Source organism: Camelina sativa, chromosome 7 (genome assembly GCF_030686135.1).
Source record: "Camelina sativa cultivar CO46 ecotype springtype chromosome 7, ASM3068613v1".
NCBI lineage: Eukaryota > Viridiplantae > Streptophyta > Magnoliopsida > Brassicales > Brassicaceae > Camelina > Camelina sativa.
Genome location: NC_141886.1, coordinates 290,873 through 423,003, shown reverse-complemented (window position 1 = coordinate 423,003; position 132,131 = coordinate 290,873). Strand labels below are relative to the sequence as shown.

At 36.7% G+C, this 132,131-nt stretch overlaps 32 protein-coding genes, 1 non-coding gene and 5 pseudogenes across 42 annotated transcripts in view; 22 read left to right on the top strand and 16 right to left on the bottom strand.

Moving 5' to 3' along the window:
- LOC104699594 (cysteine-tryptophan domain-containing zinc finger protein 3) overlaps positions 1–2,947 on the bottom strand; it is a 7,281-nt gene extending 4,334 nt beyond the window's left edge. Inside the window, exons 1-5 of the mRNA XM_010414920.2 lie at positions 2,160–2,947; positions 1,544–1,616; positions 1,334–1,464; positions 903–1,259; positions 1–825 (exon numbers count right to left, since the gene is read on the bottom strand). The exon at positions 1–825 is cut by the window's left edge and continues 338 nt beyond it. Coding sequence (XP_010413222.2) covers positions 1–825; positions 903–1,259; positions 1,334–1,464; positions 1,544–1,616; positions 2,160–2,261 — 1,488 coding nt within the window. The 5' untranslated portion in view covers positions 2,262–2,947. The remainder of the gene's footprint in view (positions 826–902; positions 1,260–1,333; positions 1,465–1,543; positions 1,617–2,159) is intronic.
- A 4,489-nt stretch (positions 2,948–7,436) lies between these two features.
- On the top strand, positions 7,437–9,205 carry LOC104699593 (transcription termination factor MTERF15, mitochondrial-like). The gene has a single exon (XM_010414919.2). The coding sequence runs from the start codon at positions 7,926–7,928 to the stop codon at positions 9,090–9,092; it is 1,167 nt and encodes a 388-aa protein (XP_010413221.1). The 5' UTR covers positions 7,437–7,925; the 3' UTR covers positions 9,093–9,205.
- A 172-nt stretch (positions 9,206–9,377) lies between these two features.
- On the bottom strand, positions 9,378–12,559 carry LOC104699591 (peptide chain release factor APG3, chloroplastic). Of its 2 annotated transcripts, none has more exons than XM_010414918.3 (15): positions 12,056–12,559; positions 11,899–11,955; positions 11,741–11,821; positions 11,603–11,660; positions 11,427–11,530; positions 11,253–11,304; positions 11,098–11,147; positions 10,791–10,856; positions 10,501–10,665; positions 10,328–10,400; positions 10,118–10,250; positions 9,957–10,014; positions 9,811–9,858; positions 9,653–9,736; positions 9,378–9,567 (listed from the first exon to the last, which is right to left on the bottom strand). In XM_010414918.3, exons 1-15 carry the CDS (start codon positions 12,212–12,214, stop codon positions 9,487–9,489), a joined length of 1,269 nt encoding a protein of 422 aa, XP_010413220.2. In that variant the 5' UTR covers positions 12,215–12,559; the 3' UTR covers positions 9,378–9,486. The 2 variants fall into 2 exon arrangements, with proteins under 2 accessions (XP_010413220.2, XP_087313942.1); XM_087457816.1 differs by having other exon boundaries at positions 11,094–11,147; positions 12,056–12,289.
- Positions 12,458–13,160, top strand: LOC104699589 (uncharacterized). Its single transcript, XM_010414916.3, has 2 exons — positions 12,458–12,601; positions 12,829–13,160. Exons 1-2 carry the CDS (start codon positions 12,552–12,554, stop codon positions 13,019–13,021), a joined length of 243 nt encoding a protein of 80 aa, XP_010413218.1. The 5' UTR covers positions 12,458–12,551; the 3' UTR covers positions 13,022–13,160.
- LOC104699590 (monothiol glutaredoxin-S6) lies at positions 13,137–13,843 on the bottom strand. Its single transcript, XM_010414917.3, has one exon. It carries the CDS (start codon positions 13,738–13,740, stop codon positions 13,432–13,434), a length of 309 nt encoding a protein of 102 aa, XP_010413219.1. The 5' UTR covers positions 13,741–13,843; the 3' UTR covers positions 13,137–13,431.
- Positions 13,844–14,785: 942 nt separating this feature from the next.
- Positions 14,786–16,710, bottom strand: LOC104699588 (OVARIAN TUMOR DOMAIN-containing deubiquitinating enzyme 5). The gene is made up of 3 exons (XM_010414915.3): positions 16,438–16,710; positions 15,942–16,045; positions 14,786–15,839 (listed from the first exon to the last, which is right to left on the bottom strand). The coding sequence occupies exons 2-3, from the start codon at positions 16,034–16,036 to the stop codon at positions 14,948–14,950; spliced, it is 987 nt and encodes a 328-aa protein (XP_010413217.1). The 5' UTR covers positions 16,037–16,045; positions 16,438–16,710; the 3' UTR covers positions 14,786–14,947.
- Positions 16,711–18,428: 1,718 nt separating this feature from the next.
- Positions 18,429–19,126, top strand: LOC147940682 (glutaredoxin-C11). The gene has a single exon (XM_087456636.1). The coding sequence runs from the start codon at positions 18,562–18,564 to the stop codon at positions 18,871–18,873; it is 312 nt and encodes a 103-aa protein (XP_087312762.1). The 5' UTR covers positions 18,429–18,561; the 3' UTR covers positions 18,874–19,126.
- A 2,159-nt stretch (positions 19,127–21,285) lies between these two features.
- Positions 21,286–21,701, top strand: LOC104699586 (glutaredoxin-C14). Its single transcript, XM_010414914.3, has one exon. The coding sequence runs from the start codon at positions 21,388–21,390 to the stop codon at positions 21,694–21,696; it is 309 nt and encodes a 102-aa protein (XP_010413216.1). The 5' UTR covers positions 21,286–21,387; the 3' UTR covers positions 21,697–21,701.
- Positions 21,702–23,037: 1,336 nt separating this feature from the next.
- Positions 23,038–25,870, top strand: LOC109124681 (E3 ubiquitin-protein ligase MIEL1). The gene is made up of 12 exons (XM_010414913.3): positions 23,038–23,517; positions 23,637–23,724; positions 23,846–23,902; positions 24,005–24,037; positions 24,163–24,240; positions 24,352–24,395; positions 24,502–24,542; positions 24,907–24,989; positions 25,110–25,201; positions 25,336–25,405; positions 25,472–25,510; positions 25,600–25,870. Exons 1-12 carry the CDS (start codon positions 23,411–23,413, stop codon positions 25,750–25,752), a joined length of 885 nt encoding a protein of 294 aa, XP_010413215.2. The 5' UTR covers positions 23,038–23,410; the 3' UTR covers positions 25,753–25,870.
- A 573-nt stretch (positions 25,871–26,443) lies between these two features.
- On the bottom strand, positions 26,444–29,552 carry LOC104699584 (protein TRANSPORT INHIBITOR RESPONSE 1). The gene is given in 4 exon segments (XM_010414910.3): positions 26,444–26,722; positions 26,725–27,514; positions 27,692–28,184; positions 28,848–29,552. Coding segments are annotated over 4 exon segments (1,773 nt in total). The 5' UTR covers positions 29,315–29,552; the 3' UTR covers positions 26,444–26,699.
- Positions 29,553–39,489: 9,937 nt separating this feature from the next.
- Positions 39,490–40,243, top strand: LOC104699583 (uncharacterized). The gene has a single exon (XM_010414909.3). It carries the CDS (start codon positions 39,642–39,644, stop codon positions 40,038–40,040), a length of 399 nt encoding a protein of 132 aa, XP_010413211.1. The 5' UTR covers positions 39,490–39,641; the 3' UTR covers positions 40,041–40,243.
- Positions 40,244–40,368: 125 nt separating this feature from the next.
- On the top strand, positions 40,369–42,531 carry LOC104699582 (NPL4-like protein B). The gene is made up of 2 exons (XM_087459165.1): positions 40,369–41,789; positions 42,027–42,531. The coding sequence occupies exons 1-2, from the start codon at positions 40,800–40,802 to the stop codon at positions 42,279–42,281; spliced, it is 1,245 nt and encodes a 414-aa protein (XP_087315291.1). The 5' UTR covers positions 40,369–40,799; the 3' UTR covers positions 42,282–42,531.
- A 216-nt stretch (positions 42,532–42,747) lies between these two features.
- On the bottom strand, positions 42,748–42,820 carry TRNAA-UGC (transfer RNA alanine (anticodon UGC)). Its single transcript has one exon. It is a non-coding gene; the product is annotated as a tRNA-Ala (tRNA).
- A 6,451-nt stretch (positions 42,821–49,271) lies between these two features.
- LOC104699580 (gibberellin receptor GID1B) lies at positions 49,272–51,525 on the top strand. The gene is made up of 2 exons (XM_010414907.3): positions 49,272–49,731; positions 50,027–51,525. Exons 1-2 carry the CDS (start codon positions 49,693–49,695, stop codon positions 51,062–51,064), a joined length of 1,077 nt encoding a protein of 358 aa, XP_010413209.1. The 5' UTR covers positions 49,272–49,692; the 3' UTR covers positions 51,065–51,525.
- Positions 51,526–52,561: 1,036 nt separating this feature from the next.
- LOC147940681 (uncharacterized) lies at positions 52,562–55,805 on the top strand. The gene is made up of 2 exons (XM_087457260.1): positions 52,562–54,832; positions 54,933–55,805. The coding sequence occupies exons 1-2, from the start codon at positions 52,562–52,564 to the stop codon at positions 55,803–55,805; spliced, it is 3,144 nt and encodes a 1,047-aa protein (XP_087313386.1).
- A 991-nt stretch (positions 55,806–56,796) lies between these two features.
- Positions 56,797–58,155, top strand: LOC104704124 (uncharacterized). Its single transcript, XM_010420256.2, has 2 exons — positions 56,797–57,389; positions 57,483–58,155. Exons 1-2 carry the CDS (start codon positions 56,797–56,799, stop codon positions 58,153–58,155), a joined length of 1,266 nt encoding a protein of 421 aa, XP_010418558.1.
- A 5,130-nt stretch (positions 58,156–63,285) lies between these two features.
- LOC104699579 (uncharacterized) lies at positions 63,286–64,092 on the top strand. The gene has a single exon (XM_010414906.3). It carries the CDS (start codon positions 63,426–63,428, stop codon positions 63,921–63,923), a length of 498 nt encoding a protein of 165 aa, XP_010413208.2. The 5' UTR covers positions 63,286–63,425; the 3' UTR covers positions 63,924–64,092.
- Positions 64,093–64,386: 294 nt separating this feature from the next.
- LOC104699578 (methyl-CpG-binding domain-containing protein 4) lies at positions 64,387–65,818 on the top strand. The gene is made up of 2 exons (XM_010414905.3): positions 64,387–64,614; positions 65,115–65,818. The coding sequence occupies exons 1-2, from the start codon at positions 64,573–64,575 to the stop codon at positions 65,625–65,627; spliced, it is 555 nt and encodes a 184-aa protein (XP_010413207.1). The 5' UTR covers positions 64,387–64,572; the 3' UTR covers positions 65,628–65,818.
- Positions 65,819–65,857: 39 nt separating this feature from the next.
- On the bottom strand, positions 65,858–66,490 carry LOC147940680 (uncharacterized; annotated as a pseudogene).
- Positions 66,491–66,901: 411 nt separating this feature from the next.
- Positions 66,902–67,698, bottom strand: LOC104699577 (uncharacterized). The gene has a single exon (XM_010414904.3). The coding sequence runs from the start codon at positions 67,535–67,537 to the stop codon at positions 67,130–67,132; it is 408 nt and encodes a 135-aa protein (XP_010413206.1). The 5' UTR covers positions 67,538–67,698; the 3' UTR covers positions 66,902–67,129.
- Positions 67,699–68,662: 964 nt separating this feature from the next.
- LOC104699576 (EID1-like F-box protein 3 pseudogene) lies at positions 68,663–70,526 on the bottom strand (annotated as a pseudogene). Its single transcript, XR_015561606.1, has one exon. The product of XR_015561606.1 is annotated as an EID1-like F-box protein 3 pseudogene (transcript).
- LOC104699575 (uncharacterized) lies at positions 69,949–71,227 on the top strand. Its single transcript, XM_087457257.1, has 2 exons — positions 69,949–70,020; positions 70,676–71,227. Exons 1-2 carry the CDS (start codon positions 69,949–69,951, stop codon positions 71,225–71,227), a joined length of 624 nt encoding a protein of 207 aa, XP_087313383.1.
- Positions 71,228–71,328: 101 nt separating this feature from the next.
- On the top strand, positions 71,329–79,240 carry LOC104699574 (protein HUA2-LIKE 3). Its single transcript, XM_010414901.3, has 11 exons — positions 71,329–72,071; positions 72,541–72,617; positions 73,443–75,452; positions 75,927–76,347; positions 76,804–76,912; positions 77,009–77,121; positions 77,190–77,374; positions 77,451–77,841; positions 77,935–78,274; positions 78,403–78,582; positions 78,801–79,240. The coding sequence occupies exons 1-11, from the start codon at positions 71,949–71,951 to the stop codon at positions 78,824–78,826; spliced, it is 3,975 nt and encodes a 1,324-aa protein (XP_010413203.2). The 5' UTR covers positions 71,329–71,948; the 3' UTR covers positions 78,827–79,240.
- A 34-nt stretch (positions 79,241–79,274) lies between these two features.
- Positions 79,275–80,650, top strand: LOC104699573 (putative glutathione peroxidase 5). The gene is made up of 6 exons (XM_010414898.3): positions 79,275–79,522; positions 79,603–79,679; positions 79,773–79,834; positions 79,966–80,084; positions 80,229–80,396; positions 80,491–80,650. Exons 1-6 carry the CDS (start codon positions 79,463–79,465, stop codon positions 80,518–80,520), a joined length of 516 nt encoding a protein of 171 aa, XP_010413200.1. The 5' UTR covers positions 79,275–79,462; the 3' UTR covers positions 80,521–80,650.
- A 1,599-nt stretch (positions 80,651–82,249) lies between these two features.
- Positions 82,250–82,665, top strand: LOC109125534 (small polypeptide DEVIL 14 pseudogene; annotated as a pseudogene).
- LOC104699572 (protein WHAT'S THIS FACTOR 1 homolog, chloroplastic-like) lies at positions 82,562–84,367 on the top strand. The gene has a single exon (XM_010414897.3). It carries the CDS (start codon positions 82,880–82,882, stop codon positions 84,095–84,097), a length of 1,218 nt encoding a protein of 405 aa, XP_010413199.1. The 5' UTR covers positions 82,562–82,879; the 3' UTR covers positions 84,098–84,367.
- Positions 84,368–84,676: 309 nt separating this feature from the next.
- LOC147940679 (uncharacterized) lies at positions 84,677–85,752 on the top strand. The gene has a single exon (XM_087457815.1). It carries the CDS (start codon positions 84,699–84,701, stop codon positions 85,443–85,445), a length of 747 nt encoding a protein of 248 aa, XP_087313941.1. The 5' UTR covers positions 84,677–84,698; the 3' UTR covers positions 85,446–85,752.
- A 4,113-nt stretch (positions 85,753–89,865) lies between these two features.
- On the bottom strand, positions 89,866–91,499 carry LOC104699569 (adenylate isopentenyltransferase 3, chloroplastic pseudogene; annotated as a pseudogene). The gene has a single exon (XR_015560858.1). The product of XR_015560858.1 is annotated as an adenylate isopentenyltransferase 3, chloroplastic pseudogene (transcript).
- Positions 91,500–95,857: 4,358 nt separating this feature from the next.
- Positions 95,858–96,507, top strand: LOC147940678 (uncharacterized). The gene has a single exon (XM_087457814.1). It carries the CDS (start codon positions 95,986–95,988, stop codon positions 96,505–96,507), a length of 522 nt encoding a protein of 173 aa, XP_087313940.1. The 5' UTR covers positions 95,858–95,985.
- Positions 96,508–96,560: 53 nt separating this feature from the next.
- Positions 96,561–97,985, bottom strand: LOC104699568 (cyclin-U3-1). The gene is made up of 3 exons (XM_010414894.3): positions 97,843–97,985; positions 97,139–97,571; positions 96,561–96,936 (listed from the first exon to the last, which is right to left on the bottom strand). The coding sequence occupies exons 2-3, from the start codon at positions 97,561–97,563 to the stop codon at positions 96,672–96,674; spliced, it is 690 nt and encodes a 229-aa protein (XP_010413196.2). The 5' UTR covers positions 97,564–97,571; positions 97,843–97,985; the 3' UTR covers positions 96,561–96,671.
- Positions 97,986–98,014: 29 nt separating this feature from the next.
- LOC104699566 (chloroplast stem-loop binding protein of 41 kDa a, chloroplastic) lies at positions 98,015–102,646 on the bottom strand. 2 transcript variants are annotated; one of them, XR_015561605.1, is made up of 7 exons: positions 102,098–102,646; positions 101,895–102,016; positions 101,691–101,793; positions 101,484–101,622; positions 101,134–101,411; positions 98,501–101,053; positions 98,015–98,214 (listed from the first exon to the last, which is right to left on the bottom strand). XR_015561605.1 is itself a non-coding variant. In XM_010414893.3 (6 exons), exons 1-6 carry the CDS (start codon positions 102,491–102,493, stop codon positions 100,871–100,873), a joined length of 1,221 nt encoding a protein of 406 aa, XP_010413195.2. In that variant the 5' UTR covers positions 102,494–102,646; the 3' UTR covers positions 98,282–100,870. The 2 variants fall into 2 exon arrangements, 1 of the variants encoding a protein (XP_010413195.2); XM_010414893.3 differs by lacking the exon at positions 98,015–98,214 and having other exon boundaries at positions 98,282–101,053.
- LOC104699565 (RAN GTPase-activating protein 1) lies at positions 98,982–100,778 on the top strand. The gene has a single exon (XM_010414891.3). The coding sequence runs from the start codon at positions 98,982–98,984 to the stop codon at positions 100,572–100,574; it is 1,593 nt and encodes a 530-aa protein (XP_010413193.1). The 3' UTR covers positions 100,575–100,778.
- Positions 102,647–102,886: 240 nt separating the features above from the next.
- On the bottom strand, positions 102,887–106,994 carry LOC109124481 (mitochondrial Rho GTPase 2). The gene is made up of 14 exons (XM_010414890.3): positions 106,529–106,994; positions 106,192–106,324; positions 105,943–106,092; positions 105,499–105,675; positions 105,164–105,415; positions 104,963–105,031; positions 104,792–104,847; positions 104,494–104,575; positions 104,159–104,370; positions 103,985–104,054; positions 103,779–103,891; positions 103,546–103,696; positions 103,265–103,451; positions 102,887–103,162 (listed from the first exon to the last, which is right to left on the bottom strand). Exons 1-14 carry the CDS (start codon positions 106,744–106,746, stop codon positions 103,095–103,097), a joined length of 1,938 nt encoding a protein of 645 aa, XP_010413192.1. The 5' UTR covers positions 106,747–106,994; the 3' UTR covers positions 102,887–103,094.
- A 6,592-nt stretch (positions 106,995–113,586) lies between these two features.
- LOC147940677 (outer envelope membrane protein 7 pseudogene) lies at positions 113,587–114,073 on the bottom strand (annotated as a pseudogene).
- Positions 114,074–114,385: 312 nt separating this feature from the next.
- On the top strand, positions 114,386–116,163 carry LOC104699561 (fatty-acid-binding protein 1). Its single transcript, XM_087457813.1, has 4 exons — positions 114,386–115,230; positions 115,354–115,603; positions 115,712–115,803; positions 115,893–116,163. Exons 1-4 carry the CDS (start codon positions 114,864–114,866, stop codon positions 116,033–116,035), a joined length of 852 nt encoding a protein of 283 aa, XP_087313939.1. The 5' UTR covers positions 114,386–114,863; the 3' UTR covers positions 116,036–116,163.
- Positions 116,107–120,662, bottom strand: LOC104699563 (protein TIME FOR COFFEE). Of its 6 annotated transcripts, none has more exons than XM_010414885.3 (12): positions 120,352–120,662; positions 119,955–120,248; positions 119,741–119,874; positions 119,502–119,655; positions 119,214–119,421; positions 119,028–119,103; positions 118,869–118,937; positions 118,581–118,776; positions 118,395–118,464; positions 118,242–118,308; positions 117,813–118,151; positions 116,107–117,711 (listed from the first exon to the last, which is right to left on the bottom strand). In XM_010414885.3, the coding sequence occupies exons 1-12, from the start codon at positions 120,437–120,439 to the stop codon at positions 116,371–116,373; spliced, it is 3,036 nt and encodes a 1,011-aa protein (XP_010413187.2). In that variant the 5' UTR covers positions 120,440–120,662; the 3' UTR covers positions 116,107–116,370. The 6 variants fall into 6 exon arrangements, with proteins under 6 accessions (XP_010413187.2, XP_010413188.2, XP_010413190.2 ...); XM_010414886.3 differs by having other exon boundaries at positions 117,813–118,148; XM_010414888.3 differs by having other exon boundaries at positions 117,813–118,124.
- A 4,843-nt stretch (positions 120,663–125,505) lies between these two features.
- LOC104699560 (ribosome-recycling factor, chloroplastic) lies at positions 125,506–127,778 on the bottom strand. Its single transcript, XM_010414883.3, has 11 exons — positions 127,559–127,778; positions 127,328–127,469; positions 127,164–127,230; positions 126,963–127,058; positions 126,774–126,871; positions 126,553–126,664; positions 126,426–126,467; positions 126,218–126,274; positions 126,079–126,129; positions 125,909–125,965; positions 125,506–125,796 (listed from the first exon to the last, which is right to left on the bottom strand). Exons 1-11 carry the CDS (start codon positions 127,644–127,646, stop codon positions 125,779–125,781), a joined length of 828 nt encoding a protein of 275 aa, XP_010413185.1. The 5' UTR covers positions 127,647–127,778; the 3' UTR covers positions 125,506–125,778.
- A 143-nt stretch (positions 127,779–127,921) lies between these two features.
- On the top strand, positions 127,922–128,960 carry LOC104699559 (mavicyanin). The gene is made up of 2 exons (XM_010414882.2): positions 127,922–128,207; positions 128,320–128,960. Exons 1-2 carry the CDS (start codon positions 128,027–128,029, stop codon positions 128,706–128,708), a joined length of 570 nt encoding a protein of 189 aa, XP_010413184.1. The 5' UTR covers positions 127,922–128,026; the 3' UTR covers positions 128,709–128,960.
- The last annotated feature ends 3,171 nt before the right edge of the window (positions 128,961–132,131 follow it).

The following is a 132,131-nucleotide window of genomic DNA, read 5'->3' as shown; positions in this document are numbered from 1 at the left end:
AGTGTCCTCTGCTTTTTTGCCATCTTTTTGTGGTTTCAAGGCTGCCACTTCCTTCTTCTCAGCTTGACCATTCATCTTAGTCTCAAAAACGACAGAGCTTTGCTGTTCTTTGAACTTTGATGAAGACTGTGGCTCCTGTTCTGTCCTATCATACTTCAGCTTTCTCAAAGGATGTTCTGGCTCCACCTTATGACCACTTTTCGGCTTTGAAGCACTCGGTTCCTTTTTGACTGATTCAGAAGCCTTGCTTCCTTTGTATTTGCCAACTTTCCTTGGGTATCCTGAAGCATCATCGTCACCAAATTTAGTCATTTTGTCTTCCCGAACACTTCCAGTAGAACTAGTCTTTGGATTCTCATGATGCGTCCCAAGATCTTTATGGCTATTTAGACCCCACAATCTTCTGTCGCCATCACCCACCATTTCGCCCCTAGCAGTGCCATTGTAGTTTTCCTTGGATGCATCAAATAATTTACTACTGGCTGTTTCTCTTTCCGCAGCAGTAGGATATGATGTGTTTGTTTCCATTGGCTCCTTGACAGTGGTATCAGTTCCATCGAACAGGCCCTTCTTACTGCGAACATTCATCTCCGCCGAAAAGCTGCTCCTCTCCACAACCTTTTTTTTCTTCTCCACTGATGGTTTCTCTCCAGCCTTCTGAGGTTCCAAACCGTTCGCCATACCATAAGAACTCTCATTGGAAAGCCTGGGTGGAGATATATACTTATATTCCTTTTCTGATTTTTCCCTTTCAACGAATCGAATCAGATCATCAGAGAGAGGAGATAGCAAATGACAATGATCCACAGGAAAGGAAGTCATCACCTGCATATAAGAATATATCAGCACGATAAGCATACAAAGGAGACTGTTTCAGTATTGGTGTAACAAAACAAACTCACATTAAGAATACTGGTGGGAGACTCCATAGGAGAAAAACCTTGAGGTTCCCCATTCATCCCTTCACTACCTGAAAGACTTTTATTATCTAATGACAAAGAAGGTGAAACATCAAGTCCAAGGCCACTGTATATCGCAGCAGCATTCTTTTCCGTGGATAAACCATCTGATACCATCTTTATCCGAAGCTTCAGAGAGTTCTGTTTACTGAAGACACCCGGTTTCTTGGTTGCAGATTCCTGTCTGGAACTAGAATTGGGTTTCTTGGATTTCATTGATTTTTTGGGGTTTCCAGAAGAAGTAAGCCCAGATTTTGCCTTTTTAGGAACACTAGACGAAGCTGCGTTGCCACTCTGAGACTGAGAGTAGGAAATAAGGTAAGAGAGTAAGCATTACAGCATTTACAAAGAGCAAACAAAGAGAAACAATATACCTCTCCTAGTAAGTTGTTTGGGGATCTAGTCCCTATAGAACTCTGAGGTTTTGCTGGTGTCTTCGGGTGAGACCAAACAGGGGAACGCTGATAAGTCGGTAAGAAAGAGCCATAGCCACCATATTTCGCCCCTGTAATCAAATTCAAAGGACTAGTTTCACACTTTGTGGACCAACCAAGAAGAAAAGTTGCTGCCACACATCAACATACCAAGATTCTCTGCTGAAACACCGCCCTCGAAGTCTTTCTGGAAGTGTCCAAGAATGTGATGAAGCTTCTCATCCTTGAAATTAAACAATAGAAAAATGAAGTCAACAGCCGAAACATAGATTACTTCCCTGATAATAAATTTTAGACTCTAGGATGAGGTGAATATAAAAGAAAAAGATTTCAAAATCTCTCTGTGTGGACAAATTTCCAGCAAAATTGTAACCGATAAGATGTAAAAAAAATCAATCGAATACACGCGGCGCGAATTCGGAAACTAAAGAATTCCAAATAGAAGAAGGGTAGAGATAATAATCCTTGAAGTTTAATCACTTGACCAAACTAAAATGCGCAATTAAGGTGGTGTTTTGTTACAATTGAATCATAATGGAACTACCAAACAAAGTAATTACCATATAAACTGCATATACACATACCACACAAGTATATATATCCCTACCCAAAGTGATGATGGAATATTATAATTCAAAGAGACCAGACTAGGTAACACAGAAAACACTGCAACATTAACACTTGCACAATTCATAATTCCAGTTTTCTCAATTAAAAATAGAAAATAAAAAATCCTAGATAAGCTGAGAAGAAGAAGGTCTCTCACAATGTAAGAGAGATCGCTATCAGGGTCTATGCTACCACCACCGTAATCGTTAGTAATATTGTAAGAGCAAGCCTCTCCTTCTTCAAGTTCAGACTCCTCCATGATTAAGTATCTAAATACTTCTAGTAGCTTAACCTCGAACGAAAACCCTAGAGTTAAACAACCCTAGCCCCTTTGTAACATTGCAATCACCCAAAGCCCCAAAAAAAAAAAATAAAAAAAATAAAAAATCAAATCAGACCCGAATCCTCCCTAGAATTAAAACGACACCGTAACACAAAAGTGTTCCCCCACCGATCAACGAATCCAACCCAAATCGAACAACCTCTAATAAGGATCAAAGTTATAAAAAATCCCGATCAAAGCGACATACACAGCAGACAAAAGTAGAAGAAACCCAGAATTATTATGATATAAACAACAAACAATTAAAACAGCAGTATCGGCGAATTCAATTGAAGGAAAAAAAAAACAATCGGATCGAATGAAAGCAGAATTCAATTGTGTGTATTCTATTTCTGATTGCCTCTCCCCCCCCCCCCCCCCCCCCAAAGGATCACAAAATAAAAAATAAGAGAGTATCGATCTCTCTTTGTCGCTGGGTAAAATCAATTAAGCAACCCCCAGCCCTAATCCAAACCCAACCCAACCAAAAAAAACAAAAACGTAAGAAGAATCTCCCGGGTTTTTGTTATAGGGCAGCCGCGGTTTATTATTTTTTCCCCTATTCTTTTATTTATTTTTATTTATTATGTTTCCATTTTTTCTTCTCTACGTGTAACAAACTTAATCAAAGTAACAATGTAAGAAATATTTAAAATATAGTATATGACTAGATTTTCACCCACGGTATACCGCGAGGCAATTTTTTCTTAAAATAAAAATTTAAAATTTTAAGTTATAATTGTTTGTTGATTTTGTTTAGTGTTTGAGATTGTATATTTGTATTTAGATTGTTAATTTCAGGGTTAATTCGTGATATATTGCATGATATTTGTTTTTTACATAATCGTAATTTAATTAAAAAATTTAATATTCTAATATAGATGATATTAATAAAATAATGATATGATGAACACCGAATTAATAATATTTTAATTTATATTTATATCAACCCAAATTTGTCCTGCTATATAATCCGTCAGATGATATTTAGAACTAAAATTTATTTAAAACAATTTTTTGGCATAAGCATTTAATTTAGTATTTACTTAAATTACTTTAGTAACCCACGAGATAAATTTTACTTTTACATGTTACATTTTTACGAATACCTGATTTATTTTTAAAGTTAAATAATTTAATTTATTGTATTTTTAAAGATTTAATCCATAAATTGATATATAAGTAATTTGTAACCTATTATTTTAAAATTTTAATATTTTGAAAATAATTTAAACGTCAGAATAAGTTTTAATTAGCAAATAAAGAGCATCATTGTAATGAAGAAGTCATATTTCTGATTTGTTTAAGTAAATACGATGATGGTTATGTTCTGTCAGTAAAAAAAAATATTAGACGAAGAGTTGTTAGTTTTGGTAAAATCCGACGAAGCCCCGGCGAGTCTCGGTTTCTACTCTCGGCGACTCCTTTTCCGACACCTTTGTTGCCAAAAATATGAGTATATTCGTATTAGAAATTTTTATTTGTCTCATATACTCTGTAATAGACGAATTTTGGGAACAAAGATTGCATTTTTAAAAAACACACATTTTTAAAATTGGGGCTGATTTGTAAATAAATAAACATGATAATGACTCATATCTATGTAAATAAATGATTTTTATTCGTAGGTGACCCGTTAAATCACAACAAAATAAAGTGCACCACATATTTCCAAGCTAAGGAGACATGGCTAGTAACTATGTTAATAAAATGTTGTCGTTGTGTAGGTGACCCTTAACAACAAACTAAGTAGACGCAGCCAATCATCATCCTCAGCATGCTATAGTTAGAATGGTTAGTTAATAATAATGACTGTTTGCGTAAATATTTTAACTAAAGTCTAAATTTGAGAAAGTAAGTCGTTTTTTTTGGATGATAAACAATTTAATTTGAAACATGAAATTATACACTATAGGATCTGGTAAAACAAATGAACCATCTAATTATATGTTTACGTTGGTGTACATTACTTTACATAGAGTCTTACTTTACGTTTTTGTTATAATATATAATCTTGTTATAAATAATATTACCACTTGCTTTAATATATAATCTTGTTATGAAGATGGACAATTACTACCATCAATGATTAATATAATTACAGAGTTTGAAAGTTAGTTCAAGAAGAGATTAATAATATGTTCTCAAGCGGGAGCAAAACATTATCACAAGTGATAACTTCTAAATTAATAATTCAGATTGGAGCGTTAAATGAAGAAGCAACGTTCGATTTCATATAGGACACATGAAAATGGTTAGTACCTCATTTATCCCTGATAGTAACAAACTTTAGGATTAAGAAAGCATAATTAGGTGGATACATGATCTTTATAACTCGATTGCTACTCAAACATAAAAATTAGAACTAAAAACAAAAATTATCATAAATTAACATAGATTAACAAAACAATATTATAGACGATAAAATATACTTCAACCGAAGATGATAAAATATTGCCATTAGAGTAATTAAATTTTGCTTGCTTTTGCTATAGAGGAAGTGTTTATCGTGTTTAGTGAGTTTAGATGTTGAGTCTTATTTATAGTATTTTGAGAGGGAACGAAAATCTTGATGACGAAGTTGAAAAAAATCTTCACCAAATAAAATTTTTGAAGCAAAATTAATTGGTTTAAACATATATAATAGAATATGCTAGTAACGTTTATTTTGACAATATATTACAATTTCCAAAAAAAGAATAAAACAGAATTTGAAACCGACTCTTAGCAATATATGGAAAGATCTAATATTGGTTTCCTTTTTTGCAGATATTTCGAAAGTAAATTAATGTCGATTGTTTGTTTCACACCGAGTCTTAGCAATATATGGGAAGATCTAATTAGAAGAAATAAGAAGAGTAATAAAGATTGATTGCCATATATATAAATCATATATAGAAAGAAATTCGTAATTAAAGAGAGCGAAAATTTTGGAAGAGAATCGTATATTACACTGATTTTGTTTGAAACCTAATTTAACAAATAATAAATTATAAATTAAAAATATTAAATACAATGGCAGTCTTGTAAATAGGTGGTAAGTTCAGGATTTATTTGCTAAATGTACTTGCAAAATGTATATATAGATATTGTCAAAAATATGATGGAAAATAAACTGATCTTTCACTTTCATTGTCCTTTTTAGTTTATGAGATCAAATATCTATACTAGCTTTTTGCTGGTTGTCTGAAATGTGAAAAGGCGCGTGAAAGAGAGATTTATGGTGCCTTGTTTTTTAACTGTTAATTTTCTTTGCCTTACACATTTTTTTTCACTAATATAGTTGTGGAATCAAACATACGTACGTGAAACTAATGATATATATTTATGGTTCAATTCAAAGATTGTATTTGTTGGACCTACAGTGATGATTTAAGGATGTTTGATCGATTTAGATATGTCCATGAAATTACTAGAACAAAAATAAGAAACGATGTCCAAATTCCTAATTTATATTACTTTCTCTGGTTTTTTTGGTTGTCAGAATTAAGTTATTATTTTATATTACTTATCATTTTATGTTTCATATTACTTGTCGTTATATATATATATATATATATATATATAATAAAGCACCAAACATAAAAACTGTATTAAAAGGAATATTTGAAACAACACAAATTCAAAACATAAATATTAAATAGTTTAATTAAAACACTAATAATATTATATATTTATATGTATCATGAATATATATTTCTAAATTATTTATTTATTAAGTTTCTAAACTAAAATTTTTTTTTGGTTGTGTTTCCAAAAATGAAATAGAATTTCCATCATGTTTTCAAACATAAATTTAAAGGAATTGTGTTTTCGTGTTTTGTTTCCATATTTTTCACAAGTTTCCGTTTTTGAAACGTTTCGAAAATGGGAAACGGATCTTTAATTTCTGTTTCTTCGTATAAATAATTAAAAAATATTCGTGTCAATCTAAATTTATAATTACGGTAAATTTATTGATTAATTAAGTTGTGTTACATAATGGTTTAATTCGTTGATTGTGATGGTTTAATTTCTGAATGGCTTCGAGAAAATGTGCAAATCTCTCACATACTAAATAAAAGTAAAGCATTAGGTTCTTCTGTAATCCATTAAATAGGGGCGAATTTCATATTGTGATGATGATACGAGGGAGGCGACTTATCACTTATCGGTACACTCACTCTTTAAAGATGGCTGATTGCTTCGTTTAATAATTTAGGAGATAAAACTAAAAAACTACTATAAAGAAATGAAGAGCTGAAGACAGAAAATTAAACGTATAGATGAGACTGTTGCCAACAAACAAACAAAAACGTGAAGAGACAAAACTACTATCTACAAAAACAGGGTTCTCCTTTGACGCGGAAGAAAGTGGTTGCACTACTCAGCGGCGAAGCTTGGGTATATACGGAAATGCCACGTGCTATGAAGTTGGAAGTACATCGTACTTATAACACATAATATATAAGATCGCCTCTATACTGAATATGCATCTACGCATTGTAAGTAAAAGATATCATTTAAAATGTAAATTGTATAAAGCAGTTTTGGCTTCAACACGATAATATAGTTTTCATACTCAACCATATAGGTAAGGTAACGCAAGTAACAACAAGTGGGGATGAGTCAAGCTTGAGGACAAAAAACTGACGAAATTACCCCATCGTTCGTGTGGATAACAGGATAAGGACCAAAAATAGTAATGCAGACGAGTCGGTAAATGGGTAATTTCGTCCACACAGTGAACAATTCTCATATCAAAGTCAAAGACATATCTCTCTACGTTAAGAGTCAAACACGTTAAATGCGTGCTCTCACGCTCTCGAACACATCTCTTTATTGTTCACCAACTTCGCTAAGACATGTGTCTTCTTTTTTTTTTCTTTCTGTCTGTTACTATTTTCTTATATTTAACATTGTTCTTATCAAATACAGTAATTAAAGAAAAAATGTTCTGGTAAAGAAAAATAAAAGTAAAAACATTACTTTAATAAGAAATTACTTAAGCAATACAGTAATACCAAAATATAAACACACAAGATGCTGAAAAATGAAAACAGAGGATCAACATGTCAGCCTTTAGCCCTTTTACAACCGAGCTCTTCTAATTTCCACAATGGACCACTTCCTATATTAGTTTCATAGTATTGTCTTCAACTCTTCATATTACATAATTGTTCCAATTTTTTTTTTTTTGTTCCACTCAATATACTGAGGGGCGGAATGATAATTTGCTTATCAATCTGATTCATCTTCCTCCTCCCAAACCCAACAAAGGCCCGAGTGAGAGCTTACCAAAACACAGCGAAAGATTTTAAAGCCGCACGAGGCCAGCCAGGACTTGGGCTTAACGAACGCCAGCGAGATTTTCTTAACGGGATAAATCTACTGTTGCAATATCAACATCTCCGTGAGCCTCTTCTTTTCCTTGTTTCCAGAACCAAATGCATTTGGGCTTAGAAAACGGATCTGTTTTTTTTTTTCTTTAGGATTTTATCATCAGTTTTGGTCGTGATTTTGGTGTATCCTAAAAAATCCCTGGCGCTTGTTGCTATCACATTCGATTTTATAGACAGAGATTTGGAAGAGAGGTTTTAGGATTTAGGGTTTTTATGTATCATGTCAAACTTGTTGTTATACTGCCGACGGTTTTGTCTGATATCTTCTTCGCGTCCGTTTAATTCCGGAGACTCTGTGTCCGTTTCGAAATTTCTCACTCGGTTTCTACTGAGAAGAAGAACACTGTGTTCAGTATCAGAAGGAGGGGAAACAGATGAGGTTGCCAAAGAGAAGAGACCATGGTTAAAGTCGTTTACTGTCTCATATCTCGTGAACTCATGCGGGTTGTCATTGGAATCTGCCAAGTCAAAGTCCAGATTCGTAAAGTTGTCATCTTCAGAAAGACCAGACTCTGTACTCACACTGCTCAAGAAAACTGGCTTCACCAATGAGCAGATCATTAGGGTTGTCAATTCATTCCCCAGTATTCTGATAGTGAATCCAGAGGTTGTGCTCTTACCAAAGCTCATGTTTTTCCGTTCAATCGGGTTTTCGAGCTCTGATACGGCGAAACTGATCTCAAATTGTCCCACAACGCTGTCCCTTAGTTTGACCAAGAGGCTGATCCCTTGCTATGATTCCCTCATGAGCATACTCGGCGAGCAAGAAAATGTACTTAAATGCTTGAGACGTGGTTATTGGATTTTCACATTGGACACTGCCAAGTACTTGGCTACGCGGCTATCCCTCTGTCGGGATCTTGGAGTCCGGGACCAAAGCATCAAGAGACTGGTCCAAAATGGTCCACTCGTGTTCTTCTGCTCCGAGAGAAAGTTCAACGAGGTCCTAAACAGAGTTCGCGACTTTGGTTTCGACCCCAAAAAGATGTATTTCGTTCATGCTATGTTGGTTTTTTTTCATGTTAGTGAGTTCGCTGTGGAACACAAGTTTGGACTGTACAAACAGTTTGGTTGGTCCAAAGACGATTGCGTGGCGGCACTCATGAGATTCCCAAATTGTGTGAGGATATCGGATGAGAAGATAACGGGAACCATGGATTACCTCATTAACAATGTGGGTCTCCCGCCTGGTGCCATTGCTATGCAACCTTTTCTTTTGGGTCTGAGCTTGGAGAAGAGAATCAAACCAAGGAACGTTGTGATCTCTGAGCTTCTGTCTAAAGGGTTTGTCAAGAAAGAAGATTTGAACTATTTCCAGATTCTTAAAATTAAAGATTGTGTGTTCGTCGATAAGTATGTTCGGAAATTTCAGCAGGTTTCCTTCTAATGTGAATTATGACATTATTGTCATCTGTTTTTGATTGATGCTGTCAAAATCATAATGTTTCTCATGTCATCATTTTTAGTTTATAATGACCCCAATGCTTAAAGTTTTGAAGACAGTTTGTTGTAGACAACCAAAGAGCTAGTTCTCTTCAGTTTTCAGATTAATGTCAATACATGCCGAACAATTGTAAACTGTGTTTCCGGCAAAAGTAATAACTTTAGAAATTCTTGTTTTTAGAATGGTTTGTCCAACTCGGTCTGGGTTTGGTCTAGTTATGCCCACCAGTACAGCTAATTGTTCATAGAATCATTTAATTTGTAAGGATACATATAAATAAACAAAAATATTAATTATGATGTGTGTACAAAGTTTCATTTGAGTATAATTTCAGGATTTATCCATAAGTAGGAGAAGAAGCAGCTACAGACTCGGAGAGTTCTTCCATGAGTTCCTTTTGTTCCAAAGCAGCACAAGCCTGCAATAAGAATTATACAAAACCTTCTTTAAGGTCCGCAACATTAACTACTATAAAGGTAACATAAAAGTTTAAGGTTTAGGACCTGCACTGCGTCCTCTAAGGCACCATCAAGAAATGTTGGAAGCGGAAAGTTCATCTTTAGCCTATGATCAGTCACTCTACTGTCCTGTAATTTTCAGACATCATAAGCAAAACAGAATTCATCATGTTTTAAAGTGAGGCTCTGAATCCGTGTATTACCTTATAATTGTATGTTCTTATCTTTTCTGAACGAGCTCCAGTCCCAACCTGATTCCACAAGAATTGACATAGAGCAGAATAAGATGAAATATTCGATGATCAACTTGAGTTTAGATGGACTCTGGGAATAGTAAAATGAAGTGGACCTGAGATTTCCTTTCATTCCTTATCTTCTCTTGTTGTTCCCTTACTTTGATTTCATACCTAATATATAGAAATATAATGTATCAACAAGAAAAGACTAAAGTGGGAATTGATAGAGGAAGAAGAAGAAGAGCAGAGAGATTGCTCCTTGAACGTTGCTTACAGTTTTGCTCGCAGAAGCTGGAAAGCACGAGCCTTGTTCCTAATCTGAGTCCTTTCTTCTGTACAGAAAATGCGTATACCTGATGGTTTGTGGAATAGATCTATAGCCGTCTCCACCTTGTTCACATTTTGCCCTGTACCAAGACCTCTTTTCAGTATTATTAGCAAAAGAAATGTAAGAGAAACAGAAAGTGAATGTCTTTAGCATAACCTCCAGCGCCGCCAGATCTTGCAGATGTAAGTTCAATGTCCTTTGGGTCAATCACCACTTCCACTTCATCAGCCTATAATAACAAGAGAAACAAAGCAGAGATGACAGTTTTGGACTGGTCACCAAGTTTCAATCAGAATATCGAAAAATGCAACATGTGAAAGCTAGTTTACCTCTGGCATGATAGCTACAGTTGCTGTAGAAGTGTGTACACGGCCCTGTGTTTCTGTTTGAGGAACACGCTGGACTCGATGAACACCAGATTCATATTTGAGCTTGCTATAGACACGATTTCCTTTAATCTCCATCACACACGTCTTGTAACCCCCATGTTCAGCCTTATAAAAGTAAGAAGATCAAAAGCTGTATGTGTGAGTAAGATGTCTCTAAGTTGTTATGCTCTACTGCAATTTTTCATAACACACTCCTTAAAATGCCAAAAGAAAACCAAAGAGCATCTTACCTCCGAGCATGAAACCATTGAATACTTCCAAGAGCTGCGCTCGCTGTACCTCTGATACATCCGCACCTGCAAGCAAAAGAATAATGCAAAGTAGATTGATTCACTGTAGAATCTCTAAGTTTTCATTTATTGCACTTGCACCTCACAGCCATGAAATATAGGAACAATCACATTTTTTTTGAAATAGGGTTGAAATAAAATGGTGAACTACCATCAGGTTGCGTTAAATTCTAGGCATTCCCTATCAGAAGACATTAAAATCAGATGAAGGGCAGAAGATATAAAATAAAGGAAAGCATGTACCTACAAGGTCACCAGTCCAAATTGCAGCTTCATCGCCACCAGTTCCTGCTCTAACTGCAGACTCGTCCAGAAGTCGATAAGTATAAAAATGGAGGGAAGTGCGAGCAAAAGGCAGTTTTACAAATAATACTACTTGTCAAGATAGAGTTAGTCAGTTACCTTCGAGCAATATGTTTCTGGCATCAAGAGGATCGGAAGGAAGAAGTAACACCTGACACAAGCAAACACAAGGACACACCTTAAGGATCCGAATCAGCTGCCAAATAAATAAGCTATGGAACCAAGTCCAAGAGCATTGCCTAGTTTAAGATGCTGAAGGACAAGGGTATAAACCTTAAGTTGTTTTTCAAGCTCCTCAATTTCTTTAGAAAGAGAGTCGATTTCACTTCCTATCATTTCAGCCATATCTTCATCATCCCCAGCCTCTTTCGCCAAAACTGAAGCAATAAACCAATCAAAACAAGCTTCCTGGTATACAAAATCAAAAGGAGAAGACTTGAAGAAGATACCTTTGCTTTCTAATAACTGCTTCTCACAGTCCTTGAATCTCCTGAAGACTGATACAACCTACAATTAAAGTAGTCAATTTCAAGAAACCCTAGGAAAAAAATATGCAATTTTGAACAACTAAAAGAAAGTGCAAATACCTCATCAAGCTCGGACATGGACTGTGCCAGTTTTTGGTACTCAGATTGATTCGAAACAACATCTGGGTCGGCTAGTTTCACCTAAAATTAATTCAAAACCCATAAGATGATGAACAAAAAAAACACTCATTATTAATACAAGAAGTGTAAGAACATACCGACAACTCCTGCCATGTCTTCTCAACAGACTCCATTTTCCTAATGAGGTAAGGTTCCTAAAATTCCCAATAGACAAATCATCGAACAATTAACAGACTTTGACAAAAAAAAAAACGAACAATGGGAATCATGGGATGGGAGTTAAGAATCACTTACGGCCATACAGACGAGTCGCTGAGTCCTGCGAGACGGAGAAGGCGGCCACAAGGCTAAACATACTCCTGCCGGTGACTGCCTCGAACGCAAAGTGAAAGGTAAAGAATGATGATGAGGAAAGGCTCGAGCCGTAGGATTCGTCGTCATCGAGCTATTCATTGTTCTAGAGAGGTGGAAGAAGACGAGTGGCGCGGGAGTTGCCGCCGGATAAGAAAAAGGAAAAGCCTTTTAGATGATGAGAGACGTGTTTGGCTGCTAGTACTAAACCATCCTCACCACCACAGTAGAAACCCTTTTACTTATTGAGCCTTTAAGCCCATATATTACCAAAGTAGAAACCCTTTTGGTTTACAGGGCCTTGAAGCCCTAATTCTCATTCTCAGTTTCACTTGGCCCAATGGAAACCTTCTGAAACGTCCGGAGGTAATCGATTCCAGTTTAGTTTCTGTTAAGTCGGTGGTCAGGCCCTCAATTTCGTTTTTTTTTCCCGGCGACGATGTCGATCTACAGGATCGCTAGAGCATTACCCTTCTCCGGGATCTTCAGGTTCCTCCATTTGTTTTCTCTTCTCTTCCTTTTTGTACTATTAGATTTCTATCTGTGTATCTCGTCGGAATTGACGATTTGGATATTTTAATTTCTATCAGAAATAATTTTAGGTTTATTTTTCGTTTAGATTACAACTTTGGGGTAATGCTTTCTACAAGGAAAGATCTATATTTGTGTGTGTGTGTTTATTATGGTGAAATACACAAGGTTTTATATTACAACAGGCAACTTGAGAAAGAAGCTGAAACTGTGATCAATGTTCTTCGACCTGGACCTTTGGGAATCATAGAGCACAAGTTCTCGGCTCAAGAGATTCGGGAGGCAAAAGCTACAGTATCTAGAGCTGTTGATAGTTGGAGAAGACATTCCGAGGTAGAGCATGCGAATGGCCTTTTAAAAGATTACATTTATAAGTGAAGATGAAGAACAGAAGAAGTGAGTTAAAATCTTTACTTCTGTTTGTTTTTTCTTTTTCTTGGCTGATGATGAATAAAAAAGGCCTTTCTTCTTGTTGAACAATCTTTATAGAATCAATGCAAAAGCAAATCTTTCTCTTTTTATTGCTCGTAAGTGCTTACATAGATTGTTTTTTTATTGCTCGTAAGTGCTTACATAGATTGTTATAACAAGTATAAGTAACTGAGAGTACAAGTTCTTGATCTTAGTACAAGGGTTGTGTAACTACAGAGTTGCACTTGTTGAAAACATATCCGTGCATTGTAGAAACTCGAAACCCGACTCAGAAGAAAACAAAAACAAAGAAGAGGCAAAAACAACTATATATCTTATTCTATCCTAGTTTGCATTTGGAACTTTCTTGCCTTCTGTTACACCCATATGGCTCCGGCTCTTCTTAGCAACGCTGCTAGTTGGTTCTTGACTTGGAGAGTCATTACCTGGTTAGCACCACCAATTAACTGTTGTCCTATGAACACAGCTGGTACACTGGGCTTACACCCCATCTGTACTAATGCCTTCTCGATTTCCTGACCGTTTGAGAATTGATCTAGCTCGTAGACTGTCATCTTCGCCCCAAACCCTGAGATCAGTGTTTGAATTGAGTGGCTCATGCAGCAAGAGCTTTTGCTGAAGATCACCACTGGTTTGTCTGCAACTAAACTTTTGACGCTTTCCATTTTGATGTATAGTAATGGTGATACAAATGTAAGGACTTAAGTGTGACTGTGTGTGAGAGAGAACTAAAGGATCCTTATGTTTGTTTTTTTGCTTTGATGCTATTACAAAGTAAGCCTATTTATAGAGTTGGATATGTAGAGGATGGTAAGATTGCATGAATCAGATCTTTGTCACTACTTTACTTCCCTACTAGTGATGTGTCCTTTGGCGTTCTCTAAAAACTGCATGAACATAGATTCTTTCGATTTTGATATCAGGACCAAGTTGCATATACAGTTCATGTACACTTTTTTTTCCTAATTACGGAAATATCCTTGTCATATGGTTTGTAGTGATCCACGATCCACGGATCCAGGGAGGTATGCAACAGTGTGATCATGTACAATCTATAGTGCTTTTTTTTTTTTTGCAATACTATCTTTTTGCTTTTGATGCATCCACTGAGGTGAAGATTGGATTATGGTTTATCCAGTTAGATGCCTATCTTTTCAAGCAACAATAGATTCCCCACAAGTTTCAGGCTCTAAAGAAACGGAAAGCAAGAAAAACAAAGAAAAAGGCTCGTCTTTGAGCTGCTTTTCTGCTAGTATGACCTGGAGTCTAGAGAGCAAGTGAGTGATATCAAACACAGTTCTTGCTTTTAGCTTTATTACTCTATTGTGATAACCATTTTTCATGTTTGAATCACACAACATATCTAAAATGTGAGAGTTGGTTAAGTAACTCTTAAAGAGTCTTTTGTTGTTCCTTGCGTTTTGAAAGCATGATTCTGACACCAGATTTGGAAATCTACAGAAATGAAAGAATCTTTGGCAGATTCGTGATAAGGCCATGTGTCCATTTTTTCACCATGATTGAAATAGCAAATTTATGGGTGATAATAAGCATAGATTCTTCAACTTGTGTACCTTACATTCCCTTTTCAGATCTCTAGAACTGTCTGCCAAAAATTGGCTCGCAAAATTGTTCAAAGGTCATCATATGTTTTCTTCAGTGTCATTTTCTCCGTACAATGCTACGTAATCTAAAAACCTGCAACTGTAGTGTAGAAGATAATAGATTATGCTTCGCCCTTGTACCAAAGGAAAACTTCCAGTTACAGATTGTTTTTCTCAAATCCAACAAACACTTAACGAAGAATGAATTTTCAGTAAAACTTTTGATACAAAAGTATTTTTCTTAAAAGCTTGAGATAAAAAAAGTCCATCATCCCGTGATGTTGGGGATGGGCACGACGGAGTTGTAATGCTCCCCGAGACCAAAAGCATGCCTGTGATACGATAACATCAGACTCGAGTCATCACTGGATTTATACTCTTTGCCCATTACAACATCTGGAAACGATCCGGAAAACACCATTATGTGTTTCCTCAAACAATGTGTTAACGCTCCAAGCTCCAACTGCCCTCCCCAAGCCGCGGTTGACTCGACTTCTCTGCAGTATTTCTCAAACCGCTCTTCAGCAGATCCCTCGGACTCAGACACAGTTTCTGACAAGAAAAACGGGAGAAAATCGGGTTTGTGGTCTCTCATGTAGGAAGCAGCCATTTCTCTTAGCTTCTGGTAAGAGTAGGGAGATGCACCGCCTGAGCGAGTGGCAAGCTGATTCTCAACAGCCCGGTAAAGGCAATGCCCGTCTGGTTTTATCTCACTGATCGTTAGTCCCAATGGTTTGAGCTTCTTCTCAAGCTTTTGGTTCTCAATCATACGATCACTTGTTACATGGCTTTGCTCCTCTTTGATTCTCTGCTCTCTGTCTGCTTCTTCTTTAGCCCGTTTCTCGCGCCTCTTCACGCTCTTGCTGGGCTTTGAGTGCTCTTGTTGAGCAGTGACTGAGACTCCGGCAATAGCTCTCACTAGAGTGTCCATGTCTCCTTTTTTCTCACTAGTTTCGTCCTTGGCAATGCTGCTACTGCTGCTGCTGCTGCTAAAACCTTGTGAGCCGAGCTCTTTCAACTGTTTCTCCTTGAGCTTTGTGGAGAGCTTCGATATGTCTTCTTCGACTTGCTTCTTCTTAGCCTTTTGTTCAGCTTTGCTTCCTTTAGCAGCTGCCTTTTTCAGCTCTGTCTCCTTGTTCTGTAGTTGTTTTATTTCTTGCCTGCAAGAGACAACATCATGAATTAGCATCAATCACTCATACTGTTTAATAATATAAACTTGAAAAAGCAAGAAGCATTGTCAATTTTCCAAACAACAGTACCTGTGCCGAGCAAGCATCTCATCAACAGTTTCATGCGAAGCATCCAAGGGTGTTTCTTCGGATACATTATCTCCAGATGTATTACTGTCTGCCATATGAGAAGCCTATATGTATATATATATAAATAAGCTACAATGTCAAGATAATAGAGATACCAAGAACCTTCAGAGAAAGAGCAAGTGAACAAGTGACAGTCAACCCCACAAACCCAATTATCTAACCAGACGTAATTTGGTTTAGACTGCAGACAAATTCAATCCAAAGAACATAATAACTCTGGAGACAAGACCAAAACCCCCCAACTACTTAAGAAGTATTCCACCAAATTCACTGAGACCTAACACTAAAAACATAACCCAGAACCAAAAAAAATGTAAAAAACCAAACTTTATGTCATTCTATCTATGAGAGAAAAGCTAGAGCGTGCGTTGAATTAAAAAAAGGGATCGACTATATCAAATAATGAGAACGCGAGAGAAAGGTTCCGAGTTCATACCTTTTGATCGTAGGAAGAGAAGAATCAAGAAGCTTAGTGTAATTTAGGGTTTACGGTTCTCAGGCGACAAAAGCATTAAAACTAAAAAAAAAACAAGAATAAAAAGGAAAATGGGCTAATGTTAAGGATGGACGCAAATTATGGGTCAAAAGGCCTTATCAAAGCGAGCCTCATGGGCTTTCTTAATCCACAGAACCCTCCCTGTCGGTTAGAAGGTTTTTATAGAATTTTCGAAAAAAGAAGAAAAATATAATTATTTATCGTCGTGTTATTAGAGGCTTATCGAATCAGTTTGGAACCTAAAATCTTTGGCAAGTAGAGACGCCGATATGTTATTCTGTCAACGCTTATGGTTATTACAACAAAAAAGAAGAGAAAGTTAAAAAGAATCAATCGATAAAACGAATCCATATGGACGGCCGAGATGTGAGGGTGACCTAAAATAACAAATATCAAAAACTTGCATGAGGGGCCACGTAGTTTTGGTTTTCCGACAACTGGAAATATTAAAATCTAACCTACTATATTTACATAGGTGAGGATATTTATAAGAATATATATCTATATTTATAGTAAATTAAAATAAGATTAAAATATATAAATACGAAAAATGTTCGTATGTTTTGTTTGAAGATCGATGCTCGGATGGCCTAGTGGAGGAGAGTGAGTGTCTTAAACTGAAACTGTAGTTTTGGTTGCCTAAGCATATTTGGCCATAAAACACTAGGAAAGGGGCAACTCCCATTTGGCAAGAACAAAATGTGTTAGCCATCTTATTTATGGGTTATCAATCAAACCCAATATAGTACGTAATAGGATCGCATTGGATTGGCAAACATATGATTTTCGAACCGATGGTTTGACTGTTTACTGTACAACAATGAACGTAAAAGGTTCTTATCATAAATGTCAACCCAATAATTTCAATAAAATAGTCGATTTCAGAATATGAGAAAGAAGGAATATATGTCTAAATGGGTTACAGTGAAACAAAACCAGTAGGCGACACATGGACAGGCTAGTATCTTCATTTACACACACACATTTACATATATCATTTATGCACTGGAATATATAACTTTTTTGTTATACATTGTCAAATTATTTATTCCTTATTACCCACGCACAGATATTATACATATGTATGATTTGTGGAGTGGGGTCAGATTTGGATAAACTTCTTATCTCAGATTTTTCTCCATGTCAAAGATGACGCAACAGTCACCACTCACCACCAAATCTCTGCTCTTTTTTTTTTTCTCTTAATTTGCATACACTTCAAAATTTTAATTTTATTACGAAATTCATGCATCTATCTACCAATTATTATTGCATATAGATTTTTGTCGTCCACGTTTAGTGCCAACATATACGAGATGATTTTGTCTAGTAATGGCTTTATCTTTTTTCAGGTAACTAGACTTTATATTATAGATACAATTAATTATGTTAATGACATTATTATATTTATTAACAAAACGCATCAACTATCTCCTTTTTGTTCATGCCACATTACAGCAGATTGTTAACCTTCCACGTTTCCACTATAAAAAAGGAATAACATATGAATGTTTTGGGTACGTGCATGATGCTACTGCCAAAGACAGCCATGGACCGAAAGTAATATAACTCGTCTCTCAATTAATTTTTTGATATAATATATATTGTGAGTTATAACTTTAATTAGTCCCATCTTACTATAATAAGTCCATTGTAAGAATAATTTCATTAAAAATCAACTAAATAACTAAACAGGAACAAGTGTCTCCATCACCGAAATCATAATAAGGGTAAGCATTTTTTTCTTATCCAAAATTATATCACAAAGAACTTAACCTCTTTCTAGGAAATTTTAATTTTGTTTGTGGGGTACTTCAATTACAACATATATCTCGTGTGGGGTACATTTATATATATATATATATATATATATATATATATATATATATATATTGCCCATTGTATCTTTATTATCGGAAGAAAAGCCCAAAATAAAATAATCTAAATTCTTCCACAATAACCATTATAAATAACGGCTGATCCAAGCATATGTTCAACACAACATAAGCCTTTCTCATCACAGAAAACAACACGTGATCACCAACTTTTTCTTGATCATCGCAAATGGAGAGAATAAGAGATTTGTCGTCGAAGAAAGCGGCGGTGATATTCACAAAGAGCTCATGTTGTATGTGCCATAGCATTAAGACGCTATTCTACGAACTCGGAGCTAGTCCGGCGATCCACGAGCTCGACAAAGACCCTGAAGGCCGTGAAATGGAGCGGGCTCTACGTGCCCTCGGCTCATCAAACCCGGCGGTTCCAGCTGTTTTCGTTGGAGGAAGGTACATCGGATCAGCCAAAGACATCATCTCGTTCCACGTCGACGGCTCGCTCAAGCAGATGCTTAAAGACGCTAAGGCCATATGGTTATAGCTTCCGATTATCGTGCATGTATGTATACACCTATCTATATATGTATATGTATGCACATGTATTCTGTCAATAATTAATCGATGTGCTAAAAGCGCATTTATAATATACATAATCGGGAGGGAGCATAGTTGTATTAAAATGCTTTGCTTCCTTCGCATGGATTGCTATGTTATAATAATTTATATACATGTATCGATGTGTATATGTATGTTGACTTACGTTGTACGGAAAAAAAGACAAGTTGTACCTTTAAGCACAGTGTAACATTAGTGTAGCACGTAAAGAGTAAACTCAAATAATACCACTACTGAATGGAGGTTAGTGTTATCGTACTATAACGAATGAGTATATATTTATCTAATAGCAAAGGATCGGGATGATAATTTGATAGATCGACGACGTGACAAGACAAAGGATGATTATCAAGAACGAATCATACACGTATGTGAGTACTATAGGATCCCTTATCTTTGGTGAATCGAAAAAAAAGAGAGATTCTCATACACTTCAAAAGCTCCGCCCACAAGTCATCGGAACATATATAGAACAACTCTAACTAAAAGTCTAAATCATGTGGTCGGCGAACATTCACGTTGCATTGCAAATTTTATCGAGTGATGGAACGATTTCAAAAATGTTTACACATTAAACCATCATTTGTTGACGCAAGATATATATATAGAAATCTCCTCTAAATTTGTTTCGACCACTTAAATCATCGTAAAATTTTGGTTGGTGAGTACATACGAATTACGAAACATATACAAACCAAACTTTTGCAGTTAGTTAATTCTGTTCTATACGTAAGATATCGTCAGGGTAAAAAAAAACATTTTGGAAAATAATGATACGTTACGAACATACCTGCGATTGGACGACCGTTCTACACGTATGTAGATACGTCCTTGTAGAGTGACGGCAAGAGCAGAATCAAACATGAGTGTAAGTGTGTGATGAGCAACGAATATTAGTCTTTAAGCAAGTTGGTGGTAGGGGCGCACAATAAGTAAGGGAATACTCAACTACATATTACATGTAGTTGATAGATATATATGATCGATCACCGAAAGCTCGAATCCCGTTTTGGCTATTCATTCTTCTTTTTTTGGCCGAAGGATTCAATCACTGACCTATAATTAATGAGGTATCGGAGGAATCTGGCGTTAATATATTGACAATCCCACATAGTGTCGCAGTAATTTGGCTTCACAGTGGTGTCCATTATTTGTCGATCCGTATATCTAATCAGATCATTTTTAAAAAAAAAAGACTGAACGATAATCATAAGAAAATATTTATTAATTAGAGAAACAAAGTAGTAATGTAAATATGAATGTTAAGAGATAGATTAATTCTTGAAAAAAATAGAATATCATCCTGCTAATCAACAGTTCAACACCAACACCGGTCAGCCAAATTGTTTTAAAACGAGAGAAAGTACAGCTTGGGCACTTTACATGATGTTGTTAGTTTAAGGTTAAATCAAAGGTAAACTTGTTAGTGAAGAAATATATAATATATCAAAAGCGAATAAACGAAAAACTTTTAAAATATAAGCTTCACTCTGAACGATGATCATAGGAAAATATTTATTAATTAGAGAAATTAAACAAAGTAATAATGTAAATACGAATGTTAAAAGATAGATTAATTCTTTAAAAATATATAATAGAATATCATGCTAATCAACACCAAGTACAATTTTGGCATTTTACATGATGCATGTTGTTAGTTTAAGGTTAAATCACATGTAATTTTTGTAGTGACACAATATATATATCAAGCGAATAAAAGAAAAACTTCACTCCTAATTTGTCGTGTCCGTTAATTGACGTTCATGTCGACGAAAGCTATATGATTTAAGGGACAGAGACATGCCTTTGCTCTATAAGCTTTTCGTCGGTCTCTTCAAAATTCTGTATAGTCGACAAGATCAAAACAAACTTACTTAATTTCATTGCTGCGTGATTAACTACAGCTGATCTTAATATATCTTTATTTGTCATAAAAAGTGTAGGACACATACAATCATATACAATATACACGCGTAGCGTTCACTCACTTGCCATGGGATTCAGTAATGCGACAGTGTTCATCTATCTGTCACAAAGATTCGAAATCGTTACAATGTATAACCCCCCCCCCCCCCCCCCCCCGAATCGTATGCTTAATTTACTGTTATCGTACCAATTCTTTGATATTATGCAATATAAATAAATGAAATCATATATTACAACTTGTTCAGCCAAAACAGAACATTAACAAATGGTCTTTTTCTCGCAAAGCCGCTTTAATTTTTCAGAGGGAATCTGAATTTCTATTTTTTAAAGAATTATTATTCCTGTTTAACGAAACAAAGACCAGTCCAAAGACTTGCACTACTTGCCTTCCTATAAATAGCCCAAGCAGATCATCGAGTTTCAAACGAACAAAAAACATACACCAAAGCTATATATACCTGGAGATATAGTATAATTTTTCGATCGTCCTAAGCCCTCGGATCAGAATCTGATCATGGACAAGGTGATGAGAATGTCGTCGGAGAAAGGAGTTGTGATCTTCACCAAAAGCTCATGTTGTCTCTGCTACGCCGTGCAAATCCTTTTCCGTGATCTTAGGGTTCAACCAACTATCCACGAGATCGACAACGATCCTGACTGCCGTGAGATCGAAAAGGCCTTAGTCCGCCTTGGCTGCGCCAACGCCGTTCCTGCCGTCTTTGTAAGTGGCAAGCTCGTGGGTTCGACCAACGATGTCATGTCGCTTCACCTAAGTGGCTCTCTCGTTCCTTTGATCAAGCCCTATCAGTCATTTCACAACTAGAAAAACAATGGATATATATATGCTCAAACAATATATATATATATATATATATAACAATATATATATATATATATATATATATATTTAGTATATGTTAACTGGATAGTGAGAATAACGATGGAAAGATCACACGTAAATGTGTATCAGGTTCTTATTTATATATAGCTAGTTTTCATATTTTGTCTAGCTTAAGTATGCCTAAGAAATCAATTAGCTAGCTTTGTATTTCCAGCTCAACTAATCAGTGGATGTACTGATGTGTTTATCTATTTTACTGGAAAAATTATTGATCCTATATATGTTTATTATGTATTGTGTTTCCTTCTAACTTTTGCATTTCCAATAATATTAGTCAGCCACATTTTCTCTGAATGATTTTAATGACATTATTTTGGAGGTCGTTGAAAATGATATCAGACTTAATTTATCACATGATAAAACATGAAGACATTTTGAAATTACTAACAAGAAATAACGATACATGTACATTTAGGAAGGATGAATTATATTGATTGGAAGATATTTGTTTAAAAAGCTAGCTAGTGAACAGAATGTTAAATATCCAAAGAAGAGAAAAGAACGTCTAAAAGTAACGACTGTAATTATTTTCTTGATTTTTGTCAGTATTGTATTAATTGTTACTCCTTTGTTTTTTGTCTACTTAATTAGTATTATTATCTCTGAGCAGACGGAATATGTCTATTGAATATTGTGACATATACAAGTATAATAATAACTACTGTATAAACCACGCAAAGACCATAACGTTTTTTCCATCTCTCTCAATGACTCGATATATAGAATATGAAGTTGAGAGGTCAGGCATATATAAAAAATCTCAACAGAATCTGAATTATTCATGATCTCTCATAAACTACAAACAAAACCCGTGAGAAATATGTAATGTATGACTGAATCTAGTTATTATGTTTAGGAACTTTGATTCTCCATGCTCTCACTTTATATCACGATAACAAAGCACAAAATTCTCTTTTCAGCCTTTTTTTTTTTTTTTTGTTTCCTTTGATCTCGTCAACAATTCATTCTAATTAAGAAGCCCTATATGTAATACTATATGGATTAAAAAAAAACAGCATGTCATGCAGACACTTGAAAGTGATAGAGAATAGAGATGATTGGTGGGAGAAAAAGGAAAAGAGAGAGGGGCTTTGCAAGATGTGTGGAATAGCTTTAGTTAACTTCCGAGTTGTTTGGGACGTGTAACAACTACCTTCACATCTGTCTTTGTCGGGATCCAATATATTCTCGGACGACTAGCGCGTGGGAAAAGCATACCCTTCATTCCTCTCTTCATATCTCTCTCTCTCAACATCCACGATCGAGATCATTCATATTCACTAACTTACCAATCTTCTTAATTTTAAACGTCCCATGGATGGGACGGGTTAACTTATGATAATTCAGTGATTCGATCTTCATGCCAACAACGTTAATCACCCAAAACACTCAAAGTGAATCTACTAGCCCATATGGGTTTATTTTTTTGTTCAAAAAGAAAAAGAAAAATAAACCAACCGGATTAGTAATAAACCGCCGGTTAAGGAAGGAAGAGGGAACATCCAAGTAAAGATTACACGTGTTATTTATAGTCAAAAACTTTTAGTCCGATTCTGTATTTAAATTAGGTTGGGTGCTCATTAATTTACGATGAGCACCCGACCCCTAAATAGTAAATCCTAAACCTGTGAATCTGATGATGGGTGCTAGTGCTAGTGCTAGTCTCCACCAAGAAGACTCGATGGATTCTTCTACTGCTCCAACCATTCCCAGAGACAAAGACTTCGGCAAATTCCAATTCGGGTTATTTTTCCCCAGAAGATTCCAATGTTTTTTTTTTGTTTTTTCTCAGAATCTTCTCTGATTCCATGTTTTTTTTTTTTTTTTTTAGTAATCTCTCTAATTTCATTTGTTTCTATCAGATGCGAACATTACAAGAGACGATGTAAAATCAGAGCTCCTTGCTGCAATCTCATCTTCCCATGCCGCCATTGCCATAACGAATCAGCGGTTTGTCTTTGTCCTCCTCTAATTATTTTGTCTTTTCCATTCCTATGGGATTTTTTTTTTTTTTTTTGGAGGTGTGTGTTTGTCTCACAACAAAACATGGTTTCTTGTTTGTTTGTTTCAGAACTCTTTACCTGACCCTAAAGAACGACATGATTTGGTCCGCCAAAACGTCAAACAGGTTTCCATTGAATTTGAATCCTCATTCTTTTTAAGTGTTTCAATCTCCTTTGGAATAGGCTCTATTCTAAAAACAAGAACTGTGTTTCTCTTTCTTTCTTAGGTTGTTTGTTCAATATGTCAAACTGAGCAAGAGGTATTGATTGGTTTTTGTATTGTATTATTCATTATCTGCAAATTATATATATATATATATATATATATATATATATATATATATATATCTGTGATATTATTATCATCCTAAATACAAATCTTTAGGTTTCTCAATTCTGCTCTAATTGCGGTGTCTCTATGGGGGAGTACTTTTGCAATATTTGCAAATTTTTTGACGACGATGTGAGCTCTTTGTATCCTTCCTTTCTTTCTTTCTTTCATACATGTTTTCTTTCAAATGCTATGTATGACTCACACTAACAGTAGTAATATGGCCCCTGTTTATGTTTGCAGACCTCGAAAGAACAATTTCATTGTGCTGATTGTGGTATTTGTAGGTGAGGGTCTTTAGAGATATTGAGAACTTGTGCCACATAATAGTCTATCTTGTTGTTGCTATAATAAACTCATGACTTAATCTTTGAGGTATTATTAAATTTTCAGAGTTGGTGGGCGTGACAAATTCTTTCATTGCCAGAACTGTGGTATGTAGTTATATACCTTTATCAACTTGCATTTGTTGGATTCTGTTTTGCTTCTTTCTTTAAAAAGCAAGTTCCAAATACATTGGTGGTGTGTGATTTTGCGAATTGTCTCCATCAACTGTTCTCTAGGAACATAAGTATCTATTCTACAACTGACAATTGTAATGTAGGGTTACTTCTTGGTAAAAGTAGGATATTTTAATTTGACGTTGCACATACATGTTCGATCCATCCTAGCTCAGTATCAGATCTATAATAGTCTACACCTAGTTTAATGGTTACAAAATTCGTTTATGCAAATATAGAATCGTGTGTGCGTATTTGTGAGTTTACACCTGTTTTATTTATCTTGTAAATATTGCAGGAGCTTGTTATTCAGTGGGCTTGCGCGATAAACACTCGTGCATTGAGAACTCCACAAAGAACTCGTGTCCTGTCTGTTGCGAGGTTTGTCCGAATTGTATTAATTCTAGATGGTCTATTGTGCTGCATATCGCTAACTACTAATTAGATTCAAAGCATCATAACTGATTGCATTTAACTTTTATAAATTACTCAACCTGGCAGTATCTATTTGATTCGGTAAAAGCTGCACATGTGATGAGTTGTGGGCATACTATGCATATGGATTGCTTCAGCGGAATGATCAATAATAATCAGTAATAATCTCAGTGAAACTTCTCCTTCGATCCAATTTGTTCCTCACAGTATCAATATGGATTTTATACTTTCTTAATATACATACTCTCTCTCTCTCTCTCTCTCTCTCTCTCTCTCTCTCTCTCTCTCTCAGGTATCGGTGCCCCATTTGTTCCAAGTCAATGGTGGATATGTCTACTTCGTGGCAATTACTAGATCTCGAGGTAACAATCGAAATTTGGATTTGATGTATTCAGTGAGGTAAATACCAACCAACATTCTCTTTACAGATAAGCACAACAGAGATGCCCGTTGAGTATAAATTTGAGGTAATGTCTATACATCCAACGTTTTGCCACCTCATGGTTTGATTTCCTTGTGTTCATGATTTTACATCCGACCAAGAAACTGTCTGCAGGTTGCGATACTTTGCAATGACTGCAACAAAGGGAGCCAAGCAATGTTCCACATTTTGGGACACAAGTGCGGGCATTGTGGTTCATACAACACTCGTAGAATCTCAACTCCACAAGATCCAGTATGTGAAATAGACTCAAATCATGATAACTAAACGTTTCACATAAGCATAATTTTGAAATTTTTCTTTTATTAAACTCAAATGAGAGGACATAACAAGATCAAAAGAGAAGAATATGGCGTTATGAAATGAAATGTCAAATATTTATATCCAGGCGTAAGTATTTATGTGAAGTAGTACATGGTTTCACCGTGTTAATCAAAAATGGTATATCAATATTGAAAGACAACAGTTACAACGAAACATAAGATTGATCTAATGAGTCATGTAACATAACACATGAATATTTCGACTCTTAACGAAACATCAAATTGATCCAATGAGTCATGTAGTTCACAGTCAAACATAATACTCTTCGATATGGAGCAACCAAAAATTGGTCCGGTTCTTTCGGCCACGGCCGCCGATGGCACTAGCCTCGTGTCGTGCGGTTTCCTCTTGTAATCAAATGGGCCCTAACTAATTTTAAGAAGCTCAGAAACAATGAAAATAAGGTTCGTCGGTTCTGGAGAAGTGGTGGCACTCCAGAAACGAACAGAGGCTGCACACAGTTCTCTAAGCGGAGAAAGGAAACGACAAAGATAAAGAGAGATATAAACTATAAAACATTTAAAAGGATAAAAGAGTCCAAACAAAGAAGAGCAGTTACATTTTTGACATTGTCTTATAGAAATCTCTTATCCTCTTAAGAAAAATACCCCACCAGGATCTCTCCCACTTTCAGTAAGTCGACAAACAAACATACAGCAATAAAAAAATTCTTACATAAATTAAAAAGCAAAGGGTCTCTTCGATCTCTCTTTCTCTCTCTCTCTCCACTTATTCGTTGCTCATGGGCTTGATGGTTATATGAAGCAGCCGAGAATTAAATTATTGGCGACCGAGCTCTCTCTCATGTTCCTAAACCGGAACGAGATTATACGGGATGATGAACAAGGATTAATGAAAAATGTACCTCGTTTATTTTGTCTTATAATCCATTAGTAGTGATGATTTCCCTGGAAAACCTCATTGTTGAGTCTTGGTCCATGTTCCAGACGAAGCCAGGCATGTCAAACCGAGGACCAGCCACTGTTCTGTATATAAACACTCTCTCAACAGGGCAGCTCTCGGGTCTTGAGTCTGGTGGACCCCGTTCATCGATGACTTCCACATTGAGCTTTGGCATCTTCTGTCCTAGACACTTGCAGGCTCCAAAACTCACGGAACAAGAAGACATCCAAAGGGATCGCATTGTCTCCAGCTTTGAAGCATTGGCCAAAAGCGCCTTGTCTCCAAACGGGCAGTCCCTTATCTCTAGTTTCCTCAGGCTATCGCACCCTGACAAAACATGATGCATGCCCAAGTCACTGTCTCCTGCAAATGCCACCGAGAGCATTTCCATCTTCTTGGCAAATGTCCCAATGTATTCAAAAACCTTGTCTGTCAAGAGGCCTGATAGAGAGAGGCGACGGAGATCTTTGCAATGCTCTACTATGGCTCCAAATCCAACGTCCAGTGGCTCTAAAGTCAGATAGTCGGGGGCTTTCGGCTCAATGATGCACAAACGGAAGCGAGTCATGTTGGGACGATTCCTAGCAATGGTTACCAATGCAGCATTGGTCATTTGACGGCAAAAGTAGAGAACTGACTCGAGTTTTGGACAGCCCATGGAGACGGAGACAAGCCCCTGTTCCGTTAATGCGACGTTTGGTTCCATGACAAAAGGCTCAGACGGAAACACTCTTAACTCGCGTAGGTCTTTGCAGGTTGAAGCAAGCACCTCCAGACCAGCATCCTCGATGTAGTCAAGCACCTGTTGTCAATAAGTCATACCACAGTTACGAAAAAAAAAAGAGGCTTTGATACATATTTTTCAGTTACCATTACACACTAAATCATTCACGGTATTTAAGAAAACTTTGAGCAAAAGTTAAAATGACCTAAATTTCCAAACTCGTGTGTTAAACAATGTATTTTAAAAAGGACTCACCCAGAGGCGCTGCAGTTTTGGACATTGGCTAAGAAGCTTGACAAGATCATAGCTCTGGACAGTTGCATAACTCAAATTCAAAGTAGTGAGGCGACTGCAAAGAGAATAAACAGCTGGAAGATAGGCAGGAACAGCATCCCAAAATCCAGATAAGCACTTCAAGTCCTTGCAGCCAGAGAGGGCAACAGATAAAGCAGAGTAAACATCTGGTCGCAATTCAGCAGTGTACCCACCAGTGCCCAATTCCTCTAACTGAGGAGCTCTTTGTAGTAAAGTAGCCAGTTTCTCAAGAGGCACAGCACGGTTAAGCTTTAGAGACTTGAGATTGGGGCACCTAGTGACGAGCCTTTCCAGAGCAGAGAAACTGACCTCAGATGCTAAGCAAGAGATATTAAGCGACACCAAAGAAGTATATGTATCCGGGAAATGGCTAAGCCAGTGGCCACTAACATCATCAACATCACTCTCGCGCAAATCAAGCTCTTTAAGATTCCTGGATAAAGAAGAATCAAGTAATTAATTGATTTGCCATATCACAGAAACTTGGGGACCATTAATATTGGCTTGCTACAACAGGGGACCTAATAGATAAACAAACTCATGTGCATACATAATTAGATACACTCGTAATCAGTTGTATATATTAGATGCAATGTAGATCAGTTTGTCACATGGAAGCATTATCAGGGATGCTAAAACAGAGAGCTAAAGGGAGGAATCCAAAAAGAGATATCTAAGTTTCCCAACAAGGTAAAAAAAAAAAAGCCTAGAAAAGGAAAAGTAAAAGTAAAAGAAAAGGAAACATATATCGCAAAAATTGACTTAGATTTCCCACCTCAGGAGAGAGCGAATAATCCAAAGGAATAACGAGAAAATACGACCGTCATATTATAAAAAAGATGAAGAGAGGCTGGCTCTTCTTTTATTCAGAAACATCTTTCTATTAGATACGCAAAATCTTGACCCAAACCGAAAAAACGAAACCAGAGCACATACATGAATTTGCTATAATCGATCGAGAGAGAGAGAGAGAGTTACGTAGATTAATGAATTTCACAAATCAAATAGAACAGTTTTAATTAATTCTGAGCTATTAATTTAATTATATATGTATGCTTCCTAAAAAGAGAGAATCAGAATCAGAGGAAAAGAAGACCTGCAAGTGGAAGCGATAGCAGCGAGACCATCGGTGGAGAAGCCTTCACAGGAAGAAAGCACAAGAACCTTAAAATTCTTAAACGACTTGGCTATGAGCTCCAAGCAATCGTCGCTCACCACCATCCTCTTCAGCCTTATCTCTTCCAGCCACGTGTACGACGATGACATGGCCTCTATCCACGGGTACACGTAGCCTCCCCATCCTTCAGGCACCAAATTAAAGTCTGCGAAGTGAGGCTTCCCCTTCAGCTCCACGGATCTCACTTTCGGGAACCTCCTTATCACCGTCGATGGACTCACGGCGTAACAGTTCCCGATGAACACTTTCCTCCGGCACCACCGCTCGATCTCGTACCATGACTTGCACACCAGAGACACCGAGTTCCTATCCTTATCCAGGTGTATAAACGAAAACACGTGCTCGAGCACCTCTTCTGGGAACGACAAGGCTACTCGCTTCTGCATTGCAAATAACCCCCGAGATCTCGATGCGACGATTCCAACCCCCGGTCAAACCAGACCAGACCAGACCAGACAGAGGATAAAATACTTGGATGAACAAGTTTCAAAGGTTTTAGATCTGAGGCGCCATGAATCTAGTCTAGTACTAGTTTCAATGAAACAAAGATGACGAAGAAGCAGAAGAATGAGAGAGAGAGTGGTAAGGGGATGAGATAGGAGGAGGAGGAAGGAGAAGGAGGTCAAGTTAAAAAGCAAACCATGGTTGGGTTAAATGGGTTAACCATGGTCAAACATATCCATGTGAGCCTTTTCGGTGATTGTGATTGTCGATTATGATGTTGCCACGTGTCTTTTATACTTCAAATACCAGCCGTCTGATTGAATGAAAAGCGGGAGATTATCTTATCGACTGTGCAGGCCAGAGAGAGAGAATAACAAGGAGCAGCCGCAGAAAACGGGACGATACGATATATTAGCCCATCATTAATGGGAGAACACTAAGGATGTTGTTAGCCCAAAAAAATTATAAAAATAATGAATAGTGATTTAGAACACTTTTTTTAGTTTTTGATGTAGAATTGATCTAAGCCCAGTTCTTATTTGACGTAGCTTCATGTGACTGGACGAGATTTTTTGGAAAAAAAAAAATATTTCATTTATATAAGGAAGCAATTTAAATGTTAATTTATAAATTTTTATAATTGTAATATGTTTAAAAATATTATATTAATTTATAAGTATATAATTGCTTTTATATAAGTAAGCAATTTAAATGTTAATTTATAAGTTTTTATAATTGTAATATGTTTAAGAATATTATATTAATTTATAAGTATATAATTGCTTTTATATAAGTAAGCAATTTAAATGTTAATTTATAAGTTTTTATAATTGTAATATATTTAAGAATATTATATTAATTTATAAGTATATAATTGCTTTTATATAAGTAAGCAATTTAAATGTTATTTTATAAGTTTTTATAATTTGTAAAATGTTTATGAATATTATTTCACTATATCTTTATTTTAAGAACACCATAATTAGTTATCCCATTTTTTTTTACCTATGATCTTAACAATTTATCTAACATTATTTTCACTATATATTTAATCTAAGAACATAAAAAAAAGTTCTCATTAATGATGCCAGAGTAAGAGAAGATGATAGGGTGCGGTAAGGTGTATGGGAAGAGGGAATCTATTGATACGCGATGCACGGCTGGATATGAGGGGTGAAGCCCCGTAAATTGCGGGGACCACTTACAGAATGTTAAAAATTAAATTAATTTTTTTTTTGAATCTGACGGTAACAAAAAAAAATAAAAGGAAGCTCCAGTGTTATATTTATGATGACATCACAACCGTCCAATCATACGTTGATGAAAGCATCTAAGAGCAATCTACTGTTTTATTTATCATGTCCATGGAGTATATAATTATTTATTTCACGTTTTATTTACCCACTTTTTTTTTTCCTCCAAATTTACCCACTATTTATTTCGTTAACCTTTCGATATATTATTATTGTTCACTTCTTAATTTTTTATTCAAATGTAACAAAATTCGACTAAAGAAAGTGTAGTCGTACTTACTTTCACGTGTCAAAAGTGTAAAAACCACAGTTGAACGATGAAATTAATTAACATAACATAAATCGATGTGTTCGTATAATTTGTGGGATATGATAATTATATATATCTTTTCGTTTTGCAGAGTCCAGAAACAAATGTTTATTATTATTTGTATTCGAAATTATTATTATTGTAAGAAGAAAAGAGTTACGTGAGGGAAGAAGTATCCAATAATTGAAAGTGTGCAACTTTTTATGAAAAAAAAAAAAAAAAAAAAAAAGCAAAAGAAAGAGAGAATATGGATACTGAAAATTTTGAATAATACTAAAAAATAAACAGTACAGAAGAAAGGTGCAAGCGTCGCATTTTTAATCACGACCGTCAGATCGAGGACTCCTTTTTTACTGTGTACACACACACACTAGCGTTACTAAAACAAAATTACTACTACTAGCAGTTGATACCATCAATTCTTAATAAGTTAAATCTGAAATTATTATTGCATACAATACAGTACCTCGTTTGTCTGAATCGGTCTAAAAAAAAAATTAGTTCGGGTTTTGTCGCACGTCCATCGGTTTAATCTCTAAAAAAGGAAACGAAATAGGCTAAGACGAATATGCCCCTCTTCATCTCTCACAAAGCCTATGTAACGTTGTTCCCACCCACCAGGGTTAAAAATATAAATTCGACGGAAGGGTATGACGAGGAGAAACAGTGTATGATGGGCTATGGTGGCAGTGTCACAGCATGGAGTTGATAGGTCTGCCCTCTCTAAATAAACATGTCACAAATCAAACAGTTTTATGCTCCTCTCTTTCAATCTCACCTTACACAAGATCCTGACCGTTAATCCGCCTTTTTAATTAACCCTACTCTACTCTATAAAAAATGTTGGCACCTTCTTCTCTTTTTTTTTTTTACTGTTAGAATTAGTTTTTTCTTCTTTTTTTTTAATGTTCAACAGTTCCCTTTGGAGTTTTTACGAATAATTTTTATTGAAAAGAAAATAATTCTGATTATTTCCATTTTTTCAGTGTAATTAAGTTTACAAGTGCTCGGGACATTAAAGGTACTAACGAAGAAAGAGATAATTAGGAAAAAAACAAAGAGGTCAGATGGGAGAAGTGGGGAGCTGAGTTGTCTTGCAAGTAATTACCCCGATGATTTTATTTAGTTTTCTAAAAAATGTCGTCAGAAAAAAGGATACAATTTAATTAATTCTAGTAATTGGATACTAGTATTAAAGTTAGAGGGCATTGATTAATTAATAATTAAAATTTTAAGGATATGATTAGAATAATAAACCCACGCATGGCTCCCCCGCGAATCTCTCTTATTTCTCCTCGGGTTTCGTACTCAAACTAGCTTGCACTTTGCTGTATAATAAGACTAGTACTAATTATCTCCCTTAAGTATGTTTTTAAATTAAATAAAAAAAAACTTATTCAGAAGCGATATTAGAGATCCAACTGTGAATGAAAAATTATAACATACTACTACATTATGTAAGAATCACTAGAAGTATATATGTGCGGGCGGGCGGGCATGCATGTGTGGACATTAAAAAGAGTCATAATAAAAAGATTGTTTATGTAAGATAGAGATGATGATTATGAGTGATAATGCGATTAATGAAGAGGTGGTGTACAAGTAAAGTGGCACGTGATTTGAAAAGCTAACTTGGATTATGTTTATGTAATGTGTGTGTTGATTATAATGACATCCCCATTAGTGGAAGCCATCCTTCCCTTTTCGCTTTCATTTTTTCTATTTTATTGTTCTCCTTCTCCTCTCTCTATATCGTTTATATGATTTGTCAAATTCTGACCAATTAAAATTCTGATATGTTCGCTTTATAATTTCTCTAACTCGTGTGTCCCTCGCAATCACGATTTTACTATATAGTAGTATTACTTTTCGTTTTCCAACCTTTTTCTGTGTTATTTTATTCTCCATATTGCAAAAATACGTCACGCAACTATACTTTTCCCATTATAAACTTTTTTATTTTATTTTAATTAATATTGGATGGTTCATGGTTACGCATGGAAACCACATCATTCTAAGGTGGGTAATATACTTTTTTAGTCAACGCATTTTGGTTTACCATAATTATACATAGATAAAAAAAAAATTATAAAAAAGGGTTAAAAAAATAACGACAAACTGATATAGAAAAAGCAGGCAAACAAAAAAAATTGATATATAAAAAAAGAAAAAAAAAATATTCGGTAATGATTTTGCCATTAGTAAGAGAGGCCCAATGGGCCGAGCTAGTGGGGGCCATAAAGTAGGGTTGGAGGAGTGAGTAGGTGAGGTGGACGTCGAGTCTTCTGTTTTGTCCGATCAAATTTAAATTAAAAAAATAAAAAAATAAAAATAACACTGAATAGTGTTGATACTGGATAATGTGTGAAACGTTCTATGCTTATGCAGTTCTTTTTTCTTCTTACGGTATTCTACGAACATAACTAATGCCTAGAAGAAAAAAGAAAAAAATTTATATAAGGGTCTTGAAGAAATCTTCAAGCTGTACATATATTTTTATATTGTAATTTTGCGGTTGAATTTCCGAAAAAGTTATACAAATCTTTGTCTTTTTATCCTTTCTTTTTTTTTTTTTTTTTTTCTTTCAGTCCAGTCCAATGTTCAGTCTCTCATCTTTTTTTTTTTAAATAATCCTATGGAGTAAACTAACGTGCGTGTTATAAACTCATTGGTCGATTCCTTTAACGTTGACGACACTTTTTCCGCAATCATAAAACTCTTTCAAATACAAATCTTAATAAGCATGTCTAATCATTATCATACACGTGTCTAGATGCATCCATTAATTATCATCACTCACGGCTATCTCAAAAAGAATCTACAGTTTTCTCCTCCTATGTTTTGTTTCACGTTAAGTACTTTGTTTGGTAATCGACTTCACATTTTATTACATTTTCTGATATCTAAAATTTGATTAATGGAGACTGTGATTGTCAAAGTGTAAGCTTTAGAAATTTTGTTCTTTAAAATAAATAAAAATAAAAACAGGTTGTGACAATATATATCTCTCTCTCAATATATATATAGGCTTTACTTTAGTCTCGTAATAAAAGATTTAGTGTGATAAACATGCCATGAGATAAACATGTTTTTCTATGATTCAACGAACCAAACATCATTTTATTACTCTATAATTTATTTCAGATTTTAATATTAAGTAAAATTAGACCAGGGATTATAAAGTATTCAAATAAATGAATAAACAAAATCCATCCCCAGATTTTGTTAAGTGTATATTGGTTCGGTGGGATGTAATTTCCATGAAATGTTTGGTGGTTCCACTAAATTACAAATGTATTAGGTTTATAGCGACCAAATACATGGGTTTTTTATTCATGTTTTTACTTTTTTTACTTTTTAAAATTTTATGAAGCCTTCTAATTTATTTTATGTTTTTGTGTTCACACGGACTATATGAAAAAGACAAACAGACTGAGCAACATATGTTTGATTCCATCATCCATATTATAGGCTCGTGTAAACTTCGCTAACTTTTTTTATTTGTTATTGAATGAATGATTTCAAGATTGTTACAAATGAACAGCTTGCTTTTGCGGACATCTCAAAACTGTAAATCGTAAAATTGATATGAATCCCGGATATAGTGATCATTTGCAAGAAGCCAAGAATATTATTTGTGATCTATACCATCTTGTCAATAGTAATTTGAATAACAAAAACAACTTAAAAAAAAACGCACACAAGCAAAATCACGGAAGATTTATTGATCGTGAATCACGATTCGTGATCCATGAGCAGGAGTATTCGTGATCCATGAGCAGGAGTACTCCCTCCTCTCATCATCTACTTTAAATGCTGATGGGCTAACATGGTCACAATCTCCTTTCGAAACTTTATTACATATCTTGATTCCTTTCACAAACCAAAAAGAAGTCAATACTTAATATGATATACTATCTATCTTAACATTTTTAGAGTACATTTTTGTATCTTCCAATCTTATCTTTGTATCCAAACAAGTCCCAATTAAATTTTCTACAATCCTGACAACCAAATACAATGATTTCTTTATTTGATAATATTAATTTCCTAAAATCTATCTATTGTTATGAATATGTTATGTTATATGGATGCCCATTATCGGCCCATTAGTATAACCCTAAACCCTATTATGTATTCCCTATATATATGTTGTATCATATGGAACATATGAATAATACAAGAGTATAATTCCCTAAACCTCTTGATATAACACATTATCAGCACGAGTCTCTAACCCTAGCCGTTTTAAGAAAAAAAAATCAAACCCTAGCCGCCGAGTTGAGTAGCAGCCGTCACCGCCTCGGACGTCTCTCGTGTCTTGTCTCTCCAGATCTCGCACGTTTCTCATCTCATGTCTCTGGATTTGATATGGACAAACGGAGCAACTGATTGTCACAATCGACTACTTCATCTCTGTTTTGGATCTCTTCTAATGATCTCTCAAATTATAAAGATAAGTTTATTCTTTCCACCATATTAATTATATTTGATTGGTTCATTCGTGACAGAATTGTAGTTATCCTTCAATATGATATATATTAGTAGTACAATGATTCTCATAAATTCTTGATATTGATTATGAGAAATGTACTCTCATATGGTGGAAACAACTATTTTAGATCTCTTGTGAGTTTGACAGTAAGAGCAAGACTTGATTCAGTCTATCCAGCATGTTTTCAAACTGTCATAAGTATCCTTTAAAGTGATTATATTGCTAAAAGCAATATTTTATAGTTCTCGAGAACGTTGTTAAAGTGAGAAAACGTTTTGATGCCTTTTGAAACCTTTGGGGAGTAAATGGTGAGAGTTTTTCTCTATCTGAGAATCATTGAAGTAGATCATTATTGTTGATCTTAGGAATCTCATTGTGGGTTGAAAATAGATCAGGAACAATCTAAGAGAAAATCTTAGAGTTGTGTTCGAGATTGAACACTAATTGTAATTGTGTTTAACAAGTATTTTCAAGAAACTTTGAGGACATAGACCTTTGCTGAACCTCGTTAAAAGAAAAATTATATGTGTATCTTGTCTCTTCAGCACTTACAAGTGATTCTTGTTAAAAGAAAGGTACAAGAACAAGTGCAAATATGTTGATCATGAAAATGTTATCTAATCTCCAGTTGAGATTTCACATACAAAGGAATATATGGAGAAATAATCAGTGATTAAATATTACTCCTGAAAGATGGAGAAATCAGATTGTATAAGATCAGATATTTCATGAAATTTCTTGAGGTTACAGATTTGACATCTGATGAAAGAGATGTTATCTCAAGATGCTTACATCATATTACATAGAAAAATGGTCTTGTAGTACCATACTAAAAAAAAAAAGTTTTATAGGGAGATTATGAATAACTCCTATGTATAAGATGATTGTGTGGAAGATTGTATGTAAAAGAATATTTGGGCTTAAGTTCAAATAGATCTTCTATATGAAAGGGGTTCAAATGACTTGAAGTTCAATGACCCAATATAATATATGATGATCATATGAGTTTGTACCTGAAAGCGCTGTTTATAACAGTTCAGGAAAGATGATATATATGATCATAATGCATAACCTGAAGATGATGCTTTCAGAAGGAGATATATGATCATAAGCGTGGTTGTACTCTTTTCCCCTTATCATGGTTTATTATCCCATTGGGTTTTTCCATGAAAGGTTTTTAACGAGACAACAAAAGAACACGCGAAAGATAAACACTTGAAAAAGAATATTATGATTCCAATGGTGAAAGACTATCATCTTCAAAGTCTTGAGATTGTGAGAAACAAAGATAATGATACAGATGAGTCACTTGCGAGATCCATGACCAATAGAAGAATGGCGATACGCGTTGATTCGTTCAAGTGAAGATTTGGGGAACCATTTACTAAGGCGTTTCCAATCACTACTTTGAAGAAGCTACTTCATCATATTGGATAGGTCATCTTGAAGATTTCAAGTGATGTACTCAATAGGGGGAGTAAAAGCGCGCTGCACTCTTTTTCCCTTAACCATGTTTTTTCCCACTGGGTTTTCCTGGTAAGGTTTTTAACGAGGCAACATCTCATATGCGCATTTGGGACTACATTATTTATAATGGTCATCCAAGGGGGAGTGTTATGAATATGTTATATTATATGGATGCCCATTATCGGCCCATTAGTGTAACCCTAAACCCTATTATCATATGGAACAGATGAATAATACAAGAGTACAATTCCCTAAACCTCTTGATATAACATCTACCTAATTTAAAGCAATATGTTAGATTAAAATATAATTCTCTTTTCACTTTTATTTAATATTATATTTAATTATTTAAATTACTATTTAATACATAAAGTTAATAAAATTTTAGAATTTTTTTTAGATTTTTTTTAGCATATGATGTGATTTAAATTTTTATAAACGGATATATATTTTAAAAATTATTTTAGGATTTTTGTAACCAAACAAGTATATTCGGATATAGATTATTTCATATTTGAGTTATTTTAATATATAATGAATATTTATCTTAACATTTTTATTAATTACTATGAGAACACACATATATAACAATGTAACATTTATATTAAAACTCAAAGAAAATTGATCTATTTATAATATATTCAAAAGTTTTAAAAAAAAAGTTGCCTGTGGTACACAGATCAAACCTACTTCATTATCGTATTAGATTTAGAAAACATGAAAATCTATCGTATTAAGACATTGGGACCATATATATTAATCACATAATACATGTTGAATAACTAATACTACATCGCAATGAGATTTTATTTTTGATACCGCATTAAAAGTTATGAGGATTGAGGGGTCTAAAATAATATTCAAGAGATAAATTTCATCTATTATCAATTGAATTTAAGTTAAAGAAAAAAAAAACACAAACTTGATATATGGTATTGCAACTCTATTTGTTGATCCAACTAAAATAGTCAAATATGATTTATTACCCTGTCTTCACATAAAGATTTTGTTCAACATAGATTGATAAGAGGGATCATCAATTCATCATTTCATCATTACCTGCGTATACATCTAATCGCAGGGGAACAGATGGAGTAGAAGAGTCATATCAATTGTAATTACTATGATAAAAACAACCAGAATAGATAAAAATTAGCTACCGACATAACAAATTACTTATTACTCGATTTTACGACTTTTATTTTTGTTTAAAAACGAAAGGAGGGGAAAGATGTTAAGCAATGCATTTACCACGTTTGTTTGATACACGAAAAGAAAAGAAAAACAAAAAACACAAAAGTTCTGGATCACTAGTTATATAGTATGAAAATACGTATAAGCCGTATATGTTACCATTGCATGCGCTTAGGAAGATAACGAGGACTAGCAAGAGAGCTAACAACATATGCCATTATTGTAAAGTTTTTATAGGACCACTTATTTATGTTTTTTTTTTCTTTTAATACTTTTGCTGCTACTGAACTATCAATTTCGTTTGTGAAAAATATGTATATACTACCTTTAAGCATTTAATTTGGAAATATATTTGTCTGATTAAAGAAACAAAAACAAAACTATATAATAGATTTGATTCAATAAATGGCGTGATCGAGGAATGTGGTCCTCCAAGAGACACACCATATAATTTTTTCTCAGCCTTTCCCTTTTGGACCATTTAATTTCATGTAAACTGGACCACTCGTCGTCTCTCGTATCACCCCCATCTATTCATGATAATATCACTTTACTTATATATCACCTAAAAAGCTTTAATCGATTTGTATCGATCCATTCATCATCTTGTAATGCGATAATAGTTTCGTATGCATTATAACACGGGCCTCGTGAAAGCCCATTAGCATATGCCCGTAAAGTATAAGTCCAGTGAGTTAACACTTACCAAATTTAAAATAAAAAAAGTTCTCTGAGCAAAACTGGAGAAAATTATCAAAATTCATATTTTCTCCAAGTTTCTGCGTATAGGGCCAGCCAGCCGTTAACTACCAAACCACGATTGTCGGGTTCGTGTATAGACTCACAATGTCACACTTGTATATTTGTGCATTCACGTAAAGTATGTTTGTATTATTAAATAATGAATGGATCGATTGTGTCAATTATTGTGCCACATCATTATTAGCGTGAGACAAGTTAACACTCATATATTTGACACTTGGACGTACGCAGATCATGTAATTTGTTTGGTCTCTCACACGTTCTAGAAGACATGAAACAAATTAGAGAGCGAGGAAAGAAAAGGAAACCCAAATTTAGGTATTTGTTGGATGATTATTCTCTTTGAAATATAGTAATTAAGATAATGAGTGAAAATATATGTAATTCTAATTGTTAAGATAACAATTCAAGTATATATGGATCAGTAGTTTCTATTGTCATATATGAGTTAGATTAATTTGCTTGTTTATCCATTAATTAATGGAACATTACTACAACTCTATTTGACTGTATTCAACTTACAAATTCATACCTTCTAGAAACCGAATCCCACAATAAGTTGCATACAATCTATTTCTCTGTTAGGTTTTATATTATAAAAATAATAACTTTATTAAAGCGCCCAAGAAATCTGATTTTAGCAACGTTATCTCTTCTTTTACCATCTTCTCATATATATATATATATATATATATATCACATGTAACTAAAGAGAGATTTGTTTAAGCTTTGTGCTTGTGTTTTTGTCATTTTCCAAGAAACAGAGAACAAAAAAAGGATCAAGAAGAATGAACACGAAGAACAACGTCGTCGAAGTGTCAACATTTTTGCTGTTCGAAGCATCTGGAGATTCCGAGAGCCATCATCAGGAACATGGCCACGAAGGCGATGATGCGAAAGGTCGTGAAGATCATGGTGATGATGCCGAGTCATGCAGGTGCGAGACGTCAACGAGCCAAAGGACGAGTAGGTCAACTAATCTTGACCCGGTTGGTCAAGAAGAAGAAGAAGAAGCAGAGGTCGCCGGAGAGAATGAGGATCACGATGATGGAGAAGGAGAGGTGAATAGTTATCGGAGATGGCCGGAGAGGACAGACCGTGATTCATCTTTGACGGGAAGTGACGAGAGGTTGATTAGTGAGATTGAAAAGAACCGAATGTTTTGGGAAGCTTGTTTGGCTTCTTAATAGTATTGTTTTGATTGACTTAATTATAGCAACAAAACAAAAATGATACTAGTGATGATGACTAGTATAGTATACAACATAACATTATTTCAGGGTGTGTGTTTAATTTGAATGTATTGATTTAAAATACCTTTGTTAGAGATATTGTGATTTCTCGACATTTTTTCTTCCCTTTTCCCGTTTATATATAGTTTTTTTGTTCAGTTCATCGTACGTAGAATAATCTGATCTGTGCTTTTTATTTTATGTTTATAATAATTTCAACCAAAAAAAGAAAAAACATAGTTTCGTATTTTTACCGTAATAAAATTTATAATTAGTTTTCTAAAACGTTAATACAGGACATATAATTTAATTACGGTAATGGTCCGGTAGTAGTAGTCAACAAAATATTATCGAGCATATTGGGCTAACTAGTAAAGCCCATTCAAATTAAATGGGGAGAAGCAATTGGTAATATATTAAACGTCGCCGTTTTTATGGGAATTGTCTTCCAATTGGTTTTAATATGATTTGGGGGGGTGGGGGCTTTTAGATTCTTCCTTGAACTGGGAACTAAACCTTGTTCGACGAATCTCAGAGCTTTTCGTGTTTCCCTTCGGAAGAAGAAAAGCACTTTTACTTACTATTTGAACCTACAAGGTTTTATTCGAGTCGAAGCTCGTTGGGTTATTTATTAATAAAACTCGAAGCAGGTTTGGAGATTTTGTCGAATCAATCTGTCTGTTAGTTTGATCTGAATTGAATTGAAGGAAGAAGATGACGATGCTGAGGATCCGAAGCAGAGATGGATTGGAGAGAGTGAGCGTAGATGGAGGAGCTCACGTAACAGTCTCCCAACTCAAAACCCTAATCGAAGATCAGCTTCAGATCCCAATCCACAACCAAACCTTATCCACCGATCGCAACCTTCTCCTCGCCAAGTCTCCTTCTGAATTCCTTGCCTTCACCGACATGACCGATCCTAACCTCCCTATCTCCTCTCTCAATCTCTCCCACGGCTCTATCCTCTACCTTGCTTACGAAGGCGAGCGTACCATCCGCGGTGGTCCCGCCGTCACTCCCGCCGGCTCCTTCGGTAAGAAGATGACCGTCGAAGATCTCATCGCTCGTCAGATGCGCGTCGGTCGCCAGGAGACTTCTCACTGCGACTCTGTCTCCTTCGATCGCGGTTGCGCCAATGCTTTCCAGCATTACGTCAACGAGTCCCTCGCCTTCGCTGTCAAACGCGGTGGCTTCATGTACGGGAACGTCTCTGAGGATGGTCAGGTTGAGGTCAATTTCATCTACGAGCCACCGCAGCAGGGCATGGAGGACAACCTCATTCTCATGAGAGATGCTGTTGAGGAGAAGCGTGTGGATGCGATTGCCTTGGGGTTAGGGATGAGGAGGGTTGGGTTCATATTCAACCAGACCGTGACGCAGGACAAGAAGGAGTACACTTTGTCCAACGTTGAGGTGTTGCTTGCGGCTCAGCTTCACGCTGAGAGCGAGTTGAAGGAGTGGGTTACTGCGGTTGTGAAGCTTGAGATCAATGAGGACGGTGGTGCGGATGTCCACTTCGAGGCTTTTCAGATGAGTGATATGTGCGTTAGGTTGTTCAGGGAAGGATGGTTTGAGACGGAGATTGGATCTGATGATGATCCCAAGCTCTCCAAGATGAAGAAAGAGGTTGTTGTTGGTGTCAAGGATCTTAAAGAAGTCGATAATGATTTCTTCCTCGTCGTTGTCAAGATCTTGGATCATCAGGTTCCTTTCTCTTCCCCTTTTATAAATTACAACTATGTTACATTAGCCAGCCATAGGCATCTGATTTAGCTAAGTAGCCAGCCATAGGATGATAAATTGCCAACTATTATGTTTCTGCTTGCCATTGATAGGAAGCACAATTGTTTTGTACTTTAGACTGTTATGAATTTAGAACATTCATGGGTTTTTTTTTGTATGTGTAATTGAGTGAGTATTGTTTGGTTGTTTAACTGCCAGGGATCGCTGTCGTGTACCTTCCCGATAGAGAACCGGAGCATTCAAACAACAATGCGGGCTTTGAAAACACACTTGGAGCGAGCAAAGAGCCTCCCATTTGTGAAGAGGATCTCTGATTTTCATCTTCTTCTCTTTGTTGCCCAGTTTCTAGACGTATCATCAGACGTCCCTGCGTTGGCTGAGTGCGTCCGTCTCCAGTCTCATGTCCCTGAGGGTTATGAGTTGCTCATCGAGTCCATGGCCGCTACTTCTTAGTTTTTCGTCTTTTATCTCTCTTTCTGTATGCCTTGCTCGAGTATCGATCTTGTCACACGTTAGCACTTTTGAGTGAGTGCCTTCGTTCGTAGACCAGACAAGCTTACAAGAGTTTGGCACTTCCTTAGTTTTTTTACAAGTCTGTGTGTTCATATTCTATCCTTCAGATTTTTGTGTACAAGTTTTACTTATTTCTTTAAATTATCTTTTTTTATACGCAATATAAAATGAAGAAAATTTGAAGGAGAAAGGTTTAGAAATGTTAAGGTCTAAATGGGTTTATTCAGTTCAAGTACCATAAAACATGATAAGCTATTATTTTAAAAAAAATCGGGGGATTTGTGAGCGCTCTACCATTTGAGCTACATCCCCTTTCAAAATTTATCGGCTTGTGACTTTACAAATCCACAACAATACAAAATTCACATCGTTAAAAACTTAAATTAACAAAATTGAAAGCAAACTATGGAGATGCGGGGGATCGAACCCCGTGCCTCTCGCATGCAAAGCGAGCGCTCTACCATTTGAGCTACATCCCCAATTTGTTACTAGCATAATTCTAAAAATATCCAAAAACGTTTCGATGTTGGACTTGGACGGTTACTTTGCTTTTCATGACAAAAGACGACAAATTAAGAGGGGACAGCAAACAAAAAATCTTCTTGTCGTCTTCTTCCACTTTTGAAATATTTGTCCGAAAACGTATTAAAATGAAAGTCTCATAGTGGGGAAGACTTGCGTTAAAGCTCGTTCAAACACATTAGTCTGTCCATGTCATTTCTTCTTCTTCTTCTTATTATCATTTATTGTCATTATGAAGGGAGCTAGAGAAGCCTTTTTCTTATATAATTAATTATCATGCTTACAGAAACTTCTCATAAAAAAAAATGATTTACTATATATTTATTTTTTGGTCGTTATATCTATTTTTCAACTCCATTTATTTACTTGGATCCATCTTCAAGTGTCGAAGTTTAATGATTCTTGCAAAACCTGATTAATTGAAATTGAGTTCGATATTCCATTCACAAAACAATAGTGGGAGAAAACGATTAATAAGTGCAAGTTTGATTTATAACTAGATTAGACCCGCGCTATGCCGCGAGATATTTTTTGTAACTATTTTTAGATATATCAAATTATTGATTTTTTTTTGAAATTGGATTAATTGTAAAAATATTGGTTTATCTAATAATAAGATATAACAATGCACTAATAAAATAACAAAATAGAGAAATCTCAAATAGTCTAACTAAACCTAATGTATGTTCTTATTTTTCATTTACCTTTTGTGAGAGATATATTAGTGTAGTTTGAATTTGTGGTATTTTTTTGTTTTGCAGTTTATACAAATGTAACCACATAATTGTTATATAGTCTTTTTTTGTTGTTATAAAATTTATTATTTGTAAAAGTACATAGAAATATTTTTACTTTAGTCTCGTTTTGTGTATTATTTAATATTATTAGGGGCATTTGTAAAAATACCGTTTTGCAAAAATACTTTCTCTTATTGTCCATTTTTAATAATACATTTTTTCAATATACAAAATAACTAAATTATAAACTCTAGACTCTAAATACTAAATCACACTCCTTAAAACTATACCCTAAGGTAAAATAGAGAATCCAAACCTAAAAAAAAAATTACAAATCAATTTAATACATTGTAATTATGCAAAAGAGGACAAAAATGAAAATAACCAAAAAAATGATATTTTTGAGAAGAAGTATTTATAAAAGGGTATTACTAACACTTTTTCATATTATTATACTTATGTTGAATAGCATAGCAATTAGGTTGATTGTCAACGTAATTTTTAAGTCATTGATTTAAAACTAAAATAGAAAACCTTCAATTATGGAACTTAAATATTGTTCAATTTATCATTAGTTGGTGTTCTTATATATAAAATCACTATCAACACTAATCTCAAATTTTATTTTATTTACTTGTTGTGGGAGATATATTAGTGTAGCTTGATTTTATTGTATTATATTTGTAGTTTATACAAATTTAATCACATAATTTTTATATAGTTATTTTGTTCTGAGAGAAGTTATTTACTTCTTTTTTTTTTGTTTTTTTTAAATCTAATTGTTTTGTTTTGTTTGATAATAATCCCATGTAAGTCAATATACACATACATAGTTTTACTTTAGTTTGGTTTGTGTTATTCGTGGTTAATCTTAATTTATATTCTATTTGTAGTATATTATTATTTTATTTGTATTATATTTATATTTGACTAATATTATACTTTACTAATATGATACTTATGTTGAATTGATTTTATTATTATACTTGGTTAACATTAGTATATTTTTATAAATTGGAAATGATTTATTAATTTATTTTAAATTTAAGCTATAATTTTAAACCTTTGTTTTTGGAAAATATTGATACGACATACAATGATTAATATACTTTGTTGATATTATTATATTTTTGAAAATTGTAAATGATTTATTAATGAGAATTTGTTATAAATGCTCTTTTTAAGATACCTTTTTTCAAAAATATCTTTTTTTTTGAACATTTTCATTTTTGTCTTCTTTTACACAATTACAATATGTTAAATTAATTTTTTAATTTTTTTTAGGTTTGGGTTCTTTATTTTTACATTTAGGGTATAGTTTTTAGGGGGTAGGATTTATTATTTGGGTTTAAAGTTTATAATTTTTCATTTTAAATATTAAAAAGGAGTATTTTTGAAAATAGACACCATGAAAGGATATTTTTTAAAAGTGACATAGAAAAAATGGTATTTTTGTAAATTCCCCTTTATTAATTTAGTTTAAATTTAGGCTATAAATTTAAACATTGCTTTCCAAAATTATTGATGATTTTTATTATTTCTTATAATTTAATTGGTTATATAATTTAAATGATGTGTTAGTTCCTAAAAATCTAGAAATAGTGATGTGGAACATGAATTAATTATTATTGGCTGAGAAATATGAGCTGTATTAATGAAATGTTTTTATTGGTAAGCAAATAATCTGATTGTAAGCCCCAATTTCAACTAAAAAGCTGATGTGTTAATATGGGAGAGCAACTATTTCTACTTTTATTACATTTATAATAATAATATCAAGGGTTTGGGAAAGCAAGGAGTGGAAAATGTGAGCACACGTACCAAAGAGACAAAATAGATGACGACAAAACTAAAGAAAGCCTCATATAGACACGCGAATCATATACCTTAGCGTGTTCTCCTTTTGATTATTTATTTATTTTTATTATGTTTACTTTAGTACTAATATTTTATTTTGTTCTTTATACCCCAACAATATTTTGTCATCATGTAACTTTAAGACAAACTGTGAAAATGAAAATTTGTTTGTTCTAGTTTAAATTAACTAGAACATTTTGTGCTAGTGTGTGTATTATATAGTAGAGATCAATACTACATTTTATTGATATACATACTCTTTTTTTTGTTTTCCTTGTTTTCTTATTGTCACTACTCATTAGTAATTTAGTACTAAGAAATAAAATTATGCGTGATATTATTTGCTTGATGGTAGAACCACATAAATCATTTTACTACAACAACAACAACAGCAACAATACTATTAGATAACTAGCGTTACAATTATCTTATAATATATATAAATAATAGTAAATTAAGTTATCTTATTTTGATGTTTGTTATTTCTTTATTCAATGATGTATTTATACTCTTATGTACTACTAATTTGTTCTTGATACAGTCTGTTTTTAGCTACTTGGTAAATATTAACGATTTAATAATGGTTTCAGTAGAAAAATTCACATGCGAAAAAACGAAATGTGAATATGATTATGTAAAGAAATTTTTAAAGCCTTAAAAGAGACTACAGAGTAATTAAAGTCTAATTAACCGGTAATTTTATATGTTTGTTGTTGTACAAATTATACTACTAAGACAGTAAAAATAAAATAAAGAGAGAAGTATTGGGATAAAACAACGGCTGAGATCTACTGTATTGGTCCCATCGGTGGGAGATTCATGGTTCTGATTTGTCAAATCCGAAAGATAGACCAAAAAGCAACAATATTTTGTAAAAAATTAACGTCGTTGGTTGGGCAAAGTTTCTTTTGTTTCTTTTGGGTAGCGAAGCCATCAAAGTAGGACCCGTTCCCATTCCCAAATTCTCTCATTCGTTTAACTTCTTCATGTTTACTACTTCACTAAACCTTTGAATTTATTTTACTTGTGTTAATCTGTTGATTGATGATTTTTTGTTCGGATTCAAACACCCGAAAAAAAACTCTCGTTAAAAAAACCATCACTACATATTTTATATGTTCAATAATCTACTGGGAACGTCCAAATGCATTGAATCGCAGTTAAAAAATTAAGCTAGAGTAGAGAGATGGAGGACGACATCTGGGTCTTGTCTTTTATTTTGACAGAGTTACTGGCGTGTGATGGCCACGCTCTTCGGGTTCACAAGACGACAAAATCCTAAGCCCATTCCCACATTCTACCCCTAATGAGTCCATTTTAGTAATAACCAAAAAAAAAAAGTCATGGATTTGGTTGGAGCGGCTAATTTGTATATTTAACTTTTTTTCCAAAATATATTTTCTCCCGATAAAAATGATTTTTTTTTGTTGGATATATCAACCCGATAAAAGATTTAAAACGACAAGTCAAACAAAACATGCCACATTGCAAATGGCAAGTATATTGATATAAAGACAAGAAAAAAGCAGAAACAAATAACGAGACAACAATTGAGTTAATACAAGAATCGTATAAAGCAGTTGAAAAATGAGGAAATGACAGAAAACGATTATACATCTATATCAGAAGTAGTACTACTAAATAGATAAAATTAATTCTCTACACAGATACATCCCAATTAACGTATTTAAGAAAATAAAATTATAGTACTTTTTTTTTATTTCGTCAAAAAGGAATTTATATAAATGATGAATGGTAATCTATACAAAAAGTTTGTGTTAACCATACAGGAGGACGAAAACATGCCGAATAAAAAGGTTGTGTAGTACATCCGAATTTTGCTAAGACATGAGCTATATTATTACAATTTCTTGGATGTAAACAAATTGTATTAGATCAAAGGATTGTGACCATTGTAATATATCCTGATAAACACCTTCAATCGAAGCAATGTAAGTCGACTTGTTCAGCATCTTGATTAATATCTCGCAATCTCCTTCAAAGACTACCTTTCTTATTTCTTGTATCCACGTTTGTTGCATCGCATTTAACAGAGCTTTACCTTCAGCTTCCAATAGTGATGAAACATACCCCATATTCGATGAACCCCAGCCATTGGAAATGCCACAGTTATCGCGCAAAATCCACCCGCCCTATACCACTTGAGAAAGAGGATCATAGCTTGCATCATAATTGCATTTGAGCATAAATTGAGGTGGTCTTGTCCAATGAGTATGTTTTGGTTTTAAAGACGATGGGGCGACTGGGTTTGAAACAATCCGACACCATTCTCGTACATCCGCTTTAGCACGCTATACTATGTGTTGGATCTTCCGAGTTTTTTTTAAAGATAAATTTATTTTTTGTCTTCCATATATGCTAAAGGACCCAAAATGGTAATAGTTTTGTTTATAATGGAATTTTGTTATCATTTTGAAGTGCAAAAACAGCTTCCAAAAAATTTTCACAAGTGATAGAGAATAAATACAGGGCATGGATAGGGATATTTGCTAATTTTTTTAAAATACAGGACAAATAAAATCGTACTACTATCTTATAAAGATATTTAAAAAAAAAAAAAAGTAAAAAAGAAGGGAGAAGTGGAAAAGCCAAACTTTGAAAGAGAGGGGTCCCCTGAGTGAAGGAGAGGGATGATGTCATCAGCCCAAAATAGAACACGTTTAAGCGAGTAATAGTGGCAATTACTCGTAAATCTTAGAGACGGTACGAGGGTACTTTAGGAATCTCGACTTCTGTTTTTTAATGGCTTTAATTAACCAAAAGAAAACAGCACAACCCTTTTGTCGCCACATGCCATGGCGTTGGTCGCACGCTGGATATCTCTTTTTTATTTTTCTTTGTCACTTTCCTTTAACTAATTTTTTGTGTTTACTATTTTATTTACAAATTTGCATTCACACTCATATAATTAAAACAAAAACCATCATTGATTGATAAAAAAAGAACTTTTGTAGTCTTTTATCTTTTAAATAGTTTAAAGCTGCCTAACCATACTTTTGAATTTTGATTTTTGGTAGTATTTATTATATATCATTAGATGATGAATGATCTTTAAAAGCAACTTTTTATTTTTATTTTCTTTTTCTTTTTAACTCGAATGAATATATAGCTTCTTAGCTTATGGATTCTCTTTTTTACATTCGTTTTTATTTTCCATCACATGGAACCAATTGATCGTATTTTATAATTGTATTTTATACGAGTAGACAACAAAAGTCTAGGAAAAATGCAAAATACCATTTGTTACATTAAGAGCAATCTAAAACTTTATAAATTAATGACTAAAAAAAATTAGAAATTGTTGGTACTAATCTATAAACTTTACATAATCCTGAGAAATTTTCACAAAATGAAACGTGAATAAAAAAAAAAAGAAGAGTAGTTTTACTTTAGGGGAGAGGGGGAAGAAAACAAAAGGGTAGAAAAATAAAAATGGATGGTCAAAAGGAGCACTTATGAGAGAGAGCGTGTCAGGACTGGCGTGCCCCAATTGCCCAATCCTCTCTCTCTCTATCTCTTCTTCCACATTACAGATTACACCGTGGCCTCCCCCTTTTTCTTTGCCTTTTTTTTTTCTTTTTAAATTTACATTTTCTGTATTTCCTAGTTAAAAATAATTAATTAATTCAACTATATAAACAAATAAAATTTTAATCAGCCGATTGAGACCATTAAATTACCTTATCGTCGACAAAGTTAACCCAAAAAAACAATGGATAGTATAAGGGTGGAGAGAGGGACCCAGATACGGAAACAGTAAATAAATAAAAAAGAAAAAGGAAGGAAGAGAGTCGAACCATCATCAGCTCTGCTCTAAATAATAATAATAATACAGTATTCAACGTCTCTCTCTCTCTCTCGAAGGAACGAACCAACCAACCAACCATCAGCTCAGCTCAGCTCTCTCTCTCTCTCTCTATTGTACTTCCGTCTTCCTCTGCTGCATCCCATCTCTCTCTCTCTTTTTTTTCTTTCTCCTGCTCTCTCTCTCTCTCTCTATTTAAATCTCTCTCTTTTTTCCTATTCTGGGTTTCTTTCAAATCCATCCCCCCTTTCTAAAAAAATCTTCTTCTTCTTCTTCCTCTTTCTCCACTGGTAATTATTGGTAATGAGGTCGTCCCTTCATTGATTTTACACACCGAAGATTACAATTTTGCTTCCTGCAGTGTTTCAAGTTTTTTTTTTTTTTTTTTTTTTTTGCGCTGTGGGCGGCTATGGCTGGTGGAAACGAAGTCAACCTCAACGAATGCAAGGTTCTTCTTTCTCTTTTGCTCCTCCTTCTCACAATACACACACACACATACAAAAAAGTCTCCCTTTTTTGTTTTCCTTAGATTTGCTTCTTCCTTGCTCAAATCCCTTTATAATTGAATTGAAGATCATATAGATATATAATTATATACGATTCACCAAACTCACACCTGTACGGACGATTTTTTTTTTTTTAAAGAAGCAAAGAAGGAAGGGGTATAATAAAATCTAAGACGTCCCATCATATCATATCTATCATTCTGATGTTTTTTTTTTTTTTGGGGCTTCTGTCTGTAGAGAATTGTCCCACTCAACACATGGGTCCTCATTTCCAATTTCAAGCTTGCTTACAAAGTCCTCCGCCGTCCTGACGGTTCCTTCAACCGTGATCTCGCCGAGTTTCTCGACCGTAAAGTTCCCGCCAACGCTTTCCCCGTCGACGGCGTCTTCTCCTTTGACCACGTCGACTCTTCCACCAACCTTCTCACCCGTATCTACCAACCTGCTTCCCTCTCTCCCCGCCACCACCACGGTACCCTCGACCTTACCGAACCTCTCAGCACTACCGAGATCGTCCCTGTTCTCATTTTCTTCCACGGTGGCAGCTTCACTCATTCCTCCGCCAACAGCGCCATCTACGACACTTTCTGCCGACGCCTTGTCACCATCTGCGGTGTTGTTGTTGTCTCCGTTGATTACCGAAGATCCCCCGAGCACCGTTACCCTTGCGCTTACGACGATGGTTGGAATGCTCTCAAGTGGGTCAAGTCCAGAGTCTGGCTTCAGAGTGGTCTACACTCCAATGTTTATGTTTATTTGGCTGGAGATAGCTCTGGTGGCAACATCGCTCACAATGTTGCTGTCAGGGCTACCAAAGAAGGTGTCCAAGTCTTGGGTAACATTCTTCTTCATCCTATGTTTGGTGGGCAAGAGAGGACTCCTTCTGAGAGGACCCTTGATGGCAAATACTTTGTTACTATACAAGATCGTGACTGGTATTGGAGGGCTTATCTACCCGAAGGTGAAGACAGAGATCATCCAGCATGTAATCCCTTTGGCCCCAGGGGTCAAAGCCTTAAAGGAGTCAACTTTCCCAAGAGTCTTGTCGTTGTTGCTGGTTTAGATCTTGTTCAGGATTGGCAATTGGCTTATGTGGATGGCCTTAAGAAGACTGGTCTTGATGTCAATCTCTTGTATTTGAAGCAAGCTACCATTGGGTTTTACTTCTTGCCTAACAATGATCACTTTCACTGCCTTATGGAAGAGTTGAATAAGTTTGTGCACTCCATTGACGATTCTCATACCAGCTCAACTCCTTTGCTTCTTACTCCCTAGCAAACAACTCATTACTTGTTGCTGATATATACATTAAGAGAAGAAGAAGAAGCACTAGAGGATCGGTTTGTTTTGCCTGTCTATGATGGGTTTTTGTACAGTTTTCTCAAGTATTGTTTAGTGTTCAGTAGGGCTTTTTGTTTTTGTTTTTGTGTTCCTTGGTCTCCTGAAGCATAATAAGTTGGCTTGTTGTGAGATCTTGGCTGCGCCTCAAGGAAGACCACTTCGGTTATCGCCATCTATCGGTTTAGGGCTAAACCGGGACATGGTACTTTGTTTGCGTACCAGTATGGGTAGACTTTAATTGGTTTCTAGGGTACAGAGGGTAAATTACAAGACAACTAACTTGTCTTCAACATGTTGTGAAAAAACTTATCCTTGGTGTGGATTTGTGTATGTTTATATTTACCTTTTGTGTTCGCATGCTATTAATAGAACGAGCATGTCTTTTGTTGTTGTAATTTCTCACCTTCCTCTTGTGTTAGTTCAAAAGCATTTAAAAGTTTTTTGGCTTACAAAAGTCAAATCTTTTTAGACAAATCTCAACGTCGATCTCCCCAAGCAATTGCTCTATCTTTGCTACAATTGTGAAAAAAATAAAACTAACAAAATAGAGAAAAAAAAATTAAAGATCCAATGGTCTAAGCGAAAACCCTATGGAGACATGTGGCAATGGCATTGGAGTGAAGTATAAAGAGAGAAAGAAGAGGAAATAAGTGTTAGAGAAGAGAAAAGACAAGTGTTGTGTGTGCATTTGAGGCAAAAGCTTCACAATACCAATCCCCCATCCACCCAAAATAAGAAAAAAGCTTACACAACCAAAATTAATATATTAAATAATGATTGGACAAAAATGTCAAAATCATCCATCTTTTTTTTCTTTCTCTCTTTTATATTCCCTTTTTCAATAGTTTTAGTTTTTCCTTGGCATCTTTTGCCTTGTTGCCTCCTTTATGTGCATGTATTTTATTTAGTATTTTTGGAGTTTCCTTGTAGTGGTTATGAACTTTGGGGAGATCAACATGGACCCCTCTTAGAGAAAACAATCTCTTTTGTCTACATATGTTTGTCTCTATATATTTACACATTTCTTTATAAATATACTATTTATAAACAGAGCTTATGTGTGATTGTTTTATTGTATTGTTATTTTTATGGATGTCAAGTGGTAGGGACATTGAAGATTGGAGAAAAGAAAAAGGAAAAAAAAAGCCATTTATTTTCTCTTTTGTTTCAGAGAACATTCATGATACCAAGGATTTCACCATGCTTCTCTTTTTTGGGCTTAGAACTCTCCTTTTCACCTAGTGTCTTTCAATAGCTTGAAAAACAGAGCATTTGTTGCTAAAACACGTTTCTTTGAGAGAAAATCTACCCAGTCATATCACCTTTTTAGCTTTCAAAAAGCAGATCTGAAAAAAGCTTGAGAGATAACAGCAACTTTTCTTTGAACCCTTCCTGCTTTTCTTGTGAAATTTTCTTTTTAGACCGTAAATCATGTCCTCTGCCATAGACAAAGCCTTAATGGCTATGTCTCTTGATGATGAAGATGATGTTCCGTTCGAAATGCCCGACTTACCAGAGTTCTCTTCGTGTGAAAGGAATACAATAAGCTTGGTGGGTAGAACCTTGAACCCATCTCATCAGCCAATGAATCATCTGATCAAAGATATGCCAAGGAAGTGGCAAAAGATTGGAAGAGTGAGGGGAATCGCTCTGTCGAAAGAAAGATTCCAATTCATCTTTAAGTACGAACATGATCTTCAAGAAATCCTCGACAAAGGTGTTCAGACATACAATCAGTGGGCACTGGTTATAGATCGATGGCATGAATTCCCACCTAATAACTATCTGCAATTTATTCCCTTATGGATTCAGATATGGAAGCTACCAATCAATTTCTATACGAAGAAAGCACTGACAGCTTTAGGGGAAATTATTGGACAAGTTTTGGAGGTAGCTTTTGACCCGGATGTGCCTCAATCCCAAGAGTTCATTAGAGTGAAGGTGTTGTTCGATGTCTCAAGACCTCTGAGAAGATCTAAGGCAGTGGTTATCAAGAATGTGGGAACAACTTTGGTAAACTTTGAATATGAGAACATTCAAAAGAGATGTTTTGAATGTCAGAGACTTACTCATGAGAAGGACTTCTGTCCCCTTTTCTTGAATCAACAAGGGGGTTTGGGAGAAGCAACCAGAGTAGGAGGAGAGGCTGTAAAAACCAAAATTCCTTCTGTTTTAAAGCCGTCTGACCCTTTGTTTGGTGTTCTCTCTAAAGAACAAATTGGAACGGATCCAAACTCTGGAAGACCACGCATAGCCGCTGAAGTGTTAGAATGTATGAGGCAGTATCTGAGATTAGGAAACGGGGAGGATCTTTTGGTAAAGCAAGAGAGAGTTAAAAAAACAGTGGGAGAGGTGGAGAAAGATCCTATAGGGAAGAAATCTATTCTACGATTAGAACCTCCTCCGATTTTTCATCCAGAGGTTAACAAAGGAAAAGGGTTTGTATTTGGCTTTGAAAATCCCTATCCCTCCCTGAGTATAGACAGGTCCATTACTGCAAAAGTGGTCCCTAGCAGCTCAGTGCCAACCGGTCTGGAAGATAGAAATTGGCCTTTGGAGCACATAGATTCTGGTTCAAGTGCACCAAGAGGTAATTTTCTAACTCTTTCCCAACCTTTTCAAGTCAGTCCGACGGTTTATAGGACTGGCTCTTTTGAGGCTGGAACTTCCGGGACTGGCTTGAAAAAACCAAAGCCAAGAAAGAGACCTACCAAGTTCATAAGGAACTTCAAGCCTAAACCTCCTTCGCAGTCTCAGAGCAACACTAGTTTAAATTTGGGTTTAACCATTGGGGTTAAAGAGAAGAGGAAAGCAGATATTGTGGGAACAAGCACTGCTAAATCAACAAAGCTTAATCCCAAGGAGGTGATCCCAAAGGGGGGGATTGCCTACATCCCGATGAGCATAATGAGCTGGAATTTTCAGGGCTTGGGACGGTTTCAAGACTTGGCGATTCTCCGTCTCAAAGAAATGCGTAAGAAACATTTCCCAGAGATGCTTTTTTTGATGGAAACTATGAATAAGAGGGATATTTTAGTAGACCTGCAAGAATGGTTAGGATATGATAGAGTCTTTACAGTCGACCCCATTGGAAAATGTGGAGGACAAGCTCTATTTTGGAAAAGTAGTATAAAGCTGGACTTCATATTTTTTGATAAGAACATGCTGGATGTTCAAGTTCAGTACAGAGCCTTAAACTTTTATGTTTCGTGTGTCTATGGTAACCCGAACAAGAACAACAGAAGTGAAGTTTGGGAAAGATTAACTAGGGTGGGCATTGGAAGGAGAGATAGATGGTGTATTCTTGGATACTTCAATGAGATTTTGCACAATGGGGAAAAATTAGGCGGCCCAAGAAGAAGTGATGCATCATTCAAACCTTTCTCTGATATGTTAAATGCTTGTGATATGGCAGAACTTCCTAGTCAAGGTAACAAATTTACTTGGGCAGGTAAAAGGGGAGACATGTGGATCCAAAGTAGATTGGACAGAGCTTTTGAAAATAGTGAGTGGTTTGTTCAGTTCCCAGCCTCTAATCAAGCTTTCTTAGACATGAGAGGATCAGATCATAGACCAGTTCTAGTGAAATTAATGTCTTCTCAGCAATCATACAAGGGTCAGTTTAGGTTTGACAATCATTTTATGCGCAAAAATGGTGTTAAAGAAGCTATTTTGAAAGCATGGTCTTCTAAGAGAACAAGGGTTAATCTATCGGTGGTTGATAAACTTCGTGAGTGCAGAAAAGCTCTTAGCTCCTGGAAAAAAAAAGAATTCCATGAATGCCTTTGATAAAATTAAACAGATTGAGGTAGCTTTGGAGAAAGAACAGTCAGATAGGTGGTCAAACTTTCAGAAAATCCGTATACTAAAGAGAGAGCTTGCTTTGGCTTACATAGAAGAGGAAAAGTTTTGGCATCAGAAAAGCAGGCAAAAATGGCTTCGAAGTGGTGATCGTAATTCGAAGTTCTTCCATGCTTCAGTCATTTTAAACAGAGCCCGGAAAAGGATAGAAAAACTCAAAGATGTCAATGGTGTTTTCCAGAAGTCTGAAGCTGCAAAAGGGGAAGTTGCCTCTGCTTATTTCACAAACATGTTTAAGTCTTCCAACCCAGTTCCTTTTCAAGAGTGGTTTTCTGGTTTCAAATCGAGAGTTACAGAGGTAATGAACAAAGGTTTGATTAAGAAGGTCTCTGCAAAGGAAATAAAAAATTCAACTTTCTCAATCAAAGCATCAAGTGCTCCTGGACCTGATGGTATGTCGGCTCTCTTTTTTCAACACTATTGGAACACAGTTGGACCACAAGTCATCGAGGAGATTCGTAAATTCTTTGTAGAAGGAACCGTGCCCTCAGATTGGAACTACACTCACTTGTGTTTGATCCCAAAAACACACCATCCTACCGAAATGGTAAACCTGAGACCAATAAGTCTTTGTTCTGTTTTATACAAGATTATCTCAAAGATTTTGGTTTTTAGGCTTCAACCTCTTCTGCCTTTGTTAGTCTCTGAAACACAAACGGCTTTTGTTTCCGATAGACTTATATCAGATAACATTTTGGTAGCTCATGAACTGGTGCATAGTTTGAGAGTTCATCCTCGTATCTCATCTGAATTCATGGCTATTAAAACTGACATGTCTAAGGCCTATGATAGAGTCGAATGGAGCTACATATGATCTTTGCTTTTGGCAATGGGCTTTCACAGCTTTTGGATTGAATGGGTGATGAAGTGTGTGTCAACAGTTACGTATTCAGTCCTCATCAATGACCAACGCTATGGTATGATCTCCCCTCAAAGTGGATTGAGACAAGGAGACCCTTTATCTCCATTCATGTTTGTGTTATGCACCGAAGGCCTTACTCATCTTCTGAACTCAGCACAAGTGGTAGGGGATGTAGAAGGCATCTCTTTCTCTGATCAAGGGCCTACAGTAAATCATTTGTTGTTTTGTCGATGACAGTTTGTTTCTATGTAAGGCTTCCTTGGAACAAGCGGATTCAATCAAACAGATCTTAACTAGATATGGTGCTGCAACCGGTCAGATCATCAATCTAGCAAAATCATCTATCACTTTTGGCTCAAAGGTAAATGATCTGATAAAGGTGTCAATTCAAGAAAATTTGGGGATTTTCAATGAAGGTGGATCGAGTACTTATCTAGGTCTCCCTGACTTCTTCAGTGGTTCAAAAGTGGATATGCTTAGTTATCTTAAGGATAGAGTCAAAGGGAAGATGTCAGGTTGGTACTCTCAGCATTTATCTCAGGGTGGCAAGGAAATGCTCTTGAAATCAGTAGCTCTAGCAATGCCAATCTTTGTTGTGTCGTGTTTTAAATTACCGGTGACAACGTGTGATAATCTAGCCAGTGCTATGGCAGAATTCTGGTGGAGCTCCAATGAGCATTCAAGGAAAATACAATTGTTGAGCTGGGAGAATTATGTCTACCAAAACAGAATGGTGGTTTGGGATTCAAGGACTTAAAAACTTTCAACCAAGCATTGTTAGCTAAACAAGCTTGGAGGCTTCTCCAAGATGAAGAATGTCTGCTTTCCAAGCTATTGAAAAGCGAACCTGTCATCAAGACCATCTTTCGGTTGGAGAAGTATTTTGTATGGAAGGGAGCTCTTACAAAAAGGTTTGGAGAAAAAAGTTGGTGATGGAGCCTCGATGTTTGTTTGGACAGAACCTTGGATTGAAGACAATGGTAGGAGAGCTCCATGGAGGAAAAACACTTTCTTTGATGTAAGTTTGCGAGTTTCAGCTTTGATTGATCCTAATACAGGAAGTTGGAATCCCGACGTACTGGAGGAGCATTTTTTTCCCCAAGACATTGACAGAATAAAAGTCTTTCAGCCTGTTAGAGATCATAAGGATTTTCATGTATGGAAACACAACAAAAGTGGTGACTACTCAGTTAAGTCTGGGTATTGGTGCGCGAATCAAGAGAATAAATCTCAAGTAAGCAGAGAATCTGAAGTTCAACCTTCTCTCAATGGGATTAAAGCAGAGGTGTGGAGTATCCTTACTAATTCAAAAATCAAAATTTTCCTATGGAAAGTTTTGAGTGGGGCTTTACCAGTGGCTATGTCTCTCAAAAGTCGAGGAGTGATGGGAGATGAAAGATGCCAAGTGTGTGGGGAAGAAGGAGAGACTATCAATCATATTCTCTTCAAATGTCATTATGCTAGACAAGTATGGGCTCTGTCAGATTATCCTACTCCGGAAAGTGGTTTCCAAAATGGTTCTGTTTTCTCCAATGTGTACCATCTTTTACAAAACAGAAATAATGCGAGGTGGCCAACAGAACTGAGGAAAAGGTTCCCATGGATTGTCTGGAGAATTTGAAAAAACAGAAACTCTCTCTGCTTTGATGGTAAATCGTTCTCTCCCCTTGAAACTAATGAGAAGATCACGGAGGGCGCTGAAGAATGGTTTGCAGCTCAGGTCTTGGACAATGAGGATAGCGATCGGAGGCAACAGAACAGTGATGATCAACCGATGATCGACCATGGAGAGTTATCAGTTTCGTGGTCTAGACCTCAAGAATCCTGGGTCAAATGTAATGTAGGTTTCTCCTGGTCAAATAGGAATATGATTGCAGGAGGAGCTTGGGTGGTTAGAAACGACGAAGGAATCGTTTTGTTGCACATCATAAGGGCTTTCTCTAATTTAAGAGACAAAGACGAAGGGGGTTTCAGAGTTTTGGAATGGGCGATGAAAAGCATGGTAAGTCATGGGATGAGTAATGTGATCTTTGCCATTCAAAATAAAACTTTGGTTGGAGCTTTAAAGAGACCAAGAGCATGGCCATCTTTTAGATTTCAGGCCATGGAACTAAACAAAATCGTAGAACAGATTAGTGGTTGGGTTTTGGAGGTTGAGATGGAGAAAGCTAATAGAGGTGCGGGTCTCATCGCTCAAAGCGTCACTCGAGACTCAAGGATGCAATCATATGTTATAGTCTCATATCCTCAGTGGCTTCATTTAGTATTTGAAGAAGAGACCCTCTTATCCTCAGCTTGCTAAATAGGGTTTTGGAAAGGGAATGGATTTTTTGATGGTTGGTACATGTTTGAATTAGTGTCTAACCATGATCGGGAGTTTGGAAATTTACCTGTAATTTTTGGTGGTTCTCATAACCTTGTAAAGTCAGGTGTATGCATAGGTATATTATATCTAATAAAAAAAATTAGTTGACAAAAAAAAAAATCTCTTTTGTTTAATTTATGGTCTTCTTTTTTTAAAAAATAAATAATAATCATAGAGGGAGGATATAAATAAACATCTACAGGTAACTTCTTACTCTGAATATGATTTTCTTTTTCCGATTAACATTGACTTTTTTAGTCCTAGCATCTTTCAAAATTTAACTTTTTTTTTTAAATCTTGTCAAAGTATTTATGACCAAACTTTGGGTCATTGATGCGTGTGTGACAAAGACTCTCGTTTGTCTTGTAATGAATTTTGTCTTGGCAATTTACTTGGGGATAGTGTCTCTTGGACTAGATGAATATCTGTACTATGCACGGGTTTATTGCTTACCGTTTTTTAACAATTATGCTAGTAATTTGTTCTTTTTTATTTATTTTTGGTTTTTTTAACTGTTGAAATTTTGAAAAATATATTTTTGACATTGATTTTTTTTAATACTTCAAATAGGTTTTCTCATTTTGTAATTGAATTATTAGATATATGGATGAACAACTTTATTTTGAGAGATTTAAACATACTATAATTCTTGTTTAAAACTTCTAAAGAAATATTTCAAATGAAAGCTTGATCTAAATATGCATATTTTGTTACAAAGAGATTTTTGGTTGAATAAATTTTACATTCATTCAAAAGTAGCATAAGTATTTAGATAACTTCATACTTAAGTTTCTCAATTATATACTATGAAACATTAATATTTTTTTTTATCAAGAATTGCAGCTTGGCTAACTCTTTTATAGATATAATTAAGATAGACAGTTTCCTTTTATGTTAGCTCTTCTATTTCTTGAATATAACTCTTAATTTTTTTTGTAATAATAATTTCATTTAATTTTCTTTTTGACAACTTCTAAATATTAGAATATGAAAACCCCCTTCTTCTTTGTCTTTGTATTTTTCTAACTAACATTCTACCGTTTAATTCAATTATCTTCCATTTGATAGTGAAGAAAACCCCAATCTTCATCATCTATAAAATTTTATTTCTTTTGGGACAAACTTTCATGAATTTTTTTATATTATTAAAAAATATCTCGATGATTACTACAACTCTTCAAAATATTGATGAAATAACGCCTAAAACGATACATTCATGGTTTACGCCAAGAGGAAGAAGTGACTCTTTGATTAACTCCTCGTACCCTTTTATCTTTTAGTGATGCATGTACTTTCTTGGGACATGTTCTAAGCCTCTCTAAATCTCTTATGTGAATATTAAAACTGTTTTTGGGATATATATATATATATATATATATATATATCAATACATAAGATGTTTCATATTCTTTTTATTTTAGCTTTGTTTGCTTTTAATGATCATAGACATATATCACTCTTTCCAGTGCTAACTTGTCACTCAAATAAAGAGAGTTAGCCAACTTTTATAGTATATCTTTGCTTATGAGAAATTAATTTATGTTTATTGCTTGGAAAATAATTTTGGATTTTTCATTTTTGGACCAGAGCATCGCTCCCGTTTATTTTTGTTGTCTTTAATTCTGACAAAAAAGTCTTAAATATGTTTGGTGATTTATCAACATCTTCTGATATCTCCATAATTCATTAATTTGTCGTTTACACTAAGATTCTTTCTTTTGTCAATGGATTGGCTTTGGCGTTTGTAGACTAGATTCAATGCTTTAGATTCAAGATTACAAAATTTATTATATTCATCATCTAACTAACTTTGAGCTTAAAGGTATGGGTATGAGGAATCTTTAATTTTCCTTCAAAAGGTATCAAGAATATAGCTTTTGTGTATGACTACTTTTTTGTTTTTCTTCCATCTAGTTCACATTATAAGTTACTCTATCTGTGTCACAAAGATTGATGTTTTGACACTTTTACACATATTAAGAAAAATTTTAGTTTTTATTTATAAATTAATTTATAATTACTTTTTGGTAGAGAGAGAAAATATAAACCAATAACAATTCAAAAATTTTAAATATTTTCAATAATTACTTCTTGAAGTTTACAAAACATCAATTTTTGTGGGACAAAAAAAATCTCAAAACATCAATCTTTGTAAGACAGAGGAGTAATAGACTGCGGTGCGTTTGGTAGTGGCAGTTAGAATAACATATCAGATGTTGAATGAGGAAGTGTCGATCATGTTATTTGGGAAGAAAAGAAAGAAGGAAAAAAATTTAAATTTATTACTGGTGGATAAATAAATTGATGAACGTTTACAATTATTTATACGAAGATATAACAATGATCGATGTGCATATATATTCTAATAAACCAAACTCGATCAAACCATGTCGTAGATATCTAAAAAAATTGTATCTAAGAAATCAATCAGCAAATTAAACCAGTATTATATATTATATGTTTTGGCTTCTTTTTTTTGGTGGACACAAAATAATAATATAGCTAAACTGATCATATAGATATTTTTTGTTGATCTCATATTGAATTATTTTTTGTAAACTCAAATTGGACCATGACTTTGTTTTGGTAGGTTTTTCATTAAAAATGATTAGAGAATCACATAATTTAATTAAATTAACCTATAGTTTCAATTTATCTAAATGACCATTATACCCTTTGATCGATCACTTAAAACTAACTGGGTCGGGACGCGGATCCTCTCTGACCCGAAAATAGAAGAAAAAAAATTTGCGGATCTGTTTGTTCTCCAGATTAATAATTTTCGGATCATGTATATTATTTGATTCAATTATAGTTAAACACAACCAAACAGAGGTATAATCCCTATAAATAAGGAAACTGGTATCAGAGTATTTAATGGCTTCAGTAATATCAAATATTAATTACTACCATACTTAATCCCTATAATTATTACGAATATTAATAATAATGAGAAATCTTTAATACTTATCAATTGTGACTTTGTTGCTTCCAAAATAATCAATAGATTAAATCCGAAATTGTATATATATGTAAACTTATTTGATTTGCTTTTATATTGTGAGATATTTACGAAAACAACAAATCAACTTAATACAATTAAATAAAAACAAATCATCATTTAGTTTAGATTTTTTAATATTTCCTTAACGAAATTATAGTAATTAATTATGATTAGTATAGATGGAAAAAATAAAAACCGCAGAAATTATATATATATGTAAAGTTGTAAACTAATTACAGAAAATGTGTATTGTATATCCCACATCGACTAAATATTTTGGAATATAGTTCATAATCACTATAAATATATGACTAATATGTTTTGAGTACAAATGAGCAGGAAACTTGATTTATCAGGTATCCAAATTTAACAGTTTAATTTGGTTCTATATTTGAGCATATTTAAACTTTTAAAAAGTAAACATATTATAATATATTTACATTTTTAAAAAAATTTAAGAGATTATAAATATTTAAATTTTTATAGACTGTTTAAATTATTATAAATATTTGAACTCCGTCGAAAGTTTAAAATATTATAATATACTTAAGTCTATAAAATATTTAAGTAATATTAATATTTTCACTCTTAAAAATTTTAAAATATAAAAAATTTTGAGTTAAACCCGTTAAAACATGTATTTTTATCAAACTATAAATTAAATTGGTTTTTTTCAATTTTGCTGAGATTTGTTATATCGAATATTAACTTCTAAATGATAACCTAAATATATTTAATCTCACTATAAATACAATGGTTTCCTAACCATTTAAATATCTCACACTAAAATTAAACAAGTAACTTCTCCTCTTTCGACGACAAACCAAAATAAAGAAAACTCATCCTCTTACAAAACTACTATCCGATATTGCGGTGTGTCTATCATGTTACAAAATTACTATCCGATATTGCGGAGTATCTATTCTCTTACAAAACTACTATCCAATATTGCGGTATGTATGTTTTCGTGAAAAGGTACATTTTACAAACTACTTACTCTATTAGAATTTCCAATTTACTATATAACCCCAAATATACAAATAAACACTATATAAACAAGGAAAATAAGTCAAAATAAAAAATTACATTACAAAAATACAAATTACAAAAAAAGTAATTAACAAAATATATAATTCCGTGCTGTAGCAGGGGTAACACCTAGTATAAGTCTATTTCAGTAGTATTCTATTTCAATTTTTTGTATAACCAAGAGAACATAAAAATGACAAAACATCAACCAAAATGGAAACAAAATATCCCATTAACACTTGAGAACAAAATAAGATGATTATAGAAAAGAAGAAAAAAGGTAAGAGTTGAGAAAGGAGGTAGAGAGGGAAATATAATAAAAGAAATCAGAGACTAATAATGTTAAGGAGAAGATAAAAGAGCAGAGCTACTCTGAATGGAAAGTGTAGTAGATGGTGCAGAGATTTCATGGAAATGGAAGAAAAATATAAAAACGAGAGAGAGAGAGAGAAGAGACAAAACACAAAAGCATTAGACAACGATGCGTTTGTCTTTATTAGCTTAGCCTTAGCCTAGTAAACCCCTAGAGATTCAAGGAATAAGACACGAGAGATAAGACCTTTTTCATCCCCTCGAAAATCCCAAACTCCATTAATACATCTCTCTCTCTCTCTCTCTCTCTCTCTCTCTCTCTCTCTCTCTCTCTCTCTCTCTCTCATACTGTATTACTTTGCATTCATCATCATCAACTCGTCATTCAGATTTTCAGAGGGATCCGTCCAGAGTAGTGGAGACTATTATGCCGTTTAACTGTCTAAACGGATTTGTAGTAACGTGTTTTCTTATAAAACGACACAGCATATCGTTTATAACATAACATACTTATATAACGTTTGGGTAGGCTTTTTCATCAAATATTGAAGACATTTGTCGACCGTCTAAAGAATCCTTGTGGGTCGCATAATGGGCTTTGCAATATCGATCTATAAGCCCATCAAAGTAATGAGATAAGTTACTTATTTAACGCCGTTATAAAGGGCGATTACGTTAATGACTAAAAAAACCTGTTACGCTGGCAAAACCTCTAGCACACGGCCCACCAGAAACTATAAATTTAGAGGCCCAAAACGTTTTGACTTGAAAAAAAAAACAAAAAAAAAAAAGGGAAGAGTCGTGAGATCAAACGTAGTAGTATTAGTAGTAGAGTTGTGAGAGAGAAGGGAAGTGTGCGGTTATGTTAACCATGACGTCATCCTCTACGATTCTCACCGGAGAAGACGGAGAAGAAGTTCACCGCACCCCCACGCATTCTCATCGACGGCGCTGGAGCACTCCGGATGAGCCGCCGGATACAGAAGAAGAGTGCAGGGAACATAGCAATCTTGACAGTAACAACGGTTTCTATCTAGGAGGAAAGATATCATTGCCGTGGGGAGCGCGTGGACCGCCGCTGCTCACTACTGACTCGTCGAGATGGCGAGGAGAAGAGAGGAGAGGAAGAAGCGTGACTAGGAAGCGAGATCTGCCACCGTATTTGACGACGCTGGATTGTAACGGACGGCCGAGATATCATCAGAGGAGAGTAAGAAGCGAAGGAAGGCTTGAGATTGCCAGCGTGGCAGTAGATTCACCGGAGATCGTTAGTGTTCGTGGAATAGAAGGACTCAGAATTGGAACAGTGAGAATTAGTCAACATAACGATGATGATGATCATAAACAACAGAATCACTGATCTTCCTCTTTGATTTTTTTTTTTTTTTTTTTACTCCAATTTTGGTGCTAATTTTCCGGGAGAAAACGAGATTGTTGTCTGATCCGTTAGAAACAGAAAAGGAATGGGTGATAAACTAATAGGCCCATGTAAATATATTTTTGCTAAAAGCCCAACATCATTCCCTTGCGTTTGTGTGTGTGTCTGTGTATGTATCCGTTTGCGTTTGGTAGACTCAGAAATCGGAATCAGAACAGTGGAGAGAGAATCAGTCAATAATTGGAAAAAGAAGAGTAAAATCTATTCATTGTAAAATCCAGGAACAAACGAAACTGTAGAAGTGTGTGATGATGATCCGTTTAAAGGGTAGCAGAAAAGAAAAGGTATGGGCTTCAAACAAATTAGTAATAACATGGACCTGAATTCGAGGCCCAAAGTCAATCCGCTTGTGACGACGTGTAAATTTATGATTTGTTTGTTACAGTTGAGACACATCGCAGAGGCTGTGAGATTATCACTTGTTCGCAGGAGCACTATTATTATTATTAATTTGTGAGAGAGTTAAAAAGCAATATTAAGAGGAGGAAGAAGCATACCATTCGGGGGGACAGAAGAGAACCTGTCATTTGCGAAAAAAACTCTATTTGGGAAGTGAGAGAGAGAGAGAGAGATGGAGCAGGAGATCGGCAAATCAGCCAAACCAAAAGCCAAGGTAAGAAGAGTCTTCTTTGATACTTTTATCTATAATAATAATAATAATAATAATAATAAGATTTGCTTTTTTTTTTTTTTAACGAGTGCGAATTCATTCTCTTCTCCTATTTTTTTTCAGTTTTTTTTTTGTTCAGTTTCTTGTTTCAATCGTCTCTAGGATTCTCAGATCTCTTACTTATTGTAGCGAGAAGTTTTATTCTAAACAAGCCCATAGGATTCTTTAGGTTATTCAATTTTCTTTCTGGGTTCACGATCTGTGAGACTATTTTTTTTGCTCCACAGTTCTTTATCGATGTTATCTTAATTGGAATTAACTTTGTTTTGGTCACCCTCCTCTTTAGACTTTGAGTGATGTGATGATGTATCGTAGCTTTTCAATTAACAAGAAGAAGCCTTAGTTCTTTTTTTTTTTTTTTTTTTTAATCTCTTATACCTTATTCTCTCTCTCTCTCACACACACACGAGTCTTGTTGTTGTTACACTGAAACTTGATTGCAGAAAGAATTTGCACAAGGGAGGTTGATTGATACCTATGCTGCACAATGCGAGAAGTGTCACAAGTGGAGGGTCATTGATAGCCAAGACGAGTATGAGGACATCAGAAGCAAAATGCTCGAAGACCCTTTCCACTGTCACAAGAAACAGGCCACTTCCTGTGAAGACCCTGCTGATATCGACTACGATACCTCTCGCACTTGGGTCATCGACAAGCCTGGTGTCCCCAAGACTCCTAAAGGTTTCAAGCGGAGCTTAGTTCTCAGGAAAGACTACTCTAAGATGGACACCTACTACATCACTCCTACAGGCAAGAAGCTCAGGAGTCGCAACGAAATTGCTGCTTTCGTTGAGGCCAATCCTGAATTCAACAACGCACCACTCGGTGACTTCAATTTCACTGTCCCTAAGGTCATGGAAGACACTCTTCCTCCTGATGCTAAGCTCGCCTCTCCTATTGGTGCTACCTCTACTGCTACTTCTAAGAAGACCATCTCCAAGCAGACTCAAGACTAATTATCATATATGTTCTGCGGCTCATCCAGTTTGTTCCATTTTTCTTTGTTTCTTCTCATCCCTATAACAAAAATGCTCTTGGAGTTTGTGTAAATTTGATTGTTCTCTTGAACTTTTATGAAAGCTGGGGATGATCTCTCGTGACTGCTTAGGAACTCGTTTTCAATCTAAAAACACTTTTTCCTCAGAAATCCACCTCGTAAGAGATTATAAGCATTATTATGTAGAAGTTACAGCCAGGGGAGTCCCCTCGTGGGCGATGTTTCGCTGACTTGCTCGTTGTCCATACTCATGGACGTGATGCATCCGGACAGACATCTTTTGTGGGACTCTGATTCGGTGTAGGAAAAACGTTTTCTGTTGCACTTTGTCTGCAAATCCCCATTAGTAACACCATCTTTTCTTATGGCCATCATTTCTGGTATGGACTTCTTGCGGGGGGGGGGGGGGCAAATAGTCATACAATGTGGATAGAGTCCTTCAAAGGGTTTGTAGAATGCCTCGTAGAAGGGATCTTGTTCCGCCCGCTTCTTGCTGCACACTTGTCTCTATTTCTATCTTCCTCATCATCTTTTCGTTGCACCTATCTTCACAGTTTGCAGAGGTGCTTACACTGTTCCACCACCAAATCTTCTATTACTCTCGACACTTTGTACTTCCCAACACCAGAATAGCCCAAATCAGTGCAATGACTACTAACTTCGCTTTTGTTGGTCCCATGCGTCTACTCATGGTTATAAGATTACATATGGGTTTATGATAAAAAATCTTTGTGTTATATAGAGGGGTTTGTGACATGCAAGAATCTGCGGGTGTTATGAGTACGTGTATGTCAAGATTTTCCTGCCATTGTACTTGTACATCATGCTTTAGCCTGTACATAGTCGTGTCCAAATCCAACTCAGAGAAGAAGAAAAAAAACGAAAAACAGAGACAATACAAGTTCCAAATTCCAATGACTTGAAATGATCATTGCATTGAATTTGCCGGTGTCTTTTTCTTCTTTGTTCTTTATTTCTTCAATTGTAATAAAATATGGAGAAATGAATCTAAGGTACAAACATCTCTAATTAGGCAAAGAATGAACTTATCACATCATGGACAATGAATAGAGGGGAATAATAATTTTGTTACATTTTCCTTATTATGATTTGATTCCCCAATCTGCTTATCAGTATGGAGAATGAAACCTGTCAATCATGGTTGGTAAAATACATACAACTATACAAGTTATTATATATATATCACTTTACGACTAAAATGCCTGCAACACCTGTGAAATAAGTTCTTATATATATCTGATAGTATGCAATAAATAATGTTTCAAAATACAAGTATACATACAAAGATGTAATTTAATTATGAGAATATGCAGGCAATAATATAAATGAATTGATGAAAATCTTAGATAGGATTCCTTAAGACATAGTAGATGATATGAATAATGAGGCGAAGAAAGAAGGGTCTGTCTGTGCAAAACAGAGAGGTCATCATGAACTTGGCTATAAGCCTTTTCGCATCTTCTCGAGTCTACTCTCAATGAAAGCATGTGATTTCCTATTTATATCATTCAAAAGCGGCTTCGGCTGTGATTTATCAGCTCCATTCTGAGATCGCCTAATGCTTTGCTCACCCGATGATATGCTCTTCTTTGGGACGTTATTACCATTAACAAGCATGATCACCCTCTCTTTCTCGGAGCCTGAGGTATTATTGATGGGATTAGCGTTGTCATCCGAGTCTTCTCGTTGCTTGAAATAAATAGTGATGTCTGATTTTGATTCGTTCTTGATCAGTTTCTTTGTCACAGAGTTGCCTTCCTTGTCACTCGCCATGAGTTTAACGACCACTAACCTGAAAAACCAGCGACAAAAGCCTCTCTTGTCATCATTTTCTTTTCCTCTCTGCATCCTCTCTTTGTTTTACATGAATGTTTAATTATGGTCATTGGTTTATATGAACAAAAATTTAGTGGGGATTATGGATTTTTGTTTCCAATCGGTTTGCTTTGATTCCACGCTTTGGAAAAATGTGATTGTCTTTGTCTTTTCTATATCAAAAGAAAACAGAATTTTTTTTATCTAGTTTCTTTCTTCTTCATACTCTTTTTATTGGTTTGCTTTTAGCTAAAAAGCAATCTGCTTTTGTGCAAGTTTTTCTTCCATTGTAGCTGGAGATTCGCTTCTTTATTGAAAGATGAAGCTCCCTTAATTATCACTGAAATTTGTTTTGGTTTGAGTGGACGAAAACTTGAAAAAGATTCTTTATACACTTAGACTTGTTGATCTATAAAAGTACTTCTCCCCATGTTTCACTTTTGTTATTGTCACGTTTCATATCGCGTGAATCACGTGTGTTGAATGATGATGCTGTTGACTACTAAATCTATTAGATATCAGAACGTACGAAAGGAAAAAAAAATAAAGTGGTTTGTCATTGAAACATATATAAGCCCCGTTCAGTTAGTCCTTTAGGTGAGAATAACTGTAGTGTTTCGAACGGCCATGGTATCATCCGAGGAGAGACCACAGAAGCTCCACACACGCGTCTCAGCCTATTGGGTCTCACCACTGTAAGTTTCTCTCGTTACCGAGGACTTAGACAAGTCCATTGACAATTGTGACACTATGTACTTTGCAGATGCATATGTAGAGACGTTATATTCCATTCTCATCTCCGTGTTGGGAGCTTTTTTTTTTTAGAATATGTAGAGACGTTATAGAACCAAGAATAGTTTGAGACAATAACAAAACAAAATAGCAACAAGAAGCAGATACTATATATATATATATATATACACTAGAATTTGAGACGTAAACTGAAGACGTGTTGGTCCTATTTATCCAGTTCCTTCAACTGGCTTAAACCGATGGTTTTCTTCTCTATAAATGTGCCTCCTCAATAGCCAGCCACTTCGCTCCTCAAAATCAATTGTTTTGGTCCTGAATTGATTTGGTTTGGTTTTGGCCGGTTCTAACCAAGAATACCTTTCTTTTGTGTGTGATCGTGACAGAGAAAGAAACTCAAGTAACATCTTTAAATCAGTTAACAAAAAAAGTCAACTGAAACCGAATCTATTTCTTTTAAAACAATCCCCTGACTAAAGATGGTAAGATCAAAGAGAAAAGACAGAGAAGTAAACAGATTCAAAGGTCAGACAAAAGACAAAAACCTATGACCTTCTTCCATCGTTTAGTCGTCTTCATCAACTTGACTTTGCAACAAGATACCCCGTTGAACTCTTCTAACATCCCCAAGATGACTACAGCCAACTCAGGGTCGTTTTTGAGCTGTGCAAGACTATTCTCAACAAAAAAAGATCAGATAGTGTACCAAGATAATCTACACCTTCAAACCAACCGAATCGGTTATAAGCTTAATCGGTACAGAGAAGAGTATATGGTAAAAGATCTTCTCACACGATCCTCTTCGTCTGACGACGACGAAAGCGGAATGAGCCAGCAGGTTCCGTGCAAGTGACCGTTCACGCACACGAAAAACTCTAACCCACCTTCCCGTGATCCCAGTCTCCGCGCTGCGCTCTTCGGTACTAGACGCGCCGCCGTCATGCTCCACACGCGCCCTCCGCAATACGGACACCTCGCCTTCTCCTCCAGCGCCGCTTGTCTTCTCACGAGACACTCCCTCGTCTTTGACCTCATAAACTCCCTAAACACCCCTCTGAAAACCCCCAAGTGCTCGTCTCCACCCACCGCGTGATGCTCGCACGGATCGCTTATGTATAAGAGATCACGGCGGCAATTCTTCGGCAGGAAGAATCTTCCGGAGGTCTTGGAGAATCTGGACTCGCAGGCGAAGTGACCCGGCGACGGTTGACTCAGATTGAAATACCGAGTCGACTCGCCACCGCCGCAGAAGAACATGAGCTTGGCTAACGCGTGCCATCCGCCGTCGATTCGCCAGCTGGGATCTGCGCCGGACAATGCCGCCACCATCCCCGGAGCACGGTTCACGCAGAGCCGCCGCCATAGAATTCGTCTGGCGATCGCGCAAAACCTGCGGCTGAGTGAGGCGACCGCACATAGCGTGTGGATGTCCCAGCTGATGGACTCGAAGACGAGAACCAAGACTCGCTCGTTCTCTATACCTGACTCACCCGAGCTGGGCAATCGACTCGGTTGGTTTGATCTCGACCGTCTATTGGTGTTCATCTGGACGACGGAGAATCTAGCCTCTAGAAGAAGCATTGAGTGTTTTTTCGCGGTCTACCACGTGCGTCGTGATCTCTCTCACTTATTTATATCCGCTGGCCCGGTGCTCCAGAATGACACACGTGGCTTTGCGCCAGAATAAGATGTCCATGGCGCTCCCAGCCACTAAATTCGTGTCGAAATCCGATTGGTTAGTGGGACGCGTGTCCATTGGTGATTGCGTATACATCGCAACAGAGAATCAATATATAAAAACTAACTCTCGGTTTTTGTGTCAAACGTTAAAAAAAAAATAAGAAACGAAGGGGCTACGTGTCGAGACGCATACGAGAATCCGAAACGTTCTTTTCTGAAACCAAAAGAAGGACAAAAAATATCTTACAAGAACACATGTCTTCAGACTGCAGTTTATTTGTTGTTGAGAAACGTGGCAGTTCTCCGAAGTAATCTTCTAAACTAAGAAGAGACACAATCTGAATCACACAAACAAAGCAGTCGCATGAAAGCAAGAGCCCCCCAAGGATCCCTTCCATCAGCAAGACTTTTTTAGTTTGCTTGAAAATGGTCAAAGTCGTGGTCGAGTTTTCCATATCGTTCCTTTTTTTTTCCAGGGAAATTAAATTAGTACGCGAGAGCTTCTCTATATTTCGATTAATGGGCTACAAGTGGGCCTTATGAAGCCTATATGTTTCTCTTCCACGAATTGAATGGGCTTATAAGAGTGGTTGGATCACGTGGATTGGATTTTTTTGTTGTTGTTGTATACTCTCTGGTAGACATCCAAACCAGCCAGATTCGCGGTTTTAACTTTTCAAGTCTTTTTTTTTTTTTTTTATCTCTAGAGAGGATACTGAGCAGTGAAGTATATCCCAACAGGTTGATCTTGTTTTTGATGCGGTGGAAGAAGCTGAGGATCGAAATCAAACTTCACATTGGAAACCACCTCCGCCAGGCTGGTTAAAGTGTAACCTCGGAATCTCTAGAGGTCAAAGGAACATGATATCAGGTGCTGCATGGGTTTTGAGAGATGAGTTTGGTCGGGTGCTTATTCATAGTAGAAAAGCTCACATGGGATTTTTGGTTAAAGATGAAGCAGATATGCACGGTTTCCTTTGGTCGGTTCAAAGCATGATAAGTCACAAGGTTACGAAAATCATTTTTGCTTTTGAATCAGATGCGCTTGTTGGGGTGATCTTAAGACCTAAAGCATGGCCCTCTTTTGCTCATCAACAAGCAGAAATGTTGCTGCAACTAGCTACAATTCAAGATTGGAGAGTACAGCTAGAGAAACCATCTGAAAACAGAAGAGCTTCTCTCATTGCTCAAAGTGTTCCAGATTATGCCTTGTTGCAATCTTATGTAGCTACTGGTTTTCCATTATGGTTACATGAACTCTTTGAACATGAGAGACTCTCTTCCTCTTTTTAATACTTGGTTTCTATCTCCCTTTTGGCTAAAATGTTTAGAGCCTATTTTTAGGAGAGATAAGTTGATTATGTGTAATCACTTTCCCTTAGTAACGTTTGATTAGACTACAAAGTTGCTTCTTGTAATCCTTTCATATATGAATGGAAAACCCAGATGACAAAAAAAAAAAACGGAACTTTTGTGAAAAAAAGGAAATAAAGTTAACCTACGCGTGTATGGCGCACGTTAGACAACGCCTGTGGAAAACTTGCAAACCCTACACCGACCGAACGATTAACAAAAACATAATAATTTTTTTACTCGTGCCAATCAAACCAGCTTCTTCTTTCTTTTTTTTTGTTTGTTGATGGGGTGATTATTTCGTGTGTGAATGTTTCTCTTCCACAAAAGCGATATAATCCCAATCAATCTTCTCATCTCTCTCTCTCTCTTTCTCTTTCGCTCGTCTCAATTAGGGTTTACGAGACCCAATTTGTTTTCCCCCTAATCTTGCGTTGCGTACATCCGTATCGATTGGGTTGGGGATTTTTTCAATGCCTGCGAATCCTCGAGCGGAATCTGTCACCGAGAAGAACCCTCCTAGGCACTGCCGAGCTGCTAATTTTCGCCTGAGATTGTGGCTTAACTCCGAGAGTTAGAGAGAATCCGAGGAACCTCTCTCCTTTTTTTTTTTTTTTAGTTTTCTTTCTAATTTGATATTAGTTGGTTTTTCTGAAATCCGATGGCTCCGAGCCGAAAGAGAGGCGGTGGTAAGGCTACAGCCGCTGCATCCGCTCGCCGGGAGTGGAAGGTTGGCGATCTCGTGCTTGCCAAAGTCAAAGGTTTTCCTGCTTGGCCTGCCGCGGTATGTGCATCTCTCTGCCCTTTGCGTTTTCTCTTCTTTCTTCTTTGTTTGTATGTTGGTTCTGCTAGAATTAATTGCTCATTAGTTTCATCATATGGCGGTAGAAATCGCTGTTAATTTAGGGTTTGCAAGTTGCATGTCTCGCCCTTTTCTCCCGTGAAAGACCTTTTCTAGGTTGATGTTTATGTCAGATTTTAGCGATTGCCTAAGGGATATGGATATTTTTGAGGGAGGTTGGCTAGTTTTTTTAGCAGATTCAGGAACCCCCCGTTTTCAATTATCGTACTTGTTAGTAGATGCCACCCATTTCTTACTCTCTGTTATAAAATTTTACATCTTCTTCAGCTCTTGTTAATTGTTATATGATTTGATTCTTGCGAGTGTTAAATCCCATTTGCCACTTTCCAGTCATGTTCTACTTGTTTTTGGGATCACTGCTTCGTCTGCTTATTTGTGGAATTAATTTCAGGTTAGCGAACCGGAAAAATGGGGATACTCAGCCGACTGGAAGAAAGTATTGGTTCACTTTTTTGGCACACAACAGATGTAAGTTTTCAGGCCTTTACTATCACCCTCGTATATGTTGTTTGGCAAATGCTAGCATTTTCAGTCCGAGTTCCCATTGTCGTCCTACATTTAATTTTTCGTCTCCACTTGACTAGTTTAATTTATTTTGTTGTAACTCTCATTTGAGGTGATGAACTTTGGTTTTTGTCTCACTAGAATATGATGTAGAAGCTCGTACCATGGTTATGGCTATAAATTTTTAACTTGTTCGGCGGGGATGACAAATTTGATGTGATGAATGTTCTCTATCAGACACCACTTAACTCTAATTTTACTTGGTTTACAATCAGAATCATTCCTGGTGTGGACTTCTGGGTTCACTTGAGTGAATGATACTTGATTGGATGGATTTTCTAGTTTCCAGATTGTTGGCAACAGTCCTTGTTTTTCATATTTTTAGCAATTTTTGGTTGAGTTTCACATCTATCGGATGATGACTTTTTTTTTTTTTTTTTTTTTTTTTTTTTTTTTTTTTTTTAAATCATTTGCCCTGCTTAAAGCCTTTTTGTTTAGTTTGTGTGATGAATTCTCTGAAAAGTGAAAACTGTTTGATCATTTACTTTGCAGATTAGCATCAACATTTAGTGAATGTTCTTTTTGTTGCATCTTCCATTCCCACGGTTAAGTGCATACTAATTATTATGAAGAAAGCATTTTAGCACAGCTGCCTGTTTTTCAAATATAATTGATTAAGTGAACCAATCCAAGGTTGTAAACTGTGCCTATTTTCTCTTCCTTCTAGATCAGTTAAATGTTATTTATGCCAGCGTATGCAGTTAGTAATACTTTTTGGTGTATGCGCAGAGCTTTCTGCAACCCTGCTGATGTTGAATCATTTACTGAGGAGAAGAAGCAATCGCTTTTGACAAAACGGCATGCCAAAGGTTCCGATTTTGTCCGTGCCGTAAAGGAGATCACAGAGAGTTTTGAGAAGCTGAAGCATCAAGACCAAGCTAGCGATCCTAAATCTGCTGAAGAATCAACCGTTGGAAGTTCTGAGAACACTGTACAGCTGCCTCAGACCTGTGAAAACCCAATTGATAAGTCAAATTCTAGTCATGATAGAGATGAATTGGCTATTCTCAGTGAAGATGCTTCAGCTGCTGAACAAATGCTAGCCCTGCGTCATAACACTCTAGCCCATAATGGAACCTGTGATAGTGCAGCAGCTAAAGATTTATGTGAGATAGCTACATATTCTTCAAGGCGAAGAAATGAAAGGGTGCGGGCTCCGCAGAATATAACATTACCCGTTCAGCACTCTAAAATCTCATCAAGGTTGGAAGTGGACAGACTAGAAAGGTCCATGCTTCAATGCAGTGATGGTGGCCAGAGTGTCGATGCTATTGATGACAGAGCTATAAGAAGGAGAAAGAGGATCCGAAGGTCAGGTCATTCTGAATCAGATGATGTGGTTTCATCAGCTCTAAATTTACACGGATCTGATGAGGAGAACACATCTGAAATTGCTACAGTTGAATCTGACAATAATAGTAGAAATGAAGGCAGTGGTGTGGATTCTGGTTCCAAAGTCGATCTTTCTGATGCTGTTGGTGAGGGTTGTAACGGAGGTCATGAGCTCAACCAAGGGCTTGATTTCCAAATTAGCACCATCGTTAAGAGGAAGAAGAGGAAGCCCACCAGAAAACGTGAAACTAGTGACGTTATTGACCCTCCTGCTAAAGTTGAAGCAGAAGGTCTTGGGGCCAATGCTTGTGATAGCAGCCAAAGATCTCAAAATTCCCATGAAAGGCTGGTTGAGAGGCCTTGTGAAGATAATGGTGATGAACATTTGCCTCTGGTAAAGCGAGCCAGAGTCCGAATGAGTAGAGCTTTTTATGCTGATGAAAAGGTCAATGCCTCTTCAAAGTTTGAAGAGAGATCATCAAACAACACTTTAGTAAGTGCAGCCATGCAGACAAACCCTTCGGTGAATCATGAAAATGATGTTGTTTCTGGTCATGATACTTCTGCATCCGAAGAATTTAACAGCGTTGAGTTGTCTGCTAAGCTCCCAGGTGTTATGGTTGATGTAGTGCCTTCTCATATAGAGAAACCTTCTGACATATTGTCTCCGTCTAGGGTTGGTGTTTTGACTGTAGGATATAGAAAAACTGATGTGAAGTTCCATGAGAACGAGTTTACCATGACACTAGATGATGAAGTAACTCGAGCACATTCTAATCAACTTAACAGTTTGGCAGAAGGAAAAGGTCATGTTGCTGATGTAGTTCAGGGATGTTATGAGGAATTACAAACCGGGAACTGTCTAAATAGTGAGATCGATCCTATTGACTTGCAATGCTTACGTCAAAGTGAGAAGCACGAAACCCCTTTGAATCGTGATATCGTTGACTCATCTGCAACTGAGTCGCCTGGTCTGTGCTCGAGTTTAGGTATGACAACAAAAGGGGCACCTGCTCAATCTCCCCACCAACATCAAAGCCAGGAGTGTGATTCTCTTGACCATACATTGGTCATTGTTGGAGATTCTCTTAATGATAAATGTGAGAAAATTGATTACTGTATAACCCAAGTTGTTAAGTCCCAAGCTGTAGAACCTCCTCCATTGTTCTGTTCAGTGGTCAATAATCAGGAGGCGGAAAATACTCAGGAGACTGAAAACACTCTATTGAAGGAAAACCCAGGAAGTCCGGATAAAGACCTCGATAGTGAGAAACAAGCTCACGCAATACAGAATCCAGCTCTCTCTGCTACTGAAAGTGAAATGATTGTTGAAGAAGTGGAACGTCAGTATGAAACTGTGTATAGTCACTGTGACGAGGCTTTGGAAAACAGAGAGCTGGAAAGGAGGTGAGTCTACTGATTTTTTCTCTACTCCTATGCTAACGTCTGATACGATGTTGTTTCTCTTATTGCTTTTCCTCATTAGAATAACTTTTGAAATTACTATCAGGTGTTCAATTTCTAAACACATTTGAATATTTTATGTATGGAGTCCTCATAGTTTGATTGATGTAGAATGACTAGGAATCTAACTATTTTAAAATTTGACATAAGTATCTATTTCTTTCTTTGCACAAAAAAGGAAAGAATCTATTTCCTTATAATTCCTTTCTTTCTTTGTACTTTGCATTTCCCTTTTAAAGATTCCCAGTTCCACTTCTTATTTAATTTCCTCTTGCATTAAATCTATCTTGAGGATAGGCATATTGAGTTTAAGCAAACATCAATTAGATTAAGTTTCTTTAGACGCTATATTGATCTAGTTTTTCAGTTCACAGAACTGGTTGACTAACAATATGGTATGTTTGTGCGCATTGGCAGTTGTGAGGTTGATGAGCAGAAGGAGAAGATGCAAAACACCAATTCTACGTCAGTATCTGAGAACCTTTCACGTGAAAGATTGAGTTCATCTCCTGCTAATGTTGCAGATTCTTCTGCAAGGGGCATTCCGCATTGCAACTCAGCTTGTCGTGCAGAAAGTGCAAGTGCTATGGAGGACAACTCTGATCATAGGACCAATGCTCAGTTTGGTGAGAAGAAATCATCGAATGATGACACTGTCAAAGAAGAAACCAAAGTTGAAACAGGTGCAACTCAGGTGAAGAAAGTTATTAATTCTGATGTGCAATGCACTATTGATTCCTTTGAGACCGCACTTGGCTCATTGGTGAGGACAAAGGATACCATTGGCCGAGCAACTCGCTTGGCTATGGAATTGGCGAAATTTGGTGTTTCGACAAAGGTATGTGACGTTCTCCCTACTTGTGCTCTTCTCTTATCTGTTTTTTGATGCCGCATGTTATGTAGAAGTGGAATTCAATTGAAGACAACTTTCTTCATATAGATTGTTAAATATAGTACCTGGATCTGTCCCTTAGTAAAAACCTATTTGCATTATCCAGATAGTTAATTGCTTCAATCAAACTGAGACCATATCAATCTAACCAATTCTATGTATTACAACGAATTAGAGAAACCCCTTATGTATATTGTTGTGTGCTGATTTTAGGATGCTGTAGGCCTCCAGCCACTCTTGCCAAGCATAGGACTAAGGAAACCTTATTATCGTACCTACCTTTTTAGTGAGAAAAGGAACTTGTTTGCACTGTCTTTTCGTGCGATTTATAAAACACTATATTTGCAGACTTTTGCCTTATGTTGTTAATGAGGCACTAAGAATCTCTATGTCTTGAATTAGGCAATGGAAATTCTGGCTCATACTTTGGAAAGCGAGTCAAATTTACAAAGGAGGGTGGACTTATTTTTCCTTGTGGATTCTATTGCTCAGTGCTCCAAAGGTCTGAATGGTGAGTAACGTATGTAATGTTTTTGCTTAGTTGAATCATTGAGGTTCGCACTTCTCACTGGTGAGTTAACTTTGTGAATACTACCTTTCTATTCAGGTGATGCTGGTGGTGTTTATCTTTCATCCATTCAAGCTATGCTGCCTCGCCTATTGGCTGCTGCTGTCCCAGCTGGAGCTACCACACAAGAAAACCGGAAGTTGTGCTTGAAGGTATGCTATAATTTTACTTAGATCTTCTTTTTGGTATATTAAATCTCACCCTTTCTGCCCCTATATAGGTTTTGAGAGTTTGGCTCGAAAGACGGATCCTTCCTGAATCTATAGTTCGTCACCATATAAGAGAACTTGATTCACTTAATAACGTTCCTGTGTGCCTCTATTCTCGGCGCTCCGCTCGAACAGAAAGGGCGCTAGATGACCCTGTTAGAGATATGGAGGGTATGCTGGTGGATGAATATGGAAGGTGAGAGTTGAGTCTATTCAGTCTTAGGATCTTGATCTCTTTATCTCTAGGGTCATAATTTATCTTTGTGTTTCAGTAATTCAACTCTCCAGCTTCATGGATTCTGTATGCCTGCAATGCTTAAGGATGAAGACGAAGGAAGTGACTCGGATGGGGGCGATTTCGAGTCTGTCACCCCTGAACATGAGTCCAGAAGCCTTGAAGAACATGTTACACCCTCCATTACTGAAAGGCATACCCGTATACTGGAAGATGTTGACGGCGAGCTTGAAATGGAAGACGTGGCTCCACTTTGGGAAACTGAAGCTGATAATACAGAGTCTGGAAATTGCCAGCCTGCGTCGGGCACTTCACATCAGAATGTTACCTCGCCATCTAAACCAGCTCCTCCTTTGCAGAATGCTCAGTGTGCAATGTCTGATTCCTACTCAAATGGCTTTGACTGCCGCAGAAATCCCAGCATGCATGTGGGTCCTTTTTCATCTTTTAGAATCTTTTGCGGTAAACATATCCATGATTGAGACATGATTTACCAATTTCATTTCTGGTAAATATCCCAGGGAAACTATCAGGCCGGTCCTCCAAGGATGAATCCACCAATGCATTACGGAAGTCCTGAATCATCTTATAGTTCCCGCTCTTTGTCACGTGGGGAGGGTTCTAACTTCCAGCATAGGCCTTATCCATCTTCTCATCCCCCACCTCCACCATCACATCATTACTCATATATGGAGCCAGATCACCATATAAAGTCGCGGAGAGAAGGTCCATCATACCCTCACAGATCTCATTACACACCGGAATTTGACGAAAGGAATTACCATGATAGCCATGAGAGAATGAGGCCTGCACCTTGTGAGGATCGAGACAATTGGAGATATCATCCGCCCTCTTCCCATGGTGGACTCCTTTTACCTTCTTTTTTTTTTTTGTTATGATGCATGCATAAGCAAATATGAACATATATCAGCGCACACAAGCCCTTGCTCATGCATGCTAATAGGCGTGGATGGTTTTTCATATTGCAGGCCCACGATATCAGGACAGATACAAAGGCCCTTATCAGTCAACCTCATACAGTGGCCATCACCGTGACTCTGGAAGGTTTCAGAACAATAGGTGGAGCCATTCTCCGCGTGCATATAACAATAGACATTCTTTTCACTACAAGCCGCATTCGGAAGGTCCAGTTCCAGTAGGAATGAGAGGTAATATGGAAACTCATGTTTGTTCAGTGGACTAATTCTTTACTCTCCCACAAACTGAATCAGCCATTTCGGAAACTGGAATAATGTCCTAGGTCTAGGAATCTGATCCTTGTTAGTTCTTGTCCTAGAGTAAACAAATCATTTCCTATGGCTGGCTCTTAACTTGAATATAAAAAAAAGAAGATAATAAAGTTAAGAGTGTGTTTGTGAGTTTGCAGATCCAGGCACGTGGCATCAAAGGTGAATATGGAGAATACAGAAACCGCTGTGTGCTCCAAGTCATGGAAGAGATAGAGAGCAACAAATTTAGGTGTGGGTGGAAATACTTGGCCTGTTGGCCACACTTGGAGAGAGAAGATGTTAATATACAAAAACCAGTAGTGTCCATATGTGACCAAAACAGCATGAGGAATCCAAAAAAAAAAACAGTCGTGAAAAAGATGGTAAAAGCCATTTGTTGTAGAGATTTGAGAAAGAAAAAAAGAAGAGTTAGTAAGTACCCTGACACTGATTTAGGCATTTAATTTTGTAAACATAACTTTTTTTTTTAGTGGGTAATAACATTAGTATGCGTTTATGAGGGATATATCTCCAGAGATTTCCCTCTACAGAGAGACAAACGTAAAGTGATTGATAAATAAATTATGTTGGTTAAAAAGTGTAATGAGGAGTGCTAACTAAAATCAAGACAGGTTCCTTAAGTAAATAAAATAGCAAACGGTTGGATACAGGAAGAAAAAGGAAAACAAAATAAAAAAAATGAAGAGGTGTGTATGCTGTGTGATTGGTTGTAACGCATTAACAGCTAATGGTGATTAGGAAGATTTAAAAAAAAAAATTGAATGATTCTTCCCTCCCTTGGTGTGCAAGATAGAGATAGATGGGTGCTTCTATATCATCATCAGTTTCCGAGAAATCCATCCATCAGTTCACCGTCAAGGTTTTTATTTATGAATCCTTTCTTTTTATCCAATCGAGAGAAGATGTATCGTTTCTTGATTTTTGTTGGTCGGAAATTAGGATAGCTCCGGCAAGGATGCGGACCTAAGCGTTTATCAAGGGAAAGTGCTTCTCGTCGTCAATGTGGCTTCTAAATGGTTCGTCTGGGAGATCCCATCCGATGAGATTTTGTTGCTGTTCTGTCTTTTTCTTTTTCTTTCTGTTTTAATATTTTGTTTACATGGGAACAGCGGATTCACCGAATCCAATTACACCCAGCTCACGGAACTTTACCAGAAATATAAAGATCAAGGTAGGTTCACAGTCGTTTTTTGTCTCCTTGGTTACCTTGTTTCATCGGTTACATACATCATCATAGATTCTTTTTTCATTGAAAAGAAGAAAAAAAATTGGATATATATATATATTGAATGGTGGTGGCAGGGTTAGTGGTCTTGGCGTTTCCATGCAACCAGTTTCTATACCAAGAGCCAGGCTCCAGCCAAGAGGCTCATCAATTTGCTTGTACTCGGTTTAAGGCCGAATATCCCGTTTTCCAAAAGGTTCTTATTGTTATTATACATACTGACTGTAGCAACTCCTTTTTGTGATTAAAGCAGTCTTAATAACGCAAGACAGTAATTTTTTCCTTCATCTGTAATAAATACTCTTCTTATACATGGTAATTTGCAACCGTTTTTATGTAGGTGCGTGTTAATGGACAGAACGCAGCACCGGTCTACAAATTTCTCAAATCAAAGAAACCTTCTTTTATGGGAACTAGGATCAAATGGAACTTCACCAAGTTCTTGGTCTCCAAAGATGGTCAAGTCATTGATCGTTATGGCCCAACTGTTTCACCTCTCTCCATCCAGGTCTCTACACCCCTTATAATAATAATATATCAATCAATCCCTTTTTACCACCGCCTAATTACTTCATATTTTCTTTTCTGCAAATTAAAAACAGAATGACATCGAGAAAGCCCTCGCGCAATAATTATGAGAGCACATTAAGAAGACTTTTGGACTGCTTTGGAACAACTTATCTCTCTTATTCATATCTTAATTATGTATAACTAACTATGTAGTCATTTCTTATTGTGAAATTTGATCAAAGATATCTCCCAGAGTCCCAGTTTACGAATATATATATAGAAACAACAAGATTACACGAAACTGTCTAAGACTATTCATCAACCAGCAAGTTTACAAAACACTAATTAACTTCACTCAAAAGCACGTCAATAGCAGAAGTGTATAATATACCAATACCTGTTTATTAACAATTGTATAAGAACTTTTAAAAGACATTTTTTTAGTCTAGAAGTCTGATAGATCTCGTCATTTACTTTATATGGTACAGACTACAGTAATACGATATTACTAAAATATGTCTCATGTGTTAAGTGAGAACTTTTTGCATCGGTAATGCATCAATTATAATTGGCGTATCATTCACACGTGCTCTGTTTGTGAACGACGATAGAGAGAGAGAGAGAGAGAGAGAGAGATGTGGCAGACAATTAAAGAAAGAGAGGGTACGATATTAGAAAAAGGTGTACGTGAAGGAGCGCTTGACCACTCTTTGATGCATTCATCATCATCCTTCTTTACTTGTCAAATCATTTTCTTTTGCTTTTGTTTAGATCAGTCAACAACATATAGATCATTCACATTAATCATTTTGATGGGTTTATTTTGTGAACAATCGACCTACCTAGCTATTCCACAAATTAATAATTAGACATCGCAACTAATGAAATGTCGACTCAACAATTTTCTTTCCCTTTATTTTATCTGCGAAAACATTAATGCATTTTTGGGATTTGTAGCATCTTAATTTATCTAATCGAGGTTATTTTATACTACTAGCCATTTTATTTTTTAGTTGAAACATAGTGAGAAATTTGGGACGGTGAAGGTAAGGGTTACTCTACAATGAAACTACAAACTTTTCTTCTTTAACAACATAGTGAATAAGTTTATGTAGTATAAACCCTTTTTATAGTATCATTCACTGTTTACCTCGAGTCAATTGGTAAGCTTATATAGTGAAGGTAATTAAACGAGTGATGTGGTGGGTTGAAGTTTCATACTAAACATCCATAACTAATAAGGTGATTAATTAAATTAATCACAACTCGTAAGTCGTAAGTTTAATCATCATCACATTCCCAACCAACAGAGCAAAAGACATAAAGGCCCACACAGCTCCATCATTAAGCCTCATGTGTGCATGAACAGACGTTTTCTGTTCAAACAATATCCTCACCGCAAAATCAAATTTGAAAAAGCTGATAAGAATTAATTATTTCAGAAAGAAAAAAAAAACACGAAAAGTTTATACCAAACTGTTTTGAACATTTAATCAATGAAAGATACTAAACAAAAGATTAATTAGATCAAAAGCGAAGCTAATGGCTAAAGGCATCATGCCTTTTTCTTCACACATATAGAAAAATGTAGGTCCTATCTCCATATTGATTAAATTCAATAATGAATCCTTTTTTATAACCTACATATGCATTTCACATTATCTACCAAATCTAATCATCTCAAACACTATCTGCCAAATTATTTTGAATCGAGTTCGAGTCAGCAACATGTACTACTATATATATAAGCAATCTATATCTATCCAGCAGCCAAACACACACAAAAGAAAGAAAAAAAACGTACAACTACTAGTTTCTAAACTTAGAAGGTTTCTTGATAGATAGGATCAAATGGCAGGGACAGTTGTGGTGGTGAGATGCACTAGTAGTAATAGTAGCGTGACCAAGGTTAGGACATGGAAAAGATGTTGTTCAAAGCAGATAAAGGAGCAACGAGCTCGTCTTTACATCATCTGGAAATGCGCCATCTTTCTTCTCTCCTCCCATGATTGATCGATCGATGTCTCTATATGATAATCACTCTCTTCTCCTTAATTTACCACCAATTCCTCTCTTCTTGGGTTTATTTATGTATCTAGCTCAGTTAGTGTATTGAAACGGTACAATAGTGTATTGTGGTCAAGTGGTCATAATACTATACCATCATTTGATTATAGAAATATAGTTGTTTATTTTGCTAACTGTTAGTTTTTGTAATTTTGAAATTGTTGTAAGAACAAAATACCAAAAATATTAGCTGTGTGCAATAAGTTGATGATCGTCTTCTTCTTTAAATAAGTGTTTAAAATTTAAATGACATTTTCCGACAAACTTTAATGAGGGCGCGTGGTTAGAACTCCCTTTGATCGCGCGTGAGTGTTCTTGTAGAGTTCCGGGTCTTCCTGGGTTTTAAACTAAGGCATTTGAAAAACCCTAATTTGATTTTCTCCTGAAATCGAAATCGAAATCAGAAATCAGGAAATGGTGTTATTGAGAAGAAGCTTAACTAGTTCTTACGAAATCATAAAATCTCTCAAGAAAAATCCAAGTTTAGGGATTGGAATCATCAGATCGATATCGAGCTTGAAAGTGGTGTGGAAGAAAGACACGAGGCTAGACGAAGCAATCGAGAAAGACAAGCGTTACAAGCAGTGTGCTCGGGTGGTGAAAGAAGTGCTCAACGAACCAGGTCAAGTCATCCCTCTCAGATACCTCGAGAAACGCCGCGAGAAGTTACGCCTCACTTTCAAAGCTAAGAGCTTTGTTGATATGAACCCTTCTCTTTTCGAAATCTACTACGATCGGATCAAACCCAAGTCTGACCTCGTTCAATTCATCCGCCCCACGCCTCGTCTCAGGGCTTTCCTCGACCAAGAAGAGAGGATTTACGCCGAGAACGAGCCCTTTCTTGTTTCCAAGCTCTGCAAATTGCTTATGATGGCCAAAGATAAGGTCATCTCTGCTGATAAGCTTGTTCACGTGAAGAGAGATTTTGGGTTTCCCAATGATTTTCTGGTGAATTTGGTTCAGAAATACCCAAATTATTTCAGGCTTAAGGGTTTGCCTGAACAAGGTAACTCCTTTCTGGAGCTCGTCTCTTGGAACCCTGATTTCGCCAAGTCTACGATCGAGCTGAGAGCAGAAGAAGAGACCCTCAAAACCGGTGTCAGGGTTCGCCCCAATTTCAATGTGAAGTTGCCGTCTGGGTTTTTCCTGAGGAAGGAGATGAGAGAGTGGACTAGGGACTGGTTAGAGCAAGACTACATATCACCATATCAAGATGTGTCTCATTTAGACCAAGCGTCTAAGGAAATGGAGAAACGAACTGTTGGTCTTGTGCACGAGTTGCTCTCTCTCTCTCTGTTGAAAAGGGTCCCTGTCCCTACGCTTGGCAAGTTCTGCGATGAATTCAGGTTTTCTAACGCCTTCTCCACTGTTTTCACCCGCCATTCAGGTATTTTCTACTTGTCGCTCAAAGGAGGGATCAAGACTGCTGTGTTGAGAGAAGCTTATAAAGACGATGAGCTTGTTGTTAGAGATCCTTTGCTTGCTATCAAGGATAACTTCCTGCGGTTATTAGAGGATGGATGGCAAGAAAGGAAAGATAAGCTGAAACTACAGAGGGAACAAGTTCAGAAAGATAGGGACTTGTTGTTAGCAGGGAAAAGCAATGAACCCATAGAGCCTCTCTGTGATTAGCTAACAAGCCTTTGGAGTTGTCCTCTGTTTTTCTTTATCTAGGCATAGTTCTTAATTGGCCTGGTTTGGTCGTCTCTCGTTAGGGTGTTTGTGAGTTTTGGCTAATAAGAAGAGACATAATCAAATGTTAATCATCATCTGTCTCAATCATTTTACTTGTTTCCTCTCCATCTCAAGTTTCAGTGACCAAAATGATACATATTCACAAACGGTTCTTTCGTTTTTAGTTATATCATCTTTTCCGATGTTAATCAAGAATCTTTTATCATCTTCGCATGTGTTTTCTTTTGATGAATCTCTTATATCATATCACATTTATTTTGTCACGCATTTGGAGTTGCAGCTTATTGAATTGTAGTTTATTAATTTTAATTTGGTTGTGGAATTTGGAACAGGTCCTGTTGTTGTTGTTTGTACCAAAGTGAAACACTATCCTAAAAGAAAGCTCTACAAGCAACCTAACAACAAAGTCACGCAAATAAAATGGATAACTCAATATCACCTAAAATCATTCTGCAACCATCTTTGCGCCTTCCTCGACGAATTTAAATTATATATAAAGAGACTCACCTAAGATCTCTCTCTTCACACACACACACACATGCACACTCTCTCCATGGATACACTTTTTCTTGCAGCTACTCTGGCTCTCGCTCTCTCCTCTCTCACACGAGGCCAGAGAGTCATTCAGATCCCACCACCACGTCCACTATGCGCTTCCCAATACGCCCTGGCTAACTACGCCTGCTCCCGTCTCCCAATGAACACAGTCCCACCACCTGCACCCATTACCCCTCCTCCTCCTCCCATCGCTCCCCCACCTCCTGACCATAACCATCACGACCATGACCATGACCACGACCGTGACCACGACCACGACCATGACGATGACCACGATGATGATGATGACCATGACCACGATCACGACGATGACGATGACCACGATCATGACGATGACGATGACCACGATCATGATGACCATGACCATGACCGTGATCATGACCGTGACCATGACCATGACCATGACCGTAACCATGACCGTGATCACCATGACCACGATCACGACCATGATCATGACGGCGACCACCACAACAACGACGACAACAGCCACGATCGTCACCGCCGCCGGCACCGCCGCCATCACCACCACCACCATCATCGACACAGAGCAGAGACATTTGCGCAACAAGAGTGCTGCAAGTGGTTGAAGCAAATGGACAACGAGTGCGTGTGCGACCTTCTGGTTCGGCTTCCGCCATTGCTAGCCAAACCTATTCATAACTACACAGTCTTTGTGGATGAGTCCTGCATTGTCACTTTCGTCTGTGGAGGCCGATTCATTCGCTGATTTCTCTTCCCTTTCTTTAAAAACTATATATACTGCCATGTCTTCTTTGATAAAATCAAGACCCCTGCACCTTTGTTTTTATCTTAGTTGTCATAAAGTTCTTTCTAATTCACGCCGTTTAGTTTAATTGTTGTACGTTCACCGGTCATATAAGTCAACATACCAAGCCATTCAGGTGTCGTGAACACCATTGGGCAACTGGGCTCTGTAGGTGCTTGCTTCGTATTCCATTCCATATGGGCCGAAATTTGAAGTGCATTGAGATTATTATGGCTTATTTTTAATTATACATCGCAGTTTTCTAAAATTTGTTTCAGGCCCGTTTATTAAAATTGGCCACTGAGTGCATTGGACTTGGGTAAGTAAACTAGCTACTATCGATCGTTTGGTGATTTTTAAGGACGTCGTCTCCTAATATAAAACTTTACGTTTGACATAATTTAACCGAATCAATTCTTCTATATAGTGCAATTTCAGTTGACAACAAAAATAATATATGGAGTAGTAGTCAGTGCTTACTAATAAAAAAAAAATAAAAAAACTAGAAGATGATATATATTAAACAAAGGAGGATGGAGATTCATTGGAATCTTACTTTTTATTACATAAGTCGCATTGATGGGACCAAACCAATCTATGGAATTTAAATTTTTGGGTTATGCTCAAAAAGATGTGATTCTTATACTCGAACCTTTTTTTTTTCTTTTTTCTTGCTGCAAGTTGTTATTTGTCTTCTTGCACTTTGTTCGATATCTATTTTTTTTTCATGGAACATATTTTCCATATCTCTTATATATATAGTTCAAAACCACGTACAGTATATATACGGATTAATCACATCAACATATCGTTTTTGATATACCAAAAGAAAGATAATACTATTATCCATACAATTTTGTTTGCCAAATATATAATCTATATCATAATAACAATCCGAATAAATGCGGCCAATAGTTGTGTTTTTTCAATCATACCTTTTAGATATTTTCTGAAAAGTCGTGATGGATATTTTATGAAAAGTCGTGATAGATCATTGAAACGGTTATTTATGAAAAGTTAGAACTGTTCAATGTAAAGTTGTGTTGATTGGAACATTAGTATATTTTGAAATCTATATATATTTGTCTGTTTGAACTGTTTTCATTTTTTTGCCATGACACAAAATCAACTAAAATTTCAATCTCAACGGTTTATACATTTTTCTAAATTATTTTTCTAGCATTCATTCTTTTAAAAGTCAAAAAATTCCTCTAATTCTTGATTTTACGAAAGATTTTTAGAATGATGAATCTAATTTACATCTTTTAGTTAATTTTAAATATAAAAGTTTAATAAAAATATCTAGAGTGTTTTTCCACGAGTTAGATGGATTACATAGTGAGTTTTTGGATTTGACTTTCCAATATGGTAACAATCTGAATAAATGCCACCAAAGATTGTGTTTTTCAAACGTACCTTTTAGATAATCTTCCAAAAAATATGTAGAAAATTTAATTTATGTGTTTAACAAAAAGTTGCGATTGTTCATTGTAACGTTTTTTTGTAAAGTTGCAACTGCTCATTGTAGAGCTGTGTCTATTCGAATATTTGTATCTTTTAAAATCTATATATTTGTCAGTTTGAACTGTTTTTTTTTTTTGCCATGACACAAAATAATATAAAATTTCAATCTCAACGGTTTTTACAAATCTCTAGATTATTCTCTAGCATTCATTCTCTTAAAAGTAAGAAATTTCTCCAGTTCTTGATTTAACGAAAGATTTTTGGAATAATGAATCTAATTTACAACTTTTAGTTAATTTTATATAAAAAAATAATGAAAATACCTATATATAATAGCAATCCGAATAAATGCCACCAAAATTGTGTTTTTTCAATCGTACTTTTTGGATAATTTTCCAAAAAAAATATGTAAAAAAATTTAAATTGTGTGTTTTACACAAAGTTGCGATTGTTCATTGTAACGGTTTTTTTGTAAAGTTACAACTGTTCATTATAGAGTTGTGTCTATTCAAATATTCGTATCTTTTGAAATCTGTACATATTTGTCTATTTGAACTGTGTTCATTTTTTTGCCATGACACCAAATAATATAAAATTTCAATCTCAACGGTTTTTACAGCTCTCTAAATTATTCTCTAGCATTCATTCTTTTAAAAGTAAAGAGATTCCTCCAATTTTTGATTTAACAAAAGATTTAAATGGATTTACAACTTTTAGTTAATTTTATACCTAGAGTATTTTTCGAATAGTTAAATGGATTATATAATAAGTTTTTGGATTTGACTTTTGAATATGGTAATAAAGATGTCTTCTATTTAAAAGCAGTTTATATGAGTTTGTAGGTATAATCAAGTGCAAACACAACAGTTGTAATTTTTCGTAGTACATTTTCGTTAAAAAAATGTTTTTATTTGTTTTTTTTTAAATTCAAACGGTTGTAGCTGTTCATTGTAGAGTTGTGTCTTTTTACTATATTTTATTTATATTTTTTCATCACAACTTTTCGTTTTAATAGGTGTGTCTATTTAAATAGTAATGCTTTTTGAAATCTCTTTATATTTGTCTCTTCATCACTAACTAACAAGTTCGTTGAAACAAATTTTACATTTTATGTTGAGTCTAGATAATTGAATATATTCTATAATCTAACTAAAATTTTAGAAATGATTATAGCAATAGAGAAATTTTATACAACTTAATATTGAATTTACAGTTGTGTCTATTTATCTTAACTTTCTGTTAAAAAAAAAAATAATATTTAAAAATAATAATAACAATCTGAATAAATAAGAACTTGAGACTTTTCGTAGTATTTTTTTTGTAAAAAAATTGGTTTTATTTGTTCTTTTTAAAAAACTCAAACAATTGTATTTGGTCATTGTAGAGTTGTGTCTTTTCACTATATTTTATTCATATTTTTTCATTACAACTTTTCGTTCTAATAGGTGTGTTTATTTAAATAGTCATATATTTTGAACTCTCTATATATTTGTCTCTTCATCAATAACTAACAAATCATTGTTGTTGAAACAAAATTTTCATTTTATGTTAATTCTGAATAATTTGAATATTAATATTTAATATTCAATGTTATTCTATAATCTAACTAAAATTTTAGAAATGATTATAGTAATATAGAAATTTAATAAAAATTAATATAGAATTTTCAGTTGTGTCTATTTATCATAAATTTTCGTTAAAAACTATTTTAATATTTTAATTTTATTTTATTTTGTTCTTAAGAGTTATGTATTTTAATTTTAATTTTCTATTGATACTGTTTCACTCATTATTAAATATATTTTTAATTATAGTTATTTAATAGAAAATTATATTATTTATTATAACCATTAGTTCAATATTCTCAATAAAGATTACTTCATCAAAATATTTTTTTTTAGTTGTAGCTCTTTACCATAATTCTTCATAAAAATATCTTATATTTATAATACTTTAAACAACAATTTTTGCAAAGTTGCGTTTATTCTACATAATATTTTTTGTTATAAGTTTTCATTTTGATGATTGTGTTTTTAGTAACAGTTTATGTATTCAAACTATTCTATTACATTCAAATAATGTATACTTTTAAATTTTAAATTTAAATTATTTTTTTTCTAAAATACTTTCTCGCGACATCGCAGGGGCATATAAACATAAATGAGCGAGAGAGGGGGCCGGCCAGTAGACTACTAAAGCATTATAAGACGCCAATTACACATACACGAGGCATAAAGAGAATAATCTTTTATAAAATAAAATAAAATGGATGGGTTCCAATTAAGAACGCATTATATTAAAAAGAAAGAAAAAAACAAAACTAAGAAGATTGATAAGTTGCGATGTGGGCACTCTCACATGATTCGAATAATTTGCACAAATTTGTCAACGCCTTCTCTGTACGGCTTTCAGGCGCGTGCTACTGTGTACGGTCATTGCTAAATGTGCTACTAAACACTTCATTCTTCTTCTTTTGTTCCCACTCAAAGCTGGTTTATGTTTTGAAAGGATTCCTGATTTCCTTACCACAAATATCATTTAAAAAAAACAATATGTTTTTACACTCTATTCATGATATCATACCATTTGAAGTTTCAAGTTTCTAACTAACATTTTTTACTGCAAGAAAAACACTTAATTGGCTTTCAACTTTTTGTCCTTGCTATACTAATTAAATTTCTATTAGTTTTTTTTTCTTCCTTTAATATGTATCATCTATGTGCCATTTGAACATTTTGTAAATCATGTTTAGACAGTATCAATTGTTTGTAGCTATAAACTTATACTCTGGAATATGCATGTACGTGTGCCTGCAGTCAAGATTTCCCTATTCTGCTTTTTAATATCGGGTAAGAATAAGATTTCCCTATTTAGAAACAACAAAATTGTATCATCAATAACTATAAATTGTACCAACTATATAAATAAGCCCCACTCAGAGCTTAGTCGTTTATATTATTAAAATCAAATTGTTACAAGGCGGGTAAGTCCTCACTTTCCAAATATAGCATTCCCACTTACATCCAAAAAAGTAGATGATAATACTGAATAACAGTTATGCCAAAATTTTCAGTATCAGACAATACTATATACGATATGCATGCATATATATATATATATATATATATAATATATCTAGATATAACTTTATTTTTCTAGCTTATTTTATATGTATATTTTCCCCCACTCATTTTAGTCTTGTGTGCATATTTTCTGATCATTGCCACGTCATCATCACCCAAAAACCTTTTTGGCGTAAAAGTTAACCACATGCATTTCCGAATCCAGCCTTATCGATCGATCTTTACGTACGTGGTTAGTACTGATCACGCCACTAGACACCGCGACATATCGCGTTCCCTGGCAGCTGCAACCGCTGTTGAAGCCTCCACAAGCGGTCGACCGCTGGCAATGTTCAGCAAAAACCGCGACACAGCAACGGTGCTTGGTCCAGCCACAAGCCTCTCCCATGCTACGTCAGCATCCATCTTGGACCTTCGTTTTGTGAAGACCGGAGTGGCATCCAATCTCTGAATGCACCACTTCTTCACCTTTCTCAACCGTTCGATCTTTTCTCTCTGCCTACAAGCCAACCCAAAGGTATTCCTCTTTATATCTTCGACCACTTTTCTTAACAGCTCCTCTCTGTCTCCCACATTCAAGAACTGCTCATTCCTAAAAAACCTGTCAAACTCTGGAACTCCGATTGCTTTCTTGATCCCTCTCGAGTAATTCGAATCCGAATAGTCAAAAATTTCTCTAACTTCCTCAACCATTCCATTTTCCACCATCTTGTCAACTCTCTCAGACACGAACCCGTGCAAAACGGGAAGCGCCACGTCGACCCATAGGAAACAACAGTCGTATCTCGACCTGAATTGTTTGTCTTCGTCGTCCACTAGAGCCTCCATGTAAGAGTTGGAACCTCCAACGATGATTGGAAGCTTTCCACGGTTTAGGATGGATTCAATGGAGAGATTCGCCATCTGACGGTAATTCGCCGCGGTTAAGTCTGCTTCAGGCAGCAAGACCCCAAGGAGATGGTGCGGTACCCCACAGCTCTCCTCGCTCGTGATCTTGTTCGTGACAATGTCTAGACCTTGGTGGACTTGGATCTTGTCCGAGTTTATGATCTCAGCCGCCCGAAAACGTGTGGCTAAATCGACGGAGAGTCGTGACTTGCCTGTCCCAGTAGCACCCATGATAACCACTACTTTGTCCTTTGGACCGTATGGGTTTAGAGTAAGCATATTGCGATCAAATCTTGCCGGAGGGAAGTCTAACGCCGGAGAAGGAGGCAATGGCTGTTTGCACATAGCCATAGATATCTTCATTATCATGATGGTATATATATCAAAGCTTTGCAATATAAACCTTAGATGTTTTCTATATATTTTGAAATGTTTGGGAGGCTTGTATATCTACTTATGAAATGTTCAGGTGACTTTGCATGAATGATATGATTTATATATATATATAGGGTCACACACTTGAAATTGGACACTGTACGAATGATATAAGAGTACAAGTTGGCTCGCTTTTTTCATTGGTCAAAACCTGTTGTTTTTTTCTCTCTTTTACTTTATTCTCCTCTATTTTTATTTAGGCTGTAGCCAAATATTTGATACGCCTGCAGTGCAGATGATATATATTGATAATGTCTCAATCAAATGTAAACTTCGATTACGTTTGATGTGAGGTTAAGATACGATTTATTTATTTTTATTGCAGAAAAATGATTTTATCCAAGGAAGAAATTTTTAAGAAGAATTCACTTTTTTTTTTAAAATAAAAAAATGAATTATATGTGATTTATATGAAGAGAAATATGGGTTGTCTAATTAAGCTTGGTTTTGGTTTTGTAATATTCTTTTACAAGTTATCTTGGAAAACTCGGCAGTTAATTTGGATGAATAGACATTATTAAATTAATAACACTCAATAAAAATTAAGTTATGATGATTCCTCATGATCGGTCTAGTAAATATTATATGTATATAGATATTCTATATGCCCTAGTTTTATTAAATTTCATAAGAAAAAGTGATGCAGATGTGATTCTATGTCATATATCTTGATATTATCATAGAGTCTTTTTATTTCTTGTAGAATAATATAAAGGTTCCATTGGACCGTCCATTAATGAAACGGAGAGGCAAAATTGTTTGTCGACCTGCAATGGCCAAAGACCCCCGGGAACGTCTCTTTATTACTCCTTCTTCCACTTACGTATAAATCTTAAGACGGCAAAACCTTATAAAGAGAACCTTATTTTTATTTTTATTTTTACATTATAATTTATTCACATGAGATAAGAAATATAATGGCCTGAGAAAGGGCCTTTAATTAAAAGATTATTCTTACAGCGACAAGTCGTAGCTATTGGAATGTAATTTTGCTTCTTGTGAGCTTGGTAATGTGTGCAATGTGCATGCTCCTACACGTCCATGTACGTATCTGATTCCTCCAGTCCTATATACCCTAAAAAAATTACGGGAATATATAGACAAGGGAATTTAAACTAAAGCTGGCTTGTATTTTAAACTATACAATTTTACTAGAGCTATATATATTTTAGACACTCTTCCCTGACCATAAACTTCAATGCCAATACATTGTCTGATCAGTATATTAGTTTACTAATCTACTCTTCTGGTATTATATGCTTAAACTATTTATATTAATCGAATAAATGTTAATCAAATTGGTGGACTAAACCGGCCAGCTTATGCGTTTATTTTAGATTCCTAGCTTTCTGTTGTCTTATCAGTTGATTAACAACACACTTCAGAAATTTTCTTTATATTTTTAGAAAGTTTCATTCGATTAATCAATTTACATCACATAGGTCCAACACAAAAGAATGAATACATCAACCTAAAATCAATAAAATGTTACTACTAACTTAAATCTAAGATAAAATTAATATAATCGCTATAATATCTTTCTTGTTCTTATTCACTTTAAAATTTGTAGTAATTCATATACTAAATGAAAATGAGAACTCTTAGATATATATTACGTCGTTTGTTTTTCATCTAACAATACACTTGGTAACGATGTTAAAAAATTAAATCAAAAATTTATTTTAGGCTGGTAAGAGCATCATTAGTGGAGTACCTCTCCTAAGTTACTCTCAAATTAATTAATCATATAATTAATACTAATTTAAGTAAAGCAATCCTAAGAGTATTTTTGCAAAATCATTCCTTTACTAGAGAACCCAAAGAAGGTTGCTCAATTTTTTAAATAATAATTTTTTAATTTGTATTTAGTAATTATCAAACTTTAATAATCTAAAATGACAAAACAACTATTAAACTTTTTATATTACATAAAACTTTGGAATCTTAAACATATTTTACAAACTTTGGAATATTAAACATATTATACAAAATTCAAAATAGTTCACATATTTTACAATAAGAGTTGAAAAGAATTGAAACCTAAATGTTTGTCAACATTTGATCTACTAGTTTGTCTCTATGACTTGAGAAGACAAAAAGGATATCTTGAATATATTAGCATGCTGAAGGGTTATATGAGCAACCATATCAACACCCACCCTAACCGCACAAACTGGACATACCTGCACAAACTGATCTAAGTTGTCATTTAGAATCCAAACAAAGTCTCCAGAAATAGATTCAATACACACAGCTGATTCAACTATTCTCCCTTGTGAATCAGATTAAAAAAATCCTAATCTTCTCAGTTGCCTTTAGTCAAACCCTCCAAGAAACAACAGAGGAACCAACACTGCTCAGTCTAAGCTTTTGAGAATAATGTGATGAACCAACACTGCTCAGTCTAAGCTTTTGAGAATAATGTGATGAACCAGAAAGGGCAAGCAAAGTAGCATCACAGGAGTGATTAAAATGCTACAAAGACTGCAACTTTTTGAATATTATTTCATCCAAGTTCTCAGAAATCAAGCAAAGCCAGAAACCAACCAACAACAATCAACAAGCTTTGAAATTTCCATGTCATAATCAAACCATGCTTCATCAACCAAATACAAAAGCCCCTATCCTTTCATTTTATCAAGTATCAATCAAATGACGAAACCTTCCAACAAAAAATCGATTATTTCCCATAAACTTTCTCAAACCTTGAAACAAAAATCAAGGATTCTAAATCGGTACAAAAGAACACAAAGTCTATCATCTAACTACCTTGTCCTTCACCCATCAATTTGTTAGCCAATAGAAGATCAGATAATAATCATAATAATCGTTTAGAACAGAGGAAGAAAATAAAAAATCAAACGAAATGGAAAAGACAGATACAGTTATACAAAGACCACGATTCTGAAACCTCGCCGTCCGCTTTAGACCCCCGGAAACCTCCGCCTTCGTTGTTCCACCAATCTGAAACCTCCGCCGTCGTTTGTCTTCAGAACCGAAGCGTCATCATCTTAGGGTTACACCGTTTGTTCTTCGCCATCGCCTCTGCTTGCCATCATCCTCCATATTTAGCCGGAAAATTCATCAGATTCGGTCTGAATCGATGGAATTTCCCGGAATTCGCAAGAATCGCCACCCAAATCGCCTTTCACCCGACAGAGAAGAGAGAGAGAGATTCGGAAAGAAAAAAAAATGGAAACAAAAAAAATTAAGTTTTATATTTCTCCTGGAACCAATAAAAAAACGCCACGTTGCGTTTCTCAGGGTGTTGCTTCAGTTACTATCAGAAGTAACGATACTCACTAAACTGGACTCGAAAATGGATTTAATATTCTGTTTTTGGGGCCCAACAAGAGAGTACCCCTAAGAGTATTCACCACTAATGATGGTCTAAGTGATACATATGTGCGTGCTAGTTCGCTCGATTGTACTCGTGGCCACCAGCTTTTTCACTTCTTTAATTTATGCTATAATGTTCATGATAGATACAAAGACAAAAAACAAAAAAAAAATTGGGATAAGAAGGCTAATGATTGATTGATGTTAACCCATCACCCACGTTTGTCAAAAAATATATATTACTCCACCATGATTAAAAAAAAAGAGAGTAAATAATACGACGACCAATAAGGCAGTCACGCCTACCTTGCCCATTAACTTTATTTTTGCTATCTCTCTCTTTCAGTAATCATTTGCCCAATTCACATTGTAAGAGATACAACCTGCGATTTTGTTGTTGTTTGTATATTGTTGCTCCAAATGTGGAAACACTGTAGTGCAAGTAAAAAGAAAATAACGACAAATCAAAAATAGAATAATTAGCGTAGCTATCCAAACTTTAACGGTTAATCTCACTCGTAAGTCTCAACATTTTTTTATGTCATAATCAACTTTAACTTTATTTTTTTCCATAGAAAATGTAAATCAAGCCAGCACGCTTGATAGATAATTTTCCAAGAAATTATCATATCGTGCTTTATATCATTGATGATCAATAAGGAAATCTTGAAGATATATATGCGTGCTTTAAAGATTTAAGCTGAGATCATTGTATATATCTATAGCACACGTATAAAATACTTGACATAAGTACTCGCGTAAATTCATTCAAAACTAACTAACAAGGCTGTCAGAATACATACATGTTTATTTTGATGTTACAAATAATATAAGAATCATTATATAGTTCGTTTGTGTTTCTTAATACATACTGTATTATTTCTAAGAATGGAAAGGCATCCTTCTTCAAAACATTCCCCACTCCTCCGGGTTCCTTCCTTATTTTACCTTTTACGATGACCAAGACTTGTTTGTACATCGTCGATCATAAAATTTTATTTTTATTGATATGGTAAATCATTTTATTTTTTCGCATACAGCAGACTCGTGTTCTGAAACTGGAACCCAATTGTTGCACCGGATGTGCGAGGAAGGTTAAACGAGCCATGCTCAAAGTTGAAGGTGCTTAAAGCACATATATATTTACCGTTTCTGCTATATGCGGCAACTATTTAGTTAATTTGATTCTAATAAATTAGCAATAATGTTGATTTATATGAACAGGAGTGCATTCGATAAAGGTTAATGCAAACGAGGGGACGATACAAGTGAACAGTGAGATCGACCCACAAATGCTTATCCCAATGGCAGCTAAAGCCGGTAAAAGAGCTGAGCTTTTGTGGGAACCTCCTGAACCAGAATCTCCCGAAGATATTTCAGCGGCAACTCCTCCTCCGCTCGCCACGCCATCAACCTGCCAACGTCAGGTCCACGTCAGCAGCTTTGACGGCCCTGACCAGACATTACATCTACAAAACTTGGTTGATGGAAACGCACGTAGAATCAAACATATGAAGATCATCGACAAAAGGGTCACTAAAATAACGTTTAAGGAGTCGCATGATGATCCTAGTAGCGACCACTCACGGTCTCCGATTGCACCACCGTCCGCTGACTCCAAGAGTAGCAATGGCGGCGATGGAGGAGCCAGTGATTCAGGTGCTTGTAGTAATGTTGAGGTGGCGGCGGCTCCTGTTACTGCTGCTGAACCACCTCCCAAGATCAACGATGCTTCTTGTAACAGCAAACCAGCAGAACCTCCGGTTGCTAATGTGAGTTGCAGCAGCAGAGGAAATAGTTGCCGTTTGATGTAGGTCTATTTAGTTTAACCAGTATCAATGAAAACTATATATATAACAACCGCCTCTTAAAAGAATGAGCTCGTAGGTTTTTTTTTATAAAGATTTTCTACTACACAAATTGTCACAATCAATCAATCAATCTTGCAAAAGAATCCTATCTTACTCTAGCCACATGATCAGCGTGCTATCGTTTGAGAGCAGAGTGAGTCAGGTGTCCCCTTCTGCCAAGTCTCTTTGTTGGCTCGACATGCTTCTTTAATCGGCCACTCGATTTGGAAGCCGTCGGTGTTGTGTTTTTCCAACTCACAGCAGTGTGTATGAAAAGTCTGAGGATCAACCTGAAGCTTGAAGTCAAGGGTGAACAACAGCTTCATCTCCAATCTGTTTAACTCTCTGGTGCTCACACCACCAACTCTTGCGTAGTATGCATTGTTGAAGTACCTGCACAACACCAGAGATCAATGTTGTGGCATCAACATCTTAAAGTTGCAATCTAGTCTCTCTACCAAAACGAACTTGAGATGAGGAAGTAAAAGAAACTCGCTACTACAGATGGAGGAACCTCTAATTACATATCCATAACCCTCTCTGCTTAATTAGTTCGTACAAGTAGCAAGAATGAAAGATGTGATGTTGTTGTTACCTGTCATCGAAGACTTTAGCGGCTAACATGACAGAAGTGATGAGAAGGCGGTGGACGTTAAGGGGACTGAGAAAGGATCGGGTCCTCTGGAGAAAGAGATGGATGTAGATATGAGCAATGACAAAGCAGGAAGGGCTGCAGCAAGAGTACTTGAAAATGCGATCCAAGTAACGTGAAATGGTGATCTCAGGGGGAGATGTGCCATCAAAATCGGTGACAACAGAGTCGTCTTCAGGGGATTGAAGCATCGGCAGTAACTTGTTGTCATCGTCGTAGAGCAAGAGAGATCTCTCAAGAGATGAAGCGAGACGAGAGAGAAGTGCGGGTGGCTTTTTCAAACGTTTGCCATGATCTACTAAAAGTCCTAATCTGAGGTATACATCCGAATCAATGAAACCTTGATCCGTTGGGAGAGAGGCGGCCATATCTATCTCTGCAAATCAGAAACGGCATAAAAATGGTAACTTGGATTATGAGAGATTTGCCAATCTTGAGGTTAGGGGTTTTGCAATAGACATAGGCAGGCAGGAATGAAGTTTGGTGAACAAACTAACAAAGCAATCTATGATATAAGAGAGAGAGAGAGAGAGAGAGAACCCCCACACTAAATTAGACTCCTAAAACCACCAAAACCAAATCTTAAGAGTAAAAAAAGCAAAATCCATCAAGAACAACAGTATCAGAATGTGAAAGAAGGAACTTACGAGAGAAACAAGTGGGAAGATGACAGATCTCTCTCTCTCTCTCTCTCTATCTCCGGCGCTTCTCCATTGTTTTGCTTGCTCTGCTGAAGCTAAACTATAGATGATTCACTGATTTGTGATTTGTGAAGAAGAAGGAAACTTTCCATTATTATTAGGGATATGATATATATGATTTGCCTTTTAATTTATTCTTTTTATTAATGATTTTATATATTGAAAGAAAAATAAACAAACAAAAGAAAAGGAAAGAAGGAGTGAGAGGAGGAGAGAGGCGTCGACTGCCGACAACAGTTCACCGTCGGTGAGTCCAGCTGGCGACGGTGGCCCACCGTCTCCTCCAACAGTTCATCTCTGCCTGTCTTTTTCATTTACCTAAAAATTAAATTAATATTAAAAAAAAAAAAACTAAGCATTTGTTTTGTGTGTAAAATAATTGAAGTGAGGAAAATACTTAAAATTAAGACTGAGCTTTCTTTAAGGCCTTATACATCTGTTAATGGGCTTTTAAATGGGCTATATTTTTAGGGGCTTTATTGTCATTTCATAAACCCTAATTTGGCTCTCTCTCTCTCTTTCAATTGTTTTTTGGGGATTCTCAGGAAAAAGAAGAAAAAAAAAAAGATTGAAATTTTGAAAAAAGAAGGAAGGGCATCATTACCGTCACGCGAATCAATCAATGATTCTCTCTCACTCTGCGTCTTAATCACGCTTCTCTGAAAAATCTCTCACCTTTATCGTATTTTTATTTCTCCTTCCGCTTCGTTTATTTGGGGCATCAAAGTAGTACTCGCAGAGAGAGAGAGAGAGAGAGAGAGAGAGGAGAACCCATTTCGATCCGCAGGTACTGTTTTCATCGCATCTCTCGTCTCCACTTGCTACTAGGTTTCTTCTACTTCTCTTTTGCATTGTGCCATAGTCGATGTTGATTTTTAGGGTTTCTTCTACCTTAGTATTAGGAAAAAGGCTCTTTTCTGGTATTGACAATCTGGGAAATGTAGTTAGATTCTCCAATGCCATCTTCGTGTCCGACTGGATCTTCATCGTAACCTTTCTTTTGTTCTTGAATACACTTTTTCTATGTCAGATTGATTGATTGAGTATTGTTTTCCTTTTGTCTTGAAATCACAGAAGCGAGCACCATGGATCATTCAGTTAAAACCACACAGAGCCGTGTTTTGTCTGTCAAGATGTGGCCACCCAGTAAGAGTACCCGCCTGATGCTTGTCGAGCGCATGACCAAGAACATCACCACCCCTTCCATCTTCTCCAGAAAGTACGGTCTTTTGAGTCTCCAAGAGGCTGAGGATGATGCCAAGCGTATTGAAGACTTGGCTTTTGCTACTGCCAACAAACACTTCCAGAACGAGCCTGATGGTGATGGCACTTCTGCTGTTCAGGTCTACGCTAAAGAATCCAGTAAGCTCATGCTTGATGTCATCAAACGAGGTCCCCAGGAAGATTCTGATGTTTCGTCTAAGCAGACTGGGGATGTCTTGTTTGATATCTCCTGTGGCCGTAGAGCATTCATTGATGAAGACGAGGCACGTGAGCTTTTGAGGCCTTTGACTGACCCGCATAACTCCTTTACCAAGATCCGTTTCAGCAACAGGAGTTTTGGCTCCGAAGCAGCCAAGTTTGCTGCCACTGTTTTGTCTTCCATCAAGGATCAGCTCACTGAAGTGGATCTCTCCGATGTCGTTGCAGGACGGCCAGAGGCTGAAGCACTTGAAGCCATGAATATGTTTTCATCTGCTTTGGAGGGTTCTAAGCTTAGGTTTTTGGATCTCTCTGACAATGCTCTGGGAGAAAAAGGAATTAGAGCTTTTGCTTCTCTCATCAAGTCTCAGCATGACTTAGAGGAGCTTTATCTGATGAATGACGGCATTTCAGAGGATGCTGCAAGAGCAGTTCGTGAGCTACTTCCTTCTACTGGCAAAATCAGGGTTCTTCACTTCCATAACAACATGACAGGAGATGAAGGAGCTATTGCCATTGCTGAGATTGTCAGGCAATGTCCATCTTTGGAAGACTTCCGGTGTTCATCTACAAGGATTGGTTCAGAAGGTGGTGTTGCTCTCGCTGAAGCACTCGAACACTGTACCCACTTGAAGAAACTTGATCTTCGTGACAACATGTTTGGAGTCGAAGGTGGAATTGCCCTGGCCAAGACTTTGTCAGTGTTGACTCATTTAACTCAGATCTATATGAGTTACCTGAACTTGGAGGATGAGGGAACAGAAGCAATTGCCGAAGCTCTACTTAAGTCTGCCCCTTCTCTTGAAGTTCTAGAATTGGCTGGAAACGATATTACTGTCAATTCCACTGCAAAGTTGGCAGCTTGCATCGCCTCAAAACAGTCTCTTTCAAAGCTGAATTTATCTGAGAATGAACTCAAAGACGAAGGGTCTATCTTAATCGCAAAGGCAGTAGAAGGTCATGATCAGTTGCTTGAAGTTGACCTGAGCACCAACATGATCAGAAGAGCTGGGGCAAGAGCCTTGGCACAAACTGTTGTGAAGAAACACACTTTCAAGCTTCTGAACATTAATGGAAACTATATATCTGATGAAGGTATTGACGAGGTAAATGATATGTTTAAGGACTGTCCGGACAAGCTTGGTCCTTTGGACGACAATGACCCTGAAGGAGAAGATTTTGAAGATGAAAGCGAAGAAGACAACGGACTGGAATCGAAACTCGGAGGTCTGAAAATTAAGCAAGAGGAGGAATAGGATCATGTTATGTGATGCTCTTGTCACTATCTAGGTAGGTTCAGTTTAATCTCTCTCTCTATGATAAACGTATTGAAGTAGGTATGTAAGGATCTTAGACTGTCTTCAAATCAATCTCCCTTTGAAAAGAAATTGTTATCTGCTCCTAAACCAGAATTGTTGTTGCTTTTTTTGATTATGAATCCAAATGGTCTTTTAGATTAAGTAATCTCCATCTCATATAAGCCGGAAAAAAAGAGAGTAGAGGGTAGGGTAGCAGTAGAAGTTACAAGGGAAGAAACGTAATGGCCTTTTGATCAAGCGGCCACTGGAGTTTTGAGGGCTTCGAGTATCTTATCATCTAACTCAAACTTCATCTCTTTCTTGTCTCTGCCAATCTTAACATACTCTTCAAATCTCTCCTTGAGATCTTCAGGTAGATTCGTTTTACTTTCCCACCCTAATATATCCTTTGCGGCTCTAGGCTCCGCGTAGAAATGCTGCGACCATACAGTAACAGGGTTATAAAACTAATCAATCAATGAAGGAGGAGAAGAGCTTCTATTGGGTTTAGTTTTACCATGTTTCTGAATGGAAAAGCCTTCTTGGCGTCAACCCCAATAGCTTTAGGGTCATAGTGAACGATCTCAACCGTTTTGCCAGCAGCGGCAGCACAGAGCTTGGCCATACCGTCTAGAGTTACGGCTCTGTCGCTTACGGAGTTGAAGATGTTGTAGCAAGCAGCCTCAGGGTTGGTCACGGCAGAAGTCAGCATGGAAGACAAGTCTCTCACGTGAGATATGTTGGTTAGCTGCATTCCTGATCCTGGGATTGGCACTGCTCTGTCTCTCACAATCCCTGGGAACACAATATACCATTACTTGTGTTTGTCGATGTGTAGCAGCAATCAGTGGGGTTTGAGAAACTTACGGTCAAAGAACCATTCCTCGCAGTCTTTGTTGTTGCCAGAGCCGATCATGTACTGTGGTCGAAACGATGCCCAGTTCCCAAAAGTTTCGGCTAAGTACTTCTCCACTACCACGTGACCTGCATCAGCTTTGACAGCGTCCTGCACATCGGAGAAGGAGGAGACATAAGTGGTGAGAATTGAGAAAGTTGTGGTTTGTGTTTATTTACCCCTTCAACGTGAGGAGGTTCTTCGGTGGACTTGTAGATCCCGGCACTGCTAATGAACAAGAATTGCTTCACGCCGGAGCTTTTAGCCCAATCCACCACTGGCCTGTTCGGAAAAAAAAAAATCATCAAATGAAAATTCAAAAATAAAATAAAAAACAATGGCTTTTTTTGTTTGGATTAATATAAATCAATAAGCAGACAGACCTAACAGTATCCAAATCCTTGCCATTGTTGTCAAGCACAACGTCAAATGTGTCACCTCCGACAACATTGGCAACATCGGCCGGGTTTCCCCACACGGTCTTTCCTCCGCCACTGACAATTTCCTGTATGTAGACAAATGTATCGATCGGAACCTTACGGATTCAAAAAGACTCACAAAAAGAGGGGACACTCGTAAATCTTACGGAGAATCGGGTGAAGGGAGTCTTCTTCATCTTGTCGGAAGATTCATCGCCGACGGTCATGATGGTGACGCCATGTCCGGCGGAGAGAAGCTCTTTGGCGAAGTAAAACCCAATGACGGCGTGACCGCCGCTGTTGGTGTTGACGATAAGCACATTCTTCTTCTCACCGAGGGAGCTGGCCTTAACGGTAAACCCCTGAAGAGATGACCTTCGAGAAGTTCTCAAAGAGTATGTGAAGAGAGAAGCAGAAGAAGAAGAAGAAGAAGAGAGAGAGGAAAAGGAGGAAGATGAAGAGGGTAGAGAGAAGCGGTGGAGAGATGGCGGGATCAGCAGGTTACTGATCGGAGAAGTTGTTTTTGAGGAGAAGAACAGAGAGGACGATGATACAGCCGCCATTTTTTTTTTTTCTTTTGGTTGGGTTAAGATGACCTTGCTCTGTTCTGTCTGACTTTGTTTTGTAGTCTGTTCTTTTTATGATCCTCAGAGAACCAGAAGATAGATATATGAGCGGCTATTGTACAAGATAACGTCTAACGGTCGGTCCATCTCATCTTTGCGATTTTATGTGATTTATATCATTACCATCCCCTTCTAGATTGGGCCAATATGGGCTCTTTTCAAAACCAATTTTATACTAATACTTCTAGTTGACTAGACTAGCTAGTAGTAGTTAATATGAAACAAACATGTCTAATAAGTATGTTTTTATTCCCTCTATTTTCGTATTATGACATGAATTCATATCTATCACATTGAGTCTTAATAACGTTTTTACGTTTCATCCAAAAATAACTTAAAAAATATTTTGTATAAAAAATTGTGTTTATTTTGTATACATCAATGCCAACGTAGTATTAGTTCCCTGAAAGATGTGCATTATTTTAATACTAAGGAAAAACGGAAAAAAGAAGCAGAGGTTCAGTCAGATTGGTTGGTTGGTTACTCGCAAAAACGGAGTACTATTATTTTTGGGGTGAACGAGAAGATATGCAAATCTTCAAGCATTCTTCCTTGCCGAATACGCACGGTAAGCTGCCAATCCGGCAAACCCAACAGCTGTACCAACTGCAATTTCATATAATAATATATTTAGTAAGCTTGGATGATTAAAATTGTTTCACTCAACTCAAGCAAGTAAATAGCGATTATTGTGAATGAGTAGTAAACCTGAGACAAATAGAAGTGAGCTATTCACAAGTTGGCGGATGTTCTTGCTTCTTCGCCCTGACTCTGTCTCTGGAATGCTCAAGTGAGGGTTCTCGGCTATACTCACGATTCTTGAGAAGAGACTGTTTGGCTCCCCAAGTTTCATGCTTAATGACACAGGGACATCAATTCCCAGTTCCATGCAAACCTGTTGGTATCCAAGTTATGATGAATCATCATCAATCATATCAAGAGCATGGAATCATACTGTATTAGGGGTAAGTGATGATCCAATTACTTACCCTATCAGACTCTTGCACTGACATTGGATATGGATCCAAATCATCTTTGGCCGCAACAAGAAGGCAAGGGGTCCCATGACCGCTCTCTTCTCCCCTCCTTGCTACCTCCATCAATATTTCCCTCGCTTTTTTCCATGAGTATACATCCGAACTGCAAAACATCAAATTTTCTTGCTAAGTCCATCATCTTTTTATCTACACATACAAGGTGCAACAATATTTCTTGGGCTAACCTATCATAGACAACCACAGCAACATCACATGCTGCCAACGATTCCTTGTTTGTCAAAAACTTTTTAACTCTCTCCTCTGGTATTTCCCGTAATATGAGGGTTTTCTTAGTACCCTGCAAAATGTGTCCATACAATTAGAACCAAAAAACCACATTAACCATCCACATGTGACAATTTACATAAGAGTTCAGGCTATTGCTACTAACTCCAGGCTGATCAACGACATTTGCTGCATATTGTTCACCCATTGTTGCCTTATAGCTGTTCGAAAATTTCCTGGAAGTGAAACACAGCTTAGAATATATAACAGGAGTAAACCCATATAAACAATCAAACACACATCATAAGACGGATACGTAGCAATGTTAAAACAAGTATACCTTCCTAAGAAAGAATCTAGGATTGCGGACTTTCCAGATTTTCTAGGGCCAAATACAAAGCACTGAAACACATTCCTCTCTGTTCGCTGGTTCTTACGATCCAGTGATCTTTTCCTTGTAACAGAAAATGTTGAAGCTGGTTCGTGACCGTAACCGATATATATCAGGTTTGCCAAACTTTTTCGAGGATCTAGTAGAGTCATTAGAGCCCACTGCATTAACACATAACACAGCATAATTATCCATGGTAAAGAATGCTGAAATTGATAGTTGATCATGATAACCATGAAAGCTTGGTTCTAATTCAGTGTCAACCAAACAGCAAGCATACAAACCTCAGAAAGAAACCCGTTGATCGTCAAATTCCCGCCAGACGTTTTCTCTGCAGCATCTTTATAAGGAGCCTCACTCCAAGGACTGAAATCGTAAAAGCAGAGTGTACATGAAAATGAACTTATTCTAGAGATATTAGACATTCATGTACAAGAGCATTAAAGATATTGGCAAGCAAAATTCAACGAAAGAAGCTTAGCTCACAGACTAAACATAAATTGGAGGAACAGTTGATAACCATCGATTACCGAGGTAAGAATTGGAAACAGAACATACAAAAAGTAATCACCAGCAAATTACCTATCAGGAGCTGTTTGAAACAAACCATCTAGTTCAGCTGGCTGCAACGCTCCATCCTAAATAGCAGCAAAACGAAGAAGTATTAGAGAACCACTACTGCTCCTTGAGGATAAATTAAGTTTTAGGTGATAGAGAAAAACAGAATATAATTGAAGAAATGATCATACACACATTGTCAAGATCATATAACTGGAAGATTCCACTCAGAAAGTCCATAGCTTTGTTTGTTAGCTCGATGCTCTGCAAGTGATATACAGGAATAGAGTGCAAAAATTATTTGAAAGCAACCAGCCAGTTTCTCATATCTTGAAGTAACAAAATAACTGAGAGATATTATTGTAGTTAAGTACTATCTAAAACAACAACACACACCTGATCAGGAGACTGCTTCGGTGGAACGGGTAGTAACTCGGTGTTGAATTCTAAAGAATCATTGTAACCACATTTCCGTAGGATAGTCCATGCTGTCTCAGGGCGACCTCTGTCGATGAATAGAGAAAAAAGAAAAAGGAAACCCGGGAGCGTAAGACCAAGATCAGCTACTCCATCTGGTTGCCTTTCTTGGACCACTTTCTTAACTCCCATAAGTTCCACAGGGTCAAGTGGGGCACCAAAACAATTTACCTGTTTAACCAAATTTGCAGCATTCATATTGATGAGGAACTTTCATGAATATAAGAATCAGTGCCTAACAGAGAAAAGCAAACCTGAAAATCATTCAACTCCGCGTCATTAAGGACACCATCCAAATCATGATCACAAAGGTTGAATATTCTTTGTACTGCCCTGCAGAGGCGAGGCTTCAAACAATGTTTTTCTTGATCAAACAATGGAAATGTCGGATGAAGGACTGCTTTCGATGCATAATAGAAAACTTCAGGGGCCTGAAAAAAAGAAGAAGGATATAATTCGGATGTTTTTAGTAGCATACAATAACGAATCTCTGAGGACATGGTTCAATCACATCAAGAACTCTAATAGTGGGCACGGTTTTGCATGGCCTTTCAGTATTATCTGACTAAAAGTTCCTACTCCTAGTATCTTTGTCAACGTTTTCCCTCTTAGCGAAAAGATAATAATAGCCTAATCTTTAAAACTATATATCAGAAGATATTTTTTAAGTGAGAGAGGAAAAGTAAGAAGAGAGATACCTGAATGAGGGTCAAGGCAGAACACTCGATACAGGTTTCAATCTCTCGGTACTCCTTCATGATTGGTGCCATGATATCATCTAGTCTGGTGGGAGTACGTTCATCCCGTAAATCAAGCTTGCAGCCCACCACAATCACTGGTGCTTTGATCTGAGGTATATATACATCTAAATATAACTACATATAAACTGAAAAAAAAAAAAGAAGAAGAAGAATTTATGCATAGAAATGAGAAGCAATAGAACAAACCTCTAAACGGCGGAGCTCAGGGAGCCAATAAGAAGACAAGCGATCAAGAGTAGAAGGCTGGTCACAAGCGTAAGTGAGAATGACCGCATCAGCCTTCCTGAACTCTTCAATGAGCTTAATCCTATTGTCAATACTGAGCAGCAGACAGAGGAACCATCACATAGAGAGATATCAGCAAAGATTGAAAAAAATCATGCATACAAATTCGAATGCAAGAAACAATTTTAATGAAGGGGGAGTGATGATGTTTCATAACCACAATAAGGGATGGTGTCATCATAATTCATAAATAAATAAATTTGGAGAAAGAAGAGGAGGAGGAGGAGGAGGAGGAGACCTGGAGGGAGTATCGACGATGGTGATAGGTATAAAGTCGGGGAAAGCGTCGGCGGGGAGAGTGGTGGGAGGAAGGACGCGGGGGACATTATCGGGGAAAGTTTCGGAGGCGACGGCAGAGATAAGGCTGGATTTACCGGTGCCTTTGTCGCCAGCGACGGCGATTCTCAGGCTTGTACGGCCTACGGGAGGCGACTTACCACCGAATCCACCCAGCATCGGAGATGAGATGAGGATGAGACGAGATTGAGACGGTTATTAATTATTTGAATCGGAGATGATGATTTAAGGAATGATCTACGACTACGAAATACGAATGATGATGGTGTTGCCGGCCTCAACTGACGTGGGTGCTCCATATATCAATTCGGGTTGACCCGACACGTGCTCTGCAAGCTTATTTATATCTTTGCCATCACGGATTTCTCTCATAATGGGCCTCCAATAATAATGATTCATCTCAATCTATCATCATAATACAACGTCGTTTCATATTTACACCTTTTCTAAAAAAAATTCATCACCTACCAAGTTTTAAACCAAAATCGGAACTGTTTTCTCATTGATAAAATTGCCACACTGGCATAAAACAAACAACAATGGAGCTCAAAATTTATTAGCATCTTTCACTAAACTGGAAAACAACTTTCATATATCTTTCTTTGCGCTTGGGAATTTTCTTCTATTTATTTCGTTTTCTTAGGGTCAATTTTTCTCCTTTTCTTATCTTCTTTTTATTTTTTGTACACACTATTATTGTTTCTAGTTTTTGTTGTATATTTTCTTATAGTAAATATCAATATCATAAAAAAAAAAAAAAAACAAAGTGCCAATGAGCAACCTATCGAAAAGAGAAAAGTTCTAACGATGGCAAGGGCGACGGGGATCTAAGGATCTAGGGTTTTCAATGGTTTCGATTGCTACTGGGTTCTTTTGGTTTTGGAATTGTGAAGTTTCTCAGTATTCATTCTCTCTTGACTCTTTCAGTGATGGAAAAGAGAGAAAGAGTTCAGTATTTTTGAAGGAGAGGTTTCGCGATTGCCATGGGAATTTGTCTCGACTTTGGCAGATGGTCATTACTTGGGATTGTGTGCTCATAAATGGGAGATTTCATCAGGACCACTATCCTTTTTGGTTTTTTGGATCTTTGTCTTGATGAGATCTCTGTGGTTTGGAGGATCGGATATCGCTGATCTGGCTAAAGGGTTATTTGTGGAAGGCGGATCTCTGATTTTTTCAATAAGATCGTTTCGGATTTATTCTGATGTCTGTAGGATACAACGTTGGTTGATTTCTCTGGGGGATTTGGTCGTGATATCGATCCTTTCCTCGATCTGGCAGAATCAGTTGGATTTCACTTATTGTCATCAATAGTTTTTCACGATTATGTGTTCTAGGCAAGTTGAGAAGTATAAAAAGGGACTTTTCTCCTCGTTTAGTTCTCATCACAGCTTGTTTGCTATTTATTCTCTTGGTTTCTCTTACAATTTTTCTCCTATTCTCTGTTTTTCCGGTTCCATCTTGTCACTGGTGATCATGTCGCAGAGTTGTCTACAGGGGAAGAATGGGTCAGGGAAGAAGCCTGATGGTTTGGTTCCCAAGCGGAAGATCAAAATACCATACTTTGATAACTCAGCTTTGATCAAAGGGTACTCTAAGACAGTGGTGGGTCGATGTATGAATCCACGGTTGCAAGACATGAAGTCTCTTCTGTTTATGCTTCCTCGGATCTGGCATCTGGAAGGCAAAGTTGTGAGAGCAGACTTAGGCCTCGGGAAGTTCCAATTTGATTTCGACAATGAGGAGGATATCACGGAGGTTCTTCAAATGGAGCCGTTTCACTTTGATCAGTGGATGTTGTCTATGGTACGATGGAGCCCAACGGTAGACCCGGATTACCCTATGGACATTACCTTTTGGGTCAGAGTGATAGGAGTTCCGTTTCAATTCTGGGCTGAACCTACCTTCAGGTGCATCAGTGAGGATCTTGGTCGTGTTGTAGCAGTTGATATCGATAGAGGACGAGTCCGAGTTATAGTGAATGGTTTCAAACCATTATGTTTTGACACGGTCATAGAGTTTTATAATGGTGAGGAGACCTTTGTAACCTTGTTGTTTGAGAGGCTCTATGGTTATTGCAAACGATGCTCCAGCATGTGCCATGCTACGGATCATTGTCCTTTGCTGGAATCAGCTAAGTCTACTCAGGTTTCTCCCGTCCCTATGGAAGAGGAAGTGACCATGCCATTTCAAAGCTACAAGGGAGCGGTAACAAGTGATCGGAAAAAAGGCAAGGAGAAGGTGATTGAGGGTTCAGGCGTGGCTCACAATACTGAGCGACAGCGAACAAACAGAGGTCGACATGCTTCGGGAGGTAAAACTCGATCTGGTGGGGACTTTGGTGCGCCATTTGCTAAGCCAAAAAGTGTTCCAAGTTATGTCCAGGTTAATGATAATCGCCATATGGCTCGAGTTGTTGTGGATGTCCTTGCTTCAGTGGTGGTTCCGACTGAGAAAAAAGAACAAGGTCAATCTCTGGGTCCTACCGAGCAGAGTCTGTTGGCTCAGGAGGCTGGCGTTCGTCCCCAACCACCAAAGAGGGTTCAGAGAGCTCTTTTTCAATATCCCAGTGTAGATGTGGATGGGGACCAGGCTCCGGCTTTACGGTCTGAACAGGGTGGCAAGGTTTTTGCAAGGTCGGCGGAAGGCCAGACTGAGACAAGGGGCTCAGTACCAGCATCAATGTTGTCTGCTCCAGCTTTTCCTGTAGCTCAGGATTTAGATGGGGTGAAAGATAGTGAATCAGCGTTACAGGTTGAGGATAATCCTATAGGTGCGACAGTTACAGCTGGTCTTGTTGACCAGGTGGTAGCTCCGGTGGGCAGTGAAACTTCGGATTCACCAATCCTGAAGGATGGCGGTCTGGCTAGCGAGGGTTCGGCTATGGCTCAGGTGCGGATTCAGCGACTTTAGGAGAGGAGTTGAATGATGAAGGGGAGGACCCTATAGATACATCGGCCCCTACTGAAGCATCATCCTCCTCTAATCCGGTGTTGGATAAGGGTCGTAAGGAAAAAGCCTCTTTGGCCTTTAAGGGTACAGCTTCTAAGAAAGTGAATGTTTACTTGTGCACAACTCCGAAGAAACGCCCTGCACCTAGGTCTAATAATCTGGGCGGCGAGGGACCTAACCCGAAGAACCAGGACACGGAGAAGGGAACAGCTGGTGGGTCGAGGCCACCTAAACCACAGAACAATAAATGAGGATCTTAAACTGGAACTGTCAGGGGCTAGGAAATAAAGCGACTATTGGATATCTCAGGGATTTATGGGGGAAGCATCGGCCAGAATTTTTGTTTCTCTCTGAAACAAGGCAATCTTTTTCTGTTTTAGAACCTTTTGTTGGTCATTTTGGTTATTCTGATTTAAAAACGGTTGAACCGATTGGTTATAGTGGGGGTCTTGCATTTTTTTATAATAATAATAATAAAATTAATAATGTTTCTATATTATTTGCCTCCAACAGACTTATTGATGTGGAATTAGTGTACAAAGGGAAATTAATTTATCTCACTTTTGTCTATGGCGATCCGGTTCCAAAGAATCGGGAATTGGTTTGGGAGAGGTTAACACGGATTGGTTTAAACAGGGATTTACCTTGGTTTTTAATTGGGGATTTTAATGAGCTGAAAGACAATCATGAGAAGAGAGGTGGAAAACTGTGCCACGCTTCTTCTTTTGTGCCTTTCAACACTATGATTCGACATTGCGGCCTTATTGAATTTCCTTCTCTCGGGGATAGTCTTTCCTGGCGAGGATGGCAAGATAAGAAGCCAATACAGTGCCGGTTAGATCGGGCTCTAGCAAATGAGGAATCGCATGATATGTTTAAAGATTCTTTTACAGAATATTTAACGATGATTGCATCGGATCATAAGCCCCTAGTTGCGGTTATTGAGGATAAGGTTCATAGGGGTCGAAGTGTTTTTCGATTTGATAGACGGTGGCTGGATAAGGAGGGTTTCTATGGTGCGGTTGCTGAAGGTTGGGATGCAAACTCAACCGACGCTCCCACGTTAATGGATAAAATTACCGCATGTCAGAGGGCGATCTCTCGCTGGCGGAAGGCACAATTACCTTACGGGCGGAAGACAATTGAGGACTTAAAATCTAAATTAGCGGCTGCATAGGAAAACGATGCTACTACGGTAGACAAATTTGCAGAACTTACTTGGCGGTTGCGGGAGGCGTATAGGGATGAGGAAGTGTATTGGTATCAGAAAAGCAGAAGTCGGTGGATGAAACTCGGGGATCATAGTACCAGCTACTTCCATGCTCAAACGAAGCAGCGAAGGGCTCGGAATCGTATTGTTGGCCTCCATGATCAGCATGGAGTTTGGACAACGGAGGAGAGTGGTATTCACAATATTGCGGTATCTTATTTTCAAGAGTTATTTACCTCGTCAGATCCCTTTGATCTTCAGGAAATGTTAGACGAGGTTCCCTCGTTTATTACTTCAGAGACAAACAATTTTTTGACCCGCGAGGTTACAGAGCAGAAGCTCAAAAAAGCGCTTTTCATGATGCACCCAGATAAGGCTCCAGGACCGGATGGTATCACTGCCCTCTTTTACCAGAAAGTCTGGGCTACGGTTAAATTTGATCTAGTTTTATTGGTCAATTCTTTCATGCGGAATGGGGATTTTGATGAAAGGTTAAATGTGACAAATATATGCATTTCACATCTCTTATTTGCGGACGACAGTCTTTTCTTTTGTCGGGCTACGAAGGAGCAATGAGAGGTGGTACAAGGGATCCTTGGGAAATATGAAAGGGTTTCGGGTCAACAAATAAATTTTCAGAAGTCCTCAGTCCAGTTTGGACATACAGTGGACAATGATCTTCGGGAGGAGCTGAAAGGGGTTCTAGGGATCACGAATTTGGGTGGTATGGGATCTTACTTAGGTATTCCGGAAAGCTTAAGGGGTGCTAAGATGAAAATATTTTCGTTTGTACAGGATAGGTTGCAAGTCCGGGCTTGTGGGTGGCCAGCTAAGCTTTTGTCAAAGGGTGGCAAGGAGGTAATGATCAAGTCTGTTGCTATAGCTGTTCCTACTTTCGTTATGTCGTGCTTTCGGTTACCTAAGACGGTTACAAGGAAATTGACTAGTGCAATTTCTAATTTCTGGTGGAGTTCATCTGGACAATCACGAGGGCTACACTGGGTGGCGTAGGATAAACTTTATCATAGTAAAGATACAAGAGGTCTAGGTTTTTGGTGTTTGGATGATTATAACACGGCGTTGCTGGCGACGCAGCTCTGGCGTTTGATTACAGTACCGGATTTAATTTTTGCACAGGCGTTTATAGGATGCTACTATCAGCATTATTATCCTTTGGATCCTATTAAATCTTATTCCCCCTCCTATGGGTGGCGGAGTATGATTTCTGGTCGCTCTGTGGTTAATAAAGGACTCATTAAACGGGTAGGATCTGGTGCTTCCATCTCTGTATGGACTGACCCATGGATTCCTGCTCAATCCCCAAGACCAGCACTAAGCACAGGGTTGCCTTCTGACCCTTTGCTTCGAGTTACAAATTTCATTGACAGGAGTTCCAACTCCTGGGATATGGCTCAGCTTACGGCTACTTTTGTGCCCGAAGATGTTGCTATAATTTCCGCCTTGCCGATGCGACAACCGGATGCTCTGGATCTCTTGGGCTGGCATTTTACTAAGTCTGGTAAATATTCGGTTAAGTCAGGGTATCATCTTCTTCGTTCAAATATAACAGCTCCTTCTGAATCGAAAGTATTTGGACCGGATGTTGTACCCCTTCAGGCTTTTATATGGAAAATCAGCTGTCCACCAAAGCTTCGTCATTTCATGTGGCAAGTGCTTTCAGGTTGTGTAGCAGTTACGGCAAACCTCCGCAAACGTGGTATGAGTTGTGATGCTATGTGTGGTTTGTGTGGTGTTCAGAAGGAGACGATTAATCATACTCTCTTTGAGTGCCCACCCGCTGGACAGGTTTGGGCTTTGTCGCATTTCCCGACAGCCCGGGAATTTTTTCCCTCGGAGTCTGTTTTCACAAATATGGATTTTTTCCCTCGGAGTCTGTTTTCACAAATATGAATTTTTTCCCGGACTATGAATTTTTCCCTTGGATTCTGTGGTATATCTGGAAAGCTCGTAATGATAAAATTTTTGGTAACCTTGATTCCAACCCCCTAGCCATCTTGCGGTTAGCCGAGGATGAGGCAAAAGCCTGGACCTCGGCTCAAGTGGATGAACTGGCATTACCTTTGGATGTTCCCGTTGCGACAGGGCATCGTGAAAGTAGGGGATTACAGGTTCCTAGGTCCCTATCGAGCTATATTTGTTTTGTAGATGGTTCTTGAAAAGGAACAGATCGTTTCGCGGGTACATGATGGTTTTGTACTTCGCCCTGGGGTGATGCCCCTACTATGGGTGCTGCCAACCATCGCCGTAGTCTATCTCCTCTTCATGCCGACATTGAAGCCCTTGTTTGGGCTATGCGCTGTATGATTGGAGCGGATAATCAATCCATTGTTGTTCTCACCGACTGCTCCGACTTAGTGAAGATGGTGTCTTCGCCTTACGAGTGGCCAGCTTTTACACCTTATTTGGAGGACATACAGACGGATAAGGAGGAGTTTGCTTCTTTTTTTTTGGTCTACGTTCCTCGCTCTCAGAATGGTAAAGCGGATAATCTTGCGCGACGTATTCGCACATTACCGCACTTAGCTACCTATGTAAACAATGTTCCTACGCATTGGCTTGTTTGAGCCAATCGTGTACTTTGTTAAAAAAAAAAAAAAAAGTGCCAATGAGCCTTTGACATTTAACAGATTAGATGATTTTATGTTGCAAGTTATCAGTCCAATACGAAACCGATATTATCAACTAACAATTAAAATAAAAATAAAAAAAAATTTATGAAAGATTATTTATTAAATTACTACCAACAAATCAAATGCTGATAATTATTAATCTTTATCGGGGATTTAAGTAAAAAAAGGGCTCGTATATCTCACGGGTTTTCATTATTAATCCTTATCGGGGGATTTTTATTGAAAAGGGAAAAGGGGAAGATTATTAATTTAAAGACATCATCAAAAGCAGTAAAAAAAACGAACCGAAGGAGATTACAAAGACAAGCGAGAAAAGAAACACAACAAGATTTGTAAACAAAGCTTCATTTTTTTAATTAAAGTAGAAGAAAACTACAAATTAAAGGGCGTCCGACGGGGGAGGAGGAACGGTGGTATTGTCGGAATCGGGTTTGTCCTTTGGTGAGCTCAGCTTCTTGAACAATGGCTTAAACACGAGCTCTATCGCCAACCATCCCACCGCCAGCACTCCCACGACCACCGTCGCTGTCTGTTTCTTTCCTGTGGGTTTCTCTAGCTTCGGGAAATGCGCTTCTGCTGACTTGTCCCCCATCGCTTCTTCTTCTTCTTCTTCTTCTTCTTCTTCTTCTTAGCTTAAACACTCGTTTGTCTCCCCACACTGATTTATCTTCAACAACCTTTTTAATAAGAAGAAAAAGTTCAGCGATAAAAAATGTTCAAAATATCTCGAGTGAGCGCGTTCAGACCGTCGATGGAATAATCGACGGTCAGATTTCGTGAGAGGAAATGTAATCATTAATTGGGCCTTATGGGCTAAATTGGGCTTCGTACTAGAAAACAAAAATAAAAACTCGGGTGTCGTGAAAAAGATAAGCTTCTTCTAAATGAACCTCAATCGTTCAAGCAAGATAAGACGCCACCACCAATAGTGTGGTGGATAGTGGATACATACATCTTCCTTCTTCCATATCCTTTATTTGGATTTTGATAAAACCATGTTAGAACCTTTTTTTTCATTTTCTACCCTTTGCTTTTGTTTTTTTTTTTTTTTTTTTGTCAGATATTTGCAATGGAATCTTATTTTATCAATTATAATATTTTATTTGAAAAATGGTTTTTTTTTTTTTTGGTCGGCATTTTTAGAACCTAATATTGTCCAAACAAAAAAAAAGATAAAGCGATGGAGAAGTGTAGTCGGCACTCGGCAGCCTTTTTATACAAAATGAGAGTAGAAGCCCAAAGTAATATATATACACGAGTAAAAGGCTTTTAGTAAACGATGAAGGCCCAAAACAATAGAGCCTGTCCGTAAAAGGTCACGTGCAATACACGTGTGAATTAAAAGCAGCAGAAATTGTCGCTGAATCATATCAATGGCGTGTCAAAAGTGTTTCACAAATAAAAAAGTGTTTTCTTTAGTGAAGTAACTAAACAACAACAGTCTCACCCACACCAAGAAGAAGATGGTTTCGTTTCGGTTCCCTTTCTCGTTTTCTCAGCCCCCGCGTGCCACGTCATTATCTGGCTTCTCCGTTTCCGCCGTCGCAGTCTCTGTCACCGTTGGCGCTGCAGCAGCCGCCGGAGCTGCGATCGCGGCGTCTCGTAATCCCAGGCATCCGATTCTGGAGTGGGCCTTCTCCTCTCACCGCTCGTCTCTGCTGTTACCGTGGGGATCTATAACTCTAGCCGACTCTACCTCCGAATCCGTTGTTGAACCCAAGACCGGTTTCTCTTTCCCCGCTTCGATCGGAGATTCCCGGCGATTACTCGGCGTCGGCCTGAGGAAGAAGAGCTTACTTGGATTGAAGAACATCGATGTCTACGCCTTCGGTTCAATCTTTTTTTTTTTTTTAATTCCTTCTTAGTTATTTGTTTCCTTCTTCGATATGAAATTAGTAGAGTTATATGTTTTGGGATCATTACATTACATTCGCGATTGGTTGATGATGGCAGGTGTGTACGCTGATTGTGATGATGTGAAGAAGCTTGTTGGTGAGAAATACGCAAATCTACCAGCTTCGGAGATCAGGGGAAACAAGTCATTCTTGGATGATCTCATGCAAGCCGATATTAAGATGACTATAAGGCTCCAGATTGTCTACGGCAAACTCAGCATCCGTTCCGTTCGCAGTGCTTTTCAAGAATCTGTCGGTAACAGACTCAAAAAGTTCGGTGGCCTTGACAACGACCAGTTGCTTCTAAGGTTTTTTCACTTTTGTTTTCTCATAATTACTTGCACCTTTTCATCGTGTATGTTGTGTCTTGGCTGCTGAAATAGTTTAGTTCACTTTTGATATCTATCCCTCTGTAGCTTCACTAGCCTCTTCAAAGATGAGTATAATATTCCAAGAAACTCCACCATTGATTTGACAAAAGAACCAGGCCATGTTCTCAGCGTTGCAAGTAAGACTCTCTCTATCTAAACCTCTTCGCCTCTGAAATTTTGTTCTTTCTCAAGAGATTATTCTATATTTTTATCTTCTTCTTTTCAGTTGAGGGAGACCATGTCGGGAGTGTGAAGAGCCAACTCTTGTGTAGGTCAATCTTAGACTTGTACATTGGTGAAGAACCGTTTGATAAGAATGCAAGAGAAGATTTTCTTGATAATGTGGCTTCTCTAGCCTTCGACAACTAGTTAGTTCACTAGTAGAAGAAGAAAACAATGTTCGCCATCTTTTCTATCGGATTCTCTATACGATATATATGTTGAGGAATGTATTTGTAATAAATTGCTTGGTGAAATGGGTTTTTTGTTAGTCTAAATATCTACACTAGACCACAATCATAACGAAAGAAATTAAACCCCATAACACATTAAATAATTTAGATACCGACCCAAAGCGTTCACTCCCTGGAGAAGCGATACTTTTTTACTAACCCACTACTAGGGTATCACCTCATCTGGGAATAGCCTAAACTCGAAGAGAGACACTGCAAAAATTGTGGCTTTATACGTCTGCTTCGATGAAACTAGTACTTTAGCTCAGACAGATGATCTGGGCATGAACTTATAATCGGTGGCACGGTCCTTCCACACACAGGAGACGTTTTCTTGGTCGACCCGGAAGCTGAATTCTCCGCCTGTTCCTGTGCGTGTGCAGGAGAAGAAGGAATAGGTGATAATGGCAAGGTTTTGCTATTGCTGACCTTGTGGTTTGCTGCTTTGCCATGTGAACCAGACCCGATGACTGAAGAAGAGCCACTAGATCTCCCATGTTGCTCCTGAGAAGGTTGCGACTGTGATGGTGCAGCAAAAGAAATCTGAGTCTGTCCATGAGTTCTTATCTGCTGCTGAGACTGGAACTGCTTGAGGTTACACGACGTGAGTGATGAGTTTGCAGGGTTTTTCCACTGGGATGACGAGGCAGACACGGAGTCAACCTGCGAATGAGTCATCATTTTACTCCGACCAGATTGCTTCTGCCTCTGTGCATGATGCTGGGTAAACACTGAAGGGTCCCCATTTATTGTCGTTGCTGCAGGAGGAGGCCAAGTACCAGAAGCAAAGTTGAGGGTTCTCGATGGATTGTCAAAAACCAGCGTCTGTCCATTCATCACCACTGGAGCCTTCCCAGGAAGAGTCTTTTTCGGGTCTTCGGCATTGCTTGAACAGCTTGCACCTCCAGACTTTGAGTCATTTGTTTGATGGTTTTTCTGTTGAACACCAGAAGGTGCAGAGATGATGTGGTAGCCATTGGAGGAGAAATTCAGATTTGCAGGGGTAGCACCGCCGGCAAAAGATGCAAATGACATGGAAAAGTTTTGTGGCTGAACAGGGGCTGTCATGATCTGGCCATGTGGGCCTCCTTTCTGATTGTGGCTACCCCTTGAATCAGAGTTATCTCCAGCTGCTTTAGCCTCAGACTTTTGTGACTGTTGCCGGTGTTGCTGAACATTAGCTTGGCCTGAAATGCTATTCACACTAACTTGCGGGTGCGGTTGCGGTTGCCTGTGGGATGATGAGGAAAAGCTTGATGCTTTTGACTCCCTCTGAGATGGACTCTGTCTCTGCATAAGCTGAGGAGGTTGTTGGAACATCTGCGGCGAATAAAAGGACCCATTGAAGTAAGGCAACGCCTGGCTTGCAGTCCCACCTCTGATGGTTGATGACAGTTGAAAGGAATATGCATTGTTTGGAAGAACTGTAAAGTACGGAGAAGAAGCTTCGCTGGCTGATGAACTTGGATGACTGAAGTTGACCGATGTTGAACCAACAGCGACACGTGGGCTCTTTGTTGGGAGAGGTGATTTAGAAGCTACCATGACTGGTTGCAAATGGTGATTTGAGGGGAAGATGAAAGCTGGAGCAGGCTGTGTTAAGAGAGAAATGATTTTACTTTCGCAGTCTCGGTAAAAATCCAATGCGATCAACACAAATTCGTGACAAGATAAAAAGGCAAGGAAGTTCATACCACTATACTACTTGATGGAGGGGGTGGTTGAGATTTCTTCTGTCTGGTTGAGGTAAAATGAACTCTTTCAGAGGCTTTCTCCTTAGGCGCAGAAATATTTTCTGCAATTCCATCATGTGCCTGGGAGTTTAAATTTATAACAGGAGAGCTTCCTTGCAAGGATGGGTTTCCAGCGGCCGGGCTTAAGTCACCACCTCTAAGATACACAGAAGATTTGTTGGGTGTAGAGACATTGCTTGTTTTGACGAAATGCTGATGTAGCTGAATGTTCCGAGCAATGAAAAAGTGTGTTGCACACTTTTTAGGCCTAGGCTGAGAGGCAAAAAAAGGAGCACCCTGCTATTATTATTAACAAATCATGATCTTAAACCAGTAAAAGAAACAGGATCATCATATATGAAGAACAAATGCAACTAGAACAGAATATACCTGCACTAATGTAGAAGATCCATTGCTCCCATCCACAGGCTTACCGGTCTGTATCAGGGGCACATATCTGCAAATATTTTGTCTTTTTAGGGTCTGACCATTAAGCTATAGAACAAAACAAAACTAAGACAGGTTAGGACTTTCAGAACTCACGCCTGGGGAGAAATCCCGCTAGGCCAGCTGCTTACAGCTAGCGGAAAAGGTAAGACGGAACTCTGCTGAGCTGAAATTGAGATAGACATAGGACAGACAAGGTAAATTTGTGTATCCTAGAAAAATCATCAACTTTAGCAACCAGAACTTGGTTGGTGATTCATAATCATATTCAAGGTAGATTACCAGAAGTAGCCTGCTGAGGTTGGCTCCAATCAAAATTCTGTAATTTTAAGTTAGAATCTCTGCCGGACTCTTGGTTAGGTCTCTCTATATCAAGATTCAGCCATTCGTGTTTCTCAATCTTATGCTGTTGGACTTCTTCATGAGTCATCTCATTCTTGAGAATAATCTTCTCTTTGCACTTTAAAGAACTATCCTGCTGCATCATTAAGCAAGACAGAGTTAAAAATAAAATAAAAAACCAAATGGGGAGATGCTTAAACAAGAGAAGCTGTTTAAATCTACACTTGCCTTGCAATAATCAGAAACCAATGGAAGAAGAGAAACTCTCCCTGGCGAGGAGGGCACTGCTGGAGGAACCTATTGAGAGGACAACGATCTTTCTTTAGTACATTTGCAGCATTCAGACTATTTAAAGCTGAAAATCTTAAAAGGACTTAAAAATCTCACCATGAGATCAATATCGAGCTTACTACTGGAATGACTCTCATCTATGTTGTTTTCCAATTGTGGACCCTCTGATACCCTGGAGATCCAAAAATAGAAAAGAAAGAAAAACAGATGTCAGATTTCAAAAAACAATGGGATAAAAAAGAGGAAAATTATCTAATCTTTATTTTTGTTAGATTCATTTACCCTTTTGAGACCTCCGAATCCAACATGGTCCGTGTTTGTTGCCTTACTTCGTTCTCCTTCTCCTTGTGAATATCGGAGACTGCTGACGATGGTTTAGTCCCGTCAGTGGTAGATTTATCAATGTTCGATGAGTCACAGATTCTAGCATTACAAGCGATCTCTACACCTGACGAGGAATCATCACCTTCCGTTTTCAACTTCTTGACACCTGCAAAATTAATTCAAGGCAAGCGATGATAAGTTTTAATCACAAAGAAACTAACTAACTGCGGCGTGCGTGATAGATACCTTTAACCTCCGAATCGTCAGCTCTCATTGAGGTAGGAAGAGGCTGCTTTTTCAAACCGGATAGAACCTCTGCTATTTCGAACTCCAAGTCGTCCTCAACCGTGCCGGATGATTTTGGCGGCTTGGGTATCCGCGATTTGGATCCGTTTACAATCTGGGTAATATCGGATTATAATTAGTAATTTAAAACATTTTCTGTGTTGATCCTAATGTTAGTGTTATAGTTAACGGGAACGGACCTTCTTCGAAGAAGGCGAAACAACTTCGAAGCTATAGCTCCCCGGAGAAGTTGAAGGTCTTCGCCGGTTTTCTCCGAATCCACCGCCACCGGTTCCCGATGAAGTCCGGCAGTCATGCGACCTCTTTATACATGCTGCAATCGCCGGAATTGAATCAGAAACCCTTATGAAGGGATCTATCTCGAAATGCAAGTTGAATCAGAAAAAAAAAAACCTGAGCGAGCTTTTCTCGGGACAGGTACGCCGATCATTTCATCGGCGACTTTGAAAGACGACGACGCATGCCTCGGGATACGACACGACGAGAAGCTCTTCTGGTGATGAACATGGTCGTCTCCCAGACTCTCATCCGAGCTATCTTCTTCTTCTTCTTCTTCTAAATCTCCCTCGTTCCTCCGCGCGAACCTCTCGCTTCGTCTCCTCTTACTCCGATTCAACGATTCCGGATCTCGCTCTTTCTTCCCCGGTCGATCCATCACCTCCTGATGCATCTGCTCACGACTATTCTCTGATACACACAACACCAGAGCAAAAAAAAAAAAAAAACCCATCAGAAAATCGGGAAACAATCAAGGAGAAAAGAAGGAGAAGAAGGAAACAAAAAAAAATACCTGAGAGTCTCTGTCTCCGTCTTGTTACTCCATTAGAAGCCGCAATGGTTGTTGTTGATCTTCGAGCTTCTCTGTTTTTATCATCCATTCATGCAAAGCTACAACAATCTAAGCTCCCATCAACTGAGAAAAAAAAGCTTTCACTCTTTCAAAGCTTCCTTATGTATATTTCGGTGATCTCTCGTCGTTTCCTCCTATAACTTTTTTTTTTAATTTGTTTGCAAAGGAAAAAAAAAAAAAAAAAAAGACCTACCCATGGAAGAAAAGGGAGGAAGGAGGTAAAGAGACGGTTCAGATCTTCAAATGAGCATAATGTTTCCATCTAAGCCGTTGGATCATCCCGTAAGTTGGACGGCTGCGATCTCGAGGTGCCAGCATGGCAAGAAACGTCACTTTCTTGTGGAATAAAGCCAGTGCTCAATGTTGTTTAGTCACACATTTCTTAATTATCATATACTATTCATATATTCTATGACTTCGCTCTTTTTTTTTTAATTATTTGTTTTTTTTATCAATTTATAATAATTAATGATTTCTTGTATCCACCCAAAAACAATTCATTTTAAAATAATATTATGTTCATGGCCGTATATAATACTATTTCACTCCATGATCGTATTAACAAATCTAATTTGAAAAAAAAAAAAAAAAAAGAGTGCACATTTTAAAAAGATCAAATTTTAGTTTTTTTAAAGAAATGTTAACAGCCTGTATAATCAATCACGCGCTCTCCTCTCCATACGCGCGGATCGACACTCACGTAGGAGAGTAATAAAGTTATTTAAACTCTTGGCTATTTTTTTTGTTTTTTTTTTCTGATACTACTATACAACCATATTTAGGATGTGAAGGGTTATAACGGTTAAAAGTAGATTATACCGTTTTTTATTTATCATTTATCAAATACAGTCTGCAGCAGTACAGTCTAAAGGTAATAGAAAGAAAATCAATGCGGATCAATTGTATACCGTTTTGTGTACAAATAGAGTTTGTTCGCAGCAGTCTATTATTCGTTCTATTTTTGGGCTGGACTAAACCGCTGATGGATTTGTCTATCCTGACAGCTGTCACCATTTATACTTTTAGGATGTGAATGTTGCAGAGATCAGGACGGCCAAATCAATCAGCGAACTAAGCCATTTTTTATTTATCATTCACAAGTTTAATCTACAATAATGCGATCCAAAAAAACTGCTATAAACCAACTGCAGAATATTTTTATGTACAAATAAAGTTAATCCGCAGAAGTTTGTTATCCACCCTATTTTTAGAGCGGATTAAACTGATGATGGATTTAACCACCCTAACTATTCAGAGCTTTATTGTGCTAATGTTTTTATACTGTTCCAAAAGTCCGACCCGAAATTAAAACTCTAGTGGCATCATATTTTTGAAGACCAGGGTGGTGTAGTGGTTATAGTAGTAATTATTACTATTACACTTGGTCACTGAGTTTAGCTGACTTGTCATTGCAACAATGCTGATGTCACCGCAAACCCAAAACGCGCGAGTGTAGAGGAAAAATACACTTACGCGAGTTGAAAGCAGGCAAGCACTTTTGATATTTTATAGTGTCACGTGTCGAATTTGATAAAGATCCACGATGAATCGCTCTCTCTCTCTCTCAAATCTTAAGTAACTACAGGATTGAGATGGCCTCAGATTACCGTTGGCCACGGCACAAGCAAGTATATAAAATAAAAATATTGTCATGAACTAACCATATTATTTTATTATTTAAATTTATTCTAGTTTTGTATTCCACATTTGTGTATTATTATATATTTATAAATATGAGACTGGGTCCAAATTTTAAACTACTTATTAATATCATATCAAACGAGCTTTAAAATCAAATAATGTAACCATATAAAATGTATTAAAAAATTCGTTTAAATAAAGTAATTGACGAAGATAATGCAAGTGAAACAAAAACGTAGCATGAGGACATCGGTTCATATTTTAGAGTCAAAATTCTATTATAAAATAATATTTACTTTAATTTTAATCTATATTTTAATATAAAATAGAGAAAATGATATAATTGTTCTATATATAAAACAATTTTATTTTTATCTCTATTTTTTACACTAATTCTATTTTTAATTTTAAAATAAAATAATACATTAGAGAAAAACAATACTCTATTATAAAGTTGCTCTATTTTTAGAAAAAAAATAAAGTAACACATTCAAAATGGTGTGATTAAATATTCGTCTAGAGACTAAAGAGCTATTCATGATGGTATATCAACTACTAATGTTTAATTAATTAATTTAATTATCATCAAGTCAACACTGACGAACATTGTATATGCCGTTAAATGAAGTGAGAATCAAACAAAAATATTATAATCATGTTTTTAAGTTAGATAATTAAATTTTTACCCTACCCTTCTATTCTATTAATAAATGTTAGGAAAAAAGATGGTTAGTTATACTGAGTATTAGAGAATACATAGTCACACATGCCAAGTATACTATTGTATACTCAACTACATGAAGTATATGTATTACATAACCACATGCATAAATTACATGATGTTGTGCGGTCAACATCATAGACATATAATCCAGTACACCGGTCAACTGACTCCAGCGAAGACGACGTTGATTCCGGCGTTGATGAACACTAAAAAAATATTCTAAATTAAAATAATAAAAAATAATAAATTAGTATACTAAATCATTTGTGGGTTTTCATGATTAAAAGACATATTCTATTCAATATCGAAATATTTTTTATATATCTCTAATATATTCATTCTTATAATTAGTTACTTTTTATTTTTCAAGCTAAAGTAAATAGTTTAATAAAAATCATTTACAATTATTTTCAAGATATAAAAATTCATTTATAATTATTTTCAAGATATAAAATCATTTAGATATTGAATAGTTAAAAGATATTAGATATTACAATATTGAATAGAAATTAGATATGAAAAACAAATTTAATTCAATATCTAAATATTTTTTATTTATTTCCTAAATATATCCTAAATGTAAAATAGAGAACCCAAACCTTAAAAAAAAATTCTAAATATTAATTAGGGGATTTTAAAAAATACCCCTTTTCCTATGTCACTTTTTTAAAATACCCTTTCATGTTGGTCAATTTAAAAACCCCTTTTCTATTAATAAAATCACTAAATTCTAAACCCTAAACTCCAAATACTAAACCCTAACCCCTCAAAACTATATCTTAAATGTAAAATGAGAACCCAAACCTAAAAAAAAAAATCTAAAAATTAATTTAACATATTGAAATTATGTAAAAGAGGGTAAAAATGAAAATGTTCAAAAAAGAGGGTATTTTTGGAAAGGGTATTTTTAACAAATTCTCAAATTAATTTAACATATTGTAATTGTGTAAAAGAGAGTAAAAATGAAAATGTTTATACGTTAAAAGCAAATATTGTGATTTTTTTTTTTGTTGTTTATATGTTATTCTGATATGTAAATTTTAAAGTAAAGAGTGTAAAATTTTGTATAACATTTACCATGCAAAGTTTAGAGTAAATAGTCATATACTCAATATTTTGCATATGATTTTCTAATGAAAGTAGTTGAATTTGATTTTATTGATTTTGTAGTATTTAAATAATCTGATTATGATATATATATATCTTGAAAATAATTATAAATGGTTTTTATATCTTGAAAATAATTATAAATGATTTTGTATCTTGAAGATAATTATAAATAAATTTTTATATCTCGAAAATAATTATAAATGATTTTTATTAAACTATTTACTTTAGCTTGAAAAAATAAAAAGTAACTAATTATAAGAATGAATATATTAGAGATATATAAAAAATATTTTGATATTGAATAGAATATTTATTTTAATCATGAAAATCTATAAATGATTTAGTATAATAATTTTTTATTTTTTATTTTAATTTAGAATTTTTTTTTTGTTAGTGTTTATCAACGCTGGAGTTAACGTCAGTCTTCGCTGAAGTCAGTTGACCGATGTACTAACATATATGTCTATGATGTTGACCGCATAATATCATATAGTTTATGCATATTGTCATATAATACATATACTTCGTGTAGTTGAGTATATAATAATATACTTTGCAAGTGTAATCATATATTTATTAATACTTTCTGTAGCTAGTCATTTTTTTTATGTTTTTATGTTAACTCTGTAAAGCACAAATTAACGAAAGTTTCGTTGGAGTTCCGATGTAAGGAATCCAACATCTCAGCCACTTGACATACTATAACACTATATATCGGATGCTTTTGTTGTATAAAAAGGTTAGTATAACCATTTTTGATATAAAATGTGTTTTTTAGTTGTGCCAAGTGCCCACAAACAAAATAAAAATATACTCCTCCCATGAAGCCTACTGATTAAAATATTCATCATGGGTTTAAACCTCGGTTTATCGGATTACTTATAATAAGGAATCTTTACACATATAATAATATACATTAAGGAATAAACTAAAAAATCTATATACGGCTGATGCATGCATGTCATACAAGTCACAACCACGAATAAACTAACCGAGAAATCATTTTTGGACCTTTTAAAACCGAAATCACCAGATGTATATAAAAACGTGAATATGTAACCCATTTCAATTTAGAAGATTAGAAAGAATAAGTTGTATGAAACGAGGGATGTTTCTTAAACATTTAATATATTGATCTAGTATTTTTTTGAAAATGAAGGATTATTAACAATGAAATAATACTCCTGTTTTACAGACAACCAGAAGAAAGGAGAAAATAATTTTCTTTAATTATAGTAGGATGGGTTTAGATTCAGCAAAGAAGTCAAATTCGCCAGCTACCAAGGCAAAAAAAAAAAGTGAACTATACAATAATATAATCGACTTAAACAAATAAATGTTTCGTATTCTTTATTAATATTTTATTAGCCACTGATTTTCGATGCTTTGAAAGCATAGAATAATGGATTTGGGGTTTGACGGATTTCTCAATGCGGCGACATGTGACTATAATAATAAGAAAATACATTTGAACTCGCTCCAAGCCTCCAATAACCTATTTTATCATATTGTTTTAATATTGTATTATATACGTGCTTTTTATTTTTTTAGGTCCAAACCCAATAAGCCAAAAACAAGAAGATTTGATAATTTGGTTGCTGAACCAAATTAACAAGAAGTTTGCTGTACAAAAAGGGTTCCTTTAATAATAATAACAAAAACAAAACATGAGGCTTCTTCTTCTAACTTTTGCAACTGAAAGTAGACTTAAACAAAGTTGCTCTCAGTTCCCAGAGGCATTTCTTGTACCCCAAGATACAACAGAGAAAAAAGTAATAGAAACTAAGTAGACCAGAGCCATTGACACAAACAAAAACTAATACCAAGGAGTTGGGAATGCAGGATTTTACCAGATGGTTGAGTTACGTCCTCCTTACAAACCATTATTACGGTCAAACCTTCATCAATTCCTGTGGATTCATATATGTGTGTAGTAGTGATTAATGGCTGGCTACTTACTCGATAACATGGATCAAAGACTAAAGTATACCAGAGCCATTGACAAAAAAAACTGATTGATACCTTCTCTTTCTGTTTGCACAGCTCCTCTATCTTCTTCATGTATATATCAATTAGTTTCTGCCATTACCAAAAACATCAAAGTTTTGTCAGCCAACACTTAAACATCAATAATTCTGGCGTTCTCGCCTTTTTGTTTTAATCGAAAACAAACTTCTGTGTGGTTTGTTTACCTGCAAATCACTTGACAAATCCTTCACGTTGTCTTCTGAGAGCTTCTTCTCCTGCAAAAAATGAAGCTCGAATCTCAAGAATAGGATCACAAGGAATACCCAACCGAGAAAATAACAAAAACTAAAAATCCCTTGGAACCTTCTCGAGCTTATCATAAGATTTCAAGGCATCTCTCCTTATGTTCCTCAGTGCAACCTATAAGAACGGAAAAGATGGGCTAAAATTTAAAGGAACATGAAGCGCACTTAAGCACATCATTGACGCACAACTAACTTTTGTAGAAAATATTGAGAATCCCCAATACGTTTAGGTAACTATAAAAAGAGAGGTAAGCACTTCTACTGACCTTTCCTTCTTCAGACTGTTTTGCAACAACCTTTGCTAGTTCCTGCAGTAGCACAATTAAAAGGTATTAGGTAAGGCAGCAGCAAATCGAAAATTCACCAGAGATGAGGCTTGCAAGGAAGAGATACCTTTCTTCTCTCAGATGTGAGGGGAGGCAAGGACAATCGAATCACATCTCCATCGTTATTAGGACTCACTCCAAGATCAGAGTTGACGATGGCCTTCTCTATAGCCTTCAAGCTGGAAAGGTATGAAAACATTGGGATGTATCATGAAGCGACCAAGAGAAAAGCAGACATGAAAATTCTTCAACAGAGAACCATTTGCGCATCATTGGGAATGTATGTACCTGGACTTGTCATAAGGCTGTAGCAAAAGAGAACTTCCATCGGGGGTACTGATTTGGGCAATGCTTTTCAGACTTACTGGACTTCCGTAGTATTCCACCTGGAAACCAGAACACAAAACATCGAGTTATATTATATATGTGGAACCAAAATGTGGCTGTAAAAATAGGATCCATAACCTTTGCTTATACCTCAATCTTGTCTAGCATAGCTGCATTGGATCTCCCTGTCCTTATGGAATTGAAACTGGTACGAAGCGTGTCAATGGTCTTCTCCATCTTTGATTTCTGGATTGCACCAAAGAAACAAAAAAGCAGAATCATATCCACAGAGATTCCTCAGTTCCACTAACTAAAGAATAACCAAAAAAAAAACATGTGAGAAATACATACAACATCATTCTCAATTGCAGACTTCTCGGCTTCTATTTCTTCAATAGTTGCAGACCTTATCACCAATCTAGAATCCCCAAACAAGAACATACAGAGAGACTGTACTTAAAACCAAAAACATCAAAAACCACATTTTGTGACATAGTTAATTAAGTGGAACCTGCCTCTTCTGTAGAGACCGCTTGACAACGGGGCCACCGGAGAGATGGACGCCCGCACCGAGCCCAAGCTTGCCGGTCCTTAACGAACACGCAATTAAGCGTGCGGAGGGAGATCTCGCTGAAGCGATTATCCTCAAACACGAATCTACCCAAGAAGGTTTACAGAGAAAATTTTACGAACAGCGATTACGAGACAGTGAAGAAACGAAATCCAAGGCATAAGACGCCGTTTACCTGGGAGAGAGAGGAGAGACTTGGAGTAACTCGCTCTGAACCGAAGGGCCGGTGTCGTGGGAGCAGTGGAAGAGAATGAAGCCGCCATGGGAGTAGCCGTAGAAGTGAAGTGACTAAAACCTTTTTTTTTTCTTTGGTTCGTCAATGAAATTGAAAGGGAGGGAGACGAGACGACGATGACGACCCAATTGTTTGGGATAAGGAAGGCGGAGCTCTGTTTGGATGTACAGCTAACTATAATCCCTTTTGTGGTATCATTTCTTGGGCTTACATGGGCCCAATATATCTCCTCGTGGACCGTGGACGGAAGTCCAGTCTTACTAGTCCTAGTCCTATATATGTATGTATGTACCCGTTGGCTCCATGCAAATTACCCCAACACATCTTCAGAAAAGAAAAAGAAAAAAAACAAAGGTGGTGCCATAACTCTAGTTTCTTTTCGTTTCTTTTCATCGTTCACCGAAAAAAATGGTGTTTTCTCGGGTAAACGTGTGGTCAGTGATAGTGTTGATAATACTGATGGGTATGTTGGGAGAGTCTGTAGCCTCGGTCCACAAAGTGGGTGGCTCCGCCGGATGGACGATTCTCGGCAAAGTCGACTACAATAAATGGACTTCATCCGACACTTTCACCGCCGGAGATTCTCTCTGTAATTTAACATCACACCTTTGCATACTGATCATCTACGTTTTTTCTTTTTCATTCTAGCCAGAGAATTCTTTCAAATGATAACTTTGGTTTTATATACACTTAATTTACAGTATTTGTATACAATAGCCAGTTTCACAACGTCAAGCAAGTGAGCCGCCGTGACTTCCTTTCCTGTAACGCCACGTCAGACATGGCCACCTACACTTCGGGATCCGACACGGTGGCTCTTACAAAACCAGGCCACTTCTATTTCCTCTGCGGCTTTCCTGGCCACTGCCAAGCCGGTCAGAGGCTCCATGTCCTAGTGGGCGCCGCCATAGGCAGTCCCAGCCTCAGCCCAACTTCTACCCCTGTTCCGTCACCTTCCACCGGGTCATCTCCATCTCCGGCTAGGGCTTCCGAGGATTCCGCTCAAAACGGTGGCTTTTCAGCGTCAGTGTCAACGGCTTTGACTTCAGCTATGAGTGGTGTTGTCGTGTTTTTGGTGGCATTGCTCTAATATTGATTAAGAGATTTGGTCACGTTTTGTTTTTACTGATGTTTCCCTAATTTTCGGCTTTGTGTGTGTGTTTTACTTTTACTTTTTCTACCTAGCCACTTCCTTTTGTTACTTCTTTTTGAAACCTTTATAATGATTAAGGGCCTCACTGGTTCAAACGCTGCGGTTGCGGTTGCGAGAGATTGCAGAAGCGGGCGATTGCGGTTTTAAGCGTTATTAAACATTTTGAATGATTGATTTAGCGGTTTAAAATTAGTGCGTTTACGGGAGGTTTACGACTGGTTGACCAGCGGGTGCAATAGCGGTTGGAACATAATAAATGTGATATCTAATATATAAATGGTTAAAAACACCAAAATTTTTATTAAACTTGATTTATAATTAAAATTTATTAAAATAATAATTATTCAAAAAAAAATTCATATTAAAATACTTATTCCTTTATGCATTTGGCTTTTCACCAAAAATTTAATCAAGTAATTTGATAAATGACAAAACATATGCTTTAGATCTTAGATCTTTTCTCTTTTCTCTTAGATCGTGGGTCAATAGTTGCATCGGTAGGAATGGTCAAGTGAGAGTTGAGAAGAGTTATTGGTTATTTGTTTTAATATTTTTCACAAATAATCTTATTTTCTTAAATTTTTGATGAAATATTATATTTATTTAGATTTTTTGAAATTATGTGCGATTTGCCATTAAATTTACATCAAGTTTTCCGGTGTTGGTTGAAAGTCGGTTTGCGCCCATGATTTATCAGCATACCGAACCGGTTTAGTTGACCGGTAGTTATGTAAGTTAAGAGTCATAACTCTACGACTAACTCATTTGTGTCCCTTCGTAAAGACACTTATCTTTGTCTATAAAAGAGGGAATGTAGACAAACAAAAAAAAACTTTGTGGGTATCGACACAAAGACAAAGAGAGAAATTAGAGAGAATACGTTCTAGAGAGAGAAAACTTCGAGAGATCAACGGAAAGGGCACTTGAACGGTGGCTTGTGGTTGATTTCCATCTGTGATTTCAACCCCGATCTCTGCATCAGTTCTCAGACGATTCATGCCATATTCGTCACTAAACCGATGAAGGTACGTTTCCGGTTTCACGCTTCCGCATAGTAGTCTAACATTGGTATCAGAGCATTTGGCTACGGTTCTGGCATGTTTTTCATTCTTAGTTATCATATCGCTTTGAGAACCGAATTTGAATGCATAAATTTGAGACAATATGTGAATAAACCGCCGATTTTAATTCGCCCATAACTCTCTGTACAAAATCTGTAATCGCATGATTTCGGTGGCCGTGCGTAGATATTGAAATTCTCTTTCTAATGGTATATCGCACGCCTGATTTCGTTCAGTATACAGAGAGTTATAGGGGCCGAAATTTTTTCGTGTAAATGGGCGTTTATGTATGAGGAAGACGATGAACAGTAATCGCCATGTGGCAGATTCTGATTTGTTTAAAACATATATTGTTTATTCAATAAAATGAGTTTGGTATGTCCAAATTGTTTTTAAAAAAATTAAATTTCTCTAGTTTTGTTGATAAGGAAATTAAGAATCTGAAATTATTTTTTTAGTCAAAATTATTTTTAATGAAGCATGTTTTATTTATTAATTCATGTTAGAAAATACTTTAATTAAGTGGGAGTTCTAGTTTAGTTTAGAACTTAAAATTTTGCATGATATAAGTTAATTTGTTGTGACAAGATTGTAATACGGGTGATGATTGGGAACATAGTGAACTCTCGATCTTGTATTATAAATTGAGTTACACTAGATTGATTTATGTTTATGGCAAAATGTATGTTATGTGTGAATAAATATGCAAACGAATTAATGTCTTTGAATATTCCAAAAGGCATGGCTTGTAAGAATATTATTGCGGAGCTCAATAGAGGAGACAAACTGGATGGTGACAACTACGATATTTGGTATCGCAAAGTCCAGCAAGTGGTGAAAGAGACTCTTTTCCATCTCATGGAAGAGCCTGAGCAGGGTACTACCGCTCAACATAGAAGGGATCAAGAGGCATATGTTGTCTGGAAAAGAAAGAATAGCATCGCTCGCATTACGTTGCTGAGTTGCATGCAAGATGATCTTATGTGTGAGTTTGAAGAGTATGACACTGCTAAAGGCATGTGGGAGGCGTTGAAAGAGAAGTTTGGTGCCACTTCAGCCACCAAACTTAGGAGACTTAATCAGAGGTTTAATGACTACAAGAAGCGCCCAAATCATTCGATGAGGCAGCATCTTAGAGTCATGGCAACCATGATTAGAGAGCTTAAAGGTGCTGGTCAAATTATATCTGATGAACAGCAAATCCAAGCAGTTCTCTGCTCGTTGCCTGAAAGTTGGGACCATATGAAGGTTCAAATGATGCATAATGTTAATGTGAAATCCTTTGAGGATATATCACGTCATCTTGAGTTAGAGGATGAGCGCTTAGAGGCTGCTAAACCCTTCAATGAGGCCAATGTTGCAAGTTCAAGCTCAAGCTTGAAGCGCAAGAGAGGTAACAAAGGAAACAAGGCTCCCTATCAACCTGAACTTAAGAAGCAGAAAAAATTTGCCAAGCGTGGCAAGCGTGGAGGGAAAAAGGATATGACCAAAATAAAATACTACAACTGTAGCTCCATGGGTCACTTTGCTCGTGAATGCACTGAGGCAAAGAAGGTATTATCCTTAAATTCTACTTGCAAATATGCTTTTGTTTCTAGTTGTGTTATGCTTACCGAATCTCATCCTTTGTGGATTGTAGACTCAGGAGCAACAGACCACGTAACTAGGAATCGAGATGCGTATGTCGAGTACCGGCGGATACCTAAAGGTTCAAGATGGTTGTATGTAGGAAATAACTCCAAGGTTGCGGTACTGGGTATTGGCACTTGTCAGCTACACATGAGTGGCGGAAGATCACTTATCTTACATGATGTCTTGTATGCTCCTGAAATCCGTCGGGACCTTGTCTCTGTTTTAGCTTTACTTAAGTTAGGATTTGGTTTGAATTTCCATGACATGTGTTTAAAAATTACTCTAGGGTCTGTGTACTACGGTTATGGTTATGCTTGTGATGGTTTTATTGTACTTGATTGTACTACGAATATTACTACTAGTAATGTTGATCAAAGTTTTTCATATGTCACAAGTTCTACAAATGTTGAAATAAATGTGTGGCATTCTAGACTTGGTCATATTGGTGTTGATCGAATGAATAGATTGGCTAGAGAAGGCCTTCTCGGCTCTCTCGCCCGAATAGATCTTGACACATGTGAACCATGTTTAGCCGGAAAAGCAAAAAGGAAACCATTTGGAAAAGCAACTAGAGCTGAATATCCATTGCATTTAATTCATTCCGACATTTGTGGTCTGATGAATGTGAGGGCAAGGCATGGGGCTTTATATTTTATCACCTTTATAG

Excerpts from the sequence above, each read along its gene's own strand:
- LOC104699593 (XM_010414919.2), top strand. The coding sequence starts at position 7,926 with ATGTCAAACTTGTTGTTATACTGCCGACGGTTTTGTCTGATATCTTCT.
- LOC104699591 (XM_010414918.3), bottom strand. The coding sequence starts at position 12,214 with ATGAATAGCTCGATGACGACGAATCCTACGGCTCGAGCCTTTCCTCAT. Across the intron at positions 11,956-12,055 it reads AGCGACTCGTCTGTATGGCC|GAACCTTACCTCATTAGGAA; the intron begins GTAAGTGATTCT and ends TGGGAATTTTAG. Across the intron at positions 9,737-9,810 it reads TAAGAACATACAATTATAAG|GACAGTAGAGTGACTGATCA; the intron begins GTAATACACGGA and ends TGAAAATTACAG.
- LOC104699589 (XM_010414916.3), top strand. The coding sequence starts at position 12,552 with ATGTCGATCTACAGGATCGCTAGAGCATTACCCTTCTCCGGGATCTTC. Across the intron at positions 12,602-12,828 it reads CCCTTCTCCGGGATCTTCAG|GCAACTTGAGAAAGAAGCTG; the intron begins GTTCCTCCATTT and ends ATATTACAACAG.
- LOC104699590 (XM_010414917.3), bottom strand. The coding sequence starts at position 13,740 with ATGGAAAGCGTCAAAAGTTTAGTTGCAGACAAACCAGTGGTGATCTTC.
- LOC104699588 (XM_010414915.3), bottom strand. The coding sequence starts at position 16,036 with ATGGCAGACAGTAATACATCTGGAGATAATGTATCCGAAGAAACACCC. Across the intron at positions 15,840-15,941 it reads GAGATGCTTGCTCGGCACAG|GCAAGAAATAAAACAACTAC; the intron begins GTACTGTTGTTT and ends TGTCTCTTGCAG.
- LOC147940682 (XM_087456636.1), top strand. The coding sequence starts at position 18,562 with ATGGAGAGAATAAGAGATTTGTCGTCGAAGAAAGCGGCGGTGATATTC.
- LOC104699586 (XM_010414914.3), top strand. The coding sequence starts at position 21,388 with ATGGACAAGGTGATGAGAATGTCGTCGGAGAAAGGAGTTGTGATCTTC.
- LOC109124681 (XM_010414913.3), top strand. The coding sequence starts at position 23,411 with ATGATGGGTGCTAGTGCTAGTGCTAGTCTCCACCAAGAAGACTCGATG. Across the intron at positions 25,406-25,471 it reads GGCAATTACTAGATCTCGAG|ATAAGCACAACAGAGATGCC; the intron begins GTAACAATCGAA and ends TTCTCTTTACAG. Across the intron at positions 25,511-25,599 it reads CCGTTGAGTATAAATTTGAG|GTTGCGATACTTTGCAATGA; the intron begins GTAATGTCTATA and ends AACTGTCTGCAG.
- LOC104699583 (XM_010414909.3), top strand. The coding sequence starts at position 39,642 with ATGAACACGAAGAACAACGTCGTCGAAGTGTCAACATTTTTGCTGTTC.
- LOC104699582 (XM_087459165.1), top strand. The coding sequence starts at position 40,800 with ATGACGATGCTGAGGATCCGAAGCAGAGATGGATTGGAGAGAGTGAGC. Across the intron at positions 41,790-42,026 it reads TCAAGATCTTGGATCATCAG|GGATCGCTGTCGTGTACCTT; the intron begins GTTCCTTTCTCT and ends TTTAACTGCCAG.
- LOC104699580 (XM_010414907.3), top strand. The coding sequence starts at position 49,693 with ATGGCTGGTGGAAACGAAGTCAACCTCAACGAATGCAAG. Across the intron at positions 49,732-50,026 it reads TCAACCTCAACGAATGCAAG|AGAATTGTCCCACTCAACAC; the intron begins GTTCTTCTTTCT and ends TTCTGTCTGTAG.
- LOC147940681 (XM_087457260.1), top strand. The coding sequence starts at position 52,562 with ATGTCCTCTGCCATAGACAAAGCCTTAATGGCTATGTCTCTTGATGAT. Across the intron at positions 54,833-54,932 it reads GGTCTTCTAAGAGAACAAGG|ATTGAGGTAGCTTTGGAGAA; the intron begins GTTAATCTATCG and ends AAAATTAAACAG.
- LOC104704124 (XM_010420256.2), top strand. The coding sequence starts at position 56,797 with ATGTTTGTTTGGACAGAACCTTGGATTGAAGACAATGGTAGGAGAGCT. Across the intron at positions 57,390-57,482 it reads GGTTCTGTTTTCTCCAATGT|AAACTCTCTCTGCTTTGATG; the intron begins GTACCATCTTTT and ends TTGAAAAAACAG.
- LOC104699579 (XM_010414906.3), top strand. The coding sequence starts at position 63,426 with ATGTTAACCATGACGTCATCCTCTACGATTCTCACCGGAGAAGACGGA.
- LOC104699578 (XM_010414905.3), top strand. The coding sequence starts at position 64,573 with ATGGAGCAGGAGATCGGCAAATCAGCCAAACCAAAAGCCAAG. Across the intron at positions 64,615-65,114 it reads CAGCCAAACCAAAAGCCAAG|AAAGAATTTGCACAAGGGAG; the intron begins GTAAGAAGAGTC and ends ACTTGATTGCAG.
- LOC104699577 (XM_010414904.3), bottom strand. The coding sequence starts at position 67,537 with ATGCAGAGAGGAAAAGAAAATGATGACAAGAGAGGCTTTTGTCGCTGG.
- LOC104699575 (XM_087457257.1), top strand. The coding sequence starts at position 69,949 with ATGGCGCTCCCAGCCACTAAATTCGTGTCGAAATCCGATTGGTTAGTG. Across the intron at positions 70,021-70,675 it reads GCGTGTCCATTGGTGATTGC|GTTGATCTTGTTTTTGATGC; the intron begins GTATACATCGCA and ends ATATCCCAACAG.
- LOC104699574 (XM_010414901.3), top strand. The coding sequence starts at position 71,949 with ATGGCTCCGAGCCGAAAGAGAGGCGGTGGTAAGGCTACAGCCGCTGCA. Across the intron at positions 76,913-77,008 it reads GTGCTCCAAAGGTCTGAATG|GTGATGCTGGTGGTGTTTAT; the intron begins GTGAGTAACGTA and ends CTTTCTATTCAG. Across the intron at positions 77,375-77,450 it reads CTGGTGGATGAATATGGAAG|TAATTCAACTCTCCAGCTTC; the intron begins GTGAGAGTTGAG and ends TTTGTGTTTCAG.
- LOC104699573 (XM_010414898.3), top strand. The coding sequence starts at position 79,463 with ATGGGTGCTTCTATATCATCATCAGTTTCCGAGAAATCCATCCATCAG. Across the intron at positions 79,523-79,602 it reads TCCATCAGTTCACCGTCAAG|GATAGCTCCGGCAAGGATGC; the intron begins GTTTTTATTTAT and ends GTCGGAAATTAG. Across the intron at positions 79,835-79,965 it reads CCAGAAATATAAAGATCAAG|GGTTAGTGGTCTTGGCGTTT; the intron begins GTAGGTTCACAG and ends TGGTGGTGGCAG.
- LOC104699572 (XM_010414897.3), top strand. The coding sequence starts at position 82,880 with ATGGTGTTATTGAGAAGAAGCTTAACTAGTTCTTACGAAATCATAAAA.
- LOC147940679 (XM_087457815.1), top strand. The coding sequence starts at position 84,699 with ATGCACACTCTCTCCATGGATACACTTTTTCTTGCAGCTACTCTGGCT.
- LOC147940678 (XM_087457814.1), top strand. The coding sequence starts at position 95,986 with ATGCTTATCCCAATGGCAGCTAAAGCCGGTAAAAGAGCTGAGCTTTTG.
- LOC104699568 (XM_010414894.3), bottom strand. The coding sequence starts at position 97,563 with ATGGCCGCCTCTCTCCCAACGGATCAAGGTTTCATTGATTCGGATGTA. Across the intron at positions 96,937-97,138 it reads GCTAAAGTCTTCGATGACAG|GTACTTCAACAATGCATACT; the intron begins GTAACAACAACA and ends GGTGTTGTGCAG.
- LOC104699565 (XM_010414891.3), top strand. The coding sequence starts at position 98,982 with ATGGATCATTCAGTTAAAACCACACAGAGCCGTGTTTTGTCTGTCAAG.
- LOC104699566 (XM_010414893.3), bottom strand. The coding sequence starts at position 102,493 with ATGGCGGCTGTATCATCGTCCTCTCTGTTCTTCTCCTCAAAAACAACT. Across the intron at positions 102,017-102,097 it reads CTCCCTTCACCCGATTCTCC|GAAATTGTCAGTGGCGGAGG; the intron begins GTAAGATTTACG and ends GTCTACATACAG. Across the intron at positions 101,623-101,690 it reads AACCTCCTCACGTTGAAGGG|GACGCTGTCAAAGCTGATGC; the intron begins GTAAATAAACAC and ends TCCGATGTGCAG.
- LOC109124481 (XM_010414890.3), bottom strand. The coding sequence starts at position 106,746 with ATGCTGGGTGGATTCGGTGGTAAGTCGCCTCCCGTAGGCCGTACAAGC. Across the intron at positions 104,576-104,791 it reads TTTCAAACAGCTCCTGATAG|TCCTTGGAGTGAGGCTCCTT; the intron begins GTAATTTGCTGG and ends TTACGATTTCAG. Across the intron at positions 103,697-103,778 it reads GCTGTGGTTGTCTATGATAG|TTCGGATGTATACTCATGGA; the intron begins GTTAGCCCAAGA and ends GATGTTTTGCAG.
- LOC104699561 (XM_087457813.1), top strand. The coding sequence starts at position 114,864 with ATGGTTTCGTTTCGGTTCCCTTTCTCGTTTTCTCAGCCCCCGCGTGCC. Across the intron at positions 115,231-115,353 it reads CATCGATGTCTACGCCTTCG|GTGTGTACGCTGATTGTGAT; the intron begins GTTCAATCTTTT and ends TGATGATGGCAG. Across the intron at positions 115,804-115,892 it reads CCATGTTCTCAGCGTTGCAA|TTGAGGGAGACCATGTCGGG; the intron begins GTAAGACTCTCT and ends TCTTCTTTTCAG.
- LOC104699563 (XM_010414885.3), bottom strand. The coding sequence starts at position 120,439 with ATGGATGATAAAAACAGAGAAGCTCGAAGATCAACAACAACCATTGCG. Across the intron at positions 118,938-119,027 it reads AGCTCGATATTGATCTCATG|GTTCCTCCAGCAGTGCCCTC; the intron begins GTGAGATTTTTA and ends TCCTCTCAATAG. Across the intron at positions 117,712-117,812 it reads CTCCATCAAGTAGTATAGTG|CCTGCTCCAGCTTTCATCTT; the intron begins GTATGAACTTCC and ends CTCTTAACACAG.
- LOC104699560 (XM_010414883.3), bottom strand. The coding sequence starts at position 127,646 with ATGGCGGCTTCATTCTCTTCCACTGCTCCCACGACACCGGCCCTTCGG. Across the intron at positions 127,470-127,558 it reads GTCTCTCCTCTCTCTCCCAG|ATTCGTGTTTGAGGATAATC; the intron begins GTAAACGGCGTC and ends CTTCTTGGGTAG. Across the intron at positions 126,872-126,962 it reads CTATGCTAGACAAGATTGAG|GTGGAATACTACGGAAGTCC; the intron begins GTATAAGCAAAG and ends TCTGGTTTCCAG.
- LOC104699559 (XM_010414882.2), top strand. The coding sequence starts at position 128,027 with ATGGTGTTTTCTCGGGTAAACGTGTGGTCAGTGATAGTGTTGATAATA. Across the intron at positions 128,208-128,319 it reads CACCGCCGGAGATTCTCTCT|TATTTGTATACAATAGCCAG; the intron begins GTAATTTAACAT and ends CTTAATTTACAG.